This window comes from Panthera onca, chromosome D3, assembly GCF_046562875.1.
Source record: "Panthera onca isolate mPanOnc1 chromosome D3, mPanOnc1 haplotype 2, whole genome shotgun sequence".
NCBI lineage: Eukaryota > Metazoa > Chordata > Mammalia > Carnivora > Felidae > Panthera > Panthera onca.
Genome location: NC_138350.1, coordinates 42,451,879 through 42,573,801, shown reverse-complemented (window position 1 = coordinate 42,573,801; position 121,923 = coordinate 42,451,879). Strand labels below are relative to the sequence as shown.

The window sequence follows — 121,923 nt, the reverse complement described above, 5'->3', positions numbered from 1 at the left end:
TCCGAAAGCACTACAATAACTGAGCATTTACCGTGGGCCAGGTACAGTATTAAACACTTCACATGGATTAGCTCACTTAATCACCACTGCAATCCTATGAGCTAACTGCTTTCCCACCCCGTTTTATAGGAGCTTGGAGCTTAGCTTGCCTGGGGTCACGTACCTAGTAGCGGGTGGGGCTGGTATTCAAGGGCAGGCACCCAGGACTCTGAGCCCACCATCTTACTGCCCTGTGCACATAAGCCATGTAGTTACCACCTATGCATTAACATACCACCGACACAATTTAGACAACTAATCTCAGATTAAAATGTAGCATATAGATGCAGTATCTCTGGCTTCTCCTCATTGGGGCTGCCATAGGATCCTGCAGAGGCGAATGACCACAGTCATTAGGAGGAGAGATTTCTCTCTGCTGGTGAGTTACTTTTCACTAAACTAAAAAAATACAATTCCTGAACATTGCATTTATCTAGACATTAATCCTAGCCTTGTAAATTTCTGGAGTTCCCCCATGCTAAATTCAAATGTATTTGTTTTTATGTATTCTAAATTAATCCCTATGAACCAGGAATTCTAAGGTGCCCTTTCCTTTGTTTTGAACAATATGTAAGATAAAATGTATAGGTTATGCCTCAGTGTCTAAAAGTTGACTGCTGGGAAATCAGGATGTTCACACTTTTTAAGCAGAAAGAAAGGGTAAATAATTACCACTTCCTTAGGATTCACTAAATACTCACGATTTTGTAAAGTTCACATAGATGGATCTGTGGTAAGATACGTAACCTCCCCAACCTTTTCCAACCCAACTGGTAGATGAGTCTGAAGTGTAAGTTTATATCTGAGAGCTCATGTAGTTCCTCTCTCTCCCCTTGAAATTCCCCTCTGTTATCCTTAAGTTATTTTTCAAAGTGCCTGTATGAAACTGTTCTTGGAGGATGCGGGGAGCTTTAAAAGTAACCAACTGTGGGCTCACACCAATGCAATGGGGACTGAAATCACCCTGACAGACAAACACTTTGTATGAGGTGCAACTGAAAACAATACCACAAGTAAATGACCCAGTTTCCATTCTAAGCTTTATCCCATGCACAGCATTCAGAGCAAAAGGAACCCTGGCTAGTGCCGAGGGAAAAAAACAAAAACCAAGAACAAAACAAAAGAACATGGATTTCAGATAAGAATGATCCAGAAACCAGAGGAATTCGGAAAGGACTTTTTAGATGCAAAGTAGCAAATGCAGAACCTGAAGGAAAAAAGAGGAACAGCAATTCCCTCTGAGTTTCAAAAGATGTTTAACCAACATCTCAATGAAAAACCTATGTGGGGATGGTCAGCTGCCAACTGGAAAGGATGAGGAGACATCCTCTCCTACCGCTCTAATTTGTAGCCCCTTTCCCATTTAGAGGCTTAGTAGGAGGTAGCTGTAATATGACTACTTGTTGATGAAGGGATTTCTAACATGACCTACTGGTTTCCTTTGATGCTTTGTTTGCTGACACACTGCGAAATTTTGAAACGCAGAACTATAATTTAGTTCACAAGCTTATTTTAAAATGTATATTGCAGTCATGGAACTGATTTTTATGATCTACCTCTCAGAATTTTTTGTTAATGCTAGTCCCTTCACAAAAGGCATTAAGTTTCCCCTACCATCTACTGTCACTTATAGTTTCCCCAGTTCCCAAGGAGTTGGGGAGCAGCCTTCTGAAAACAGGGCTGTTGTGGCATTTGTGGGAAAGGGTCATAGTCCCAGTTCTTCTGTTCCCTCACTGTGCCTTGCATGGGACCTCAGGGGTGACCTCTAAGAGTATACCTGGATCCGTCTCACTGGCAATCACAGAGGCCTCTAGGTCAAAGGGGTACTGGTGGATAAGGGCACAGGGACATGGCAGGCAGAGCAGGCTCCTTTCTCCTTCTCTCCCAAGCTGATTCAGGGGACAAAATCAAACAGATCAGTGCTGTATCGATAGTAGTTCACTTTCCCCTGTAGGGCTGGCTCTTGCATGGTCTGTCCTTCAGGAAAGATCTTTATGCTGCACTTCAGGAACTAGGCATGAATGGGCTTTGAGCTAGAATTCAATTTTCCCTCTGTCTCCATCGTTTTCTCTGAGAAGCATCCTTAGTAGGTAAACACCAGCAGAAGGAGTGACCAATTCAAGGACTGGATGAACAACATGCAGCCCATAGGCCAACTTCCGCCTGACCTGTTTTCCACAAGACCTGTTTTCTTGGGCCTGTGCAGTTATTTTGTTTGTTTTGTTTTTAAATTTGAATTTCAATATCTTTTTAAAGGGCACAAACTCTCCAGGTCACCTCTAATCCCTAAATACACCCCGAACAGGCAGCCCCACTTGGCTCATCTGGTGTTACTCACACCCCTGTGGGCTTTTGACCTTTCCATCCCTGGTAAGCAGAAAACTCTCCTCAATTTTCAGCCTCAGAGCCAGTTTAGATGCTGATGTCTCAGGGGCCTTTGAGAATAGAAGAAGGTGGATCAAAGGGTAAATCAATAGCTTAGTCTAGGAGGTATTTTAAAAATCCAAGCAAGCCACTTCCAGACCCCCTGGTTCTGCATTTTTGGTTGCATGCCTGCACTTGTGGGCCCTCTGCAGACGACAGGATAGTACAACTCCTGGATCATAAATCCCGAGAGGTTGTGCTTTGAGTTCATATCAACACAGATTGTATCTTTTCTCAGTTTGTTTCCATCAAAGAAGTGCTTAATTTGGACCAATCTGGACTCTGAGAAGACAACGATTCTTTTGTTGGTTGCATTTAATTTCACTCCACCTTGCAAGTTCAAAGTGCTCTGGACATTCATTTATCTTCCTTCCTCTCCTCCTCACACTTTTCCTTCCTCCTCCTTCTATTTTAACTCCCAAATCCAAATGATGTATAAGTGGAGTGGATCTTGGTTGGGAGGGAAAGGGAAACATTTATTTTTTCCACCTCAAGCTCTACATTAGATCCTACATCTGAGTTTGCTAAAACACAAAAGGTTCCCTAGCCGCTGGTCACATCCTTGGGGTGTACTTAAAGTCACAAAATAAGCACAGTACATTTTCTGCAAGGGAATCAAATTTGCTTGATGGTCAATCATTTAAAACTATAATAGAACTGGCAAATATGCTATGAAGCAGAAAGCAATTTTTTTTTTTAAATAAAACACAGGATTATAAAGACATTTCATGCTTGGTGAAGACTTCTTCGGAATGTTTCCCTAGTTCCCAAAGGAGTGCTTTATATCTCTGTTGCTATTAGGAGTATTTGGATGCAAGTTTGATAAGCGGTGTGAGATTCTGGTAAATTCTTTTCTAAAACACAGTCTGATTTTGTATCTGAGAGGAGTATTTCTTTATTTCTGGGGTTCATGAAATGAGAAATTATGTAGCCTTTGGCTGGACACTGAAGTCTATTCCTGGGCTTGCCAAAAAGGCTTGGGTTGAGTCACTGGACTGGACTTCATAGTCTCATTCAAAGACCACCGGGATTGTAAAACTCTTACTGCTGAGGCCATTTCTTGTAAATGGCTCCACGCATTCAAGAATAAATAGCGTAGTTCTGTTATTGTTGGTTTGGGAATCACCCATCCACCACGCTGGCACAGTTGTCCTGCTTATGCACAAGTGTCAAACATTTGCATTTTCTCTGTTCTGCATTTGTTGAAAGTAAACAGGCAGCAATAAAGAAACTTTATTATGCATGTTTTCTGCCTTGGGTGGCACCTGGAATTTGCTGAATTTGCTGAGTGCAACTTAAATTTTAAAAGACTCCTGAGCCTCACCTTTTTCATGCCATGCAGGTCAAATGGAAAACCGAATAATTAGAATAAGCAAGCTGCATGGGTCCTTTCTCTTGGTCTTGACTGACTCCAGACCCCGTTGTGGAATTCCAGCACCTCTTTTTTTCCCCCTTCCAGCCGTTAAGCTTCCATGACCAAATTTAAACAAGCATCTCCTTTCCCCCTCTCAGAAAATCAACAACTGATTTAGCATATTGCCTAGGACATTAGGGCACAAAAGTTTTAAGTGCAAAAACAAAACAAAACCACTCATATCCATTGCTTTTCTGGACATCTCATTTACTTTATGTCAGTCTTATTAGAACTTTAAAAAAAAGTGACTTTAAAGCAACGAAGTTGATTTTCATAAGCACTAGATAGACTCTTGCTAACGTCAACTGAAAGCACTTGGCCCAGACTGCTTCTCACTAACTTGTACCAGGAGCTGAAAACAGGGAATGGAATGAGGCAGAATTGAAGAACAAATGCAAATGCCAAGCATATTGCTCTTTTTCTCACTGGCTTGCCCTAGAAAGGGACCCTGTCTGAGATCCTACAAAATCCTGTTAAATCTTTCTAGGCAAGATGCTTAATTATTGTTACATTTAAGGAAGAAAGTCAGAATCATATCTTCCCAGTGATACTACATCTTGGTAATAATTTCAATCTTTAAAGAAGGCAGATGCTGTGGTGAACAAAGCCTCAGCCTTGGACTCAGACGGGCCAAGGTTTAAATCCCAGAACCGCCATTTATTGGCTATGTGCCATTGGATATGTTACTGACCTCTCTTGGGTCTCATTTTTCTTCATCCGCAAAATGGGGAAATGATGGCAAGGATTTAATGAGACCAATGCAAGGAGCAAGCCCAATACTAGGCATACAATCCATGTAAGTTTCTCTTCCCTTTTTAAAATCAGATTACAGATTATGAACATAAAGTAACTCCTCACCAACAGCTGACTCTGGCTGGGGGCACTGTTTTCAATGAAAGGTGCTCTTGGTGGCCCCTAGTTGTGACTGCTGATTGCATACATCTGGAAACTATGACAACCGTTTTGCTTTGAGCTCAGCTTGGCCCAAATGTAGCTCTATATAAGGCAGCTTCTATCCTTCACTTTTTCCCAACACATCATAGCCTGGCTTGAATTTGGGCAGAGGAGTGGGTGTCAAAAGAAATGCACAATGTCTAGGAAAATTTCAGATTCAACTAACAATTACCCAGCACTCTTTGGCCTCACTAGGGAACCGTTCCTGGAGTAGCTCACTGAACATGCACAGGAGCCCTATTAGAAAGCTACATTAGTATCTCTACTTTGTAGATGTCTCAACTGAGTTTGGGAGGTTAAGTGACTTTCTCAAGTCACAGAGATAATAAGGCACAGGGCTGGGATAAGATCCCGGGCTTTTTGATCTAGTTAAAAAAGCAGGAGGATTTACAGTGTTGGAAGATGGGCAATGGCAGTGTCTACTGGCCAAAGTCTACTTTGGGCTGACACTGTGTCAACTGCTGGGAGGCAGTGGGTAGGAGATGTTGCAGGTAAGTTTCCTTGACCTTTAAAAACCCTGTGGTCAGGCCCTCTGTCCATCATGTCACATATCAACTGGCACAGGTAGTACAATTTGGCTAATACACATGTCACATAAATAACATCTGATCACTAACTTAAAAAAACTGAATTTATAAAACACTCCCAGCGTAATCCTTTGGGGAGTTTGTTTGTTTTATTTGGATGATTCAGAAGTATTTTATTTTGTTTTTAATGTTTATTTATTTTCGAAATGGGGTGAGGGGCAGAGAGACAGGGAGACAGAGGATCCAAAGCAGGGGCTCGAACTCATGAACTGTGAGACCATGACCTGAGGCCCAAGTCAGACGCTTAATGACCGAGCCTCCTAGGTGCCCTTAGAAGTATTAAAAAAAAATTTTTTTTATGTTTATTTATTTTTGATAGAGAGAGACAGAGCACAAATGGGGAAGGGGCAGAGAGAGAAGGAGACACAGAATCGAAAGCACGCTCCAGGCTCCAAGCTGTCAGCACAGAGCCCAACACAGGGCTCGAACCCACAAACCGGGAGATCATGACCTGAGCCGAAGCCGGTTGCTTAACCGACTGAGCCACCCAGGCGCCCCGCCCCTAAAAGTATTTTAAAACCAATATGAACTCTCATTCTGTTATTCAACAAATTATTTGTTAATCTACCCACTATGTGTCAAGCATTGTTTTAGATGCTGGGGTTACAAAACCTTCAATGAAAATTTTTGAAAGTTCTCTTTTTGTAACTGATCAAGTAGTAATAAGTTAAGATTCGAGGGGGAAAGAATACTAAAAAAATGTCAGATTAAAAAAACATTTAAAGAAATATACAGCAATTCTAAAGGCAATTCTTTTATGGGCTTACTTGATGACCCTTTTCTTTGTTTTCACTTAAAATGCTCCCATTTTTCTCTTGCCCCTTTGTTCTCAGGAGGCGATTTTTAGTTCCAACGTGTACTGCATTATACACTCCTGTTCTCACTGCCAAAGCAGGAAAGTCAGAGTGGGGGTTTCAGCATCGCTCGGACTAGATGATAAACAGTAAGAGCAAATTTGCTGCTGGAGTTTTTAAAAAATACCAAAAAGTAGTATTTCAAACCCCCTCCAAATGAAAAGTGGAGTGAATGAAATTAAGACTGTTATTCAAGTGCAATTACACTGCACATGTAAAATTGAAATGCTGAAAGTAAATCATACGTTTGGATATTACATTTCATATTTCAGTGTATGCTGAATAAGCTAGTGAAGTTTTATTATTGTTGAGTGTAATGTCAGGAGACAAACTTCTACAAATTTTATACATAACTTTTTCCATTTTATCTGTTTTCCATTTATGTCAAGTTGAACACATGGTGTGACTTAATATTCTCTCTCCTTCTTCCCCACATTTAATGCCAAGGAATCAAGCTCTCTCTTGATTATACTAAATTTAGCCTTAGGTAACCTCAGACTGAGGGGGTTTTTGTTTGGGTTTGGCTTTTTAATTCCAAGAAGGCTTTTTTTTTTTTTTTTTTTTTTTTTTTTGCTTGCTTGCTTGCTTGTTTGTTTTATGTTGTATGGAAAAGGAGAGAGGAAGGACTTCCAAATAACCCTATAAACCTGGTCCTCTGGATGCTGACATATGGCCTGGGCAGGAGGGTGTGCATTATGGAAGACAATGTGCCTACAGGCACTTCTTGCCAGCCCAAGACTCAGCTCATTGAAACAAGGTGATAACTGAAGGAGCTGTTTATAAAGTCAGTAAGATTTCACAGACGTGGCAGGCTTAGGCACCCAGGTCTCACTGGGAGAACACAAGGGTAAACTTGGGAAAGAGGAGGGAGACGCCCTGCGCCTGCGCTCTGGGTGGCGTCACCCCTGCGCAAGCGCGGTGACTCTGCGGTGGCACCGTTAAAGGTAACAACCGTCACAGAAGGATGGCTTCCAGCTTTAAGAAGCCAAATGTGGCCTCTACCAGCCAGAAAAGAAAAGTGGGTCCTAAGCCTGAACTCACTGAAGATCAGAAGCAAGAAGTTCGTGAAGCATTTGACCTCTTCGATGCTGACGGAAGTGGGACCATCGATGTGAAGGAGCTGAAGGTGGCCATGAGAGCACTGGGCTTTGAGCCCAGGAAGGAGGAGATGAAGAAGATGATCTCCGAAGTGGACAAGGAAGGCACAGGGAAAATCAGTTTCAATGACTTTTTGGCCGTGATGACTCAGAAGATGGCCGAGAAAGACACCAAAGAAGAAATCCTGAAGGCTTTCAGGCTCTTTGATGACGATGAAACTGGGAAGATCTCTTTCAAAAACCTAAAGCGCGTGGCCAACGAGTTAGGGGAAAACCTCACTGACGAGGAGCTGCAGGAAATGATAGACGAAGCCGATCGGGATGGAGATGGCGAAGTGAACGAGGAAGAGTTTCTTCGGATCATGAAGAAGACCAACCTATATTAAAGTGGGTATCTCCCTCGAGCATAGTTAGAGACATTGAGTGGCTCATTGAGTTCCCTGCGTCCTTCCGTTTTGCGAAACCTTGAGTTAGAGGACAGCGCTATCTTCAACCCCAATTTGTCTATATACTTCTATTTCCAAATCTCTGGCTCAATTATAGAATTTTAAAGATGCTTTTCATGTGAGTTTTAGTTTTCAATTCTCAAAAGCAGACTTGAAGTGCTTTAAAGAGCCCTGATGCTTCAGTCCTCTTGCTCACCTTTTCCCCTGCATTGGTAACAACCATTGAATGGAAGGCAGGCCGGCTGGCTTCGTGGGGACAAACAGCCATGCATTTTGCTTGTCACTTCCTTGATGGTCTTATATTATCTTGCTTCACATATTATTTCTTAAATTCAAGTCATTCTTCTAGCATGATGAGGTAGAGTTGGCCAGTAGGTCCTCCTAGCCATTACTTTTCATTTAACTGAATATTGGTTTAAAGGAAAATAGTGCAGCAACTTAATTGGCCTCAGAAAAGATACTGTTCTAAAGTACAAGCTTGTCTTTGGGTGGTGGTAAATTATGCAATTTTGACTATTCTCCTCACATACAAATGATTCTTCATTTGTATGTAAATCACTGTGGATTATCTAGCACCAGATGTATACCTGGGCTACAGAATAAATTTTAATATTGGCCCAAGCAAAGTATAATTTGTTTAAGAGATTAAGCTAACTAATGATTTTGAGTAAATATTTACAAATGTAAGATCTTAGCTTAGGAAATTAAAAAATTATAATACATTTTGAGCTACTTAACTGTCCTTGGAAAGATCAACTAGTATTTTAGTTATACTATAACCTTCATTTTATCACTGCTTTATTACAAGCCAGTGTCTATGTGCTAATTCTTAGAACATCTTAGTTCTTGATACTTGATTTTCCCCCTCCGGTATATAGTTGATGCCAGAGCATTTGACATGTAAGTAGTTCTCTATTTTATAATCCTAAGACAGTATTTCACTGTGGCTTTTGTATGTGTTAATACTACTTGTTCTCTGTTCTAAATTAAGCCTTTCTTGTTTTGAAATAAGCGACCCTTTTGAACATCTATAAATCTGAAACTAGAGAAAATTTAAATAATATAATTGTGGGAAGATAATATAATCTATCTGCTAAGATGGAGGCCTAGACTAATGTTTTGATAGTAGACAACAAACCTATTAAACAGGCAAGATATTTTAGTTATAACTAAACCTAAATTAAATATTCATACAAAGTCCCATTAAGATAAATGCTGAAATTCTGGAAAATTTTTCATTTGCTTTGTCAGAGATTTTACCCTTCAGAGGGTGGTGGATCTAATCAGGGAAACTACTACTCTGAGCTTAATTCTCATTAACAGGGACTAATTTGTCAAAGCAGTAGTTCTAGCTCAAGTGATGGGTATGTGGGCATTCACTGTGAGAAAGAATTTTGCTGAGGTGGCTGGCACAGAACAGGGGAACTCACCCAGGCTGCAAATACTAACAGTTCAGGTTCAGGGTCTTAGTGTAGATTCAGGTGCAGTGGTATGGGATACAGGTGCAATTTGAGCCAGGATCAGTCTGAAGGGCCTAATGTGAGGAGGGCAAAGGGAGGAGTGTGGTATTCCGGGAAGCAAGAGTTCCTGGCATCATGTTAAACCAGAATCTTGGCCCAAGGATCTACATGTGGATCAAGGTAGAAATACCAGAAACAAAGAAAGTTGGCAGAAACTAAGAGAAAGGGTCAGAGCCTCAGCCAACTGGACTAGGTTCAGTCTTGGCTTCTGTCCCAGCAGAGGATAGAAGTGAAAACCAGGAACCTAAGCTGAAGCCCAGCAGTCAGGCTGCCCAAATGCCATGGGGTCAACTGTGGAGGCTGTGCCCAGTACTTAAAGGGTTGCCCTGAGAGCACAATCCATCCCACAGGAAGGGAGCTCCAGATCTGCAGATAAAGCAGATGACACGGAATTAAGGTCAGAACTACTTCCACCCTTGGTTTATTGGATCCTTGGGTGCTGCTTAAAAGATACCACACCATATAATGGGTCATTTATTCAGAGCATATGCTGCATCTTGGAAGATGGTACCCCATCCTCACTGGTTATTATGCCCAAGCTGGGCCCTCAAAGGCATCTACAACAGTCTTTTCCATTGCTCCACCAGCAATGAAAGCTTGTAGAAGCTTTCAACCACTAGATTCTAGACCACTAGATTCTGTGGCTATATGGCTACTCCTGCACTACTGATCCTCACTGGTCATCACTGTACTTCCTTTCCTGTAGAGTCAGTCCCTTGGTCCAATGTAATATGTGGGATCCCATGTCAGTATTATAAATACCCAGATACGCGTGAGCTCTACAAGGAGGAAAGACAAACTCATAACTGAAATATGTGTCAGGTCCAATCAAGATGAGTCACTGATCTTTCCAGAGTAGAAGAGATCCAATTAGACTACTTGACACCAAGAGGTCAATTGATCTTGAACGACTGTGATATTCTGCATTTATCAACAGCTATACTACTAGGCTTGTGAGTGGTTTCCATCTCTGCCACAATGACTGCTCCATTCATGTGCCTGTTGCACCAGCACTCAGGCAGCCAATGACAGAGGCAGACTGATGTCAACTGACCAAGTCATCCTGTCTTCTTAGTTGTTAGGTGTCTCTTTTATGATAGGCACTCCCAGACAGGTGAGTGATGTTTATTCCTGATGTTTCCTTTTCCAGGACACCAAAAATTCAGCCCACTGGTTGGTCACCACTGTTTGAGTCCACATATATTCTAAAAAATTTTTATTTTAATGTTTGTTTATTTTTGAGAGAGAGACAGAGTGTGAGTGGGGGAGGGGCAGAAAGAGACAGAGACACAGAATCGGAAGTGGGCTGTAGGCTCTGAACTGTCAGCACAGAGCCTGATGTGGGTCTTGAACCCCACATGAGACATGAGATCATGAACTGAGCTGAAGTTGGGAGCTTAACTGACTGAGCCACCCGGTGCCCCAGAGTCTAATCCCAGGCCACCTCTCTTTCTGCACAAAGTGGAAGGCTAAGTGCACTACAAGAAATTCTGCCCTTGGGGAGGATTTCCCCTGTCACTGCCGTCTTTCTGATCCACATTTGAGCAGTGTTGTATTGCATCATAGTTCATCATACCAAGCTGACATATCCTTGAACCAAGTTCAGCTTTTTAATTCTTCCAACAGCTGGTCATAAGGGACCCTGTTTCTTGTGTGCTCATAGGTAGGAGCTGAGGGAGAGGCTGTGGTGCAACTTGGTGGATGACACAGAGGGCTTCCTTCTCAGGCAGCTTACTTGGGTCCTTTGGCCCTGCTTGTGTCTGATCCCAGATATACCACTTCTTTTTCTAGTTTCCTAAGGCAACAGGATTGTTCCTGCTTATTTATTGATTTTAAAATTTATCGATTTTAAATCTTCTTTTCTGGGGCACCTGGGTGGCTCAGTCGGTTAAGTGTCCAACTTCAGTTCAGGTCATGACCTCATGGTTCATGGGTTTGAGCCCTGCATTGGGCTCTGTGCCAATGGCTCAGAGCCTGGAGCCTGCTTTGGATTCTGTGTCCCCCTCTCACTCTGCCCCTCCTCCACTCATGCTCTGTGTGTGTGTCTCTCTCAAAAATAAACATTAAACATTTTTTAATAAAATAATAAATCTTCTAATATATGCATTTGATGCTATCAGTTGCTGTCTAAGCATTGCTTTGGTCTTATCCTACTCATTTTGATATGTGCATTTGCATTTTATTTCGTTCCAAATATGTTATAATTTTTCTTGAGAATTCTCTGATCCATCTACTATTTGGAAGTATGTTGTTTAATCTCAAATATTTTGTTATTTTCCAGCTATGCTTCTGTTCTCTTTTCTAATTTAATTCCTTGCAGTATGAGAGCATACTTTATATGAGGTCTATTATTTTAAATGTGCTAAATTGTGTTTTATGGTCCATAATGTAATCTTGTATGTTCTGTTTGAGTTTGAGAAGAAAGTGTAATTTCCTACTGTCAGATGAATATTCTATAGATGTCAATTACACACAGTAGGTTGATGGTGCTGTTGAGTTCAACTATATCCTTACTGATTTTCTGCCTGCTTGATCTATCCATTTTCAATAGAGGGGTATCAGTCTCCAGCTATAATTGTGGATTCACCTATTTCTCCTTGCAGTTCTATCGGTTTTTGCCTCACATTATTTTGATGCTCTATTTTTAAGCAAATACATATTAAGAATTTTTATGCCTTCTCAGAGAATTGACCTTTTATGATTATGTAATGTCCCTCTTTATCCTCGATAATTTTCCTTGTCTTGTCTGAAATTAATATAGCTACTCCTGCTTTCTTTTGACTAGTGTTAGCATGGTATATATTTCCACATTCTTTTACTTTTAATCTATCTGTGTATTTTTAAAGTGTTTTTTTTATAGACAATATATAGTTGGGTATTGTTTTTCTATCCACTCTTGCCATTCTCTTTTAATTGGTTTATTTAGGCCACTCATTTTAAAAGTGATTGTGAGTATAGTCAGATTAATATCTCCTATGTTTATGGGGTTTCTGGTTGGCTCATTCGGTTGAGCATCTGACTTCGGCTCAGGTCATGAATTCATGGTTGGTGAGTTTGAGCCCCATGTCAGGCTCTGTGCTGACAGCTCAGAGCCTGAAGCCTGCTTCAGATTCTGTGTCTCTCTCTCTCTCTGTCCCTCCCTGCTCGCATTCTGTCTCTCTCTCAAAAATAAACATTAAAAAAGTAATCAAAATTTTAAAAAAATCTCCTAACATTCATTACTGTCTTCTGTTCATTGACCTTTTTGCTCATTAATTATTTCTTTTTTCCCTTCTTTTTCTGCCTTCACTGGTTTTAATTGAGAATTTTATATGATTCCATTTTACCTTCTCTTATTAGTGTATCAATTATACTTATGTTTTTTTCTAAATTTAGTGATTATCCTAGACTTTGCAATATACATTTATGACTGATTCAAGACCATTTTCAGATATCTGCTTCACAGATAGTGTAAATACTTTATTCCCAACTTGTCCTTCTCTTCCCTTACAACATTTCTGTCATCCTTAACATCTCACTTATCTGTATAATACAATCACTGAATATATTGTTGCTATTGTTATTTTAAAGAAGTTATTATCTATTAGATCAATTAAGATAAGAAAAATAAAATATTTTATTTACCTTCATTATTCTTTCTCTGATGTTCTTTTCTTTATGTAGGTCTGACTTTCTGACCTAAATCATTTTCCTTCTCTCCTAAAAAACTTCTTTCTTACAAGACAGGTATACTGGTGGCAGGTCTGCTAATTCCTTAAATTTTTGCTTGTCTAAGAAAGTCTTTATTTCTTCTTTACTTTTGAAGGATGGTTTCACTGAATCCAGAAATCTAGGTTAGTGGGTTTTTATTAATAATTAAAACATTATTTTTATTAATATTTTTTCAAAATATTAAGATTTTTAAAAAATGTTTATTCTTGAGAGAGAGCATGCACAAGTGGGGGAGGGGCAAAGAGAGTGGGAGACACAGAATCCAAAGCAGGCTCCAGGCTCTGAGCTGCCAGTCCAGAGCCAGAAGCAGGGCTCAAACCCATGAACCATGGGTTCATGACCTGAGCCAAAGTTGGATGCTTAACTGACTGAGCCACCCAGATGCCCTAGTGGTTTTTTTCTTTCAACACTTTAAATATTTCACTCCACTTTCTTGCTTGCTTGCTATCTGAAGAGAAGTCAGTATAACTCTTATCCTTTTTTTCTCTACATGTAAGGTGTTTTCCACACCACTGGCTCCTTTCAGGAATTTCTCTGTGATTTTTTGCATTTTGAATGTGATAATTACATGTAGATTTTTGATGTTGTCTGAATTTCTTAAATCTGTGGTTTGTGATACATTTTTTGTGTGTGTGGGGTTTTTTGGCTTTACATGCAACATGGGGCTTGAGCTCATGACCCTGAGCTCAAGAGTCACATGCTTTACTGCCTGGGCCAGCCAAGCAGTCCCTGAATCTGTGGTTTGTATCTGTCATTAATTTTGGAAAATTCTCACCCATTATTACTTCCAATATTTCTTCTTTTCCTTTCTCTCTTTTTTCTCCTGGTATTCCCCTTATACATGTTATACCTTTTGTAATTGTCCCACAGTTCTTACACATTCTGTTCTATTTTTTCAATATTTTTTCTCTTTATATTTCAGTTTTGGAAGTTTCTATTGACATATCTTCAAGCTCGCTCACTCTTTCCTTGGCTACCAGTCTATTAATGAGCCCATGAAAGCCAATGAAAGGCATTCTTCACTTCTGTTCCAGTGTTTTTGATTTCTAGCATTTCTTTTCAATTCTTTCCTAGAGTTTCAATTTCTCTCTTTACATACACATCATTCCTTTATATTGTCTACTTTTTCCATTAGCATTCTTAGTAAACCTATTATTTAAATAATGATTAGATCCTGTTGGTTGTTGGTGATGATGAGTTTCTCTATAACGTTGATGGTTTTCTTTTTAGTTATTCTATCAGTTGTTGAGAGAGGGATGTTGATGTATCCAATTTTTATTGTGTATTTCTCCTTTCAGTTTTATTAGTTTTTGCTTCACATATTTTGCAGCTCTGTTGTTTGGTACACAGACATGTAGGATTGCTATAACTCCGTGGTAGAATGACCTTTTTATTATAATATAATGTTTCTCTCAGTGTCTGGTAATTTTATTTGCTCTGTAGTCTATGTTATCTGATACAAATATAGCACTTCTGCTTCCTTTCATTAATGTTTGCATGATGCATCCTTTTCCATCCATTTTCTTTTTAACTTGCCTATATTGTATTTGGATTGGATTGCTTGTGGACAGCATATATTTGGTCATGTTTTTGATCCACTCTGCCAATATCTGTCTTTTAATTGGTATATTCAGGCAATTCATATTTAATATAAATATTGAAATGTGAAGGCTTAATCTACTATTTTATTTTTTGTTTTCTCTTTGTTCTCTCTGTATTTTGTTTCTCTGTTTTCTTTTTCCTGCCGTAATATTGGCTACATAAACATTTTTTATCATTCCCTTTTGATTTATCTATAGTGTTTTAAAGTATATTTCTTTCTGGACTTTTATAGTGGTTGCTATATATATATATATATATGTATATATACACGTATATATATATGTACATATATATGTATATGTATATACAGGATCACAGTACACTGCTGTCGTCATTTTACTGGTTTGAGCAAAGTATGAAAAACTTTTCTCTCTTTACATCTCTTTACTTTATCCCATGTATAAAATAATTGTCTTAAATATTTTTTCTACATACATTTAGAATCAGATCAGTGTTGTAATTTTTGCTTTAGCCATCAAATAACTTAGAAAACTCAAGAAGAGTAAAAAAGTTTTTACCATATATTTGCTTACTTATACTCTTTCTTCTTGATGTTTCACGGTTCCTTCTTTGAGAATCTCCCTAGCCATTCTTTTAGTGTACATCTGCTAGTGCAAATTCTCTTAGTTTTTTGCCTCTAAGAATACTTCATTTCTCCCTTCAATCCCAAAGAATATCTTCACTGGATATAGGAATCTGGGTTAACAGTTCTTTACTTTTGGCACTTTAGTAAATGTATAATATGCTGTCAAAATAAGAACTAAATTAAAATAAAAATTAATATACTCCAAGATTGCATTTATAAAAGTGCAATTACTTGTTGGGATTAGCACTGGGTGTTGTATGGAAATCAATTTGCCAATAATTTTTTTTTTTTAAGTGCAGTTCACTAACAAGGACAGAGACCCATTTCTATGACCTAAAGGACTATGCTCACTTCTGGGTGTTACATCTTAAAAGTAATTGGAGAGATCCTGGCCTGTTGAAAGCAGATAAATAGGATGAGGGGATACAAAACCATTTCTTAAGATAAATGGTCCGGGTGCCTGGGTGGCTCAGTCAGTTAAGTGTCTGACTTTGGCTCAGGTCATGACCTGACGGTTCATGGGTTCAATCCATACATTGGGCTCTGTGCTGACAGCTCAGAGCCTGGAGCCAGCTTTGGATTCTGTGTCTCCCTCTCTCTCTGCTTCTCCCCTGCCTATGTTCTCTCTCTCTCTCTCTCTCTCTCTCTCTCTTTCTCAAAAATAAACATTAAAAAAATTTTTTAAAAAGAACATTTTATTACCACAGTTGATGATGACTACTTATAGAAAACATGTCTGCCTTCTTATTGATCTGCCTAACGTGTTGATAATTCAGGGTGATGATATAAAGTGATGTGTGTGATTTCAAGATTAGCCAGCACTTAAATAGCACTTACTCCATACCACTATTCTAGGAGCCCCTACATATTCAACTATCACTTTCATTTTACAGAAGAGGAAACTGAGACATGAAGAGATTAAGTAATCTGTGCAAGTTTACATACCTAGTAAGTGGCAAAGAGATGATTTGAACCCAGTCTGTCTAGTTCCTGAATCCAGACTCAAAACTTATATGGAGTCTACCACCTTAAGTCTTTAATCAACTTGTCAAGGCCTTTCCAGTCCAATGCATGGTGTCCCTTTTAAAGGGCATATACCTACCTAACCAATGCTCTGCTGCACTCAAAATAATTTTGGAATCCCTATTTTTGAGACAACCTAAAAATATTCAGCATATTCTTATGAACATTCTCAAGAGTCAAATCTAACTCCATTGAGACTGGGCTTCATTTTTAGAAATAGCTTCAAGTTACTTGTACTTAAATCTGATAACAGAGTGGCTGGAAAGGCTGGATATTATCATTTAAGGATTAAAACAGTAAATACAACTGAAATGATAAGTCTAATTTCTTTGAATGGTGTGTGAACTGGCTTTGAAGGTACTTCCAAAAGAGAAGCATTGGAAAGGTGATGACTGATGAACGCATCATTGGAATAAGTCTCTAATCACCAAGGCAACCCAGTATTTTGAAGGAACAACATTCATTGGGATGTGTACATCTGGTGATACTCTTCCTTCCAGAGTTATACATCACACAAACTCATTCTTTGCTTTGTAAAAGAGCTGTCCTTGAATGTATTAAGAAATAGAAAGAGGGAGGGAGAAAGCACCAAATAAAAGATCTCCATGCATTATAGCCTTAAATAACAGAGATTTTCCTTGGATGACTTTCAGGAGAAAAGACAAAGCCTATACCACCCCAAGTAGAAATAATAGTCATCGTATCATCTTAGGGCAGCAACAGCTTCCTAGTGAGAGAGACCCAAGTTTGAAGCCCACCACATAGCTGTTTCCTAGCTGGTTTCAGGGAAAATCACCTCTCTAACCCTCAGTATGTTTATCTATGAAAGGAGGGGAATTATATTACCTTGTCAGGATATTGTCAGAAATAATTTATATAAAGTGCTCTGATACATAGCAGACCAACAAAGGGAAGATATTAAAAATAACGATAGATGAAGTGTACCAAAAAAGATACAGTAGACAAATAAATGAATCCTTCTCACATACAAAGTGCATTAACCTTAGAAAACTGCCATCTAAAATAACAGTGTCTCCTGATCCAACGCTCACCATCCAGGACAACTGAGACGGGTTTGGGGGACCCAGTTAGGGGGAAAATATTTTTAAATTTTATGGCCCCTTAGCAAGGGTAGACTTTCAATTTCTGTTGGCTTCCCTGCTCTCTAGCTACCTCTTCCATCATCCAGAGTATGTAAACCTGAGGCCCAGGGGCAGAATCTGGCGTGTACGGACCCACTTGGCGGGTGCGTTAGAGCTGCCTGCAGCTGTACAGGGTGCACGTCCATGAAGCGCCCAGCCAGCAGGCAAGTGGAGGCTGAAATCCAGCCAGGACTCACTCATTAAGCCCAGCAGCACAGGGAGCAACCGCTCAGAGGGACCTTTTACTTGGCACGCTGGCACCAACTGTTTTATTTTTCCTGCTTTATCTGCCCAGAGGTGTGTGTGTGTGTGTGTGTGTGTGTGTGTGTGTGTGTGTGTGTGTTTTCTGCTTTGCACAAGACATTGTATACACTACTTTTGGTCCTGCCATTACAATGTTTTTCTGTTTTGTTTTTTGTTTTTTTAGCCAAGTGAGTCTGCCAAGTTTGGAAAGTCAGGAATTTCCGGGGAGAATCTGTATTTCTAGCTTCTTTTGGAAAACTGGATCTTCTTTCTATAGTAGGTCCACATTCCTTCTTGACAACAATTTCACTGGACCCAAAGGACCACTGCTCCTTTCAGATCTGCAGTGCCTGGTTCTCTGAAGACCTGAGAGCCTGCTGGGTTTCCCTGCTCCAGGTGGATTCTGTCTCTGGACTAACAGGTCTGACTTCCCGCTTGTGGCACAGGTGCCTCCAGAGGGCAGCACTTGAGCGCATATGAGTGACAAGTGAGGGATGATACTGTTAGGACAGAGACAGTCCTCTCCTTGCTGCTCCTGCCGCCCACTTCTCTGGAGAACCAGAGAAAGCAAGTCCCTCTCAGGTCAGGCAGTGGATGTCCAGCCTCTCGGCAGGCAGAACAAAACCACTCCCTGTGCTTGCCAAGGAATGAGGAAATGAGGCTGGTACTTCAGAGGCTGCCAGCAAAACTCAGGTGACCTCCTGGGCTATACCAACCCATTTCTTGTCTTGATCAAAACAATCAGGAGATAAATGCAGGGAGACAGCCCATCCCTACAAAACCATGGGGGGAAAAGAAAATAAATCACTGTGACATGGATGCATGTATGAATGCTCGGGCAGTTCATGGAATTGTCGGCGCAGCTTTCAGAATTCAGGATTGGTGGAAGCCATGGTGGAGCCCACTGATTTCAATCCATGCTCCCGATGGGCCCTGGTTAACTGATGTTAAAGAAACCAAGAGCTGTGTACACTATTTACGGCTAGATTAAGCCGATTACTCTAGCTTAGCCTACTTCCAATGTACAGATCTTACCAGTGCTCTGTTACCTGCTTTTCTCTCCCAGGGACTTCTCTTTGGACATTGAAAACAGAGATCCTGATGAGACCATTTTTTACCTGTCTCATTCGAGAACAAGATTTTCAAACTCTCCCATCAACACTGATGAAACCCCTCAGTCCCAGACTGTGACTGGTAGAAGTTTCCAAAAATATGCAGCAGCACAACTACTCAGAGAGATGAGATGCTGTTACCTAATAAAAATGCCATAAATACAGAATGATGAACTACCATGGGAAATGAATCGATAGAGAAGGACACATTGGAATGTGGGATAGTAAAAATCACTTAAACTTTGCATGACCTTGAGGAAAGTCATTGCGGTATGTTTTCCAGGTCCCTCAGATAGCGTTTTGAGATGTGGCTGCTTTCCAAGTCTTACTATCTAGTCAGCTGAACTTAGACCCTTTCTGAGCCTTCTTCCTTGGACAGCCTGGAGTCCCTCTTGAGTCCAAAGGGTTGTCAACTTTCTGTACTCGGTAGCCTTTGGGCTGGATCAGTTAATGAAACAACGAATTCCATGGAAGAATCTTGTTTGTAGCAATGGGGGCAGAGGTGCCTCTCTTTGATAATTTAGAACAGTGGTGAGTGGAGGGTCAGATCACCCTGGGGTGGTGTCACAAGCTGAGAAAGTGGCTGTGGCACTGCGCTCCTCTATGGTTTTCTACAGCTGTTCCAGATTTTCCATGGGCTCACCTTTAAATTGAAAGAATTTCTGCACTTTCAAGAATTTGAAAACAAAGCCATGTGTGAGAATATGAGATCCACTCATATGCCCTTGCAAGAAATAGGTTGCATTCCTTTTTCCGTACTTAAAAAAAAAAAACAAACAAAAAAAAAACTCTTTTTTTTTTCCAGAATGCCATTTATGTAAATGATCCCAAATTAATCTTTAGCATGTGCCCATGTTGTTTTGATTTACTAAACTTTAAAAATATGCCCATTGTTCCCCTTTAACAGCTTTGGCAACTATTTCAGAAATTGAAATATATGAGCAAATTAGCAAAATGAGTAGAATTACCAAGTACCATTCAGTAAGCACTAAAGGTACAAATACCTCTACGATATATAAAAAGCATCATTATAGATCTTATGATGCTATATCAGGTTTCTTGTTTAACTTCACTTTTAATTAACAAAATACAATGAAATTATAGAGAGAAGCAAAATAATATCATTAACAGAATGGTATTTTTACATGTCTTTAAGTGATTTTCTTTTTGTTTCTAAGGTAATTACGTGATGCAGTAGAAAGAACAAAGAGGATTTTTGTCACATTGGGCAAATCACTTCTGCGATCCTAGTGTTATTTATAAAATGGGGTTGGTAATACTCATATCACAAGGTTGAAAGGATTAAATGAGACTCTATATAAAATGTCTAATGGAGTGCTTGGAACAGTGGACCCAGCATAGGTAGCTCCTATGTGCTTTCTCAGGTGATGGTGACATACAATGCTTAAGTAAATTTTTTAAAACATTCAAAAAAGTCGACTTTAAAATTATTTAAATTATTTCTTTTTGGCACCGGAAATGTCAGTGACTGCCATAATCCTAAAAATTAATAATGATTTAAATCCTAAGTATCAATCAAACTATTTCCCTTAATATCACATCACATAGGCAAATCTTAATTTTGGTGACTGGTTTCCTCTTAGCAAACTCTTGTTTGGCCTATTATCACTTGCATGCTGTTATTATACTCAGCAGTTGGATCTTTATTTTTTTATTTGCTTCGGAAGCATTTGCCTTTCCCACCAAAATTCAAAGCAATCCATTTGCCAATTTTTTCCCCTAAAATCTCTCATAAATTATAAATATTATATATTGGCTAAATATTTCCTGTACTTAAAGGATACATAAATCAGGATACCTATATGATGTTTCTCACTAATAAAAGGAGATTATCTGGTTCAAGAACCAACCAGGCAGTTTTATGGCATATCGTGTTTCTATAGTTCAGCCAAAAGTTTGAGCAAGTTAGACTTGCTGCAAAAAGTCTTAAATTGTTCTCAACCATTTCCTCACTTAGCATATACAAAGATCAGAGATGGCCATTGGTACAACAGTTATATGTGCCGATTTCTGTAGACAGCTAGAACAAGGGGCTTGCAGTTTATAGAGGGGAAGGTTGGCAAAGTGTTTGGAAGTACACCCAGATACCTGAGGAAACTGGTGGAAAGGCTTGTTATTTCTACAAATATGCTATATATAGTGCATGATTTTACACCCAAGGAACCGATTAGATTAAACAGTTTTACAAAGTTTGGGGTTAAGAGAATATTGGCAATGAAGGATTTTTATTAGGACTTCTGGACTGGTTCATCAGGGAAGTTACTACATGCCAGTTAGAGAAGGTTCTAAGTGTTACGAAACTCAAGATAACTGTCAAAATGCTATAATAGTTTGAATCACCTTTGAATAATACCTCTTAATGAAGTTCTGTCATGAGAAATCAAAATCTGTATCTTCAATTGACCCTAATTGTAGGGTGACCAACTGTCCTAGTTGACGTGGGACTTCAGCTTCTCAGGCTGAAAGATTTCAGGGCTAAAACCAGGATAGTCCCAGGCAAAGCAGGAAAGTTGGTCACCCTACCTGTTGGCCTCGGGTGCATCATCAGAGTATTTGGATTACTCCATGCCTCAAAAATTCACCTGGCTTGCCTGACTCTAGATGGTCAATAAGATTTTATTCATTGCCTCCTGGTGCCAGGATCCAGAGATGATTCTTGATGGACAAGCATCACTAGCTGAAATATTTTATAATTCTCATGCTTTGTATCTTAGGCTGATAGTCCCACATGGGTACCCTTATTCCAGGTTTATGTTGCTTTTGGGGAAATTAGATTCAACTCAGCAGAGCAGGATGACCAAAATTAATTCTTACAGTAGATTCTGTTCTGGTTGTGCTATTCTTATCTAAGTTAGATATGATATCAAGAAACTTTAAAAAAAAATTTGTGTGGAGAGGCACCTGGGTAGCTCAGTCGGTTAAGTGTCTGACTCCAGCTCAGGTCATGATCTCATGGTTCATGGGTTTGAGCCCCACATCAGGCTCTGTGCTGACAAGCTAGGAGCCTGGAGCCTGCTTCAGATTCTGTGTCTCCCTCTCTCTCTGCCTCTTCCCTGCTCTGTCTCTGTCTCTGTGAAAAATGAATAAACATTAAAATTTTTTTTAAAAATTCTGTGTGGAAATGAATTAAAATGGGTCAAAGATAGAAAGTAAAGAGCTTGCCCGCCTTCCTGCTTACCTTCCCCCAAATATTCAGTTATAAATGTAGTATGCACCTTAACATTATAGTTTACTTCCACGAAGATTTATTAAATGATCACTCTGAGCCAAGCCCTGTCTAGGTGCTGGGGATATGAGGATGAATGAGAAATGGTCCTACCCTCTGAAATCGCCCATCCATTGGGATTGGCCTTTGTTTGCCATCCTCTCCCCCAGATCCATTCTCTACCTTTCTCTGCCCTCCTCTGTGCCCCCAGAATTCAATCTCTATGAACTACATCTTTGAGGCACCCTGGAACTTTGTGGATTCTGGCTGAATTCAGCAAATGGGAGGCATTGTTTTGGCCTGTCTACTAGTCCAATTCCTTCCTCCTAGGTCCTAGTACTCACTGAGCTCCCATACCCCATAACAGATTTCCTCTCCTCTGCCTACTTCTGCAAATGGCCTCTTCATAAATTATTTTTACAATTTCATTTGAGTGTACATTCTGTTTCCTGTGCAGACCTTGACTGGTCTTATATGTAAACTCTCGAAATAAAGGAGGGAATGAGCAATAATAGAGGTATATACAAGTAGAATGGTGTGACAAAGCAGGATCAAGAATGTTCTGAGAATGGAAATAAATAAATGCATCTTGATCTGAACATTGAAGGATAAGTAACAAGTGGGAGAAACACCTGGAAGGAGCAATGTGTAGCATGGAGAGAAAATAAACCATGATGTATTCATGCAACTATTACCAGTTTGAGACAGCTGGTCCACTAAGTATAGGGAAGGAAGAAGTTAAAGATAGTCTGAAGAGATAGGCCAGGGTCAGGCCATACAAGTATGCTATGCAGTTCTGTTCACTTTACACACACACACACACACACACACACACACACACACACACACACAATGTACCAAACTCTATTCTAGGCACTTGAGATTCATTAGACTATAAAACAAAGGTATCTCAAAAGAATACAAATAAGCAATAAATATAATACACACATAAATTATATAATCTGTTAGAAGGTGCTAAGTGTTATGGCAAAAGAAAAAGAAGAAGGAATAAGGGAGACGAGGAATGAGGTGAAGGGGGTAGGCTGTGATTTTAAAGAGGAGAATAGACCTCACGTCATTGGATAGGCCACTTTGAGAAGGTAATTTGTGCACAGAGTTGAAATAACTGAGGGAGTTAAAGAGTGGCTATCTGGAGGAAGAGCATTCTCAGCACAGGGATCAGCTGTGAAAAGGCTCCCTAGTAAGATCATGTTTGACATACTCCAGGAACATCAATAAGAACAGGGAAGCTAGAGCTGAACTGGAAATGAAGACAGTAATGGGGAATGAGATCAGAGAGTTTCAGAGTGGAGAAGGTCTTGAGGAGGCTTGTAGGCCATTGTAAATCCTTTGGATTTTTGCTCTAAGGAAGATGGGGATTCACTGGAGACTTTTGAGCAAGGAGTTACATGCTCTGATTGAACTTTAGTCTGTGGACAATGAGAAATAACTGAAGGGATTTCAAAATGGGAATGCCATGGGGGAAACATGTACTTAAGATCCTTGTTTCTCAAAGAGTGGTCCAGGACTAGCAGGCATCACCTGGGAGCTTGTTTAAAATGCAGAATCCCAGGCCCCACCTAGACATAATGAATCAGATTCTGCATTTTAATAAGATCTCATGTGGCTCATTTGCACAGTAGAGTTTAAGAAGCACTGGTTTAAAAGGCTCCTTGACTGTCTACCTAAAGTAGCCCCTCCCCTTCCAAATTACTTATATTACCCCCATTTTATTTCCTTTGTAGCAGCTTTCATTCTCTGATATATTCTTGCATATATGATTATTTGTGTATTGTCCTCTTTCTTCCCATTGGAATGCAACATGAGCTCCCAGACCTCAGAGAGCATCTGTTTTCTTCCTGTCTTACCCTCCACATGTGGGACATGATAGGTGCCCAATATATATTTGCTGAATATGCTATTCCAAGGGCTGAGCTCACTGGATCCAAGGGAAGTACTATGCTAGGTGTAATGGAAATTTTAGAATGCATTTGGTATTTATATGCATCCTCATCAATAAATAAATTTATGTGGTGCTTGCCTATACAGATAAATTCCGACTTTATTTTATTTTTTGTTTTTTCAAAATTGAAAAAAGTTTAACTTTATTTTATTGTAGCTTTTAAAAAATTACAAAATAATATTTTTGTGCTACTAAAATCCAGACAATAAAAGATACAGGCTGGGACTGCCTGGGTGGCTCAGTTGGAAAAGCATCCGACTTGATTTCCGCTCAGGTCATGATCTCATGGTTCATGACCTTGAGCTCTGTATTGGGCTCTGCGCTGACTGAGCAGAGCCTGCCTGGGATTCTGTCTCCCTCCCTCTCTGCCTCTCCTCCTCTCTCTCTCCCCCCCAAACACATTTTCTTTTATTTATTTATTTATTTATTTATTTATTTATTTATTTATTTATTTAGATAAAGCACACACACATGAGCAGGGGAGGGGCAGAGAGAGAGAGGGAGAGAGAGAATTCCAAGCAGGCTTTGCACTGAGAGTGGGGAGCCTGATGTGGGGCTTAAACTCACGAACTGGTGAGATCATGACCTGAGTGAAGATCAAGAGTCAGAGGCTTAACCAACTGAGCCACCCAGGTACCCTAACACGCATTTTCAATGTATCATTTGGCTTAGTTGATTTTCTTTTTAGCCTCTTACAAGTTATGCTTTTACAACTTGTGAGCAAGGGTCTTTCTAAGCACAACAGGACGCTAGATGCTAAACTGGAAAAGGGTTAAGAGATTTTAGCTACTTTAAAAACTAAAAACTGGTTATCTTGATGGCAATGGAAACCCCTTGAAGGCTTTTTTATTTTAAATACATTTATTTATTTACTATTATTTCTTAACGTTTTATTTTTGAAAGACAGAGTGCAAGCTGGGGAGGGAAAGAGAGAGAGGGAGACACACAATCCGAAGCAGGCTCCGGATAGCTGAGCTGTCAGCACAGAGCCCTACGTGGGGCTCCAACCCACTGACCATGTGCGATCATGACCTGAGCCAAAGTTGGATGCTTAACCGACCGAACCACCCAGGCACTCTTAAATACATTTTTTAAAAAGTTTATTTATTTTGAGGGAGAGAGAGCCAGGGAGGTGCAGAGAGAGAAGAGAGAATCCCAAGCAGGCTCCGCACTACCAGCGCAGAGCCCAATGTGGGGCTTGAGCTCACGAACTAGTGAGATCATGACCTGAAGTGAAACCAAGATTTGGATGCTTAACCGACTGAGCTACCCAGGAGCCCCTAGCCCTTGAAAACTTTTTAAACTACGTTTACATGATCTCAGTTTGTCTTTTCCCTCTGGGATCACCTAGCTCCCAGTTAATTTTTCATATTGGCCACAACTTTTTTTTTTTTTTTTTTTACTATTTGCTCTTCCCTGTGATGTTGGTCTCCTTCCATTGGCTGTCACCAAGTCTTCTAGTATTTTGGCTGCTGGTTATGCATCTGGAATGGCATGTATGCTGTGTAAGACAGGAGGATGTGGGAAGACAAGTGATGTGACCTCCTAGGTGCCATGCACCAGGAATTTAAAATCTCTTCCACCCCCAATGAGAAAGAATGAAATATGGCCCTTTGTAGCAACGTGGATGGAACTGGAGAGTGTGATGCTAAGTGAAATAAGCCATACAGAGAAAGACAGATACCATATGGTTTCACTCTTATGTGGATCCTGAGAAACTTAACAGAAACCCATGGGGGAGGGGAAGGAAAAAAAAAAAGAGGTTAGAGTGGAATAGAGCCAAAGCATAAGAGACTCTTAAAAACTGAGGACAAACTGAGGGTTGATAGGGGGTGGGAGGGAGGGGAGGGTGGGTGATGGGTATTGAGGAGGGCACCTTTTGGGATGAGCACTGGGTGTTGTATGGAAACCAATTTGACAATAAATTTCATATATTGAAAAAATAAATAAATAAATGAAATCTCTTCCACCCCTGAGAGATGGAGATTTCTCTGGGGAGAAATTGTAATGGAGAGGATCGGAGGTGTCTGTGCCCAAACAGCTAGAGTGTATCAGAGCAGGGATGTAAAATTCTGTTTCTCCTCTTTCCTGCTATAGACAGGAAACCTGAAGGTCAGATAAGGGAAGTGACCTGCTGAAACCCACATAAGCTAGTGGATTTTGGAGCGAGGGCTCAATCCAGGTCTGGCTCTAGTTTTAAATTTCTCACTGGGCCAAGGTGCCTCTTCCTAATAGAGTTTACAAAATATAGTTAGAGAAACTAGACCTGCGCCACGGTCAGGGGACATTTAACAAATGAGGTGACCTTTGAGTAGGCCCCGTACTGATTATTACGTGCTGAGCACAACATGTCACCTAAGGACAACGCACCCGCCAAGGGAGGCACTACCGACAACGCCAAGCGCACAGACATGTTAGCTGAGCAGCAGAGGGGACCGGACCCCGGGACCTAATCACCACACGGCTCTGCCTCCCACTGTCAGGCTCCACCTAGCGCCCCGACCCTTCTCAACCTCGTTTCTGGGTCCTGAAGGCTACGACGTTCCCGGGGATGGAGGGCCGGCTCTTCTAGGATCTCTGCCGGGCGCGCGGCGGCCGGGGGCCTAGGGACCGCCCGGGAAAATGTCAAATTCTGACTTTATAATGAGGTTTAGTGGGATATACTTCTTCATGCTGTATTCAAGCTTGATCTTTTTCATGAAAGATTTAGAAGTCTGGATTCAGTGCCTACTTTTGCTGCCTATATTTTATGAGCCTAAAATAATAATTTTAGTTCAGTCTGAATTGTTTTTTAAGAAATTGTTGGTCTACCTTTTAGTTACATGTGCTCTATGGCTCAACACAATATTTTCATTTGTATTAACTAAAGTGACATGTTCAGCAACTCCATAAGAAAGATAAGGTGGCTGTAATGTTTTATTTTACAGATTGATTCAACTCGTTCATTATACTCAAACAATGATGAAGCTTGGTGAGAATAAGAAAATAATAATCACAGAACTTTAGAATTGGGAGGAGTAATAGTTGGGATTATTTCTTCCAATTATTTCTAATTTTTGGATGAGGACACAGAGGTCTGGATTGCACAGAGTGGCACAGATTTTGATGAAAACTGACCTCTTAAATCAGTGATCTTTATACTATACCACTGGTTCTTTCTATCAGTGAGTTAGCCAACCTTTGCCTACAAAGGGAGCAATTTGTAAAAGAGAATTTCTATTCTATTTCTAAAATTTAGCTTTGTAATATGAATCATGTCCTTTAAATTTGTTAAATAAATAGCTAAATTAATGAAGACAAAGAAAGAAGAAAGAACAGAAACAAGGAACGAAAGAAGGAAGGAAGGAGGGAAAGGAGGAAGGAAGGAAGGAAGGGAAGGAAGGAAATAAATCTACTGAAATTAATTACTATTATAATCTACATAAATAATTTGGATTTTAAATTTTTGAACTTTTTCATTTTACTTCTTTTATACAGTCCCTCCTTGGTGTGTGTGTGTGTGTGTGTGTGTGTGTGTGTGTGTGTGTGTGTGTAGAATGTCCTCTTGTTACTGTGGAGGATTACTTCTACCAGGATAACACTCCTGCCTCTCACCCTTCCAAAGAAGAGTAGGTTGTTTGAATCATGGAGAATCCACTAGCCCATATCTCATCAGTTGTGAGAACGCATTAGAGATTCACTCACTTTCCTTCCCTTTCTGACTTTACTGGTGCAAGTCAGCAACTCCAGCTGTGTACAGGACACATGCAAGGCTCCCAGTTTGCAAAACTGCAGGGGACTGTTGACTTTGTATCTTGGAGTTGGGCTGCACATAGGAAACAGCACAAATGGCACAGGCTTCCTCATCTGCTCTCTGCCAAGTAAGTATCCCAATAGGAAGGGCTGAGGTTGTCTGGCTATGCCAGTGGCAGAATGGGTGAATCTAATCAGGGGTGACTTAGTAACAAGTCCATTATGGTCACATATATAAGACATGCTGTCCAAGTCTGACCTTGGCAACGTAGCCCGACATTTTGAAGTCCATCTGTCTGACTCCTCAGCCTATTTCTCGGTTGATACTCCACATACCTTCTTTCTGTCTTTCTTACCTAAGATGACCTTGCTTCTAGGTCTCCTTGGTTACCAAATAGCTATTTGGAATATTTTATAATCCACTTAAATCTTAAACATAATGATGTCATAATTATGAAAATAATGGGGTTTGTATGAAATATTGCTTAATCTTAAGAACAAAATGGCAGCTGTAAAAACAGATGAAATAATTAGAGGAAGAAACTTTTTGGAAGCTTCAGGATATTTAAAAAGTAGTTAGTACTAGTTAGTAATAAACTTAGGTTTTCAGAAATTACACTTAAAGGAGGAACATGGATTACAGAAAACAATCTGCCACTACAGGATAAAGCACTGGTATTGCTAAACAACAGGTTCCTTTTTCAAAAAAATGTGGGCTTGTTGAAAAAGTACGGAGATGTCAGCCATGACTTCAAATGGTCCCTAACTTAGACAACAGCAAACTAATGAGCAAGAGTTCTCAGGGTTGAAGTAGCGCTGATTAATTTACTATGACTAACTTTTCCAGAACTGTGCTCTTCTCTTCCTAAGAAAAATACCCAAAGCCCTGCTTCTTCCATGGGCCGACTAGTCACCTCTCAGGATAGGACACATCTGTTTTCAGGTGTGGACTATAATTGCTCAACAGTGACATTAAGCTACTTAAAATACTAATAGTTCAAGTTTTGCTTTGAGATGATCTGTTTGCCAATAGAGCTAAGAGGTTTCCAACTAAAACAGATAATTAGTGGGTAATCAAGACAGCTGAAATGGGGTGTGGGCTGGACTTTGAGTGTGTCCTGTAATTGCCCATCCCGGTGCCCAAGTGGAGCACAGATAAAGTCTAAACAGCAGTTTGCTCAAATACGGAGACTAAGGGCCCTCAAAAGGCAGGTGGGCTAGTTCAGAGCAGTCAGTGTTACCCACTTAGAAAGTACTAAGCACATAATAAGTATTGACCGGCTAATTCCTCCAAATTTTAAAGGGGACCATGATGATTCTGAGATGTCAGTAGCCAGAGAGACCCAGGCTACAACTGGCTATGGTGACTAAGAGTTCTCTAAATTGTTTTTAAACAAATCATTAGCTGGATTTTCAGTTCAGCTAATCAATTATTAAATTATAGTGGGCCTGAAATACTCATCTATTGCATTATTTATATGCTGGGCTTTTATACTTTATCTACTTGGAATGTGTTTGCATATATTCAAAAAAATGCCAGCTATATAAATAATCTTCAAAATGTTTTATCTAAGAGTTTATTTACTCTATTTTGTATTGTGGCTTATATTTCCAAAGAAATTTGTTTGGCCTATATAGGAATATATGTATCATAAATTTCAAATTAAAAAAAAAATGCTTAAGGTTGTAATGGGTCCTATCAAAACAAAATTGTGTAGAGAAGAGAAGATCAAGGTGGCAGAGCAGGAAGATCCTAAGCTCACTACCTCCCACAGACACACCAAAACTACAACTACATATAGAACAACTCTCTGAAAACAACCTGCAGGCCAGTAGAACAGCCTTTCCACACCTGAAGATATAAACAAAAAGCCACATTGAGACAGGTAGGAAGGACAGAGATGTGGTCTAGTCGGGAACTACAGCCCTGGTACAGTGAAACACATGGGAGAAATGTCATGAATGTGGAGGCCCTTCCTGAAAAGCAAGGAATTCAAGCCTGACATCAGGCACCCCAGCCCTGGGTCCCTCCAAGGGAAGACATGCCTCCATAACACCTAGCTTTGAAAATCAACAGGGCTTAACTCCAGGAGAGCTGAGACTCTACTCTCAAAAGGCTCATGCCACTGGGTGTTGTATGGAAACCAATTTGACAATAAATTTCATATATTGAAAAAAAAAGGCTCATGCACAAATTCACTCACTCTGAGACCCAACACAGAGGCAGGAGTTTGAAAAACTCCCAGGCCATGTATGAAGGAGATTTATTGACTAGTTTTAGGGAATGTGCCAAAGGAGCAGGAAGTTGTAAGAATCTTCTCTAGGGATAGGACTGCTGACAGGCCCCATTTTCCTTAATCTCCTTTTAACTAGCATCTACCTTGATGAGTGACATTTCTGATACTTCCCATCTATCTTGCTACCACCATTCACCCTACCCAGGTGGACCTGCTCTGCCCAATCCACCTACTCTGGCAGGTACTCCTCCAAAGTGACTCCCACCCTACCACACACCATGGATAGCTCAGCCAGGACCAGAGTCCCTCTCCAAAGATACTTCCACCCTGCCACACCCAGAGAACATTCTCCCCACCAAAGCAACTCCCACCCCTGGAAGGGGGCAGCCCTGCCTACCAATGCACCTGCAATAGTCAGGGTTGGGCTTTACAACCAACCACATCAAGGACCAGCCCCACCCACCAGTGCCCCCTCAGCATCAATAAATGAAACAGAACAATAAATAATAGAAAATAATAATGAGACTAAAAGTTAGTTCTTTGGAAAGATAAACAAAATTGATAAACCTTTAGCCAGACTCATCAAGAAAAAAAAAAGAGAGAGAGAGAGAGAGAGGACCCAAATAAATAAAATCAGAAATGAAAGAGAAGAGGTTATAATCAACACCACAGAAATACAAAGGATTATAAGAAACTGCTACAGGGGCACTTGGGTGGCTCAGCTGGTTAAGCATTGAACTCTTGATTTAGGCTCAGGTCATGATCTCATGGTTCATGAGTTCAAGACCCACATTGGGGAGAAAAAATGAGGAAGATGGCGGCGTAGGAGGACGCGGGGCTCACAGCGCGTCCTGCCGATCACTTAGATTCCACCTACACCTGCCTAAAGAACCCAGAAAACCGCCAGAGGATTAGCAGAAGGGAGTCTCCGGAGTCAAGCGCAGACTAGAGGCCCACGGAAGAGGGTAGGAAGGGCGGCGAGGCGGTGCGCGCTCCACGGACTGGCGGGAGGGAGCCGGGGCGGAGGGGCGGCTCGCCGGCCAAGCAGAGCCCCCGAGTCTGGCTGGCAAAAGCGGAGGGGCCGGACGGACTGTGTTCCGACAGCAAGCGCGACTTAGCGTCTGGGAGGTCATAAGTTAACAGCTCTGCTCGGAAAGCGGGAAGGCTGGAGGACAAAGGGAGGGAGAGCTGCTGAGCCCCCGGACGGCAGAGCTCAGCTTGGCGGGGAACAAAGGCGCCAGCGCCATCTCCCCCGCCCATCCCCCAGCCAAAATCCCAAAGGGAACCGGTTCCTGCCAGGGAACTTGCTCGCTCCGCGCAAACACCCAACTCTGTGCTTCTGCGGAGCCAAACCTCCGGCAGCGGATCTGACTCCCTCCCGCTGCCACAGGGCTCCTCCTGAAGTGGATCACCTAAGGAGAAGCGAGCTAAGCCTGCCCCTCCAGCCCCCGTGCACCTTGCCTACCCACCCCAGCTAATACGCCAGATCCCCAGCAACACAAGCCTGGCAGTGTGCAAGTAGCCCAGACGGGACACGCCACCCCACAGTGAATCCCGCCCCTAGGAGAGGGGAAGAGAAGGCACACACCAGTCTGACTGTGGCCCCAGCAGTGGGCTGGGGGCAGACATCGGGTCGGACTGCGGCCCCGCCCACTAACTCCAGTTATACACCACAGCACAGGGGAAGTGCACTGCAGGTCCTCACCACGCCAGGGACTCTTCAAGACCCACATTGGGCTCTGTGCTGACAGTGCAGAGCCTGCTTAAGATTCTCTATTTCTCTCTCTGCCTCTCTCTCAAAAATAAATACATAAAAATAAACACTTAAAAAAACAGGTATTATTCTGCCATAAAAAAGAATTAAATCTTGCCAATTGTGACAACATGAATGAATCTAGAAGGTATTATGCTAAATGAAATAAGTCAGACAGAGAAAGACAAATGCATATAATTTCACTTACACGTGGAATCTGAAAAACAAAACAAATGATCAAACAAAAAACCAGATTCTTAAATGCAGAGAACAAACTGGTGGTTGCCAGAGGGGAGGTGGCTGGGGGGATGGGAGGAATAGGGGAGGTGGCTGGGGGGATGGGAGGAATAGGTGAATGGGATTAAGAGGTACAAATTTCCAGTTATAAAATAAATAAGTCACGGTGATGAAAAGTACAGCATAGGGAATTATAGTCAATACTATTGTAATAATGTTATATGGGGACAGATGGCGACTACACTGATCGTGAGGAACAGTGAGTAATGTTCAGAACTGTTAAATCACTATGTTGTGCACATGAAACTAATATAGCACTGTATGTCAACTAAACTTCAATCATAAATTAAAAATAAAAAAAAAACATTAAAAGGATCACATATCACAATCAAGTAGGATTTATTCCAGGCACGCAAGGATGGTTCAATATCTGCAAATTATACCACATTAACAAAATTAAGGATAAAAATCATATAATCATCTTAATATATGCAGAAAAGCACTGGGCAAAATTTAACATCCATTTATGATGAAAACTCTCAACAAAGTGGGTACAGAGGGAACATACCTTAACATAATAAAGGCCATATATGACAAACCCACAGCTAACATCATACTCAATGGTGAAAAGCTGAAAGTTTTTCCTCTAAGATCAGAAAAAGACAAGGATGCCCACTTTTACCACTTTTATTGAACATAACTCTGGAAGTCCTGGCCATAGCAATCAGACAAGAAAAAGAAATAAAAGTCATACAAATTAGTAAGGAAGAAATAAAACTGTCACTATTTGAAGATAACATATGATACTAGAAAATCCTAAAGACTCCACCAAAAACTACCAGAACTAATAAATGAATTCAGTATGGTTACAGGATACAAAATCAATATACAACAATCTGTTGCATTTCTATATATTAATAATGAAATAGCAGAAAATGAAACTTAAAAAAATCTTATTTACAATCTTAATTGATTGTAAATCAAATTTACAATTTGGTTCAAAAAGAACCAAATACAAAGGAATAAATTTAAGCAAGGAGATGAAAGACCTATACTCTGAAAATTATAAGACATTGATGAAAGAAACTGAAAATGACACAAATAAATGGAAAGCTATACCATGCTCATGGGTTGGAAGAATTAATATTGTTAAAATGTCCATACTACTCAAAGCAATCTACAGTTTCAATGCGCTTCCTACCAAAATACCAATAGCATCTTTCACAGAACTAGAATAAATAATACCACAAATGATCCTGAATGGAATCACAAAGACCCTAAAGAACCAAAGCAATCTTGAGAAAGAAGAACAAAGCTGGAAGTATCACACTCCTTAATATCAAACTATACTATGAAGCTAAAGTAATAAAAATAGTATGGTACTGGCACAAAAACAGACACATATTTCATGTGAGAAATAAACTCACATGTATATAATCAACTAATTTACAACAAAAAAGGCAAGAATAGGCAATGGAGAAAAAACAGTGTCTTCAACAAATGGTGTTGGAAAAATCTAGACAGCTATATGCAAAAGAGTAAAACTGGACCACTTCCTTCCACCATATACAAAATAAACTCAAAATGGACTAAAGACCTAAATCTAAGACCTGAAACAATAAAACTCCTAAAAGAAAATATAGGTAGTAAACTCTTGGACATTGGTCTTAGCAATATTGTTTTGGATCTGTCTCCTCAGGCAAAGGGCAACAAGCAAAAATAAACATGTAGAACTATACCAAACCAAAAAGCTTTTGCACAATGAAGGAAACAATCAACAAAACTAAAAGGCAACCCACTGAATGGGAGAAGATATTTGTAATGATATATTCAATAAGGAGTTAATATCCAAACTATGCAAAGCACTCCTACAACTCAACACCAAACAAGACAAAAAACAAAAACAAAACAAAACCCACAAACAGTCTAATTAAAAAATGGACAGAGAGGGGTGCCTGAGTGGCTCAGTCAGTTAAGCATTTGACTCTTGATTTTGACTCAGGTCATGATCTCACGGTTCGTGGGTTTAAGCCCTGTGTCAGGGCTCTGTGCTGACAATGCAGAGCCTCCTTGAGATTCTCTCTCTCCCTCTCTTTTTGCCCCTACCCTACTCATGTGCATTCTCTCTCTCTCTCTCAAAATAAATAAATAAACATTTTTTTAAATGGGCAGAAAGTAAACATTTTTCCAAAGAAGACATGCAGATGGTCAACAGACACATGAAAAGATGTTCAACATCACTAATCATCAGGGAAATGCAAATCAAAACCACAGTGAGGTATCACCTCACACCCATCAGAATGGCTAGTATCTAAAAAACAAGAAATAACAAGTGTTGGTGAGGATGCAGAGAAAAGGGAATCCTCATGCACTATTGGTGGGAATGTAAACCGGTTCAGCCACTGTAGAAAACAGTATGAAAGTTCTTCAAAAAATTAAAAATAGAACTACCCTATGATCCAGTAATTACACTTCTGGGTATTTATCTGAAGAAAATTAAAACACTAATTCAAAAAGATATATGTACCCCTATGTTTATTGCAGCATTATATACATTTACATTTATTATAGCATAGGTAACATAGTCAATAATATTACAATTACTTTGTATGATGACAGATAGTAACTAGACTTATCATGGTGATATTTCATAATGTATATGAATGTCAAATCACTATGATGTACATCTGAAACTAATAAAATATTGTATGTCAACTATACTTCAATTACAAAATATTTGTGTATAATAACGTTACTCAAGGTCATTGTTCCTGATCATGTGCACAGCCCGCCCTCTAGTGTTTCTTTCTAAAACCTACCAAATTTTAAACCATACTCTTAATCTCAAAATATTAGGCTAATAGGATTATGAACTGTGTCATCAAATTAAAAGAACCAGGCTAAATCCCTGACAGAGATGAAAGTTAAATCAGAGAAAATTGAAGGCCCTTTAAGAAGCAGGTGGTAACCTCACTGGAGAAATACTGCAAAGTTAGTGGTAAATATATATTAAAAAGTTTCATTTGGTAAAATAAAGTCTTAATAGAAAGAAGAGTTAGTTCATAGGATAGGTGTAGATATGTAAAATGGGATAGTTTTGTAACTACTAGTACCAGTGTTATTTTATTAAAAAGACAATCCAGATGTTGATTAAATAATGAAATTATTTCTTCCCAAAATAACAAATATACATAAAGCAGGTAAATATCTCTTTGGGAAGAGTTAAGATAATCTAACTTATTTGTATCTGGAATGTTTATAACAAAAGTATATCAAATTAAATTTAAAAGAACATTCATTATCTGAAAAGAAAAAAATAATTGTACATTATTCATGTATCTTGATGGGTTTCATAAGACATATAAGAAAAATCTGTGAGGTTATTTTTGCTTTCGTGAAAGAATAAGTCATAAACTACCCAGGGTAAAAACTTACTTGAGCACTCAGAATTTTGGAGGAAAAAAATATCCTTCTGACATATTTTAACTAATTCTGTATTTCAGGCTGTTTCTGTTGACAAGAACATACAATGAAGTATGGATTCTATGGGGCTGTGATCCATACTATTCGATGTCTTGAAGTTCAAATACTTCAAATGATGACCTTATTTAACTGTCATAAAGAATGTAAACAAAATAGGGACTTGGGTTGTCTTTTTTTTTTTTTTTTTAATTTATATTCCAGGTCTCCTTATGTCTCAGGCATATTAGCATAACTTGTCTAAAATCATAAAGAAAAATTGACAGAAAACTGCTTGAGATCGCCATGTGTTTTCAATTGATGCTGGCAAAAACTAACCTAATGGAAGGCATTTGGTACAGGTTTATTTTTCCTTTGCAGTAACAGCAGGAACATGAAGCCATCACTCTTGGTGTTTATTGTGTATCTGCTATGGTTGGAAGGACGTCACTGCGCACCTACTTGGAAGGACAAAGCCGGTATCCATGGAAACCTGAAGGGTATGTTTGGTTTCTTTATCTGCTCTGTGTCCTGTTTGCATGTTTGCATGTGTTGCTGGCATATACAAGTGATTTACGGTTGAGAGATAACCGTATTCATTACGGCCCTCCAGTTTCACGGTAGGATGTTCTCTCAGCACTTAAACCAAGTAGACATGATGCCAAACATCTGGAATAAAAGTAGAGAATTCCAGCCGAGTATCTGAGAATGTTCACATATCCAGATGTTTGCTATCACACAGATAAAACTTGCCAACTTTCGGGCTGCATTTCTTGGTATCATCCAGATGTTTGGTGTCCTCTCAGCACGGTTTTAACGAACAGTGAAATTCTTTTCTAGCATTTGAAAAATTTAAACAATTAAAGTTATCTGTGCAGTTATTCCTGAAATAGTGAAAGAATGGGTTATAGTGACATTGAATCTGGTTAGTCTATGTTCATGAACTTATGACCTTTGCTTGACGATATATGCTTTGGGTACTGAACACTTAGAAAAATAAATTAGTTAAAATGCTGCTTTAGGAAGGTCTATGATTAAACTCAGAAACAAAAATAAGTTCCTTTGGAAGCCACACTGACTACTGCAAAGAGAGAATGACAATGAATTTTATACCCACCAAAAGCTTATTAAAGATGTAGAAAAGAGGTGTCTGGGTGGCTCAGTCGATTGAGTGTCAGACTCTTGATTTCATCTCAGGTCATGACACCAGGGTTGTGGGATTGAACCTTGCATCGGGCTCCATGCTGAGTGCGGAGCCTATTTAGAATTCTCTCTCTCTCTCTCTCTCTCTCTCTCTCTCTCTCTCTCTCTCTCACTCTCTCTCTCTCTCTGTGCCTGGGCACCTGGCTGGTTCAGTCAGTTAAGTGTCTTGATTTTGGCTTAGGTCATGATCTCATGAGTTCGTGAGATTGAGGCCTGCATCGGGCTCTATGCTGACAGCACAGAGCCTGCTTGAGATCCTTTCTCTGCCCTTTCCCTACTTGTGCTCTTTCTCTCTCAAATTAAATAAATAAACTAAAAAAAAAAAAAAAAAAAGGTATTCTCTCTGTCTCTCCCTGTCTCCCTCTGCTCCTCTCTCATGCTTGCATGCTCTCTCTCCTTCTCTCTAAAATAAAAAAGTAAATACAATTTTTAAAAGGGTATATAAGAGATGTCCAGCAGGTTATTAAAGAATCTTGTATTATATGAGATACTTTCTAGTTTTAATGCCTCCTGGGAAGGCAATTGAAGCTGAAAGAAAGGGCAATTGTTCGCTGTGTTTGAGGTTCCCATTTGGCATTTAATATAAATTGTCTGTGAAGAAAATCTGAATTTTTTTCTAATATAAACACACTTGAGTTTTAAGTGAAAGAAAAAAAACTGGATAACTGGAAACAGGCCCTGAGTGAAAGGACAAGAATGAGGTTAAATGAACTCTGACTTATCTAGGAGCTCAGACACGAGGAATAGAAGGTATCATCTACATGGCAGCTGTGTCCGTGGGGCAGCCAACAGCCAATCCATTGTGATCAGCTTCCAGAATTTGATGCTGCAAAAGAACAGCTAAGTCTCTATTTAAGGGACATAATGAAAACTGGTGAACTTATTGTATTCTGATACACTGCAATTTGATCAGATCTCAAAGGGAAAAAACTGCAATGCTTCTTTTAGGTTTTCCTGAGGCTGGAGACATAGATGGAGACGAAGAAGTGAAGAAGGCTTTGATTGGTATGAAGCAGATGAAAATCATGATGGAAAGAAGAGAGGAGGAACATACCAATCTAATGAAAACCCTGAAGAAATGCAAAGAAGAAAAGCAGGTACAGTAATTGGGAACAACACCTGCTCTTAAATATAGCTAGACCATAAATACTGCATCTGTTAGTGCAGTTGATGACTTATTTATTTTCCCTAACAGTAGATTTTCTGGAGAGCAGCTCTTAGTGGATGAAAACTTCAAACGCAGAGTGGGCCTTTGCAGGACTCCAAATCCAGGAATTTGAGGGAGTCATCTCTGTTGGGGAAGTGCTACTTTCTTAAAAATACTTTATCTTTAGTCCATTCTGACTCCGGATATGGAGTCAAAAGTGTTCATGGAGTTTTTGGCTAGATCTGTGGTCTCCAAAGGTTTTTGAGCCCCCATCCCTATTACTAATATTATTCTTAGTGTTCACTCCTAAATTTATGCATATTAGTTTATTTGTAAATTAGACACACGAATTGCTACCATTAATATCTCAAGGCAAAAAATAGATGTAGGATGAGGTTCATCACTAGCTAGGGTGGATGTTAAATCCATATTTCAAATAATCTGGAAAATATTTTGAAACTTTTTAGTTGATGGCCAGGTCTGATTCGATCATAGTTTTACTTTGTCATGTGACCAACAAAGAGCTTATAATGAAGACATTTCAGCTCTGCCGCTTGCTTCTTGTCTACCTGAGCTTAAATTATTCATATTTTTTAATCTCATGGGTATTGTTTGGTTTTTATCAAGAATCTTTTGAAGCTTCTTCCCCATTTGGTGAGGGCTAGCTTAGTTAAAACTAAATAATAAAACCATCATTCACCTGAGCCCTCTAAATGGCAATTCATTGCAATCGGCTCCGAGGGAACAAAGAGAGAGGGAACCAGTGTGGATGCTCCTGGAATGTGGAGCACCCACTTCCCCATGGTCCTCTCGAGCAGTTGGTGACATGCAGTGGTCTGACATAAGCACCACAAGAAAGCACCAATGTATATAAAATAGTACATCAGCCTAATAAGTTTCTTTATTCAAATGCCTTCGCTTAATAGTTACAGTTCAAACTACGTATCTTACCAATGGGAAATACACATTACAGTTGACCTTTGAACAATGTGGGAGTGCTGACCTCCAGTCGAAAATCTGCATGTAACTGTTGACGCCCCCAAAACAATTTTTAATAGCCTACTGTTGACCAGAAGCCTTACCAATTGTATAAACAATCGATTAACTCATATTTTGTGTGTTGTATGCATTGTGTACTGTACTCCTACAATAAAGCTAGAGAAAAGAAAATATTAAGAATATCATAAGGAAAAGACAATACATTTATAGTACCATCCTGTATTTATTGAAAAAAATCCACCTGTAAGTAGACCCATGCAATTCAAACCCATGTTTTTAAAGGTCAACTATATATCCAAATATCCAGAGAAGATGTTAAAAATTGTTCCTATGTTACAGAATTAAGCTTAATATGTTTCTAAGTTATGAACACTGCATGGCTCACAGTTTAATAACATTAACAATGAACAAAACATTCAAAACAATTCAATTATTTTTTAAAATTATTTTCAACATTACCCTTAAATCAAAGAGGAAATCAAAACTGTAACAAAATAATTTGGAAAGTATTCTAAATTTTAACATTGAGAGTAAATTACTTTAAAATTTTATTTTTAAAAATTTATAAATGTGGTAAAATACACATAACATAAAATTTACCATCTTAATTATTTTTATGTGTATGGTAAATAGTGCTGAATACCTTCACAATTCTGTGCAATCAAGCTCCAGAATTCTTTCCGTCTTGCAGAATTGAAACTCTGTACCCATTAAACAACTCCCTACTTCTCCTACCCCGCCACCTACTTCTCCTTCCCCGCCATCAATTTTTTTAATTATTATTTTTTTAAATGTTTACTTACTATTGATAGAAACAGTGAGAGCTGGGCACAGGGCGGGGAGGTTGCAGAGAGAGAGGGAGACACAAAATCCGAGGCAGGCTCCAGGCTCTGAGCTATCAGCACAGAACCCAACATGGGGCTCAAACCCACAAACCATGAGATCATGACCTGAGCCAAAGTCGGACGCTCAACCGACTGAGCCACCCAGGCGCCCCCTTTTTTTAAAATGTTTATGTACTTTTGATAGAGATAGGGGATCAGTTTTTAAATTAAAACTTAAAAATAAAAGTTTTAATATTTCCTCCCTACACCTATACCTATAAACATGTAAAGTTGGAGGCCACCAACTGCAGATAGCTGCTGGAATTCTTTATTTCTGAGTACAGTGGCCTCTGGGTGTCCATTGAGCCACCGGAGCAGGTCTGTGTGACAGGCTGACGCCAAAGTTATATGTGAACCTGTCACCAGATTGGTTGATGTTACGGCCACACCTATACCCCTTGTGGCACAGGGTCCCTAGCAAGGAAAGGAGATCACTTGACTAGCAGCTGCAAACCCTCCTCCCTTTGGACAGCAAGCAAAAGATTTGAGGAAGTCAAAAATAGCTCCTTATAAGGATAATGTGAAAGCCTCTGGAGCTGGATTCTTCTGTGATGGGCTTGTGAGCTGGGCCCTGGGAATAATGACACTAGTTATCATTTACAGGCTCTTTATAAAACACATTATCATGTGTAGTAATCCTTCCAACATCTGCAAAAACCATTACTTTCCCTTTACAGCTAAGGAAACTGAGGCTCATGATGTCCATGAGCGTGTTAACCCAGCGCAGTTATGAATGACCCCAGAGAAAATCAGCTGTCGGCACTGTGCCTCTGGGACCCAGTGACTTTCTGTTTTTGTCCCTTTCTCTGGCCTCCCCACAAGTCAAGGGTGTAATACTAAGAAAAGAATGCTTCAGTTAGGGGTGGGTCAAGTAAACAGATGTCAGTTTCAGTTTGCCCTCAGGAATCCCAAGAACTAGTAGGATTTTTTTCTTAAAAACCTTCTTACTATATAAACATTCATTAAATTATACTCTTAAGGTTTGAAGCCTCAAAAACTTAATTAAAAAAAAGGAAAACCTGTTTAACTCTGAGTCCCCCTCCCTAAAATTACTTTATGATTTTTTTATTTTTAAAGAAAAAATTTTTGTAACGTGTATTCATTTTTGAGAGAGACAGAGTGTGAGTGGGGGAGGGGCAGAGAGAGAGGGAGACACAGAATCCGAAGCAGGATCCAGGCTCTGAGCTGTCAGCACAGAGCCTGATGCCGGGCTCGAACTTATGAACCGTAGGATCATGACCTGAGCTGAAGTCAGACGCCCAACTGACTGAGCCACGCAGGTACCCCCCTAAATTTAAACTGAGGATAAAGGATACTTTAGGCAAATGATGACTTAGCAAATATGGGGTTGGTGCCCCCAGTCTCCTAGTACGGAGCACTACCCATCCTCAGGTGACCTAGGGTCATCACAAACCCCTTCACAGCCCCTCCTTATTAATATTGAATATTATTATATCAATATAATATTAATTATATATTATATATAATTATATATTATATTAATATAATATTAATATTAAGAGATTATCAATATATGATTTAATATAATATTAATATACTGATACAAGTATTAATGATTAATAATTAATATTATATTAATATATTAATATAATATTAATATTCAGAGAGCATCTGAAATTAACTGAAAGTGAGAAACTCCAGGGTGGCTTAAAGTGATTTGACCCCCACACCAAGTTTATATAGGACTTTGAAAATCTGTAAACTACAGGAATAGTCAGCAGGTAGGACATTTTAGGGGGAAACAGAAGGAATGGGCAGGGCATTTCTCCCCAGAGATCTTCCTCCATGGCAACATTACACTACCAAAACTTGGGACATGTGATTTGGTAACTGGTTTTTGTTGTGCTCTCAGAAGGAAGTGGAAGGAAATCGAGGCACACTATGTGCCTTGCTTGTTTATCTCAATACAAAACCTTAAGAGGTAAATCCTATTGCTATTCTTATTTGCTAAGGAAGATACTAAAGCTCAGAGATGTTAAGCCATTTGCACAAAGGTACACAGTGAGTGTAGCTTGGAATTGGAAATATTGGGATTTCGGTTTATGGTGACAATGAACAAGACATTTAAAATTGGTACTGACTGGAACGCCTGGGTGGCTCAGTTGGTTGAGTGTCCAACTTCTGTCTAGGTCATGATCTCATGCTGTGAGTTTGAGCCCTGGGTCAGGCTCTGTGCTGACAGCTCTCAGCCTGGAGTCTGCTTCGGATTCTGTGTCTGCCTCTCTCTCTGCTCCTCCCCTGCTCATGCTCTGCCGTGCTCTCTCTCTCTCAAAATAAACATTTAAAAAAATAAATTAAAAAAAATAATAATAAATAAAATAAAATAAAATAAAATAAAATAAAATAAAATAAAATAAAAATGGTACTGACTGAGGAAATGTGGGCAGTATTGTTTCCAGCCATGGTGGGGTAACTTTCTTGAGAAGATGTAGGAACCCAAATTGATCTACAATGCCCAAGGAGATAAGGAAATCATCAAAAGATTCTCAGTGCCCAACTAGTTCTTTGGGCTTAACATGACAGGGAAAGGTGATTTCTTTTTCTTTTCCATTAGGTAAAAATCAATACTAAATTGGTTTTAAGTACGGAAACTTTGCCTCCACTGTGTGGTTTTCACTTAAGGGAGTCACTGTTAGCTCTGAGACTGTTTTATGGAGGAGTCCATTATATCCAGTCACTCCCCTGAACTAGGTCTCAGGCTTGGAGGGAGCTTGTCTTTAGAAGTCCACACTAGCAAGGAGACCAGGGGTCTAGGCAGGGGTGCTGGCCTTGGGGGAGGTCCCGGGGGCAGGGCTGAGATTCTCAGGGACAGGCTCCTTACCACCCGGCGTGGGACCTGACCACATACAGCAAGGCACCACGAGGGGGAGCACTCGGAATATAGACAAGAAGAAAGACAACCTCAGAACACTGGCATGTCTGCAATTAGAGTGTAACTGGCTGGGCAGATCTGATTTGATATACAAGAATTGCCCTTTCTTGCAATGTTTAAGAACGTACAAAAATTAAAGGCAACATAAATGACGGAAATAAATTTGTCAGCTTTATAAACCTTAAAGCCCACTTTCCACATCTTCCAAGAACTACATGTGAAGACAGACAAGTAAACAGGTAAATTATAGTCACCCCCAGAGTAGAGACCACATCCTAATTCACCCGCATCTAGTGCAATGTCTGTCCCATCACAAGTACCCAATAAATAGCTGTTGAAAGAAGGAATAAATGAATGAACAGATGGATAAGACTTTCAGTCTTCAGTAAGGATCAACCAGTGTCTTTTCGTTAAACAAACAGAAAGCATTCAGGTAGACCTGTTAACAGCTAGGGGCACAAAGAAAGAGTAAAGAAGTACATCAGAATACGCATATTTTAAAAATCAGCTAAGGTACACATAGAGTTATGAAATGGAAATAGGACGCTTGTTTCTTTTTTTAATTTTTAATTTAATTTTTTTAAACTTACATCCAAATTAGTTAGCATATAGTGCAACAATGATTTCAGGAGTAGATGCCTTAGTGCCCCTTCCCCATTTAGCCCATCCCCCCTCCCACAACCCCTCCAGCAACCCTCAGTTTGTTCTCCATATTTATGGGTCTCTTCTGTTGTGTCCCCCTCCCTGTTTTTATATTATTTTTGTTTCCCTTCCCTTATGTTCATCTGTTTTGTCTCTTAAAGTCCTCATGTGAGTGAAGTCATATGATATTTGTCTTTCTCTGACTAATTCCACTTAACATAATACCCTCTAGTTCCATCCACGTAGTTGCAAATGGCAATATTTTATTCTTTTTGATTGCCAAGTAATACTCCATTGTATATATATACTACATCTTCTTTATCCATTCATAGGATGTTTGTTTCTACTTTTTAATTAGGAAGCCTTGAGACTCATGAATGAAGTTCAGGAACATCTAGAAGAAGAACAAAGTCTATGCCAGGTGTCTTTGACAGATTCCTGGGACGAATGCAAGTCTTGCCTGGAGAGTAACTGCATGAGATTTTACACAACCTGCCAATCTAGCTGGTCCTCTATGAAAAATACGGTAAGGGAAAAATAGAGCTCAAGGTTTCAGAATACTTAAGGTACATACTCCAGCTTAATTTTTAAAAATTAACTTATTTTACTATTTAGAATAGAAATGCCTGACCTGATATTGGCCTTTTGTGACCTAGAATCTAACATTCATGCTATGTACAAATCACCTGTGTATATTCAAATTACAAGATAAAACAGTCATTCAGTGTTCATCTCTCCCTTTAATGACACAGTGTATATCCCTCTTGGAAATATCCTGAATCTTTCTGTCTTGTATTTGTCCTTTGTGAATACGTTCCCACTAGATTGTAAGCTCTTTGAGGGCAGGGACCACATGTTAGCTGTCTTCATTTAAGCATTAGGTATCTAATAAATGTTTGCTGAATTGCATTCTAAATAATAGTATTATAGTCTCTGATTTCAACCTGCTTTAATTTTTTCCCTGGAGGCCAAACATTTGAAGACATCCTCTGCCTCCTGAATCTCTCCTTCAACAGGCTTGCCTTCTTACAGCAACACACACATATGCACACATTCATGTCCTCTTTAACCATATCTATGCATTCCCTATAGGACTGGCATGTTTGTTTGTTTTGTCCCCTTTGGCTATCTGTCTGGGCAGAGGGACTCACAGAAGGTGGTGACCTGAATAGGATAAGCTCTGCCCCATAAAAGTCTCCTATTCTATTGGCCTGAATTTCTCTTCCCGTTCGAGACGTGAGCTGAATATGAAATGCAGTGAAATTTCCCTCTCTATATTACAGCATGCACTACTTACAGTATGCTCCTGGCTTGGCAATGCCATACCCAGTTATAGAGGGAGCAACCCCTAGGACAATTCATTTGCCAAGTTAATTTGCCTCCACTGTTAATTGCATCTGCTCTATTTTTATAGCCATTGTCACTCTCCAATATACCGGAAAACAGTGGAATGAGCACTGGCTGGAGGTCAGAGATTTGGGAACCATTCCTGTCTGTGCCAGTTGTGTGACTTTATGAAAATTTCTTGGGGCTTTAAAGTTTGTTTTTGTGGATGGATTCAGGCAAATACAAGCTGGCAGAGAGAGGGACAGACAATCCACCCAGATTACTTTTTTTTTTTAAGTTTATTTATTCATTTTGGAGAGAAAGAGAAAGAAAGAGAGAGAGACAGAATCCCAAGGAGGTTCCATGTGGTCAGCATGGAACCTGACACGGGACTTGATCTCACAAGCTATGAGATCATGATCTGAGCCAAAATCAAGAATTGGACACTTAACTGATTGAGCCACCCAGGGGTCCCAACTCCCACCCCGGCCCCCACCCAGATTACTTTTTGAGAAAGGCAAGAATAAACAAGAATTTCTGGGGATTTCTTTGAACAGCATTGGGATGCTACATCTGTGATGTCGGATAGTTGGTATGCTCCATAGCTTTCAACATGGCCACAGCGCTACCATATAAGGGCAATTGTGTTCTAGCACAAACCTGGAAGTCATATGGATGTAGGGCATGGTGTGACTGCTGGAAAATATTCTCCCACTGAGTGTAAAATTCTACAATTAGAGATTCATTTCTTTGACTCTAGCCAAAGAGGGCTTTGATCACTACTAATATGTAACCATCCCTGAGTAGCCTATTTAACTCTATCAGGCATCTATAATTCAGTATGAATGTGTTTATCTTTTCCTTTCCATGGACTAATTTATGAGACAAGAAAGAGAAGACCATAAAGTCACTAACAACGTTACGCTAAAGGAAACAAACCAAAAAAAACCCCCAAAAACAAAAAAACCCCAAAACCAAAAAACCCTAAGACAGAGATGAAAGGCAAGAGCTTTTTTCATAGTTTTGGGGCAACCTACACAGTACCCTTTAAACCTTGACATGCCAGCCTCTGCCGCTACATCAGGCTGTGGCTTGCCAACAATATTAAAAACTTGGCCTTTGGTAGGCAAACATAAACAAGGAAGAATTTCAGATCCTATTTCCACAAACAAAGTCAAAGTTATAAGAGTGTTAATAAATTATCTTAAAAAATGAGTCACCTTTTCCTATCTTGCCCAGAATTATTTTTGATTTGGAATGACCACTGCAAGTTGACTTTGAAATTTACAATAAGAAATGGTCCATGTCAATTGTCCTTCCATTTAAAAAAAATAATAAAATAAAGTTGATTTTTAAAAAAGAAACGGTCTAGAAAGAAAATTAATCTCTTATTCCATTTCTATCCTCCACCTCACCCCACAGGTCGAACAGTTTTTCAGGAAGATGTATCAATACTTGTTTCCTTTCCACGAAGATAATCAAAAAGATCTCCCTGTCAGTGAAAAATTCATTGAGGAGGATGCACAAGTGGCCCAAATAGAGAATGTATTCAGCCAGCTGACCGTGGATGTGAGATTTCTCTTTAACAGGAGTCTTAACGTCTTCAAACAGATGCAGCAAGAATTTGACCAGGCTTTTCAATCATATTTCATGTCAGATACAAACTCCACGCAGCCTAGCTTTCTTCCGGTTTTATCCAAAGAACCAGAGAAAAAAATGGATCCTGTGCAAAGTTGGGACATTCCCAGCTTCTTCCAGCTGTTTTGTAATTTCAGTCTCTCTGTTTATCACAGTATCAGCACAGCAGTCACCGAGACGCTGAATGCAATAGCAGATTTACCAAAGCAAGACAAAGGCAAGTATTAAAAGATGATTTTTACTTAGATGTCAATACTAAGGTCAAGCTTTGTTTACCTTTGGAAATGGTAGACACTTCTAAGTCATTTTACAATGTTTCTTAGAGTGACAATTTATGGATAATTGACGTTTCAGAGCCTCTTAGAGAAAGCTTCGAAGTCTGCCAAACACCATCCCTCTTCCGTCATTGTCAATAGCCCTGTGGGGCTGTTCTGTCTTTTTAAAGCAAGTTTTCAAAGCTGATAAGGAAAATGCTAGCCGGGTGAGAAAGTTGAACAAAATGGTTGCCCCCTTTATCAAAACTTGTGTATATATGCTCTGCTCTATTCTGCCTGAACATCACGGGGCTTCTTTAAAATCAGTCTAGACTCCTCAACTCACAGTTTGGGAAGAAGCGTAGTGTCACATATAACCAGTGCCCTCCATAGTGCCCTCCATAGCCTCCTCTGCATCACTGCCGTAATCCCTTAAATCATAACATTTGTGCACAAAGCCATAGAAGATGCTTATAGAGAAACCCAAAGCTACATAATCAGAATTTCTGTAAAGGATAAGAATTGCCTTCTACCAATACCAAACATGCCCCAAGATAGACCATGTTGGAAACAAAATGCTGTGGTGTGTCTTCAGACAGAAGGAGGTGCCTTCTTTGGGTTTCTGTGGAGTGGCTGGGACACAGCATCTCAGAAATGAGAGCTGCTGGGTGGGCCAAGGTAGGGTTTACATTCACTTAGATTTATGTCTTATGGACCACAGAGCCACATGAAAGAATGCTCCCCTCTGGCATGAAAAATAAAGCGAGCTCCTTCTAGAGGCTCCTTCTGCCATTTGTGACAACATGGATGAACCTGGAGGACATTACGCTAAGTGAAACAAGCCACACACAGAAGGACAAATAGTACATGATACTGCTTAGATGAGGAATCTAAAATAGTCAAAGTCATGGAAGCAAAGAGTAGAATGATGTTCCTGGGAGCTGAGTGGAGGGGGACATGGGGAGATGTTGGTCAGAGAGCAAAAAACTTCCATTACATAAGATGGGTGAGTCCTAAACATACAAGTCCAACTGTGCAGAATAGTGCCTATTGTTAAACACACTGCACTGTATACTTGAAAATTGGCTAAGAGGGTAGATCTTATGTTAAGCATCGTTAATAATAATAATGACAATAATAATAAATAAATAAGAGGGCAGGAGGACATTTTTGGAAGTGATGGATAGGTTTATGGCATAGATTGTGGTGCCAGTTTCATGGGTTTATACTTCTCTCCAGACTCTTCAAGTTGTATATGTTAATCACGCAGAGCTTTTTGTATGTAGAAAGAAATGGGCTCCTTCTAGCTATTTTCCAGTTATATCAGCTGTAGCTGGCAACATCTGAATCATATTCTCAAAATTGCCATGACATTGCATCACTGGTCTCTATACAGAAGAGTATAGAGCTACCTCACAGTACCAGAAACCAAAGCCAAAAAACAATACATGACATCCTTCCCGTCCCATTGTTCCATGAGTAGAGAACAGCCATCATTACTGGAATCATTGCTGGGTTCTATTTCAGGGTCTGGAGGACTTTTCTTGTAAGTCAGGTGTTTTCTCTGGTATTCTATTCTGAGGTCCCAAATTCACCAATATTCAGGAAAAGCATCAAGGCAGTAGACTAAATATATCAATGCTAGAGTGATATTGAGTAATTTTTGCCTGAACTTTTAAATAGATATCATTGTTTGGGGATAATATTCAGAATGTGTTCCATCTTTCACATTGTGTGCATCCTTATATGTGGATGCACATCCTTATACATGTGCAGAGGAGCATATAGTGATTCATCTGCACTGAAATCTAAATAACTTTCCAATCACTACAACCCCCTCCCACCCCACCGAGTAAGAATGTAGGTTTCCACCAGTTCTGCCCCAGCTTCCTCTCCATTCACACACACCCTGCTCAGCTGGCCCTCTGCACAACCCCCACCTTGGTGATAACCGGCATATCCAGAGCCTCCTGTAATGCAAACGTAACGTAAATGCAAGTATGAAAAACAAAAACAAAAGGGCCTGTGATACACCTTTCAACTCTTCTTTCTCTGCTATCCCTACCCTACCTGACAGCACAGAGCTAGCTCAACAGAAGAGACATTCTCTTCTCGGATAAGCACATGCAGACTATTTATCAAAAATAGTCAGGGAGGGGCCATAGGGTATTTGCAAGCGATTTCCATCACTTTTCTGGACAGGTGGTAGGTGAGGAATAAACCTAATGTGCCTGCACAGTCTGCCTAATGAGAAGACATTTTGAGATTTGTCCCTGTGTAGACAGAATAATAGCTGCCCAAAGATATCTACACCCTAATCTGCAGGACCTGTGAATATGTTGTGTTACGTGGCAAGGGGAAAGTAAGGTTGTAGATGGAATTGAGGTGCTGGTCAGCTGATCTTAAAACGGGGAGATTATCCTGAATTATCCATGTGGCTACAAGGGTTCTTCAAAGTGGGAAAGAGGGGCACCTGGGTGGCTCAGTCGGCTAAGCATCTCTCTTTTTTTTTTTTTTTTTTTTTTTTTTTTTAATTTTTTTTCAACGTTTTTTATTTATTTTTGGGACAGAGAGAGACAGAGCATGAACGGGGGAGGGGCAGAGAGAGAGGGAGATACAGAATCGGAAACAGGCTCCAGGCTCTGAGCCATCAGCCCAGAGCCCGACGCGGGGCTCGAACTCACGGACCGCGAGATCATGACCTGGCTGAAGTCGGACGCTTAACCGACTGCGCCACCCAGGCGCCCCTAAGCATCTCTTAATTTCAGCTCAGGTCATGAACTCACGGTTCATGAGAGCCAGCCCCATGTCAGGCTCCACGCTGAGCATAGAGCCTGTTTGGGATGGTCTCTCTCCCCCTCTGTCTGCCCCTCCCCCCCTCACATGCAAGTTTTTTTTTCTCTCTCAAAATAAATAATAAACATTTTTTAAAAAGCAGAAGAGGGAGGCAGAACAAAACCCATAGAGATGGTAATATGAGAAGGCCCCTACTTTGCTGCCTTTGCAGGTAGAGGAAGAGGGCCATGAAGTAAGGACTATAGTTGGCCTCTAGAAATTGGAAAGGCAAGGAAATAGATTCTCCCCTAGAGCCTCCAGAAAAAAAAAAAATCCCCTGCCAACACCTTGATTTTAGGCCAGTGAGACCCATTTCAAACTTCTGACCCACAGAACCAGAACATTTGTATTATTTCAAGCCACTACATTTGTGGTATTCTGTTACAACAGCAACAGGAAATGAATACAAGCCTCTTGTCAATTACGATGGCCAACATTGCCTGAGTGAGCACTGTGTATCTGGCAACCTTCATGGATGGGTTTTATTTGTCATGATTGTCCTAAGTGCTAAAATTAGAAAAGTAGCTAAAATTGAATAATGAACACCATTAAAAGGAAAGAGGCAGCAATAAAAATTCTGAAATATTTTGGTTATTAGTATTTTTTTTCTTTAATTGTGATTTCATTTTTGTCTCCATATGGGAGAATTTCTTTCCTACCTCAATCTTTCTAGACCTAAGTTCCTACTGAAAGAGAATAAAATAGCTCTTGTAGTTGTCCTCACTTGCCTCATGAATCCCTGGCAAGGATAGATGGCGTTGAATGAAACTGTGTGGTGCAGTAGCCTGATGCAATGCTGGTTGCTGGGAGATATGAGCTCTAATCCCACATTGGAGAGTGTTGCTGCCTTTAATTTTCCCTCTGACTGGGGTGGGGAGACAGAGGCAAGTGGGGAGAGGAGATGGTTGCTATGAGTGACAGCACTGGAAGTAGCTGCCTAGAAGGGTCTAGAGCTCAGTGATGGGTTACTGTCATGCCATGGCACAGAATGAGGAATTGGTATCACATGGACCTGGAATTTGCCATCCCCAATCTACACACCAGGTGTTCAACTAGATGCTGGGAATAAGACCATGATTATGACACAGCTCCCTGACTTTTAGGAGCTCAGTCCAGAGAAAGGAAAACAGATCAGTGGACAACTACAAGACCATTGTAACTGAAATGACAGAAAAAGGTATGGAAGAATGACATGATTCAAATGATAAGACCAAATCCCTTCCCTCAACGGGCTCAGGGTCTAACAGAGAAGGTAAGAAAGCAAACAGTACATGAAGCAGAGACAAGCTCTACAGTAGAACTCCTCAGTGACTACAGAGGACCGTTCAGGAAGGCAGCTGAAAAGAAATGACTTCCTATTCAACAAAAGGAGATGGTTGCCTTATACACCACACGATGTAACCAATGCCTCAGAGGTTTTTAAGCAACAGATTTCACAATTTATCTCAAAATGAAATGTTTTGTTTTAAAATGTTGATGGTTCAATATAGGAGAAAATCATTGGGTTGTAAATTAATAATAAATGTTTCCTAATGTGAAACACTCAGTTGAGAACTGTCAATTTTCTGTTGGATTGACTTCTTTGTCACGTCATCATTTTCATATGGATTATTAGTTCTTCCAGAAAAAAAAAGGGTTTCTCAAAAGTTGATCTGCTTTAGATGTTTTCCTAAATTCTTGATCCATTGTTTATAACATCAAATATATGAAATGCAAAAGGAATAGTAATAAAGTAAATGCCTACCACCCAGTTTTAGAAATAGATATTCCCAGTGCCTTTGAAACTCCAATGTATTTCCCAATTTTGGCTTTAAAAGATTAAAATAATTATTAGAAAATTTAAAAAAAATGTGTAATATTTATTTATTTCTGAGACAGAGAAAGACATACAGACAGATGGACAGACAGAGTGTGAGTTGGGGAGGGGCAGAGAGCAAGGAGACACAGAATCCGAAGTAGGCTCCAGGCTCTGAGCTGTTGACACAGAGTCTGACGCAGGGCTCGAATTCACAAACCGTGAGATCATGACCTGAGTCAAAGTTGGACACTTAACTGACAAAGTCACCTAGGAGCCCCTAGAAAAAATTTTAAATAGAAAGAAATCCAAAGAGAAAAGCAGCTTACAACTCCCTATTTAGTTAATCCATCGACATCAGAAATAAAAATAATAAAAGTAAGACACACTAAATTTAAAATAATTCAAATATAGGGGTGCCTGGGTGGCTCAGTTGGTTAAGTGAGTCTTGATTTTGGCTCAGGTCATGATCTCACAGGTTCATGAAATGGAGCCCCACATCAGGCTCTGTGCTGACAGCACAAAGCCTGCTTAGGATTCTGTCTCTCCCTTTCACTCTCTGCCCTTCCCCCACTTACACTCTCTCTTTCTCTAAAAAATAAATCAACATTTTTTTAAAAAATTAAAAAATAATTCAAATATATAAAAGAACAAAACAAATGAAAGCTGCCCTCTCACATCCCATCAAGTATGTCTTCCCAAAGATTCCTCATAATTCCCTCCAGAAAATAAAACCATATGCATTAACTTTTCTGAAGAAGGAGTGTACAAATAATAATGAATAATAATAATAGTAATGTGATTGTTGGATTAAAGAATATGTGCAATTTTTAATAGATGTCAAATTGTCCTAGCAAATGGTTGCAACAATGGACCTTCCTATGATTGAATATGGAAAGATTTTGAAAGAACTGGTAAGACAAAGAAATGACATCTAGTCCATGCCTTTAAAATGCAGACTCTAATGACATTAATGTGTAAACACTATGTTACCTGCAGACTCTAACCATGGAAGCCTGAGTTCAGAGATGTGGCCTGTGCAGAACAGGGGACCGTGTGCAGAACTTGGCCAGAATTTGTCAGAATGTTTCCAGTTTCATGCAAGATGCCAAAAATGTCAGGATTACCTGTGGGAAGGTAAATAATCATTATTTTCTCAAGGTTTCAATAGTATTCTGGTCAGAGGTCAAAATCACACTTTTGCAAGCATCATGGATTCATTTATTTTCCTTCAAGCACTTTTTATGCATGTTTATTTCCATCTAGGGGTGTTCAGCATAGTTTTATAAGCTTTTATTATTCAAAAGTAGGTCAACTCGCTTTTTTCCTTATTTAAAATTCCCTCCTGTTCCTGTGAAACTTTTTGTGGTTAAAGACAGAGAAACACTAATGTGTGCAAAAGAGAAGTAGGAGCAAATTAAGGCACTCTTTCCTTTTTACCACAAGGAAAAAAAATCCCACCACGGAAGCAATCTTCCCATTGTGTAAGCAAATTGTTAGCCACGTGAGTTTTTGTTTTTACATTTTTTTCTTAAGTTTATTTATTTATTTATTTAGAGAGAGCTCAAGCAGGGGAGGAGCAGAGAGAGAGAATCCCAGGCATACTCCATGCTGTCAGCAGGAAGAGCCCCATATGGGTTCCATCTCATGGAGAGAGATCATGACCTGAGCTGAGATCAAGGGTCAGGTGCTTAACAGACTGAGCCACCCAGGTGCCCCAACTGAGTTTTATTTTTAAGTGGCATTAACTCTTTCCAGCTGGTGGGTAAATCACTAATTAGAATTTAAATACGTAAAGTGGCTCCTCATACAGTCTTACCCCTCCCAGACCTAGCAAAGAGTGACCTTCGGTTCCTTCCCCAGGCGAGAAATCCTTCTCTTGCCTGGCAGCCCACCTTCTCCCACCCTTCCCTTAGCTAAAGTCACTCCTCCCACCTGCTAGGGCCCCAACACATTTTCTTACAAAAGCCACGAGATTTCAATTCCTGTGTTTCTGCATTTCACCTCGCTAAAGGAAGGAAATTCTAAAAAGCAAGGTTGAATAGAAACTGGACCTTTCTGTTATTTCTCCTGAATTGTGAATTGAGTGACTCTGCACCTCTGTTTCATCATTTGGAGAATGGCAATAATATATCTATTTTATACGGGTGTTTTGCAGATTAAATAAAATGGCTGACATACTAATGATTTTCATTATTCAAGTCTTTGCTTTTTAAGTCACAGTTATAAGGTTGCATACAGAAACAGTTTTTTTATAACAGAAAAATTTACACAAATACACTGACTGCCTACAAAAATAGTCTCACGCAAACATCCCATCTATGTATCATTAACTTCCTTTCAACCAGTTAAGAACTTTTATGAATAATCTCTCTCTGTCATAAAATAATACAGAAGATGGGAGGGGGGATTGGAGGAAGGTGGTCAATAGATACAAGCTTCTAGTTATGACATAAATAGGTGCTAAGCATGTAACCTTCAACATGATGACTACAGCTAACACTGCTGTGTGATGTATAGGAAAGTTGGTAAGAGAGGAGATCCTAACAGTTCTCATCACAAGGAGAAATTTTGTTTTCTTTTTGTTGGATCTATATGATATGATGGATGTTAACTCAACCTATTACAATAAGTATTTCACAACATATGTAAATCAGACCATCATACTTTACACCTTATACTTATATCTGTCAGTTACTGCTCAATAAAACTGGAAAAAATATGGAAGAAATCAGATTATATAATACAAATGTCTCAGATATCAATATACATCAGACAATGCATCAGATATGGTACAAATCAGGTAATATAGAATACATGCAATGTGTTTAAAAAATTTTGTTTTTAATTTTAAGTAGACTCCCCACCCAGTGTGGAGCTTGAACTCAAGACTCTGAGATTAAGAGTTGCGTGTTCTACCAACTGAGCCAGACAGGTACCCTGAATACATGCCATGTTAATCGACTGCTGCATAGGTAAAACATCAAGGAAAGAATGTTCTAATGTGCTCCCATGTAACTTAAAACTTTTATTATAAAATGCATTTTGTTATAAATGTACAAAGAGTAAAAGAACAAAAACCCAAGTGCCTACATCCTGGATTAAGAAATAAAACATCACCAAAATAGATGAAACTTCCTTTGTGATCTTCCAAATCACATCCTCCTTATCTCCTCAAAAGGAAACTATTTTGAATTTAGTGTTTATTATTTCTTTTCTCTTCTTTATACTGTTATCACATGTATATATATATAATACACACAGCATATTTGGCAATGCCTTACATGTTTTTAATTTATATTGTCAAAGTATCATTTTTAACTTTAAAACTATGACTTGTACAAATATAAAATGAGCACATGTCAAGATTAATTTATCCCATTAATGAGGGAATCAGCAAAGTATTAAAGCTGTTACAAAGGAGTACAGGACAGACTGAAGTATTTACAGTCAAAGATAGAATGTTGAAGTCAGATTGCAAAATTAGATATAATTTTGCCCTAAACTATGCCCTAAAGGGCAATAAAACTATAAGTTTTGCAGTTATGTTTTCTATCGGACCAAAATAATTTAAATCTCTACTGGACAAAAAACATTTGCAACTTTTCAATCTAGGATGTTCTCTGGCCCTGAGCAACACTAAGTAGTAAATCCAACAAAAGATCATTTCTTTAGAGAATCAAAGAATCTGTAGGTAGGCAGGCCTCTTAGGCAATGTTTGACATGACATTAAAAAGGTATGCAGCCATTTTTTTTTTCTTTTTAATTTGAGAGAGGACGCAAACATGAGCCAGGGAGAGGGACAGAGGGAGAGAGAGGGAGAGAATATGAGAGAGAGAGAGAGAGAGAGAGAGAGAGAGAGAGAATCTTAAGCAGGCTTTATGACCTGAGCTGAAATCAAGAGTCCGACGCTCAACCGACTGAGCCATCCAGTGCCCCAACATGCAGCCATTCTTCTGCCTTGTTTCCAAATTTTGGATACTTTTTCTTAACAGTGTAAATATATTGCTTATGTATTCTTTTGCAGCTTGGTTATACAGTATAGTTTGGGACGGTTAGCCATATGAATACATGTTCTGATTCATTAATTCACTGATGTGTTGGTCTCTGTAGGCATATCACAATTTACCCATTCTCCTTAAGTGTATTTAAGTTGCTTCCATGTTTTTCTATTACAAACAACCCTTCTACATTTTGTCAAACAATAATTTTGCCTCTTTAATCAATATTTGATTCTTTCCTTGTTCTAAGACTATGTACATAGCTATAATTATAGATATAAGATCTTATAAATCTTATAATAAATAAATCTTATATTTGATAAATATTTTCCAAGAGATCATAAATCTTTTTGTTTTTCCACTATTTACCATACATTTTTGTCCTGATTTTAATTTTTTATTTATACAATAGATGATCCTTTTTTAATATTTATTTATTTTTGAGAAAGAGAGAGAGCATGAGCGGGTTAGGGGCAGACAGAGAGGGAGAGAGAGAATCCCAAACGAGTTCCGTGCTATCAGTGCAGAGTCCTTCACGGGGCTTGAACTCACAAACCATGAGATCCTGACCCCAGCCAAAGTCAAGAGTTGGCTGCTTAACCAACTGAGCCACCCTGGTGCCCCTGGCCTTGATTTTAAACAGATTTTCTGTAAGTGACTATTTTCCTCTTTTTCCATATCTATTACTGGTACTGGATATAACAATTCAAAATAGTAGTTTCCTTTTGAGAGAACAGAGAGGTTTTAATGTGGAAGGGGCACAATGGGAGTTTCATGTATTTAGGTAATATTTTATTTCTTAATATAGTTGGTAGGCACATGGGAATTATACCAAAGAACTTCTGTGTCCTGCCCACTTTGTTAAATGACCATATAACTATCATTTAAATCAGATCTCCTTTGAATGTGACATAGGCAATATTAATAATTACTTAAGAACATTGGCATAAATTGAGACCTCTCCAAGGCAGAAGGGAACGTATGTATTGTAGATTAAAAACAAAATGGCCACAGTATTTTGTGGTTTCTGCCATCAAGAGATAGTCTGCTTTTCCAGTCCATGAATCTGGGCTTGGCCATGGGTCTGTCCTTAGTGAATGAGACATTGGCAAATGTGACCAAAGTGCAGACTTGAAACATGCTTGTAAATTAAAGCTTGTCCTTCCTCTCTTGCAGTTGGAAACCTATCTACCGTATGAACATTTGTGTATCTCCTTTGGAGAAATGCCTATTCAAATCCTTTGCCCATATTTTAATTTTATTATTTTTTTAATGTTTATTTATTTGAGAGAGAGAGAAAGAGGAAAAGAGAGGAAGAGAGAGAGAGAGAGAGAGAGAGAGAGAGAGAGAGAGAGAGAGAGAACATGATTGGGGGAAGGGCAGAGAGAAAGGGAGAGACAGAATCCCAAGCAGGCTCCATGCTGTCAGTGCAGAGCTGGATGCAAACTGTGAGATCACGAGCTGAACCGAAATCAAGAGTTGGCCACCTAACCAACAGAGCCACCCAGTTGCCCCATGTTATTATTTTTTTTTATTGTTGAGTTGTAAGAGTTCTTAATATATTCTAGATACTAAACCCATATCAGATATATTATTCACAAATATTTTCTCCCATGTGCTGCCTTTTTACTTTTGGAATGGTGCCCTTTGAAATACGATAATATTCCGTTTTGATAAAGTCTAATTTGTCTATTTCTTTTTTTCTATTTTTGTATTTTGATGCCATATCTAAGAAACCATTGCCTAATCCAAGATCCCATAGATTTATACTTAAGTTTCACCTAACAGACTTATATATTTAGTTCATATGTTTAGGTGTCTGATACTTTTTTTTTTTTTTAACGTTTATTCATTTTTGAGAGTCAGAGAGAGACAGAGCATGAGCAGGGAAGGGGCAGAGAGAGAGGGAGACACAGAATCCGAAGCAGGCTCCAGGCTCTGAGCTGTCAGCACAGAGCCCCATGCGGGACTCAAACTCACAAACTGTGAGATCATGACCTGAGCTGAAGTCGGACGCTCAACCAACTGAGCCACCCAGGCGCCCCTCTGATACATTTTGAGTTCGTTTTTGTATATGGTGTGAGGGAGGAGTCTAACTTCTTTCTTTCACAGTTGGATATCCAGTTATCTCAGTTCTACTTCTTGAAAAGACTGTTCTTTTCCCCATAGAATTATCTTGGCATCTTTGTTGAAAATCCATTGACAGCAAATGTAGGGTTTATTTCTGGACTCTCAATTCTATTCCATTGATCCACATGTCTGTCCAAAGCCAATACCACACTGTCTTGACAGTTGTACTGTGTAGGAAGTTTTGAAATTAGGAAGTGTGATGGTCCAACTTTGTTCTTCGTTTTCAAGATTCTTTTGGTTATCCTGGGCCCTTTGCCTTTCTATATAAATTTTGGGATCAGCTTGCCAATTTCTGCAGAAAGGAAATTCGGCAATCGATAGATCAATTTGTGGAGTATTGCCGTTCTAACAATATTAAGTCTTCCAATCCATCAGCGTGCCTTTCCATTTATTTAAATCTTCTCTAATTTCTTTCAAAGATGTTTTTTAGTTTTCAGTTACAAGTCCTCCACTTAAAATTTTTTTCATGAGCATTCCCTCTCTCTCTGGCCTCCCCCGCTCATCCTCTGTGTATGTGTCTCTCTGAAAAATAAATACACATTAAAAAGGGTGGGGGGGGGGTGCCTGGGTGGCTCAGTGGGTTACGTGTCCGACTTGGGCTCAGGTCATGATCTCACCGTTCATGAGTTTGAGCCCCACATCAGGCTTTGAGCTGACAGCTCAGCCTGGAGCCTAGTTCAGATTCTGTGTCTCCCTTTCTGCCCTCCCCTGCTCATGCTCTGTCTCTCTCTGTCTTTCTCTCTCAAAAATAAACATTAAAAAATTAAAAAAATTTTTTTTCATAAGCAATTTGTTCTTTTTGATGCTATTGTGAATGCAGTTGTTTTCTTAATTTCAGTTTTGGTTTGTTCATAGTATATAGAAATACAACTGATTTTTATATATTGATCTTGTATTCTGCAACCTTGCTGAACTGTTTATTAGTTTTTATAGTTTTCTGTGTGTATGTATGTATTCCTAGGACTTTCTACATACAAGATCATGTCATCTGTGAATATAGTTTTACTTTTTCCTTTCCTGTGTGATTGTATTTTGCATGAAGTTTCACCTTTGTTCCATGAGAATCTTTTTTCCTGGTGATCTCTTAAAGAGGAAATGAGTGTCCCTTGTAGAATTCTGCTTGCCTAAATCATGAGGAAAATCACCACCTTCTTCCCCCATAATTAAAATCTATATATTTATATTACTATTCTAAAAGTTAACAACTCTGAAGTTGCACATGAAGACATTTTAAAAGAATATCTGAATCTCCTTTCAAATGTATACTATATCTTAACTGTAACTCCCTTTGTTTTCAAAATGTTTTCATGAATCACTTTTCAAAAGTATGCTGTTACAAGTTGGTTTCCTTATAAGTACAAGGGTCTCCTTCTCCTAAAGATCTCAAAATGATTTCTGAAAAAGTATGAGATGCCAGGGAATCTCGGGTTATATTTTAAGTATCAAAAAGAAACCTACAAATTGATGTATAAGACCTCAGATGAGGTAGTCACCCAGCTCTGGTTGGTGAATTCTCTCCTACCCCTATTTTCCTGAAGGCATGGCTTTTTAGTAAACAGGAAAAGGCACAGTGTAGAAAGTCTGTGGTCTTTTTCCATAACAACAACCTCTTACGGTCCCAAATGCCCTAACACAGACTCGTCCATAGTCTGCAGATAATCTTTACACAATATCAAACAAGTTGCTCATCAGCACAGCTATGTTAATTTCTATAATCCTGTTTCAGTTCAGATGGGCTGTTGTGCAATATAGCACACAGCTGCAGAATCTCAGTGGCTTGTAAGCACAAAGGTTTATTTCTCACTCTGTGCTGTGTCAATTACAGTTTGAGTGGAAGGCCTGATACCTCCACTATATGGAAGAGAACTAGTTCTGCCATCAGGGGAAGGGGAACATGATAAATCCTTAACTGTTCTTTAGGCTTCCTCCAGAAGTGAGACACATCACTTTGAAGATGGCCACACTCAACTTCAAGGTGGCAGGGAGGCCCAGTCTCCCATGTGTCCCAATCAGAATATCAGTGAGTCGCCCAAATGACCTTCAGAGACATTACCAAAAGGAGGAAAAGGAAAAGGAACATTTGCTAAATCACCAATATGTGACTGTCTTGTGATCAAGCACTTTACAGTGTTGTTTCATTCATAACCATTTTACCTAATTGAAAACTCACTCAAGATCAAAAGCCTGGAAATAGAAAGCTTAAGGGCTGGGATTTAAACCCACATCACCCAACTCCAAATTTCATGGGCATTTTCCTTTACCATGTTATGTTCTTCTTTGCTAGACTGTCCCGATGTACCTGAACTGCACACAAAAGTAGATGAGGCCCTCAGATTGGTCAACGTGTCCCATGAGCAATATGCCCAGATTCTCCAGATGACCCAGCATCACCTGGAGGACACCACATATCTGATGGAGAAGATGAGAGAGCAATTTGGCTGGGTGACTGAACTGGCAAACCAGACCCCAGGAACTGAGAGCACCTTCAACTCCATAAAGGTAATGGAGGGACCCAAGAACAGATACGGAGATTACATGTGCATACATTGATATTTTTTCTGTTAATTCACTTATTAAGCACATCTGCATTTGAAAACAAGCTGTAGGAGGATATTCATATTTCCATCATGATTGTATTCAGGCTGACCTGCTACAATGTAGTGCATGGTCCTTAGAAATAAGAAATTCCTTGGGAATGCAAGCTGGTGCAGCCACTCTGAAAAACAGTATGGAGGTTCCTCAAAAAACTAAAAATAGAACTACCCTACGACCCAGCAATTGCACTACTAGGCATTTATCCACAGGATACAGGTGTGCTGTTTCGAAGGGACACATGCATCCTAATGTTTATAGCAGCACTATCAACAATAGCCAAAGTATGGAAAGAGAATGTCCATCGATGGATGAATGAATAAAGAAGATGTGGTCTATATATATATATATATATATATATATATATATATATATATATATATACACACACACTACACACACACACACACACACACACACACAGTGAAGTATTACTCAGCAATCAAAAAGAATGAAATCTTGCCATTTGCAACTACGTGGATGGAACTGGAGGGTATTATGCTAAGTGAAATTAGAGAAAGACAAAAATTATATGACTTCATTCATATGAGGACTTTAAGAGACAAAACAGATTAACACAAGGGAAGGGAAACAAAAATATAAAAACAGGGAGGGAGACAAAACGGAAGAGACTCATAAATATGGAGAACAAACTGAGGGTTACTGGAGGGGTTATGTGAGGGGGGATGGGCTAAATGGGTAAGGGGCACTAAGGCATCTACTCCTGAAATCATTGTTGCACTATATGCTAACTAATTTGGATGTAAATTTTAAAAAATAAAAAAATAAAACAAGTTAAAAAACAAACAAAAAGAAATAAGAAATTCTATAAAGAAAACCAATTTAAAATGCAAAATATCTTCTAATCCAGACATGGCCAATTCTGCTTAAAGCTATAGGAATATAATTAACTTATGCAAGTAACCTTGAAGAAACCTGATCAGTGCAGTTTTGGAGAGACAAGACTTACAGGTAAAGCAACGAGTTCAAATGCTGACCCTGATACTTAGCAGCTGAGTAAGTTTGGGAAAGTTCCATACCTTTTCTAGGTCTGTTTTTCCACTTGAAAAAATGGAAATAATAACAGCTAACTCAAAACTGATGTTTGTAAGGCAGTTAGTATAGGTTCCTTACTCAAACCAAGGGCTTTGTAAATTTAGCTCTCAATAGTTTTTGAAACAAAAAGCTGCTGACTTACCTTGAGAGTTATGTTTACATCAAAACGTAGTGCCATCTGAAGTTGCACTTTATGCCATGTTTCCCACATTCAGTCAACAGCTCCTGTTGCATAACATAGAACAGTGACTGAATTTCTCTTCTGACCAACTCCTCCTACCCTCACTCCCACAACCCACACTAGGTTAACAAACAAGGCTAGTGACTCCCGAAGAGGTTAGTATCGGTGGATTCCTAAAAAGACCTGGATACAAAAATCACTGGGCAGAGCAACTGAAGAGGCAATATTTTGTGCAGTGTGGAATGTCAGTGCGTTACTCAGATTGCCACGGATCCTCTTACCAACTTTGGCTGGTGCTGCTGCTAACTGTTCACCCTCTCCTCAACCCTTCTCCAAAGGGTTGCCCTTGGGGCCATTTAAGAGCTCCCTGCTGCATCAGGCTGAGGCCAGAGGTCACCTGAAGCCACATCCTAGATTAGCTTCTCCTTCTTGTCTATGTTGCTTGCCTAATCCCCCAAAAAGTTTCACCTGAAGGCACCCTTAATAAATTGCTGTTGTCAGAGTCTCAGGCTCTGTTTCCAGAGAATCTGACATATGTGACATTCTGTGTCCTAATACATCTGTCTCTTTCAAACTGAATGTTTTGAGACATAGCTTTAGAGAGTCACATCCAGTACATTAAACAAACAAAACAAAACAGAATAGGGCAGACTAAGGAGAAAGAGTGCAGTGTACTTAACAAATCATATGCATATATCATGGAACTTCCATTTCCATTACATGTGTGTGTATGTGTGTGTGTAAATATGAGTGTATGTGTGTGTGTGTGTGTATATATATATATATATATACGTATATATATATATATGTATATATATATATACGTATATATATATATATATATATATATGTATATATATATATATAGTGTGTATTTTTGATTCATGATGTAAAAATGTATTTGTAACTGTTGACCACAGTCAAACAGTTCTGAAAGTCACTCTCCCAACCCGGCTGATTCTCTGACTTATTTCCTTCATCAGCTAGTTTATACTCTAGAGGAGTAAAATAATTCAGTATACTTGATCATTCTTACAAACACACACTTTCAGCTAATGAGGAAAAGGTCTTGTCTTGAAGAATAAAATCTGAAGACAAAGTTGAGTAGTGCTTTCAGTCTTTAGAAAGTTACAGCCAAGAGTTAATTGCTTTCATAATCGTCAGTATTTTCCATTCTATGCTGCAGTTTGTTTCCATTCTAGTGTCTCTGGGTAACACTAATAGGTTTACCTAAAATTCTTTATATTGATAACAAAAGAAGTTCTATATAAAAATCTCCATATAAAATAAAATTATGGTTTTCAGTGATAATTCTTCTAATAGTCATTGTCACTAACGAGCACTTACTATGTGTCAGGCAATGTTCTAAGGACTTTTTCCATACACCAAATTGTTTAATACTCTCAGTGATCCTATAAGGTATTGTTTTTCACATTTTTCAGATGAGGCACAGAGAAGTTAAGCAACTTGTCTGAGGTCACACTGCTAGCAAGTGGTAGAACAGGGAGTTAAACCCAAGCAGCATTTCTCCAGAATTTCTGGACTTAACCACTTTGCCGAACTACCCGTAAAAGTTATTTTTATCAAAACAACTCTTATTTCATCAAGTAACAGAAAGTGCAAAGCCATAACACAGCAAGTACTGAAGAGGCATATACAAGTATGTAAACTTTCTGGCAAGTAAAAAAAGTCATGCCCTTTAGGTTGTAGTTACATGGTGTTAGCTTTATAATTATTTATTAAACTAGACAAAAATGCTTTATGCAGTTTTTATGTGGGTTATATTCACCAAAAGGAAAAGAGCTGGGAGAAATCATGTTAGCTATTTCTTTACATACTAGAATTAAGAAATTATCAGTTTTATTTAGCTTCTTAAGATTTTGCTTTATTTATTTATTTATTTTTTGATAAGGAGGTTATTTGAAAATGTTTTAAAAATAGTTCTCTTAAGGTTACATCAAGTTGCATGTCAGTACAGTTTCATTTAAATTATTAAAATCAAAGTATGTACACTTGAGAATTCATTGAGAGTAACCACCATGACTTTCAGAAGACTGGTTCTCACCAAAATCACATAACAACCATAAATTGTAAATTTCCTAGGAAAATACAGTATAAAACTTGGTGCGTCACATAAATAGTTGTGACTCTGATGGTAGTGCTCACCAAATATTCTGTCCCAAATATTCTGTCTGCTCACTCATATTTTCTAGCTCCTCCTGCTGTTAAATGGTGCCATGTGGCAAGTCCCGGCCAGTGAAATGTGAAGAAAACTGACAAGGGTTATTTCTAGACTGAGATAGTGCAGGGCTTATACACTCTCCGTGTCTGCCAGGGGCACAAAGAAAGCCATGCATTCCTCATGCTACAGCCATGAGATGACCTGCCAGTGTCAACCAGGGTCCTGAATGTTGGAGGCTATACAGAGCCCCTGAAATGGACATGTAACATGAGCAAGAAGTAAATGTTTGTTGTATGAAGCCACTGGGATGTTGGGGCTACTCTGTTACCTCAGCATAACCTAGCCTATCCTGACTAATGTGGTATTAAGTTAATCCTGAATGTGCATTGGGGTTTAGTAATCTTTTACTGTATAATCCTTCTTCTTAGGTGGTTCCAGATGTTCACGAAGGGAATTTTCCCAAACAAGATGAAACAATGATAGACTTGAGCATTCTGCCTTCTCCCAATTTCACACTCAAGATCCCTCCTGAAGACAGCGATGACAGTTCTAACTTCATTAGCTACGTGCTGGCAAAAGCTGTGCAGCATTTTAAGAAACACTTTTAAAATTGGTAAGCAGAGTGCCAGGTTAAACATGCTTTGTTGATAGGAATAGATGATTCATAAAAGAGAAAAACAACAAAACTAGTTTTAAAATACTTGGAAAATATGCTCAACCTCATCGGTAATCAAAGACATAAAAATTAAGACACGATAGCATCATATGCCTATCAAACATGTAAATTTTTTTAAAAAATACAAAATCGTGATAGGAGTGTGATGAAATGGGAATTCTTATATGTTATTAGCAAGAACACAAATTGTTGTTGCCTTTTTGAAAATAGCTTTTGGAAAAGCTATTTGAGGGGCACCTGGGTGGCTCAGTTGGTTGAACAGCTGACTCTTGATTTCGGCTCCACCATCTCCTGGTTTTGTGAGTTCAAGCCCGAGTTGGGCTAGCAGCACAGAGACTGCTTGGGATTCTCTCTCTCCCTTTCTCTCTGCCCCTCTCCTGCTTGTTCTCTCTAAATACATACATACATACATACTTAAAAAAATAACAATAAAGAGTCCCCTGCCCATCCTTCAAATCTGTATTTGCAAAATTATTTAAAATAGTAAAAATTTAAAAACAATCTTAATGGCTAAAAACAAGAGAATGGTTAAGTAGGTTGTAGCTTAATATCTTCTAAATTAGTGGCACAATTAAAACTGCATGTAACATTCTCTTTGGGTAATATGATCAATCTTAAAGAATAATTAAATTTTAATTCTAAATTATCATTCATAAGGGACATTGTTAGCAGGTCAGTGTATAATTAAGCTTGATATTACAGGATTTGCTGCCTGTCCCTTTAAGTTTTGGAGAACTTTTTTTCAAGTTATAATAGTCAAACAATCAATATCTTTTTAGCATCTACTAAGTGAAGGCACAAACCCAGGTACTGTGGAGGAGAAAATGATGAATTTGACAAGATTCTTTCCCAAATGAGCTCTCTATCCAGCAGGGGATGGAGTGGGAGTTTACAAAACATACATATAACAATGACACAAGGTGGCATATAGCCAGTCCCAAGATGGGGGCCTTTGGGAACTGAGGAGAGGACACTTTACTTTCCAGAAAAGGAGAAACTTCTTGGCTGGATATATTTCCTTTTTCACCTTCCTTTCTCACTGGCCTTCTATCCCCTTTCCTGTGCTCTTTCCCTCCCCTCATTCCTTCCCACCCTCTCTTCTCTCTTCTTTTCTTTAAAAAAAAAAAAATGGTTTTCCATTATTTTATTATACATTATTTTTTTTCAAAAGCCAAGAGCATTTATTGTATTCCACATTCTGAAACTTTATTCCAAGAAAAAAATACACTGTCCAAAATTATTTACTAATATTTTGATTCTTGCTGCTTTTTTTTTAAAGGTAAGAAGACCTAACTCATCGTACACCTGGCAAGTAGAATTACCTCTTCAGGTACCTCTGAGACCTGAAAATCCCAAATGTACAAAACAATGTAATAAACGTAATACCAGGAAAACATGTCAGTTTTATATTATGAAGTACTATTAATTTTATGTTGAATGACAGATTAATAGCTATTCAAATTGATTTAAAGTAGAATACCTTTTTTAAAAAAATCGCATGTACATATTACTAAATTCTATGGTACATTAGTAGTTCCTTGTATATTAAATAAATATTAAATTGCCAAGATGTCTCTGTTCTATCATTTCTACTACAAATACACAACTTTCTAATTAACGGAGGATACTTCTTTCAATTTGCTCTTGAATTTATAATATAATAATTGGCTTTTTGAAAAAAAATCTATAATTCATTTCTTTGTTTAGTAAAAACCTGTAACTTATGTATAGATTTTTTCTGTTGAATACACTTCTGCATGAATAAATTTATTAACTGCTAATGAAAATTATAACTTTTCTGGGATCTTCTAACAAGACTTTTATCTTAAAATGCTTTCTCTTCAGTGAAGCCACCTTTGGAGTTAGTCATTACTCCCACCATCTCTGTCATCTCAACTCCAGGCTGATATTTCTCTTCTTTTGGTCAAGATCCTGAATTTTTTTTCGTTTATGTATTTATTTTGAGAGAGAGAGAGAGTGTGCGTGTGTCCATTTGCACGTGAGCCAAGGAGGGGCAGAGAGAGGAGAGAGAATCCCAAGCAGACTCTGTGCTAAATGCGCCTTGCAAGCATCATTCTACTTTCTGTGTCTATGAATTTGCCTCCTCTAGGCACCTCACATAAGTGGAATCATACAGCCTTTGTCCTTGTGTGACTGGCTTATTTTACTTAGCATGATGTCCTTAAGTTTCATCCATTTTGTAAAGCAGGGCTCGATCCCATGACCATGAGATCATGACCTGAGCCGAAATCAAAAGTCAGACACTCAACCGACTGAGCCACCCAGGTGCCCCCATCCCTCACATTTTAAAAGGAACTTCCACTTAAGGAAAGGTCATCTTTCCACAGCTCAGTTCTCTAAAAAACTTCCATCTCCCACAGAAGGTCATAGTCCAGGGGTGAAGCAATCACACATTAGAACTTCAGAATTCTGGAAAGTCATTACGAACACTTGCATTGGTCAATCTTATTTATCACAAGCCTGAAAATGCACAGTCCTGGAAAAGGTGGCATCTCTGTGCACACATGTAATTTTTAAAAAGGAAGGGGCAATATGAAAGGGGCTGAGGTTTGATCACCAAAAATCAGCACAATGAAAACAAGGGATAATGAATAAGGGGCACTAGAATTCAAAATTAATGTTTTAAAGAGATAGGGTGTCAGTTTTCAATTCCGTCTTGAACATCACATTACTAATGAATTATTTTTAAAAATAAAAAAGGATTGAGGGCAAAGAAAAAAATAAAAAGAATATCTAAATCCTGGAATGACCCCGTTTGTTCCTGATAAACTTCAATCACATTTTCTTCCTCCATCTCCAGTTCTTTTGGAGTGTGATTATGCACAATTCTCTCACCTTCAAAGAGGAACCTGAGCAAATTCATCAAACCCCCTGTCGTTAACAGTATGATTCTTTGAGTTTCTTGAGATGCATTGTCATTTTCACTTTGAAGTGAATCTCACTGCTATCCTGTCCAATGACTTTCAGTTTAATGTATTCTCCTTCCTTTTTATATCCCCAAGTCCTTAGTTGAAGGTTTTGCTTCCTGGTCAGACATGGTGGCTATGGCTGCATCCAGGATCTCCACACAACCCTGGCCTTGGTAGACAGAACCATGCTCTGGGGTTTATAGAAATCTAGACTTTTTTTATTGTGAATATATATATATATATATATATATATATATATATATATATATATATAACAAACTGTATTATTTTAACCATTTTTAAGTGTACAGTTTAGTAGCATTAACTAAATTCACATTACTGTGCAGTCATCACCCCCATCCATCACCAGAACTTTTTTCATCTTCCCCAAATTAAACTCTATACCCATTAAACACTAACTCCCCATTTCTCTCTTCTACCAGTGCCTTGCAAGCACCATTCTACTTTCTGTGTCTATGAATTTGCCTCCTCTAGGCACCTCACATAAGTGGAATAATGCAGTCTTTGTCCTTTTGTGACTGGCTTATTTTACTTAGCATGATGTCCTTAAGTTTTATCCATTTTGTAGCGGGTGTCGGAATTTCTTTTTAAGGCTGAAGACTATTCCTTTGTGTGGGTGTCACGTTTTTGTTTATTCACTCATTCATCCATGGACACCTGGGTTGCCTCCACTTTTTAGCCGCTGTGAATAAGGTTGCTATAGGCATGAGTGTACTTCATTGTTTCTTTGTAAAATTACCATAACAGGGCTCTCTTTGAACAAGGCCATACATATTTTATGGAAAATCCAAGATGTCACTTACTTAACCTCATAATTTGAACCTTGGCGCAATATAATAATCAGAGAGTCATTTGCTAGTATATGTCACTAAAGATTACATTGGAAATATATTTGTAGTCAGTCTTTCAAGTTATAAAGAGGAATACAATGAAAGAGAGGACTCAAAACCTTTAAAGCATTTCCCACACAGTCTTGATATTCTACTTGATGGGAAGTCTTGTCAGAGAAAGTTAGACAAGTCAGAGGCAGCCAGTTGAAAATAATTCACTTCAGATGACTATAAAGTTTCTCCTATCAAAAGTGAGGGCTATTAAAAAAGATAGGACACTATTGATAGAATCTTGGGTTCCTTAATGTACTGAAGTCTCAAATAAATAGAGCCTTTTCAACCACATATTTGGTATATTTGTCAGACAAGGTGCCAAAAATTAAGTTAAAAAGGGAAACTTTCTAAGCGCCTTTCTAAAGGGCCAATGAACTATGGGAAACTTGTAGACTGAGGAGTAGGAAGAGGGGTTGGTAAGTGGAAAGCAGAGGTCTCGAAAACCTTCTGTGACAAGGCTGACCCAGATTCCAATCCCCACTGCTGTATTTCCTAGGTGTGTGACTTCAGGCAAGATGCTTAATGTCTCTAAACCTCAGTATCTTTACCTTAAAGTAATAGAAGGAATAGTTTTTGTTTTATAGCATAGTTGTGAGAACTACAGGAATTAATCCATAATGATAAGCATTAATAAATGGTAGCATTGATTATAAAGTAATATTATTATCAAGTGCCTGACTCACAGTTGGCTTTCAAAAATGTTCGTTTCCTGCTTCTTTACCTAATTATATCAACATTTTTGAGTTTGCTGTGTAAAGAAAAGAAGGTTTCTTCAGACCAGTAATATTCAAATGTTTTTGCCCTCAAACTTCCTAAAAGGAACATGAAAAAGTTATACTTGCTCTTGTATGTGATTTTTCAACATAAGTTGAAAGAATAGCAAAATTTTATTTTCCCATGTATTGTAAATATTAGCATTTCAAACATAAAATGGTTTCATCTCTCTTTAAAATATATCCAATGGAATCTAAATATCATGGAAATTTGATACCCAGAATCATCCACTTAAACAAATACACAAACAAGTTATTCTTTAACAATGAGAAATTTTCTTTCCATTTTCTCCTTAAACTCTGCTTTTCATTCTCCTTTTTTCAAAGAATTTTATCCTAATGTAATATATTTTTATGTTTAAGCATCTTTTATTGATCAATAAAATGTAAGCATTTTTAGGTTTTTTAGTTTCTTTCTTTCTTTCTTTCTTTCTTTCTTTCTTTCTTTCTTTCTTTGTTTCTTTCAGAGAGAGACAGAGCACAAGCAGGGGCGGGGCAGAGAGAGAGGGAGATGAGCCCTGTGCAGGGCTCGAACACACAAACCATGAGATGAACCATGGTTCATGAACCATGACTTCAGACCTGAGCTGAAGTCAGATGCTTAACCTAGGAGCCCCAAATTTATTTATTTTGAGAGAGACAGAGACAGTATGCATGGGGGAGGGAGAGAGAGAGAGGGAGAATCCCAAACAGACTGCACTGTCAGCACAGAGCTCCATGAGGGGCTCTAACCCACAAAACTAAAAGATCATGACCTGATCCGAAATCAAGAGTCAGTTACTTAACTGACTGAGCCACCCAGGTGCGATTTAGATTTTAAAAATCAAAAATCTGCCCAGAGGAGCACCTGGGTGGCTCACTTGGTTAAGCGTCCAACCCTAGATATCAGCTCAGGCTTCATCTCAGGGTCGTGAGTTCAAGCCCTGCATTGGGCTCCATGCTGGGCATGGAGTCTACTTAAAAAAAAAAAAAAATCTGCCCGGGCACAAAAATCTAGGTATCAAATATTCATTCTCAGTTATCATTTGTAATTATTATTTGTATATATTGATTAAAGTAACAAATATACATATCTATGACCATTAAAATATAAAATAGGGGTACGTAGGTGGCTCAGTCAATTGAATGTCTGACTCTTGATTTTGGCTCAGGTCATGAACCCAGGGTCATGCGATGTGGGGTTGAGTCCTGCATTGGGCTCTGTGCTGACAGTGGCGCCTGCCTGAGATTCTCTTCTCTCTCTCCCTTTACCCTCTATATAATTATATATATTATAAATATTTAGCAATATTTAACAGAAATAGATCTCTTAATGAGAAGGAAGAGCTTTCCCCCCAATAAGTTAATGTATCCATTGATACAGTTCTTTCCTAGAGTAAGATAGGATTCAGCACCCATACTATCCCTATTTTTTATTTTTATAGATAAAAGTGCTAGGAAACATACTGGCCTAAATGCAGTGGGGGTTGGAATGTTCCTTCTCTCAAGGAGGTCTTGCCTGGTGGTAGGACCTAAAGTAGTTCCTCTGTACAATTATCATGATGAGTGCTGAGTAATGAATAGGATTGTTGAATCACTGTATTGTATACCTAAACCTAATATAACATGGTATGTTAACTATACTGGAATTAAAATTAAAACTAAAACTAATTAAATAAAGTAATTTCTCTGTACCTGCAGTAGCCCTTTACTGAGTTATGCCATCATCATATCATGATGATCGTTCATTTATGGAGCAGCCACTGGGAAAGGAACCATTCTCTATTATCATCAAACCAGGATCCTCCAAGTACCACAGTGGAAAAGGAATCTCCACACAGGCAGGGGAGCCTATGCTCTTTACCTTGAGATTCTCTTTGTGGTATAACTGATATTCGGCTAGAATAATAAACTCAGCTCAAACTGACAAAAGGAAACTAAACACAGAGGATAACATACAACTGGAAAATCTAGGCTATTTCCTGCCTGGGATCCGCCCCGCGGTTGGAAATGTGTGGAGACACTTTTCAGTTGGGGTGAGGTTGAAGGAATACGTACGTTTAGTTGGCTTTCCACAGGCACGCTAAAGCCCTGCAGTATGCTGGACGATCCTGCCCAGTGAAGAACTCTGCAGTTCTGGCCCACCCAGAACATGCTTCCACATGGCATCTTAGCTTCTTATACCCAGGACAATGCTCAAGCTGAACAGACAACATGGGTCCCCATTCCCTTCTGAAGTCTGTTTTCTGAGTTAAGGTTTTCTGACCCAGCATGTCTCCTCCCAAATGACCACCAAAAAGAATGCCCACTGCATCTGGTGCTACCCGCCCTGTCCAAATAGTACAACACAATACAGGAGGGCTATCATTCCTAATAGGAGACCGATGACTCTTTAAAACTATTACTATGCTGGGGTTGGGGACACCTGGGTGGCTCAGTCGGTTAAGTGTCCTACTCTTGATTTCAGCTCAGGTCATGATCTCGGTTTGAAAGATGGAGCCCTGCATTGGGCTCCATGCTGACAGCTGAGAGCCTGCTTGGGATTCTCTCGCTCTCTGTCTCTCAAAATAAATAAATAAACATTTTTTTTTTTTTCAAATATCGCATGGGATGGGGTGGGGAATGTGCTGTAGGAGGGGAAAATGAATCTATGCAGACCTAGGAAAGGCCAGCCTAGTACTGTGATGGATGAAATAGATTTAAAATATCTGCTGTTCTGTAACCCAATGCATTTCTGTTTATTGTGGCCTTTGTGAGCACTCATAAAACCAAACGGCAAGAACAGAGACTTTCCAGCTAGAAGTCTTGTGAAATGTTCCCTGAAGCACTTCTTAGTCTGTTCATAGTATTATCCTCCTTCCAATTAACCCAAATGGCCAGGTATTTTTTAAATTGTCTTTGAGATTTGATTTATTCTTTATAGGCTTTGTGCCACAAAAAGGGATGCAAGATTGTTTTCACTGAGCGGATTAGGCAGAGCTGCACATGAAAGATATTCACCTCTTGCTAGAACTTGTGTTTCAATTACAAAAATTTTAACCTTGAGTTTGAGAGGCATATGTTAGCAGAAAGATGTGAGAATCTTGCACAGCCAATACATTTGAGATAACCTGGGGAGAAAAAAAAAAGAAAAAAAGTTGACTTTATTGAATGGAAAGAAATAGTGTTTGGTATGTTTCATTCAGTGCCAACATCTTACTCTTCATAACCCCAGATCCAGCAACAAAAAATACATTCAGCATCTACTATGTGCTAAAAAAAAAACAGTTGTTGATTCAAAAGACTGCTTGTTGAAATTAGTCAGAGAAAGACAAATATCATATGACTTCACTCGTATGAGGACTTTAAGAGACAAAACAGATGAACATAAGGGAATGGGAACAAAAATAACATAAAAACAGGGAGGGGGACAAAAATATAGGAGACTTAAATATGGAGAACAAACAGAGAATTACTGGAGGGGTTATGGGAGGGGGGATTGGCTAAATGGGTAAGGGGCATTAAGGAATCTACTCCTGAAATCATTGTTGCACTATATGCTGACTAACCTGGATGTAAATTAAATAAATAAATAAATAATTTTTTTTAAAGACTGCTTATTGCATGTCCATGTATTAGTACATTTTATTTTTTTTAAAGATTTTCTTTTTAAGTAATTTCCACACCCAACATGGGGCTGTAACCAACAACCCTAAGATCAAGAGTCCCATCCATGGTCTGCTGACTGAGCCAGCCAGGCACCCCTCCTACATTTTAAACTAATTATCAAATTGCTCTTACCCAACAGTGTTTACATTAGAAACATTTCACAGTAAGTGAAATTTTGCTGTTAAAAACTTGAGAATGGCTGGCTGTCATTAATCAAGTAAAAAAATGGGCCTATTCCACTTCCTCCAGCTACTGGCCTTCGGTGAGGATAGGGAAAAACGGGAAGGCACAGCGCCTGACAGCCTGGTCAAATAACAGGGTTTTGTTTGTTTTTGATTTCATGAATACGTGAGGACTGTTCCAGGCTCCTCTTAGTATTAAATGGCGCGGTGGGGGCTCCTGGGTGGCTCAGTCGGTTGGGTGACTGACTTCACCTCGGATCACGATCTCACGGTTCGTGGGTTCGAGTCCCGCATCCGGCTCTGTGCTGACAGATCAGAGCCTGGAGCCTGCTTCCGATTCTGTGTCTCCTTCTCTCTGCACCTCCCCTGCTCGTGCTCAGTCTCTCTCTGACTCTCAAAAATTAAATAAATGTTAATTTAAAAAATTTTTTTTAATAAAAATAAATGGCGCGGTGAACGCGAAACTTTCTAACCAGAGTGGCCTTTTTCAGCCAACGCACCAAGATCCAGGACTTAGGTTGTTAACATTTAAAGGCGCTAAACACCACAGCTTCAGGTTTCTGGCACGTTTCCCGGAGCGCGCGCTCCGGGCAACTTGTGGCTCTGCGCGCCGTTGGGACGCCGGGAGCCCCGGGGTCGGCCAACGTCACGAGGCAGGAAGGGGCGGAGTCACCGCAGCGGCGGCGGGAAAAAAAGCGCGCAGAACGGTCTGGACCTACTAGCCAGTCGTGCGCTGCTCGCCGCTGTCCGCGCCCTAGACCCCGCAGCCTGCGCCCGCGCCATGCCCGCTCCCGGCTCCGAGCTGCAGCGCCCGCCGGCGCAGCCCGCCGAGCAGAAGCGGGGCGCCGAACCGCAGCCGCAGCCGCAGTCGCAGCCGCAGCCGCCACCCCACGGGGAGCTGCAGTACCTGGGGCAGGTGGAGCACATCCTGCGCTGCGGGTTCCAGAAGGATGACCGCACCGGCACCGGCACGCTGTCGGTGTTCGGCATGCAGGCGCGCTACAGCCTGAGAGGTGACCGCTGCGCGCGCCGGGCGAGTGGGCGTGCGCACGGGTGGGCTCCGAGCGGCCTCTGGAGGAGCGCCCGGGAGAGGCTGGGTCCCGCCACGAGCCTTTAGTCCTAACCTCGGTCCTGTGAGCTCGTTAACCCCCGTGCTTTGCTGACGCCAAAACTGAGGTTTGGGTTGGAGAAATGATTTGCGTAAAGTCACGCGCACGGGAGTGACAGAATTGGGAGGTAAAACCACGTCCTTTGGCGCCAAGGCCTGCGCATTCCGGTCACGCTCTCTGCCCCAGAGCGGACACGGGCTGGTAGTACTGACCTCATACCAGAAAATGGGAGAGGATTTGCCTGGGCTTGACCACGGACTTGGCTTAGAGGTTGCCCTTTTTGACTCCTCTTTTGTACCCTCCCCGCCCCCACCCCCTGTGTTGGCCCTTTGGTTTTGCAGTTTTAAAAAATTGGAGCGAAGGAATATGGGCGGGTCAAAGGCGGCCAGAGGAGAGACTGAATACAGAAGCTGGGCGGGAACTTGTGGTTCCTGACCATTTTTCCGGTCTGGTCGTAACGAACCAGCTTTCCTCTTAAACGTTGAAACAGGGAAGCGAAGAGTTCGGGTAGAAGAAGTTCTTATTCCTGTTTCCTTCAAAACAGGATGGCCCCTGGGAAGTGTCTCTTGGGGGTTGTTAGAGTCAGGCTTTCAGGGGACAAAGGGGTGGGGTGGGGGTGGGCACAAGACAGGTATCCTTGACACAGGTATGGAGATGGTTTTAAGTAGGGAGACCTATTAGTGAAGCACTGTGGTGGGCAGGGGAGGACCCACACTTAACCCCACACCCATTTTAGAGACTGGAAAATACCCAGGCAGCAGTGGCTGATCTGCCTTACAGAGGAATCCACCCTCCTGCCGCTCCGCACAGTGGCCTCCAGTGAGCCAAAGACCTAGCTTTTACTCCAGCCCTTCTGCAAGTTCCTTCAGCTTCCTCCTGTACTTAAAATGGAGGAAATCATGCTCAGTAGGCAGTACTGATAAAAGTACTTGAAAAAAAATCTGTCCTTTTTACATGTATAGCAACTATACAACTGATAAGGTGAACTGAATAGGTACCACGTTTAGAGATAAGCTTTTATATTTTGATCTGTTGCTTGATGCAAGCTTGTATATTCCCTCCTGGTGCCTATAAAATGGTGATCTTAAGGATGCCTCAAGCAAGGTTGTTTTGTCATGCATATTAAGTGTTTAAACAGTTATTATTTTTGGTACACTTAAATAATAGAGGTTAATTTGCTTTGCAGATAATTAATAACTATTCTTTAGCTTTGGCCAGTGTGATATCTACTGTCTCCTGGAACTGAGTAAGTTTTCCCTGGCAGGATAATCACGGAATAGCCCTGGGAGCCTTCAGCCTTTGTCCTAGGGCACATTTTGTGTGTTGTCTTCACACTTCTGTGAAGGATTCACACTAGCTGGCAAGTGGATGTAGTTCTTTCCCTGTCCACATGGGCATCCTGCCTGGTCAGTGTTCCATCTCAGTGTGGAATTCCTGTGGTGGTCAAGGGATTCAGGAGGGCAGTCTCCTCTGAATTGGGTCACTGACTTCGCTGTATCCTGTGAGCTCCACCCTGGTCTGGAGCTCACGTGACTAGAGTCAAAGTTCCCTGCTTGCTCCTGTGGTCACTCAAAGGCCTGTGTCCTGGGGCAGTTTTCCTCTGCAGAAAAAGTTGGATGGTGTCTTCTGTTTTCCCATCTTGAAATTATCTGGCAAACTGTTTTTCAGATGAATTTCCTCTACTGACAACCAAGCGTGTATTCTGGAAGGGTGTTTTGGAGGAGTTGCTGTGGTTTATCAAGGTAAAGAAGCTGCTGCTATTGGGAATCAACAGTCTGTTCTCAACCCAGCACCAGCGAGATCCTTTAAAAAGTCAGATCATGTCATTCTTCACCTATAGCCCTTAGTGGCTCCCATTTCACACAGTAAGACCCAGGGGCCCCTGTCCCAGCTCTGGCTTCAGCTGGCTTGCTGCTCACTCTGCTCCACCCACCTGGCCTCCTTACTAAACTTTGAGCACATCAGAACATTGCCACCTAGGGCTCTGGAACTTGCCAGTCCTGTTCCCTGGAGCCTTCCCCTACATGCAGCATGACTCAATCCCTCACCTCCTTCAAGTCTCTTGCTTGGTGGGCCTTCCCATCTAAGACTGATTATCCCCCCTCCCTCCCTGACATACACACACCCTCTCCTACCCTCCTTTGTTTTCTCTGCAGAGAAACGTCATCAGCTGATGTATGATGTGTGTCCTCCCCTGTCCCCCCTGGAAGGGGGAAAGTAGACAACAAATGAACAAGTAAAATGTATTAGAAGCTCCATGAGGGCAGAGAATTTGTTTTTTCCTGTTCACTTTTTATCCCCTGGGCCTAGAACATAGCCTGCCATATAGTAGATACTCAACATAGATTGATCACTGAATATGGATCCCAACCATGTTCTCATATTTGTATAAGCTAGAATGATCTCTTGAGTAACAAGCTATACCTCTTCTAAAGAGCCAGGTAGGTACCTTGGATAAGGGCTAAGGTGCTGTGATGATGGACAGCTTCCTCTTGCTCTGTCTCCTGGTCCAGACTGGTAATATTCTGGCCAGTGCTGGTTAGAGGGTGCCGGAGGAGATGGGCTCAGTTCTGGGCTGTGTAGAAACCGGGATCCCTTCTACAGAGCACTCTGTGTGGCTTGTATGATCTTGGGCCAAACCAAACTCAAGACTTCCTACTGCATTTTAGAAAGGGTTTAGAATTCGGTCCAATCCAGTCTTCCTTAGTTCCATGTTCTTTTTTTTAATTTTTTTAATTTTTTTTTAACATTTATTTATTTTTGAGAGACAGAGCACAAGCGGGGAAGGGGCAGACACACACACACACATACACACAGAATCCAAAGCAGGCTCCAGGCTCTGAGCTGTCAGCACAGAGCCTGATGCAGGGCTCGAACCCACGAAGTGTGAGATCATGACCTCTGAGCCGAGGTCAGATGCTTAACCGACTGAGCCACCCAGGGGCCCTGCTTAGTTCTATATTCTTGAGGTATTTTCTTCCGTGTTGTCTTCTCTCAGCTGACAGTGAGTGTCTAGTTCCAGGCACATCATCAGAAATCTCAGAAGATGACATTTATAAACCATCTAGTGCCCAGTCTGAATGGATATAAAAGGGAGACATTTGAAGCAATATGGGAAAGATAGAAAAATGACATGTTGGAGGTGGAAAAAGTATAAACAAAAACAGAAGGGAGGAAACGAGATGCTCAGAAATAAAATGCAGTCACTTGTTTTAATTTAGCTTGAATTCAGGATTCTAAGAACCCTTTACCAGGAACGTGTCAGGCTCCCCTCTGATAGAGTTGCTCCCTGGGTGACCGGATGAAACACAGGAGTCAGAATGAACCTGCACTGCTGCTGGCATCCGTGGGCAGGATGGAGAGACGGGGTCTGTGCTGAAGTTAGGATCTGTGGTGCACTGAGCACTTTGTGTCCTCTACCCTCACACTACTGTGTGTGGGGAATACTGAGCTCTTCTGTGGATGGAGATAGCAAGGCCAGGGGGTCAGGGAGCTGTCAGAGAAGGGTCGTGGAGGGCAGGCACAGAGCCCCGGTGTGTGTGTGTGGCACCACAGCCTTGCTTGTCCCCATTACAGCATGTCCTACCCAGAGGCCGTTGAGATCTGTCTGTGACCTGGAGGCACAATCAGGACATAGGTTAGGATGATATGGGCCACATCTGATGAGATTAAATATAAGAAATAAACATGGGCTCGTACTTGGGAAAAAACAAAACACCACCTTAACTGCAGATACAGGTTGGAGTAAACATAACTCGACAGTGGCACATATAATGTGGATGATAGATTTGCAAGAAAAGCTGATACCGATTACACCAATTAGTGAAATAGCCTATGTACCAACCAGGTCTAAGATACACTGAACAGACTGCAGGTGAGGCATTAAGTGCATTTTGGGGGATCACACTTAGACACACATTTTGTTAAAAAGCACAAAACTGTTAGGCGAGGTGGGAATAATGAAAGGATTTGGAGGTGTTTAATCTAGAACATTTAGTTGAGAAGAATAGGAGAAAAGATTTGAAAGGGTAATAATTCCAAGAATCACCTGTCCTGGAAGTGATTCCAGAAAACTGCCCTAGAGGCCCTCAAAAAGTCAGCTGGGACTGGCCTTTAAAGATGGGATGTCCAGCTGTGCAGGACGTGTGAGTGCCTGTCCCTGGTGTGTTAGCACAGGTCAGAGGCCTAATTGGTGGGAAGCTCTTGGGCTATCAACTCCTTATGGCTCAGTTCACTTGGATGCCTTCTCTGTTGTCCTGTCTCTTCCAGGGATCTACAAACGCTAAGGAACTGTCATCCAAGGGAGTGAAAATCTGGGATGCCAATGGGTCCCGAAACTTCTTGGACAGCCTAGGATTCTCCAACAGAGAAGAAGGGGATTTAGGCCCAGTTTATGGCTTTCAGTGGAGGCATTTTGGGGCAGAATACAAAGATAAGGATTCAGGTGAGAAAACAGAGCAAAGCCTTAATTTCCTGAGCATCTGGTATAGCATGAGTTTGCTCCATTGTTTCTAGTGAAGTTGGGGTTGTAAGAAGCCAGTCTGGGGAGCTGATGTATATAGAACTTTGACCTTGTAAGAGGCTGTTTCAGATTCAGGTAGATCCCACTCTTGGTTGTTAGTTTGTATTGGGTGCTTGGTACTTTCTGTAGCTTGTTTCGCTAGCAGATATTGGTCTGCTGGTTGGTCAGTTGGTTGCTGTGTTGGGGAAGAAGGTAGGAGTTCATCTGGGGGACAAAAAGAACAAGGATCGCCTTGTGGTGGCTTGATCTCCCTTTTTGATACTGAGCCACCCAGCACCCTTTAGGTGGAGCTTATGTAATAGCATTTGTTGGGTTACCCTCTTCTCCCTGCCCTCCTGGGGTGGACAAGAAGATGAAACATCTTACTCCTGGATGGTGACCTTCCTCAGTCATTTGGTGGCACCACCTGCCCCAGTCCTTTGACCCTTCCTGTCCTGCTTGTCCATAGGCCAGGCGTTGAAAAAGCAAATGCCTACCTCCTCAGGGTGCGTGCGTGTGTGTGTACACATACATAGGAAGTAATAGTTTGCTAGCTGGACAGAAACCATTGACAGCACCTGTAGATTTGTGTAAGTACCACAACCAAAATCTAGAACTGTGCCATCATGGTGCATCTTTTTTTTTTTTAATCTTTTATTTATTTTTGAGAGAGAGTAAGTGAGCAGGGGAAGGAACAGAGAGAGGGAGACACAGAATCCAAAGCAGGCTCCAGGCTCTGAGCTGTCAGCACAGAGCCCAATGTGGAGCTCGAACTCACTAACCGTGAGATCATAACCTGAGCCAGAGTCAGAAGCTCAACCAACGGAGCCACCTAGGCGCCCCTTTTTAATCTTTGTTACTACTTTTTCTGAAGCTGTGATTGTGACAGAACTTTCTTCTCTCCAAAATTAAGAGCTGCTAGACCAGAACGTAGTCTAACACCAATAAGTGGAAGTTTAACCAGAGTGAATATAAAGCTCCACATTCCTCAGACTTCTCAGCTTCCAGTTCCATTTCAGGAAGAAGGCAAGGAATTAAAGTCCAGAGACCAGAAATGGGAGAAAAGTACAAGGTGGTCTAATAGTTAAAGAGGTTTCCTGATGTTTATGGATCAGCAGGGGTTTGGCTGCTAAATTTTAATTTTAGATGTAAATAATGCTAGATCACAGAGAGGAATCCACCCATAGTCTTTTGTTAGTATGTTCCACAGCAGCAAAGTGTGACAAGAATGGTTGATGGCTATAGAGACAGTCTGTGGGACCACTGGAAGAAACTGATTGCTGGGATTGGAGAAGGTTAGGAAGGGGAGGGGTTGCACCATGACAGACCGAATATTTAAAAGACTCTTTCATAGAAAAGAAAATAGACTTTGTTATGGCTCCAGAGAATAGACCTAGGAGCCCTGAACTCAACATCACCCCACGAGAGCTGAGCAATTTGTAGAGTGGATTAGATACCTTGTAGTGTGGCCACAGGGGGGCTGTGGTAGGACAGTGGTGGATGGCCTCTAAGGTCATCTCATAAGATCCTGTGATTGATATGTGGACATGTCTTCTCTTTTTTGACGATTCTACAGATTATTCAGGTCAAGGAGTAGACCAACTGCAAAAGGTGATTGACACAATCAAAACCAACCCCAGTGACAGAAGAATCATCCTGTGTGGTTGGAATCCAAAAGGTTGGAAGCATCCCAATTATTGTCTTGTGTCCTAACTGTAACATTAGCACAAAGGGAAGCCATGTAGAGGCTACCGAGAGGAGGCTGGATCCTGGGAACCACCACCCCCAGCTGCATGGCCGATATGACCCTGGGCAGGTCACACTTGGCCCCATTTTCACTTTCAGATGATGGGGTTGGATGCAGATGATTTTAATGTGTGTATTTATACTTATTCTTACTCCAAAGAGGGCTTTAAATTACCTATAAAAATACACCAAGGATTTTAACAGTTTAAATTGGGGCAGATGAAGTTTCATGTCCCTGCCACCTGGCTGTTAACATTTTAACAGTTGTATTATAAAATTAAACTGACCAAGATGTAACAAATATTACCCAGAGTCAAATATTTGCTTTTATAATAGAGACTTTGAATACAGGAGGGTGTGCCTGAGATGCACACCTGTGGTCCTTGTAAATGAATGAATTCCTCCTGTACTTGTAGTTTGGTGCCATGAAGGTAGCACAAGTAATTTCAGCTTGGATCAAAGAGTGTTGCTTCAGTTGTAAATGGACATCTGCAGAAGTCTTCTGTTGATGGATGGGTCACCGTAGGTGTTGTTCCATCCTCAGGATTGGAATGGTCTGCTCTTGACATAGGGGGAGGTGTGGGTCATGGTGGGGGGTCACTGGCCCAGTGGCTTTTTCTCATGATCTCCCCCATGTGAGTTGTCTTCTGTTTCTCTCCTGTTTTACTCTGTGTATAGCTGCATTCTTTAAAACCACCAACTCCTCATTTTTCTTTGTGCTGGCTCCTCAGATCTTCCTCTGATGGCCCTACCTCCGTGCCATGCTCTTTGCCAGTTCTACGTGGTGAACGGTGAACTGTCCTGCCAGTTGTACCAGAGGTCAGGAGACATGGGCCTGGGTGTGCCCTTCAACATCGCCAGCTACTCCCTGCTCACCTACATGATCGCACACATCACAGGCCTGAAGGTGAGCTGCTCTCTGGAAGGAATGATTGCTACCAGCCTAAAGCATTGAGCTCTTAGATTCTTCAACGTGGAAAAATTAATTGCAGAGTATTCAGTGTCTGATTACTTTTAAAATGTGCTCTAGGTAATTAAGAAATGAACTTGCTCACCTTGCAGCCTCCCATGGAGCTTTCCTGTCTTTGTGGTCTGTATAAACAAGCAGGTTTATATAGTTTATAATATAAGACAACTCTTATGAATACCACCTTTTCTCAAAAGCTACACTGGCGAAATTCTTTTCTAAAAAGCCTTGGAATGTCTGCATAGTCTACATAATGTGCTTTCAAATGATGTGTTTTAAAGGAATTGAAACTAAAAACATTTACCATTTTGCTTGCTCCTGTGCGATTTAGCCAGGTGACTTCATACATACTTTGGGAGATGCACATATTTACCTGAATCACATTGAGCCGCTAAAAATGCAGGTAAGAATGATACCGGTCATGCTTTGGAGTTTGGTAACCTCTCTTGATAAAAGGCTGCCTTCTAGAACATCCCTCATATAACAGCCCTTCTGCTCTGTGCTGTGGCAGATAAGATGGCCTGTTCCAACTACAGGGCTTCAGCTTAGGGATGGTGGTGGGCAGGGACAAGGCGGACACATTTTAGCACCCACAGACACTTAACAGTGCTGGGAGGTACTAGATACCGGGACCAGAGAGGGAGAGCCCATATTTGGACCAGTGGGTTCGGGACCCTCCCAGAGGTAGCATTTTCAACTCATATTTTTACTTGAAGGAAAATTTAAATGCAGATGTTTTCCCATCATACGAAATACCATACTTAGGTATTAACTTTCAAAAGTCTGTTCAAATCCTGAGTTATAGCAGCCAACAAATGATTTTAAATGGCAATTAAAAAATGAGTGTCTAGGGGTACCTGGGTGGCTTGGTTGGCTGAGCATCTGACTTGATTTCGGCTCAGGTTGTAATCTCATGGTCATGGGATTGAGCCCTGAGTGGGGCTCTGCGCGGGGCATGGAGCCTGCTAGGGATTCTTCCTCTCTGCCCCTCTCCTGCATCCACACGTGCTCTAAGAAAATAAAATTAAATAAGTCTAATGCTTAATGATCCCCAAGAAAAAAAATTTTGAACCGAAACCCTTTTAGCCCCTTCCAGGTGAGATCCAGGTTTTGAAAGTTCCTCCTTTGAGGGAGTTTAGCTGCTTTTGTTTAGAGGGTAACTTCAGGGTTTACCCAGTTGCCTCTCTGGCTGTCTGCTCCAGTCTGGACAGAATAACGTGAGGTTGTAACCCGTGTGCCTGCCCTCAGTGCCACCATCTGTTCATGCCAGGAACACCAGCTTGCATCCCTTTCTGTTGTCAGATGTCACATCTTACATTGCCCTCACTGCCAAGGACAGTTGGGATAGGGATTTGGGGACTCCTACTCCCATACTGAGCACTATAACTTCTGAGTAGTTATGGATTTGAAAGTAAAAGATTGCATCCTGTCCTTAATAAATTTACCAAGAACAGCCAATTATGAGATGAGCCACAAGGCTCCACCCGATGTGATTCCACATAATATCCTTCAGTCCCCACTTGTGGGAGAGGATCAGTTATATTCCAGTAGTGCTGCATAAGCAGGGACAGGTGTCCATACTATTACAGTCCTATGAAATAATATTTTGTTGATAAAATACTGTGTACTTGTCTCAGAATTAAAGCAGCTTGCACTGATAATGGCAAAATAATGATTTCCTATTGTTTTTAGCTCCAGCGAGAACCAAGGCCTTTCCCAAAGCTCAGAATCCTTCGAAAAGTTGAGACAATTGATGACTTCAAGGCTGAAGACTTTCAGATTGAGGGGTACAATCCTCACCCCACTATTAAAATGGAAATGGCTGTTTAAAATGCTATTAAGAGAGATATCAGAAAGATACTGATTCTTGAGGGATTAGACTGAATGCCTGGATGAAAGGTATTTCACCCTAAAGAAAGAAAGAACTAGGTCAGAAGTCTATTGGTGACCGGCAGTTACACTTGATTAGCTTTTGAGAATGTTGCTACTGGCCAACAGTTCTCTTACTAACAAACGACCTTGAGTTTGGTTAACTCCCTGGGGATGTGTGAAACTGCCAAGATTAGGGATAAAGTAAGGAGAGTAAAAATTTATATGCTCTTAAAATGTGTACCTGCATTTCAATCCCACATTTTTATGAAGCTCAGTGCATTTCAATTACATGAAAACTATTCCCCCAGATTTGAGCAAGCTGAATAACACCAGCATGCATGATAATGTACAGTTGTAGTTAGGAACATTTAAAGTTACTTGCTTTATATATTGCTATAATAAAGGAGTGTTGTGCATTCATCTGGTGTTTTGTTTTTTAATTTTTTTTATTCTGTATTGCCATTCTGCTCACTGCTTGCCTAAAATAGATTTAACTGAACCCTCCTAAATAAACATATGCTGTATTCTCGTTTGGATCCTGCTTAGAGGGTTAGTATATTTTAGAAATGCTGACTAAACTGTATTTTGCCCTGTTTTTCTGCAGTTCATCTAATTCTGGCTGCATTTTATCATTAGCATTTAATGACCATTTAGGATAAAGGTTTACTTAAGGGTTATGGAAAAATAATACATGAAATGCCATTTTCATGCTCATTACTGCTGCCATAGTTTCAGTATCGTGTGAATCCTCTACTGATAGATTTAGACTGAGCAAGAATAGAAATGCTAAACCACTCCAGGGCTTATCTGTGAAATCCTTTTACCTTTGTTACACACCAGTTACCTTCGTGACACACACATGGCACTGCAGGACTATTTTTTTACCCTGCTAATTTCTGACAGATGTTAGATAGAATAAGGCATTGTTCCAACAATTAAATAACCTGCTGCTTATTTTCTTTTTTTTTTTTTTTTTTTAAATTTTTTTTTCAACGTTTTTTTTATTTATTTTTGGGACAGAGAGAGACAGAGCATGAACGGGGGAGGGGCAGAGAGAGAGGGAGACACAGAATCGGAAACAGGCTCCAGGCTCCGAGCCATCAGCCCAGAGCCTGATGCGGGGCTCGAACTCACAGACCGCGAGATCGTGACCTGGCTGAAGTCGGACGCTTAACCGACTACGCCACCCAGGCGTCCCCCTGCTGCTTATTTTCAAAGTGCAGTTTAATGTCTAGGTACCAGCACTTGATAGAAATTTTGTAAGAACATCTTTCTGGATTTTGAGTTAAATCTAAATTTGTTTAAGGATTAATAAGGAGAATATATGTTTATTTGCTAAAAGAATTAAGTAATAATGATGACTGAGCTGATTCCTGAGGTCAACAGGACTTTCAGCTGAATTTGTTTTGATTGCTAGGGTGATTTTTCCCCCGTTTTTGTAAAACCATACCCAAAAAGTTTTAAGCCTTTTTACTTGAAAAAGGAAAGAGTACTGGGGCTGAACATTTAATTATTTTGAGCAGCAAGAAGTTTCTTCCAGACTTCACCATCTGGATATTGGTGTTTCTTTACAGATTCCTCCTTCATTTCTGTTGAATAACCAGCACCCTATCAAAGACAAAAAATAGAGTAGTGTTAATTACCACCCAGAACAAAACTCACTTATGTATTTCTGCTGCCTGTAGAGATGCTGTTTTCAGATTGTTTGAAATGAGGAACACACTACTGGCTGCTTCTCAGGATTAAACTAATCACACTTCCTTTGACAATTCAATCTCTTGTTGGTGAAAACGAACCCCAATGTCTTGGACATGGTGAAGATTAATGGTCCAGATAACACAACCACAGTCTCAACGTTTCAGTTCACTAACCTCCAGGTGGTGCCATGTTTGTTTTTTGTTCTTTTGGTTGGTTTGTTTTTGCACAAGAAATGCATTTTAAGGTCTCAGCTGGTGTCGGGAAGAAAGGCCTGCATTAGAGAAGCCTTGTCGGAGCAGTTTCACCCTCAACTCCTGACCTTTGGGCCTTGGGAATTTGATATTGCTAACTAAGGAGCCATTTGTAATTTTTAGATACTGAAAATAAACTCTAAGGAGACAGAGCTTTGTGCTCCAGGGTCTAACCCACAAGAACAAGTCTACCAGGGGCTGGCAGTGCTTCCTCAGGGAGGCCTCTCTGGCCGAGCTCACCTTAGGAGGCATGTAGGAAGCCTTCTTGATCGTCACTGGATACCTGAAATGTTCATGCAGGTGGTCGACATATTCGCACATCCTAGGAGGAAGGAATCAGATTGGGGCAATAATGCCTTGCGTTAGATCATTTATGTGGTACTAACTGTCCAAGCAAAGGGGTGAGTACCACTAAAGAGGGTGGACTTGATCTGGCACAGGTTTCTATGCAAATCTTTCAACCTCTGCCTCAGGTCCTTCCCATGTGCAAAATAAAGTAATATGAGGGCTTGGTTGAAGTCTCCTCATGTGGGTACCAAAAGTCTCTTATAACTACGGATGGTCCCTGACTTAGGATGGTCTGACTTAAGATTTTTTGACTTCACGATGGTGCAAAAACCATACGTGTTCAGGAGAACTGTATTTCAAATTTTGAGTTTGGATCTTTTTCTGGGTTCGTGATGTGTGACACGATCCTCTCTCATGATGCTGGGCTATGGCACAGCAGACCCCAGTCAGCCACGCCATCATGAGGGTCAACAACCAGTATACTGACAACTGTTTGTACCCATACAACCTCTCTAACACTTTCAGCACAGTATTCAATAAACTGCATGAGCTATTCAACACTTCATTATAATACAGGCTTTGTGTCAGATGATTTTGTCCAACTTTAGGCTGATACAGGTGTTCTGAGCATGTTCAAGGTAAGCTAGCCTAATCTATGATGTTCAGTAGGTTAGGTGTATTAAATGCATTTTTAAATGTATTTTTAATGTTAATATTTATCAATAATTGATAACAATCTATTACTATATATTAGTAATCAATATGTTATGCTGGATTTGTCAGAATGTTAAGCCATCTTCAGCCAAGAAAGATCTGTAAAGGTTTTATGACTCCCATCAGTTTAGACTCTGTAAGTATCTGGGATTATTTGGGTGCCTTTAGCCAAAAGTTAGATGAATAGACTAAAGTCACCAAATGAGATCCCATCCAGCTACACACGATTTAGAAGAAGAGCACAGGTTTTACTACCAGACTGGTCTGTGTTCAGATTTGAGGTCAGCTACCTTCTAGTTTTGTGACTTGGGGCAAGTAACCTAACTCTGCCACCTTGCTTTAGCCACAGGTTAATGAACAGCCACGATAGCCAGCCCGTGTGCCCGGTGCTGGGAATTCACAAAGGACCTGGTGAGACAGGGCCTCATGGTTTCAGTGGACACAGAGACTAAGTTACTGACTAGAATATGCACTATGTGTAATCTATAAAGAACAGGCTACAGATGAAGAACGAGCCCCATGGGAGAGGATGTTCTGGCCTTGAAGGATGAGCAGGGAATGGGTGTTCCACACAGTCGTAAAGCAGGGGTGCTGAGCTGCGCCTGCGCCTTGCGGCTGCTCTGCATGCACAGCAGCATCCCGGCAGCGAGGTGTGCTTCAGGAGGGTGGCACCAGGCACTTCTGCCCACTCCTGGGTGGTCGCAGCGCACTGCTCTCGGGGCTCACCCTCCTCCTCTCGGCCCTCCAGATTGGCAGGACCTTTCAAAGTTGACCTCCCCTTGGTCCCACCCTCAGAACAGAAATGAGAGGGGCAAAAGCAGAATAGCCCAGGAATGTTCACTTCTTATCGAACAAAATATTTCAGACATAAAAGGCAGCATCTGTCTACTCACCACCTGACATGAGACAGGTACTATATCACTGAAGCCCAGTCTAAACCCTCACGGATCCCATTTCTCTCTCATGGTCCTGCATTTGGTGTTTACCGTTCCCATGCACGTTTTCTATGCTTCTGCCATATAAAGATCATCTCTAGTGATCTTTCGGCGATACCACATTTAATTCCAAGGGGAAAGAAATGCATAGTAAAGCCGTATGTGTGCAGATGATCGGAAGACTGTCTTAAAGTTCACCTGGGATGTGTTGAGAAACAAGATGGAACCAGATGCAGCCAGATTACAGAAGACTACAGCGTTGAGACCAGGAGATTGTACAGAAGCAGAGAATACACACATGATGAAAGCAAGGCTTTAAAAAGGAAGCTGTTCTGGTTTCCACCTGGTTGCAACCCCCACCCACCCACCCATCACATACTTAGAAAACAAAGGCAGCTACCAAAACCCCACCCCCATGAAAGGAAAAGAGCTCTGTCCACTGCTGGGGCTCCAGTTTAATTGCTGCATGTGAAGAAGAGGAAGCAAAACCAACTTGGCCTTTGAGTTATAGGATGTGGCAATGGACAGAGTTCTTAGCGCCTCTGGTCGCCAGAGCAGAATTTTAAAAGGTCTGGCCTGGACCGAGGGACACTACTGAAGCTAACTCCACGTTACTGACCTGTTTTTAAGGCTTGCAGAAACTGATATGAAGTCAAATATAATCAGGTGCTGTACCAATTCACAGAGGCCAACTCCACCAGCATGGGGGCAAACGGGAACTACAATAAAGACAGATTTCTACTTAATGCCAGGTAGGGTGGGGGTGGGGATGAAAGAGAACCTCCAGGTTTTCTCATTGCCCACAGGTGATTATGTCATTCATTAGTATACAGGGATGAAACTCCAGGATAAAAATCGTCAAAGAACCCTTGATTAAGCCGAAAAGAGTCCCTACGGAGGGCCCCATGAGTGTGTGGTGGGCAGGAAATGGAGGTTTGGTGCGCAGCTCCAGGGTGCCCTTACTTTCAAACTTTTTGGCCATCAGCAACACTGAGAGGTTTTCATTGACACTTCCCAGCCTGCAGCTGTCAATCTGGAGAAACTGCAGGGCTTTCGCTTGGAGAAGCTGCTTAAATATGACTCTATTGTGGCACTGGAAATAGAATTAAAATAAAACCAACAGAATGGGGCACCTGGGTGGCTCAGTCGTTGAGCGTCCGACTTCAGCTCAGGTCATGATCTTGCGGTTCGTGAGTCTGAGCCCCACATCAGGCTCACTGTGGTCAGCCTGTCAGCGCACAGCCTGTTTCGGACCCTCTGTCCCCTTTCTCTGCCCTTCCACCGCTTGCACTCCCTCCAAAATAAATAAACATTAAAAAAAACAAAACTTTAAAATAAAACTAATTAGAAGAGTCAGCTTTGGCCATTAGGGTATCTACACCTGGCAATGCGCCAATTCCAAGTCACTCCTCAGCGGCCTCTGGAAGCCTGGACTGTATCTAGTCTTTGTTTTCACCTGAGTGAAGCAAGCCCTGATAATACAAGCCAGGGACCTCGCTGCTCACTGCTTTATAAATCCGTTAGTGGAATGGTCACACCACGGTCATGCTAAAGTCACATCAGCTTGACATCTAGTAAGGAAATGCTGTCATAGTGACTGGCAAATGGGAAGTGAAGCAAACATCAGGATGAAATATGGTGATGGCGATGAGCAGGGGGTTTGGACGACAAAAAACACGGCTAAACAGCATTGCTCCTTTTGCTGGGAAAACTGAGAATCTGTTCCTTCACACTGCTCTGCTCGTGGGTGGACTGCCGCAGGTTTTGGCAGGCATTTGTGCTTCATTTTATAAGCACAAAGAATGAACGCAATGATGTTTACTCCGTTTGGAAGCTGGCTTTCTTAAAACCATACAGTGCATCTTATGCCCTTGCATGAGCAGCTTTAAATTGCCGCCTTGTGAATTTTGATTAGATACTTTGAAGAAGATAAATGGCCTTAGTCATACAAATTGTGGGAAAAGAGACAAACTTTTGACTGTATCTGACTCCAGGCTCTACTGGACGTGCTGTAAAATATTCAGAAATTTCCCCATTTCTGAAATTAAAACTCCCCAACTCGGGGGCACCTGGGTGGCTCAGTTGATTAAGTGTCTGACTCTTGATTTTGGCTCAGGTCATGATCTCATGGTCGTGGGATCCAGCCCCACATCAAGCCCTGTGCTGAGCATGGAGCCTGGTTGGGTTCCTCTCTCTCTCTCTGTCTCTCTCTCTGCCCCTCCCCGACTCATGTTCGCTCCAAGTAAACAAGCATTAAAAAAAAAAAAAAAAAGAAAAAGAAAGCTTCCAAACTCAAAATAACACAGGTGATGTAACCTAATGTATGCCAGTGTCCTCAGTGGCTGGCCAGTGTGTACTGTCCCCAAGGAGATGTCATTTACCTGCTCTCCTGTGGCGACACCAATTCCTAGTGGGACCAATGCCTGTAAAATATAAGGCAACTTGATGTTATTTTCCTAAACCTTTAAACTGAAACTCCCAATGTTTAAAAATATTTACAGTTGTTTAACTACTTAGAGCTGAAGAAGGAAATGTCCCTGCTGTGGAGCCGTGTGAAGTTTAAGGAATGGCAGAAGGTGGTCAAGGGGATGATGTATGCACACAAGAGGGACTGTGTGTGCCTACAGAGGATACAGTCAGCACTAGTTCATATGCTGCCGTTAGTTCCCTTCCCAGCTACAGTTCTGCAGATTCTCCCAACCCCCCTCTTCAGTAGTTGTTCTAGAGCCCTCTCCCTTCAAGCTCAGCAAGCGGTCTTAGATCCACTTTACAGGTCAGGGTGAGCTCATTCCTAACCTGGTGAAATGCTCACTTGGCAAGTGCTGGAGTCTTCTTAGCGTAGCACTGCTCTCTCAGTCCTACTGCCTGAAGCTACCTCACTTCCCTCCACTTGGGCTCCAGGCTGCTCTCCCCTGCCCCCACTGGGATTGCGAGGCCATAGGTACTCTCCTCAGGTATCAGTGGCACCAATAGCTAACATTGAGCTCTTACTAGCGTGGTGTGCTCTCAACTGTGTGGTGCTGTGTGAAACCGTGACTGAAATGACTGCTCATCACAGCCCACTGGGACAGGAATCATCATCACCCCCATTTCACAGAGGCAAAACAGGTTCAGGGCTAGCAACTGTTCCCAGATGACAAAGCTAGAAAGGGGTAGAGCCCAGGCTTGAACTCCAGGCCCGCTCCAGAGCCAGGGCAGACATATGAACCACTAGACAGAACCACTCCTCTACAGAAAAGCCCTAGGGGCACCTGGGTAGCTCAATCGGTTGAGTGTCCAACTCTTGGTTTCGGCTCAGGTCATGATCCCAGGGTTGTGGGATTGAACCCCGCATTCGACTCCATGCTGACTATAGGGCCTGCTTGAGATTCTCTCTCCACTGCTTGCATTCTCTCTCTCTCTAATAAATAGATAACCTTTCATTTATGAGCCAGGTATCCCCAATCCTGCTAGCTGTCCCGCCTCTAATGGAATATGTGGACATGGATGATTCATGGAAAACCAGAAGCCTCGGCCTCCTCGTTTCCAGGTCAAAAGTTAGAGCAGATGGTCGCTGAGGCACCTTCTAGCTTCCTTGTTTATGCTTTCGGGAACTTCTAATTTAAATGTTCTCGGTTCTTTATCTCAAAACAAAAAAAAACAGAGTGGGGAAAAGTAGTAGAGGAGGGGGAAAGTCATTCACTCTACCATTTTAAAGAATATGTTTCTGACACTAAATAGGTACCAATGTTTATTTCTTCCTTTTAATCATTTCCTGAACCTGCTCTATTCTAGCTGCCCTCTCCCTTCACCACCTGGCCTCCTAGGTTACTGGGAAAGCCTCCTAGCTCTGCTCTCTGCCTCCAGTTTCTTTCTGTCTGTTCCACACCTGCCCTGTACCCCGTGTCTCAATCCATCCTACATGTTTTTTCCCAGTGAAATCTTCCTTAATCCTATTCTCTCCTTCAAGACACTATGGTGGCTCACTGTGTTGGGCCACATCTTCTGCACAGACGGACCTGCTGTCTGGCCCCATGGACCCATCTTCCCCACAGCCCCTGTGCTGGGGATCTCCAGGGCCTGCTGTTTCTGTGGCTTCCCCGGCCTTGGTCTGTCTGCGCCCACTTCATGGGATGCCTCCTGAGTGGATGGCCTTCCCCATGTAAACAAGACCTCAGATGGCTGAAACCCAGAAGAGCTTCTGAGGAGACCCTCCAGGTGGGCAGCGAGTCCCTGTGTAGGCAAGCGGGCAGCACTAGGGCATGGCTACCCCCATAAGAACCCTGAGGCAAACGTCTTGTTTCTCGAACCATGGCCTGTCACTGGACTCCTCCTCAGCTTTCAGTTCTGTTTAAATCAACACAGTCACCCCACGACTGCTGCTCACGTCTCCCCCACCTGCAGTACAGCTTTCCTCAGGGTCAGCTCTTGTCTTACCTCCACAAGGCCACTCCACCATCCCAGCCCACGCCTGTCTCTCCCTTCAGTGACCTTCTTTCTACTGTCCTCAGTGCTCAGGGCCCCACCCAGCATGCCCCCATGTCTTACCTTCTTCTCTCCAGCTAGGCTGTGAAAGTGGGGAGAGTGGGAGGGCATCCCTCAAACACAGACTTCTGTGGAGTGTCCCACATAAGAAGCTCATATGTTCATTTACTGAGAGAAATGGAGCAGAATGGCTCCAGTAGGACCTATGACTTCATGTAGGACACACTGAGGTATCTTTCCCAGAACTTGGAACTGACTGTCCTCACAGTGACAATTTTCAGATTAGGGGAGAGTATAGCAATGCAAAGTCACACCAGGGGAAAAAAATCTCCCTGGCAGGCAGGAATGGACTGTAAAGCAAGCGAACCTACGAACCCAATGTTGGGGAGGAAGGGTTATCAGAGGAAAACGTAAAAGGGGAGTAGGGGTGAGTGCTGACCGGGGCTGGGCAGGCAGGCACTGCCAGGGGAGGGGTGAGGCTTAAGACTCAACATGCCTGGTGCCAGAAGCAGGCACATCCATGCACTGTGGGGAGATGCGCGGGGCCACACTGGACTGACACCGTCTCATATTTAAATCGCACCACCAGTTCCTGTCCTGATTTTTCACTCACCCAACAGCCTCTGGTTTAATGTGGCTCCTCGTGGAGCTTGCTCTGGTCAGAGGATACAAAACTCTAGTGCTCCCAGAAGTTGGGAGTTCTCCTTATAAATTAACTACCTGGCATTCTGGCTTTATATATATCCGTGCTGGACACCTGCCTAAAGGGAGACACCCCCTGAGAGAAAGGATGTTCTCAGATGCTCTGACATATCAGGGTGTCCCTAAACCCAAGAGGAAGGGAAGCCAGGTGGATCGGTGCAGGAAATGTGTTGGTGCGAGGGCTCCAGGTAGCCTTCTCCTGGGCAGGCCTGACCTAGGCATTAGCTAAGTAAACCTTGTATTTTGAGTCCACCAGAGGAATCTGCACTTTTGTTTCGTTCTGGGGGAGTAAAATATTTTAGTATCAGTCAGATTTCTATATTTACAAAGTCTGGAGCCATGTCTATTAACCTTTGGTTTGTTGGCAGCCTTTCAACTTTTAGCAATGTACTGTCTCTAAAATATGTAAAAATGTAAAAGGGAAGAAGCAACGGGATTTTGGGATCTGTCAGACCAAACCCACAAACAAAAATACATGGCAGTAGTGACAGAGGCACGAGCGGCTTTTCTACCTTGGAAATGGTGGCATGTCCCAGAATGTCATCAGGGGAGGTGGGTTCTTCAATCCACAGTGGCTTGAACTCAGCCAGCTTTGACATCCACTCTATTGCCTCGGGCACATCCCAGCGCTGGTTGGCATCCATCATCTGCAGAGAGAGAGAGAGGGAGAGAGAGAGATCTTTCACCATGAGGTCTGCCTGGTACTGACTTGTGACAGGACTGCAGCTCTGAGGGAGGAAATGCTGTCACTCAGTGCCACCAACTGCTGAGCAAGACTTCCAGAGGGAGCCTGACATCTCCTCTGTGGAGGATCAGCATGCAGCCGTTACAAAAGGAGCCAAAGAACAGCCACCAAGACAGGCACTGTAGTTCTAGATGCGTCTTCTAGAGGAAATGCAACTCACAGAGCCACTGTGATGTCTGGAAGTGTCCTGGGCTAGGCTCAGGAGAAGTGCTTGCTGGCCCTGGAGCTCTGGCCCAATCTGCATTTAGGGCTTGGAAGTACACCTGTCTTGCAGTATTCATTGTTCTGGAAACTACTTTATCACATTCTGAGTCATTCATCGTCAATTCTAAATTTGTTCACTAGTCATTTATTGACTATTGCCAACTATAAGTCTGGCACAATAATAAATAACCCAAACTCTACCATTTATGAAGCACCTACTCAACTGGGTATTTTATGACGCAGTTCATATTAACTCAGTTTACAGAAAAGAAAACTGACATGCAGAGAAGTTAAGGAACTTGCCAAGAACAATTAGCCACGTAAATAGCTAGTTCAGATCCAGGCCTCTTTAACTCCCAGGCCCTGGCTCTCTGCATGTGGAGATCCTGCCTGGAAGTCAGGTGCTGGGTATGCAGAGACTAAGACAGGGCCTCCCCAACCCTGACATTATCACGCTTTGAGAAGACAGACACGGAGGTGGGTATCTCTAGTAGAAAGTGCTGAGTGGTAAGAGTTTCCACAGGGGGCACTATGAAAACCAGATGATAGGACACCTAGAATCAATTGTACCACAAATTACTTGGAGAAGGATGGCCCCTTAAAAGTAGCATTAACTCATGTATAAATAGTGATACTTCTTATCCTAGGTCAAGGACCCAATTCCTATTTTAGTTAACTTAGGAAACATGCCTCCCAAACTCCACAAAAACATCCTGTGACTTTATAAAAATATTTTACATGTAATAAGAAATCTCTTATAAAAATAGTCAGGAATGACTGATCCTTACATTTATCTCAGCAAAGTCTGGCATCTCTTCAACATTGGCTCCCTGAGACTGGCCGACCTGATGGACCAGGCGGGACGTATTTTTTCGGGGGAGTCAAAGAATGGCACACTGGGGCTCCAAGGGGAGACCTGCTTGCTCAGGCGCTTCTGTGCCAGCAAGCAGGAATAATCCCTAAGCCTGATCTTACGCGAGCAGTTCTGCAGAACAGACATTTTAAACTATCAGCTCACACAAATCTGTACTTCCTCTCTCACTCAGCTTTAAAATTCCCAGTGTTCTTTGGGACACCTGGGTGGCTCAATTGCGTAAGCATCTGACTTTGGGTCAGGTCATCATCTCATGGTTCAAGTCCCACATCTGGCTCTGTGCTGATGGTGTGGAGCCTGCTTGGGATTCTCCCTCTCTCCCTCTTTCTCTGCCCCTTCAGCATGCTCTCTCTCTGTTTCAAAATAAATAAACTCTAAAAAATAAAATAAAATTCCCAACAGTCCTTAATCCTTGCTTGAAATGAGTTGCATTTTGGCCCAAGACACAGGCTTCACGCAAGGCTTCTCAACGGTAGGGGAGGACATTTACCAACGTCTTCTCAGGTCCAATCATGTTTCTGATGAGTCGGCACCTACGGATGTCATCCTGGAGATCAGCACCCACTTTTACCTTAAACCTGTAAAATAAATGCGGTTTGGTAGTTTGGATGTGTCCTGACGTGACAAAGACACGTGGATTTTCTGCAGAAGCAGCCGCCTCTGTCAATAATTCACAGGTCATATCTTCTAATAACCTTTTGCCCTTTCCTGGTCAGTCCCAGACAAGTCACTTGAAAATAATCTGGCAAATGTATCAGGGCAATAAGGCTAAACCACCTGCTGACCCAAAGTCTAAGAACTAGGAGAGCAGTCAGATTTTTAATAACACTGAGTTTTTACTGTGCCATGACAAGGAATTAAGAACAAAAGCCAGAATTGGAATTAAAGAGAAGTGCCTGTCACATCCTGAACGTAAAGAGTATGATTGATAGGGGTGCCTGGGTGGCTCAGTCGGTTAAGCATCCGTCTTTGGCTTAGGTCATGATCTCACAGTTTGAGGGTTCGAGCCCTGCATCCAGCTCTGTGCTGACAGCTCACAGCCTGGAGCCTGCCTCAGATTCTGTGTTTCCCTCTCTCTCTGCCCCTACCCTGCTTGCACGTGCTCTCTCAAAAATAAACATTAAAAAAAATTAAAAAAAAAAAAAGAGTATGACTGATAAAATACCTCCAGCTGTGCAGAGGTTTATACAAGGGCTTCATCCTGAATCAATGCAGTGAAAGGTCAGCCTTCCCTAGGTATGCAGAAAGAGGGAAGGTGCCGGCACTTCCTGAGCGCCTGCTATGACTCCCATTGTGCTGATCCTTTTCAGATACCGCAACTTTGAGGAGAATCACGAGTTAATATTATTCCCATTTTATAGAGAAAGAAAATAAGGTTCAGACAGGTTGGGCCATTTGCCCATTATCACACAGCAAGTACCTGTAGGGGATGAGGGGAAAAGGCAAGAGGCTGATTCCAAATCCATCATATCCCAAGCCTCTTTCCAATGCTTCATGCTGCCTTGTTCAAATTCTCACTTTCCAACCCTTCATTTAGCTGAGGAGTTAACAAGAATTCAGTGCCTCCCAAACTTTAGCGTGCACACAAGTCACCCTTTGACATGGGATCTTGTTAAAATGCAGATTCCTGAGCAGCTCGTCTGGGAAGAGGCTGGACTGCCATTTCTGACAAGCTCTCAGGAAATGCTGATGCTCCTGCTCCAGACCACACTGGCAGCAGCAGGGGGCCTGTGGCCAGACTGAGAGTCACGCAGGGAGCCCAGGAACCTATTACAGAATGTGCCACTGTGCGCTAAACTGGTAGACTCATGGTGACCACATCACGAGATGATGGTCCCTCTATGTCCTGCATTATGTTAGGTTTTGGGACCACTGACAGCCACAATGTATCCAGAGGAAAACCCTAGGATGCCCAGGGGTCCATATCTGCCCAGCAGAGACAAGCAGAGAAGTGCCAACAGTTGGTCTGGAGAGAAGCAGCCTGGGGAGGAGAAGGGCCACCACTCCAGGGGAAGAGGAGACGGTTGGAGACTCTGCAGAGAACTGGAACCAGTAGCTGGAAGTTACAAGAAAGTGAAGGACTCGATACATTTTGGGACTCTTTCTAACACACGGAGCCCTCAAACAATGCAAAAGCTCCTTGCAAGTTAGGCTCACTGCCTCTGCAGGTTTTCAAGTGGAAGCTGAGTCAATGCTTATTACTGATAGCAAAAGAGTGGACTTCTCGGGCGCCTGGGTGGCTCAGTGGGTTGAGCATCCAGGTCTTGGTTTCAGCCCAGGTCATGGTCTCACATTTCGTGGATTCAAGCTCCATATCAGGCTCTGTGTTGATGGTACAGAGTGTGCTTAGGATTCTCTCTCTCCCTCCCCCCTCTCAAAATAAATAAGTAAACTTAACAAAAAATTTTTTTTTCAAGAGTTGATTTCTATTCTGGACTGGTGTTTGAAATTGATGATCTCCAAGGTCTGTTTCTCCAAGGTCTTAGGGTTGTAATTAGGACTCACATCTCATCTTTGGAGAAAGCCTGGTCTACAGTGAGACTTCTGCTATGTATCCTCCATGTGAGACTGCTCCTGGACGAATCTGGGCCACCCTGGTGCCTTTTGTTCCTGGCCCATCATGCTGCTAACTGGGGCAGTGAAGCTTGTTACCACGCAAACAAGTTACCTGGTCCAGCCGTCCTGCAGGGCCTCGGTGCAGAGCTGCGGGGAGAGGAGCACAGCCAGCATCACACACCGCAGAGCTCCCCTTGGTCTAATGAGGACCCCAGTTGTCCCTGATCTGGTTTCATATGCACTTACGGCAGCAGCGGGAACCGGAGGAACAGCTATGTGTTGATGCATTAAGAGCACAGTTTAGCCAACAGACCATAACTCTTTGTACCCATAGGATGACTTTCTTTCCTCATCTCTATGGGAACAATGTCTTTAATTGTTCACACTCCTCAAAGGGCAATGGAGCATTGATATCCCTCTTGTTAAAGCTAGGATATCCTGCAGCATCCAGAGAACTAATGGATGTGAGGGTAACAAACAGAAGCTAGTCTTTCTCTCAGCTGCAGGTTCAGTGCAGTGGGATCAACCTCGCACTGACTGCAGCCAAGTACCAGCCACGGGGCCACAAGCGTCACACAACTCACAGCTTTTATCTGGAGCCTCCAAACCACCCACAAGACCCGTATCATTTCCCCATTTCACAGTGAGGAAACCGAGGCTCAGCATGGTTAGGTGTAACACTGCACGACACTACACTGCTGTCTCTGCCTGGGGTCAAATCCCGGACTGTCCCCTTCCAGAACCCATGGTGGGACATACAAGGTCACAGAGTCCCATGCCCACAATATGAGTGGCTTTACTTTTGCTCCAGTAGAAGTGCTTTCAGAATGAGGCCTTGGATCCACAATGATCTAGAAGGGCTAACAAGAAAACTCCAGAAAGCCAGGAATATAAAACCTGTCTACAAAACCAGCTTCGGATGCCCACCTGCTTCAGCGTGTCATCCGAGTACCCCAGCCAGGCGCATGATGTCGTGTAGGCAGGGTAGCCATGCATCAGCATTTGCCTTTCTGTGGAAACACAGAGCTTGTCAACATTTGTGCTTTCCAGGGACCTTCAGGATTAGAATTGCCTGTAGCTAAGCTGCTGCCCCCAGAGAATCCAGCAGTTCTCCTTCTGACCCTGCCTTTCACATGCACCCAGCCCCAAACCCAGCCTTTGGTCACATTCACAATCATGCAAACACCAAGGCTGTCAAACTACCCCAGGTCTTCCTGTCACACCCAGGACACATCCAGACGCAACCGCCCATCAGAGGGCCTGGCTGCTGGGCACGAGGCATTTGGGAAGACGATATGAACCCCCAGACGAAAGGGACATTCAAAAGGACAGTGACAGCAAAAACAATGAAGGAAATTTCCTCACCACCCACCTCTCTCTTTTTTGCCAATTTGACCTTTCTGCAGTATTCCTGGGGAAAAAAAAAAAAGTATCATCACTTTTTTAGACAACAAAGCATGCATGCTATGTGGTAGGTATGGTATGCCACATCAGTGGTACCAGGAAACTTCAGTTCTGTCACTTGAGTATGACTCACCATAGGCTTCCTCCTCAGTCAGGACGTCTGTGATGTACCTGAAATCTATGCAGGATAACAGCATCCTGGGGTCCTGGCAGTGTGACAGGAGAGGGGAAAGGCCCAAATCAATTCACAAATGGCTTATGTTTCTAAGGATGTGCTTACACTGATACGTGGGATTACCCTTTCCAGGAAAGGACCTTTGGGATTTGTGTTAAATTGTTTGATGCTGTCATTCCTTGGTGTAGAGCCCTTCAGAGGGTCAGGGCTGACTCCCAAAGACATCCTCAGGTGCTCCCGCTGCAACCCCCTCCTCCCTCCCCGTCCCTTCCCTCTCCTGACACCTAGGCTCCAACCATCCCAACTAACATGGCTTCTGGAAAGAGGATCCGGCATGAGGCAAGCACTCAGCATGAGTAAGTGGATAGATGAGCGCCTGGTATCTCTCTAGACATCATTGCTCTACACATCAGGGCTGACTGGGATACTGGTGCAGCTCAGCAGGAGAGGAAAGAAGGCTGGTATCAGAGCCAGGCTCCACGGGTCAACCCTATGCCCACTATTTATTAGCAGCATGACTGTGGTCAATTTTTTCTCTTGTCAAATTGGGTAATTCACTTCACCAACAGGTACAGAATGGATTAAACATGGGAGGCCACCCTGAACCATCACTGGCTGTTCTCTCCCCGCCTCTTCCTGCCCCATGCTCACTGCTCTGGCCACACTGGCAAGGCCAACATCTCAGCTGGGCCTCTGGTTGAGACCCCTCCCCATCTCAGTCTAACAGTTGGGAAGCAACCAGTAGCTTCACTCCCTCTCAGGTTTTACTCTGACCAACAGTCCTCCACTAGTCTGTCAAAAATTGTAAAAGCTCAGGGCACCTGGGTGGCTCAGTCAGTTAAGTGTCCTACTCTTGATTTCGGCTCAGGTCATGATCTCTCGGTTGTGTGATCGAGCCTTGTGATGGGTTCTGCAATGGGCATGGAGCTTGCCTGGGATTCTCTCACTCTCTCTCTCTCTCCCCACCCCCCGCCCCTCGCTCAGTCACCTGCACATGCACTCTCTCTCTCTCAAAATAAACATTTTAAAAAATTGTAAAAAAAACTCAACGCTGAGGTTCTGCCTCTTTTAAGACTATCGGCCACTACTGAAACAGGAAATAGAATCCATAAGAATGAAGTCACACCTCTCTGGTGCCTCTCAACTCATTCAGTTTGGGGAGTCGCCTCCTACACCCCCTGAAAGCCTAACCTTAAGCCTAGAGGGTGGCTCATGTCCTTTCCCTTCAGATGGGGCCCCCAGGCCACCTGCAACCATGTCGATGGTGTGATATCCACCTGTCTTTACTTTCTCCCAGAGAAGAGACGATGTCTGCTGACCAACAGTCTTCAAAGCCAAGGTGTTCTTTGTTTTTCCCAAATGGTGATGTCAAATAATAACAGGGCCTTCATCTGCTGGCTACCAGGATTTTAGTGACCACATAAGACATCACCCTAAGGCAGCTGATGCTCAAAGAGATTAAGTGACATGCCTCAGGTCAACCTGCCAGAAAGTAGAGGAGCCCACATTCAAAGCCAGGTCTGCCTGGGTCTGAAGGTCACCCTCCTTAACTTGCCCATTGCCCAGCTTTTTTTCCTCCTCCCCTGGCAGGCACTCTTCCCTGCCACAAACAGGACAAGGAAGAAGGAAACACAGAGGTACCTATCTTCAGCGTTTGGCTCCTTCTCTTCCGGAATCAGATAATGGAGACCACAACACTCTAAATTCAAAGTGACCAGATGACATCTTAATAATAACATCTTGCTCTTCAGAGTTTGTGAAACACTTTTATCATTTGGTCTTTCAACCAATTCTATTAGGTTCTCAGAGAAGTGATGATTATCCCCTTTTCATAATTGGGAAACAGAGGCTCAGAGAATTTGCATTACATGTGAAGCCTCCACAGTGGGGGAGGCAGGACCCAAACTCAGTGCTTCCCATGGACCACTGTGTGTGGGCACACCCAGCTGTTACCTCAAATACCAGAAAAGAAATATTAGGGTTTACTGGGGTTTTACTTTACCATCACTATGGCGATCCACAGACAATTCTGAATATATTTGCTGCTTTACAAAAGGCAAGTAATCCACGAAATCCATCTCATTTATACTGCAACACTATTATAATTGTTTAACGTTAAAGAATTCACTTACCATATCAACAAGTAACTTCCACAGAGGCTTGGGGAAAAAAAAAGAATTTTAAATCATGTGTAAAGTGCCCACTTTTTCCCCTGAAAGTAAACTCAAACTCTCACTTTCAAACACCTGCCCACCAGCCCATGGGCACACCCGGATCTCTAATGCTGCCTCCTGACTCCTCACCTCTGCTGCTCTCGCATTTCTTTCTCAGCCCTTTCTAACCTACTCCTATGGTTTCCTAACTACTGCCACGGAGAAAACACATCAAACAAATTTCCACATTGCTTTTGGAGGCCTGCGTCTTTGGTCTTTAGAAGGCTGCTCGTAGAGGAACTATTTAGTCCTCTGCCACGTGTTGGATTATTCCACAGAGCTCCTGCAAGTGCTCCTCCAGTGAGTTACCTTTCCCTCCTGCTTGGCCCACAGGTCCCACACAGCGTTGAGAACAGCCGCGGTTGCCAGATGCACAACACCTTTCTCAGGACCAATCTGGTTAGGAAGCAAAATACACCAGCAATTCTTAGACATGAAAGAGATAGTTAGGTCTCCTAGCCAGGGACACATTTCAAGAGTTAAAAGCCATCAATAAAAGCTCACAAAGAGGTTAAGCTTTTTTAATATACTATAAAAAACTTTTTTTTTTTTTTAAATTTTAGAGGTTGGGGGCAGGGTGGGGAGAGGAGCAGAGGGATTGAGAGAGAATCCCAAGCAGGCTCCACGCTGAGCATGAAGCCTGATCTCACAATCATGGGATCATGACCAGAGCCAAAATCAAGAGTCAGGTGCTCAACTGACTGAGACACCCAGGTGCCCCATGCTTTTTTTTTTTTTTTTTTAATAGTTTCTAACCTATAGAAAAGTTGCAAGAACAGTACAAAAAACTCCTGTATATTACCCCCAACTCTCTTTCTGTGTATGCATATACAGACAAATATTATATATATATATATATTGTGTGTGTGTGTGCACACACACACACATAATATATATACACAATTGATTTTACTGAACCATTTAAGTTGCAAATATCATGCTCCTGGAACCCTAAATACTTCTGTGTGTAGGTCATAAAAACAAGGACATTTTCTCACATAACCACAGTACAATGATCAGATTCAGGGAATATAACATTGATAAGAATACTATTGCCTAAAACAGTCCATAATCAAATTCTGCCAATTGTCTCAATAACGTACTTTATTTTATTAACATTGCATTTGGTTGTTCTGTCTCTTCAGTCCCCCTTTATCTGGAAACGTTTTTCTTATTTTTTTAAGAATACTGTTAAGAATGCTGTCAAGATGCTGTTGACATTTTTAAAGCACATGGGCTGGTTGACTTGTAACAGTGTTCCTCAGACTGGGATTCAGGTCATACTTTTTTGGCACAAATTCTAAGTAAGCAATAATGTCCTTTTGGTTTTTTATTAGGGCTAGTATCTTTTAGCACTTAGGTAAGTCAGTGTCCACTGGGCTCTTACTTAGGGAAAATGGTAACCTCACAGTGTAAGATTACTATTGTCCCCAAATTGGGGCATCCATTGATCATTCTTGCCTCAATGAGCTATGGCTACAATGTTTGCAATACAGTGATTGTCAAACGTTATCATTCCTTTTACGTTCTTCTGTTCTATTATAATGACAGGCTTTCCCTAGCTGCTTGTTTACTACCTGAATGCACTCATGGATTCTTATGTTATTCAATGAGCTATAAGCCATTACTAACAAATTTATTTTGATCCTTGAATTGTCCCAGATTTGGCCAGTGGGGACTTCTTCAAGGGAATGCCTTCAAAAGTAAGTTCAACTTGCTTTGCAGAAAGTTAAAAATGAAATCCAAGGCAACACAGAATGCCTTCCCTGTGCCTTTCTATGTGCATAGATGAGAAACTGAGCAGAGTTAATAAAAAATAGAGCTGATGTTGGGAGACAAGGGCAAGGTCCCAGTTATTGGACTGATCTTACTGTGACAGAATCCTTTCTCTAGAGCCTCACTCTTCTCATGCCTTGAACTTAGGGCTCAAAATATAGACCTATACATGTAAAAGTGCTCCGATCTCCATCTTTTTAACTTTGCTCTTCTCTTATGTTTCTGGCTTTAATAACTTCCTCCCCCAACTCTAATGCCACCCACATTACCTCTGACCCAGAAAGGATGCCTATTCAGTACTTTATCTTCTAGAGTGTCTAGAACACTTCTTCCATTCAAGTAGAGATGAGGTCCATAGGGCAGAGATAGCTCTCAGTATCCAAATATATCCAGATTCAAGTCTTACAGAAAGGAATATCAATTACCTCAAAACACTGATTGTCTAAATGGCTGAAGCCCTAATTTAATAGTGTTTTACCTTAAAATTGTAAGCCTGTCTCTGTTTTCACATTTGTTGCAATCAAAGCACATCTTAGACCTTAGTAATATTACTTGTAAGAACATTTTAAAAATTAGGTCCTTTACCCATCTGAGCTGCCCATCACTGGTGAGCTGCCTGTAGAAGCCTCTGAAGTCACCAACGATGTCCCCGAGGTCCTTGTTAAGCACATGGTGGGCGAGGGCATTCACAGCACAGGCAACTATTAAATAAGGATTCAATTCTTGGGTATGTCTTGGTATGATGCCAATAAATTAAGACGTGAAAACACCACAACTACTGTGGGATTTTATGAAAGAAACTTTAAATACAAAAGGTACATGTTTTGTTTTGTTTTTAAAGTTCATTTATTTTGAGAGAGAGACAGAGAGAGACAGAGTGAGTGAGAGCAGTGGAGGGGCAGAGAGAGGGAGAGAGAGAGAATCTCAAGCAGGCTCCCCACTGCCAGCACAGAGCTTGACGCTGGGCTCGATCCCACAAACCGTAAGAATAATGACCTGAGCTGACTGAGCCACCCAGGTGCCCCTAAAGGTACATGTTTTTAAATACTGCCTCAAATATGTCTTTTGGGTTTGTCATAAATAATACCACATATATAATACAGCTGTTAATCCATACACTGAGCTTAATATCTGAGTAGAGCAAACACATTTTGAATGGTTGCCATTTGAAAAACTGAACCATAGGTATGAAAGTTTATTTTATTTTTTGATATGAAAATTTAAATCCTATTCCCAATATATTTTCTTGTTCACTTTATAAAGTGTCCAGTCATTTTCAAAATCAAACTTCTCTATTTCATTGTTCCTAAGGAATAAAGAGACTGATTTATCAAATTAAAAAAAAAAAAAAGCAGTGGGGGGAAGCGCCTGAGTGGCTCAGTTGGTTAAGCATCTAACTCTTGATTTTGGCTCAGGTCATGATCCCAGGGTCCTGGGATTGAGCTCTGGCATCAGGTTCTGTGCTGAGCTTGGGGCCTGCTTGGATGAGAAACTCTCTCTCTCTCTCTCTGCCCCTCTGGCATGCTCTTTCTCTAAAGTTAAAAAAAATAAAAGTAAAAAAAAAGAGGTACTTTCCAATTATTGTCAAGCATAGAAAATATCTTGAAGTCACACTATAACACACTACTAAAGATGAAACGAATTTGAAATAAACAATACTTAACAGTAAAATGTTAAAGTACATGAAAACACTTTTCTTAAAGATTTAATTTTTCCTATTGATTTATGATATACTATGTTTTAAGTTTATTTATTTTGAGAAAGAGAGAGAAAAAGTTTATTTATTTTGAGAATGAGTATGAGCAGGAGAGGGTCAGAGAGACAGGGAGTGTGAAATCCCAAGCAGGCTCCGGGCTATCAGCTCAGAGCTCAACATGGGGCTAGATCTCATGAACTGTTTGACCATGACCTGAGCTGAATCAAGAGTCGGATGTTTAACCTACTGAGCTACCCAGGAACCCCACTATATGTTTTCTTAAGTAATTTGAAGGTCAAATTTAATTTGGCTCAGAATTACCATCCTTTTTTTTTTCGTATTTTACTTAAAAAGGCTTTATTGTATTATTTCAGATGAAGAATAAGTAACAGATTGAATTGGAAAGACCCTTCTACCCTTCAGTCATGCTAGAAAACAATTAGTACACATAAATGACCAAAATAATCAAATCATCTAGCCCCAAAGCAATTAATTTGTTATAAATTTTTTTTGATAAATTTGTTGTTTGGTGTTGCCATTTCTGTGATTATTACTCAGGTCATTTCATAGGATAGCTGTTCTACTAACTACTGGTGCAGTTTTACTATCCTCCAGATCCTAGGAGAAAGACCTCTGACATATCTGAAACAAGCTGTCAGGATGCGCCCGGCTTCTATGTGGAACAGTGTTCATACATGAATGCACACCTGCTCTCAAATGTAGCCTTAGGGCTGGAGCAACCATTGCATGTTCTCTAGGGCTTCTGTTAAGGGCTATAGAATCATTCCAGTTCAGATATGCATTCCCTAGAACTGTGAGAAGACAGAATCCTTCTCACACCTTGATGGTTGGTGCTCTAGGATTAAAGACATCTGAAGAGCCAGTCAGCAACTCACAAAGAGGTATATACCATCATCTAGTTAAAACCTCCATCTCGTTGATGAGACAGCTGCTAGAAACCACTGATGAAGCATACCTCTGGTTTGCCCCACATGGAAAATGCCCTTAACAAAGTTGAGGATGAGCTCACCTTTCACAGCTCTAAGAGATGCATAAGCAGCACTAATGTATTCATCTATAGCACAGATTTTCCTTGCTCAAAAGGAGGGCACTGCAAGAAAGTAACTAAAATTGGGTGCATTCGACAGAAATCTCGGTAGTGGTGGTCATCCAGTGTACAGGACAGTCTGCCTCAGGTTTGCTTTGATGCCATGGGTGGGAAATTCATCTGGAAAAAACTGGTCACTGAAGGCACGTCTTGCTGACTAACTCCCTGCCACCCTCTGGCACAGAAAGGACAAGTCAGTAAGGCCGATGGATGACCATGGGTGTCTGAGCCTGAGGGCTGGTGTGAACCCTTATGGCTGTTTTTTGTCTCTTTAGAAATTCTTCTTTCTTCATCTTTTTTTCTTCTATTTTTTTAAGAACTATATTGGTGTCTTCTATACATTAAAAAAATAACTGTAACCCTCCCTTCCTGTCTCTCTCACACACGCAAACAAGCACTATCTTCACAGTAATGAGGAAAGCACTATTTTTTCTCTTTTTCTAATCATAAATGAATGCACAGGTAAGTAAGCTGGTAAAAGTGCAGGAGAACCGTGATGTGCTAATGGAATGTTTGAATGTTTTTTCAACTTGAATGCAAATGCCATGTAACACATTCAGTGAGACTGCGATGAATCACCTGAAATAGGGAGCAAGTTTAAAGCTAAAACGGGGGCACCTGGGTGGCTCAGTTGATCAAGCGTCCGACTCTTGATTTTGGTTCAGGTCGTCATCTCGCATGCAGTTCAGGAGCTGGAGCCCTGTGTTGGGGCTCTGCGCTGGCAGAAAGCCTTGGAATTCTCTTTCTCTCTCTCTGCCCTTCCCCCTCTCTTGTGAACTCTCCCCTTTCTCCCTCTCTCTAAATAAATAAATAAACTTTAAAAAGCCCATAAAGTTAAAATGTGTTCTGTCATATTGTGGTCTGAAAAAGGCTCCGGAAGCCAACTACATCACCGCAAAAGAAGCATTTATTATAGACATATAGAGATGGCATCTCCCTGGCTGAGATGTCCATCAGGACAGCTGGGAGGGGATGGGAATGGAGGAGGCAGAGGTCCATGAAGGCCCAAAGCACAGAGCTCAGCAACCAGAGAGGGGGAGCCTCCTGTCTCCTATATCAAGTCCCAGTGAGCACAAAACACGTGCAGGGTCCCCATACTGTGTGCCCCAGTCAGCAAAGTTCAAAGTCTCGGCTATTACCAGAATGGTTCCAATGGTCCATCCCATAACATATTTTGTAAGCTTGCTGAGTTTTACGCAACCTTTGGGGGCCACCCTATATGGTCTGCAATATGGAGAAGACAGCTTCATAAAGCACTCAACTTACACCAGAGACCATTAAAGTTGCGGGCAAAGCTGACACACAGCTCACAAACCTATTGTGGCCAGCGGTCACTGCCTTTGGAAAAACATTAACAGCAAATGGTTGACTTAATGGGGAGGGGGACAGGAAATCACTGCTGAGTCTCCTGCTACCTGGCAAAGTCCTAGCTACCCTTCAAGACGAATCTCAAAGCCTCACCTCTGTTCTGAAGCTGCCCACAGCCCTCCTGGAAAATGAACTAACCCTCTCTCTGTTTAACTTGTACCAAGTCTTTTATTTTTTTTTTAATGTTTACTTCTTTTTGAGAGAGAGAGAGAGAGCTTGAGCGCTCAAGCATGAGTGGGGGAGGGGCAGAGAGAGAGAGGAAGACAAAGAATCCAAAGCAGGCTGCAGGCTCCAGGCTCTGAGCTGTCAAGACAGAGCCCAAGGCAAGAATCTAACTCACAAAATGTGAAATGCGAGATCATGACCTGAGATGAACACTTAACCGAGTGAGCCCCTAGGCACCCCTAACTTGCACCAAGTTTTAAAAAAGTGTCCTTCTAGGGGCAGCTGGGTGGTTCAGTCAGTTTAAGTGTCAGACTCTTGATCTCTGCTCAGGTTTTTATCTCAGGGTCAGGAGTTCAAGCCTCATGTTGGGCTCCATGCTGGACATGGGGCCTACTTAAAAAATAATAAAAATAAAACAAAATAAAAGTTAAGAACTGTCCTCACTGCACAATCGTTTCTGTTAAAGTTCAAGAAAGGTTCCCTTGTCCTTCCTACACACACACACACACACACACACACACACACACACACACACACACACTCCTTTCATCTGCTTGACAATATTAGAATCTTTCAGTGGGGCAAGTCTTCCACTTTACATGTAGGGAGAGCCGACAGTGCAAGTACCCATGGAAGAGCTGTCGTATCACCACCAAAGTTAGAGAATCTGTTTCCTTCCTAGATCCTCACTCATCAACTATCATAATTTGGTTTCAGATCCTAATGATCCATGGAAATTGACTGGCAAAGGTCATCTTTTTTTACTTCTTGAATTTTGTACCTTGTGTGTGGATTATGTACTTCAAAAAAAAAATGAAACAAACAACTGGTATTTAAATGTGGAAAGAAAGCACTTTAGGCAGTCAGGAGTTCTGTGGGGCTAGCTGAGCAGCTGTCTGGGTCTCTGTTTCTTTATTTCTAAAATGTGAGGGGCCTCAAGACCACCACTGAGCTCTCTCCAGCTCTGAGAGAATGACTTCACTCGTGGCTCAATGTGCCTCCTGCACAACCAGCTTTCCCCAGATGACAGCTCCGAACCCAGGCAGCCAGAGGCCCTTCTGCCATGAAAAGCAGTGAACTTGAAACCACTTGGTGTGAAGTACTTTGAAGAACGAGGGGCTCACTGTGCACATCACAATAAGCCTCTCCACATGAATGCCCGTTGGTCCTTCTGGTGTCCCTCAGCCACCATCACCCCCCGCCCCCGGGCCTAGCTCAGACAGAGAAACAGGCTGAGATTCACAGATATTCCCGCAGTCCATCGATGACTGCGAGGAGAAGGGCCAAGTTCTGCCACCTTTTCTCCCAATGAAACAAACTATGAAACACTGTTTTTACTCACCTTGAGCAATGTACATACAGAGAAAAGTAAGGTCACCACTGGAATCTAAGTGCAAATTAAGCATTCTGGAAACTTAAGAGAAGGGTCAACTCACCAACTTCCGTGCCTTTTCCCAGAGTGAAGGTAATTCCATACCCTTTGAGCCCGTCTTCCGCATCGGTCTCTAAGACAACATACGCAGCCGAATAATCAGGGTCTGTGTGCTGCAGGAAAAATGCACCCCGTCCCACAAGGCAAATGTGAGGAATCCAAACGTACACCTCAGAACATCACATAAGAATAGGAAATGCAACAGGAGGGGTGCCTGGGCAGCTCAGTCGGTTAAGCATCTGACCTTGGCTCAGGTCATGAATGTCTCACGGTTTGTGAGTTCAAGCTCCATGTCGGGCTCTGTGCTGACAACTCAGAGCGTGGAGCCTGGTTCAGATTCTGTGTCTCCCTCTCTCTGCCCCTCCCCTGTTCACTCTATCTCTCTCAAAAATAAACAAAAAACTTTTTAAAAATGCAACAGGGGACATGCAAGACGAGCTCCAATTCGATAGACCCCTTGGTGTACCCCATTTTCTGCAGGAGTTCTAAATGGACAAAGGGAAAGTCCTTCTGAAAGATCCATATTATTTTAACAAGGGCAACATGTCCATTTTTAGTGTCAGTTTGCAATTAGACAAATTGCAAACTTGCAATGATCAGCTTAGATTTTAATCCGGAGTTTTCTGATGATCAGCTTAGATTTTAATCCAGAGTTTTCACCTAAACTACCTCTCTCAACTGTCTGAGCAGAGCTATATTCACAAGGTTTTTGTTTTGTTTTGCTTGGGGTTGTTTTTTTCGTTTAGTTTAGTTTTGTTTTTTTTTTTGAGAGAGCATAAGTGGGGGAGAGGGTCAAAGGGGGAGAAAGAGGAAGAGAATCTTGAGCAGCCTCCATACCAATGTGGGGCTCAATCCAAGACCCTGAGATCATGACCGCAGCTGAAATCAAGAGGCAGACACTCAACTGACTGAGCCCCACAAGTAGCTGCAAATGGAAGCAGCCAAGGTTTCAGAAAGCCTCACAGAAAATTGAGCTTATCTTTGTTGCAATTTGCAGCAGGGCTGAAAAGACAATGGCACAGGTCAAGGAAATCACTGGGGGAAAACAAAGAATAAAACTTCAAAACAAATTAGCCTGTTCTTTGTTTTTTAACTTTCTACTAACAATGGTATTTTGATAAGTGTTTACTGACAGACTATTATGAAACTCAACACTACTTGTCAATATGGGAGATGCAGAGGTGAAAAAAATCAGTCTGTCTCTAGAAATCTCTCACAGAGTGAGGAGAAGAAGCCAACACACAAGAACCAGGCGAGGGCAGTTCTAGGACAGTACAAGGTAAGGTGCTAATACGTGGTCAGCCAGAAGTACCACAGAAGGGCAAGAGGGAAAGAGGAGGGGAAGCAGGGAATGAAGACAATGGGATGGACAAAGGGACAGATGAAGGCATGTGGGCAAGGGGGAGCAATACGAAACCCCAAAACCTGGGAGACAGAGGAGGACAAGGCCCCTGAGGCACTGGGTGGCAAGTGAATGGAGACAAGCCTGCATAGGGGGTGAGGGGGCAGATAATGGAGACCCCCAAAGCCAGGCAGAAGATCCAAATGCATCAAAAAGGAATGCACGGTGCAACTACTGAAGACTGGACGATGACAATTTATTACTGTTTTTATTATTACTATTGTTATTATTACAGAACATTTGTTGTTCTGGCACACTGTTTCAAAAGCCACTTAACTTAATCCTCACAACAATATTATAAAGTAGGTGCTATTATCCCTGACAGATGAGGAAACTTGAGTTTAAAGAGGCAGAATTGAAATCCCCATATTCAGGGAAGGGGAGAAGGCACACACAGTGGACAGGAGGTCTTTGTCTGGCATCAAAGCCTAGTGCGGAGGGGGGCACTGGGTGTGAAGGGTTGCTGAGCTGTGTATCAGAGACTGTGCAGAGGGCTGACCTGGCACAGACATGTATGCCCTTAAGAAAGTTACAGTTTAGAAGCCAGGGTTACACAAACTCTACTAACATGAGGCAGGACATAAGTCTCTGGGAGAAATGCAGACTAAGGAAGCCAGGCAGAGAGCACCATCAGCTGAATGCACTCAAGGCTGGAGGAGGCTTTATGATGAAAATAGAACCTTGAGTCAGCAGGTTGAGGATGGGGAGCTTTGCAGCAGTGGGGGAGGGCACGAAGGACCTGCAAGTCGGGAGAGAATACTTGCGTGACAGTGGCAGTGAAGAGACAAAAAAGGGAAAGACTGGGGTGCCTGGGTGGCTCAGTTGGGTAAGTGTCCCACTCTTGGTTTCAGCTTAGGTTTGTGATCTCACGGTTCATGAGTTGAAGCCCTGTACTGGGCTCTGAGCTAATGGTGCAGAGCCTGCTTAGGATTCTCTCTCTCTCTCTCTCTCTCTCTCTCTCTCTCTCTCTCTCTCTCCCTCTCTGCCCCTTCTCCCACTTGCACTCTCTTCTCTTGCAAATAAAAAATATTTTTTTAAAGAAAAGAAAAGAAAAGAAAAGAAAAGAAAAGGGAAAGACTGAAGTGTGTTTCAGGATTGGTGACACCCTGGTTTGACCACTGGGTTCTGGAGAGGGGAGATCCAGAAATGAGATCAGGAATCATTGGCCTACAAGGGGGCACTGAACCCGTCAACACAGAGGGGAGGGGGGGGGGTGTCTTACTGGGAGTGTGCAATGAGACAGGGGTGGAGGGGGAGTGGAGGGAAGGGAGCAGGGAGCAGCCTTGAAGCCTGAGCTTTGCAGAGGGAAGAAGGGGATCAGTACAGGAAGCAGCAGAAGCCAGCCGGGGGCAGAATGATGGCAGGAAGAGGAGGCTCAGCAGACAACATGACATGCAGACCAGGGGTAAGGACCGTGGAAGCAGAAATAACGTCAATCCCAAGAGAAGGAAGGAGACAAAAGTTGATTACAGATGAAGGAGGAAGTAAATGTAAAGGTCAGAGGCCAACAGGAATGAACCAGTAACTTAGCGTGTAGTGGGAAAGGAGCAGACAAAGAATGAAGTAGAGGTGTTAGGGTCAAGGAAAGGTAATTCCAAAATGGGAATCCCTGTCTATGTGGGACAGAAAAGGAACCACTGGAAAAAGAGACTAAAGAAGAAAATACTGGATGGAGAGGGAGGGGAGAAGAATGGGGGCCTTGGGAGTCAAAAGGGGTGGGAATGGGGACACAGAATAGATTAGTTTGGGAGGATAGGACTTACAGGATAAAGGGAAAGAAAGACGAGAGGGTTGGTCTGGAGACTAATGGGGGGAGATGGGGTTAAGGGTGCATTTGTTTTCAGTCTTCTGGGTGATGCAGTGGGCAGTCTTCTAACTGCTGGGGGTGCAGGAAAAGGAGCCAGAGCAGCAAAAGAGTGGAGTGGTCTGACACAGGCACTCGAGGGAGCTCAGCAGATAATGGGGAAAGGAGAGGAAAAGTATGCTTAGGAAGTGGTAGGGTCAGCCGGAGCTGGGCTGTGAGCCCATAGCCCCGGGGCTTCTGGAAACTTGATGAGTGCCTAGACAAGCAAGCAACTTGTAAGTACCACCCAGCCTTGAGCACTCCAGTTTTCCTAAAAGGCAGATTAAAAAAAAAAAAGAAATCACAGTGGAATCCCTTACCTCTAACAGACTTGGGGACTTCATGAATATATCCTACTTCTGATTAGGAAGACTCACTCTGCTAAGTGCTGAACACAGCTGAATTGCTGAGTTCAGCAAGCCGCGAGGGCACGGGAAGCAGTACCACCAAGAAGTGCAAAATAGCACATTCTGTTAAGAAGGCACCTAAGAATCAGCACACAACACACCCCATATCTCTGGAAGATAAATACTTAAGTATTTATGAGTTTGCAATACAGGTATTAGATAACCTCTCCTGACCCAGAGGACATAAACCACTCAGGCCCAGGGACAAATTCCATTTCTTAAATTATTCTACAGTACACCAGGCTACTTTAACACTTCACAAATTCAAAGCAGAGAAAAATCTAGGCCAGAGCCCCTTTCTGCTTTAGTTTCCTCATATGTAAATAGTAATTACAGCCAACACTTTTTGATGGCTTACTCTGTGTCAAGCACTTTACAGGCATCTCATTTAATGCACGAAGTAGATACTATCATACTCACATATGGAGAAGATAGCCGAGGCTTAGAGAGAATGAGTTGTTTACCCACAGCTGCTACACCTCAGAGAGGTAAAGGTGGTTGCACTAGCTCAGGTGTTTGAATTTTACAAGGCAGGGAAATGTCAAGCATTTGGAGATCCACCAAGGATTGCCAACTGGGTGTTTTTTTAAGTCATTTACCATAATATAAGAACACATAAGGATTTTTAAAAGTGGAAATAACTTAATCTCAGAATAAATGACATTCTTTTTTTTAAGTTTATTTCTTTATTTTGAGAGAGAGAGAGAAGACAGAGGATCCCAAGCATGCTCCACGCTGTCAGTGCAAAGCCTGATGTGGGGTTCAAACTCACAAACCATGAGATCATGCCTTGAGCCGAAATCAAAAGCCAGATGCTTAACCAACTGAGTCACTCAGGCATCCCTAAAAGATATTCTTTTAAATGTCAGAACTTTGGCTGGCACTTTTTAATGAGAAAGTTATTTTTTTTTTTTAATTTTTTTTTTAACGTTTATTTATTTTTGAGACAGAGAGAGACAGAGCATGAACAGGGGAGGGGCAGAGAGAGAGGGAGACACAGAAACTGAAATGGGCTCCAGGCTCTGAGCTGTCAGCACAGAGCCCGACGCGGGGCTTGAACTCACGGACCGTGAGATCATGACCTGAGCCGAAGTCGGACGCTTAACCGACCAAGCCACCCAGGCGCCCCGATGAGAAAGTTATTTTTTAAAAATATTTCCAGTACACAAAGAGCATAGGTCATGTACTGATATCAGCCTGCCCTCCGCCCACTTAGGAAGCACAACATTATAGGATGAATTAGAGTCTTCTGGTACTCATTCCTCTCCCTCCACATAGGGAGCAAGTAACCATTATCCTAACATGGATGTTTCTCAATTCCCAGCATGTGTTCACACATGAGGATCCTCAGGGAGACCCAGAGGTCATAAAACACTGGGGCCCAGAGACAAATTCCATTTCTTAAATTATTCTACAGTAAATGCCTTCCTGTATTTGGAAACCACTGCACTAGACGGTGGTAGGTGGGAGGAGTCCCTCTAAACACTCTCAATAAGCAAAAACGCCCTTCAGTATTTAGGTCAAAGCCTGTGCCTTCACTGTATCTCCAAAGACGGGAATTTGCATAACTCTCTAGAGTGGCAAATCCTTTACAACAATGTTTCGGTAATTTTATAAGAGCCCCCCCTCACATGACCCAGAGTTACTACCAGCTTGTTTGGTTTCCTAGCCAGTGTGACTCCATTTCACAGATGGGGCCAAGATGCCCAGAGAGGTTAAGCGTCTTTCCCACGTCACACAAGTTGTGGAAGAGGCAGGATCACCACCCAAAACAGCCAGTACCCCACCACGAACTCCCCCTCTCAGTACAGAGAAGCCAGCAATGTGTTCTAGGGTTTCGTTGGTGGGGATTCAACAAAACCACTTTGCTGTCGTTGGCATATTAGGCATTTAGGCATTTTACTATTTACAGCAAAATGCGGATCGTAAATGCAAAAACAGGAAATATTAAACGTCAAAAGAAAAAAAAAATGCGAAAAAAGAAAAAGCCCCGGGGGATGGAGAGTTTCTGGTTACTTTTATTCCCCTTCCAGGCCTCCGCCTTTGCAAAAGCAACAGTTCCAAAGTGGGGAACCTCCGCGACCCACTGGACTGCCCGCGCCTACTCGGGGCCTGGGCGTCCTCGCGGCGAGAGGGCACCCGCGGTCGCTCAGCGCTTACCATGGCGTCCGAGCCGTGGCCCCCCAGCGACGTGGGGAAGCGCACGTCCCGCACCGAGAGCCTGGAGATCCTGCCACGCACCATGTCACGGCCCAGCACCCGGAGCTGGCCGCGCCGCCGACTCCGCCTCAGACCCCGTGCGCGGAGGGAGGGGCAGAGCCCGGCCCGGCGGACGCTGATTGGCCACACGGCCGCGACAGAGAACTTGGCCGGCCCCGAGTGGCAGGCTCGGTTCCGGGCTCCCCGGGACGCCCGAGCGGTTCCCGCCGCGTCTGCAACCCCGTGCTGCCACGCACGTCGCTCGCGACGATTCGCTCTGGGCCGCGGCGGACCCGAGACTTAGGAGGACGTCCCGCGCCGCGTCGGGAAACTAGCGAAGTGACCTTCTCGGGAGCGGCGCCCAAGACGAAGGAGCAGGGTCTGACCAGAGTGCGATCGCCTAGAAGCACATTGGGGCCACGGGCTCCACGCCTGACCTGAGTCAGAGGGCAGATGCCGGCCAGCCAGGGGAGACGCTAGAAAATCTGATGAGTCTTTAAGTGACCTCAGCCCCCGTTCGCCACCTGAGAAATTAAGAAGCAGATCACCATTTATTGCACCCCTTCTGATGCAGAGTGTTTTAAATGCATTACCTCTTATCCCGTCTAGCTCTGTAGGTCATTTTCATTTTATTGGTGAAGAAATGAGATTCAGAAAGATTAAGTGACTTGCTCGAGGCCACACAGCTAGTTAAGTGGCAGAGAGTGTCTTCGCTGTAAACCTGGGTTCTGTTGTCTGGATTGCAGGGACTCGCAAGGGAACATGAAAGCTGTGGCTTAGAAAGCACACTGGTCCTTGGCTTTCAAGTACAGCACACCGCCCGTCAGTTCCTACCTTTGGGAAATGCTTTGGAGAATAATTTAAATGTTTGGGAAGCAATGCTGTAGATGTCATTCTATTAATTTGTGTTTCTGTGGGTATGGCAGGGATATTTTCAAGGATGCCCACGTCACCCCTGGATGCATATAACCTTATTGGATAAGAATTCCTTTGGCTTAAGGCTTAGATCAACTCAAATGCCTATGGAGGCGGGGTGGGCACCAACAGCAAATAGGAGCGAGGCAATAGGCCACTGTGACTGCAGCTAACGACCTTTGCTCTTTTAAAGAAGTAGCCAGTTAGCTCCAGCTTACAGTGGTCCTGTGGGAATTAGAGCTCATTTCCCAAGAGAAGTCTGAAATTCAAATGTTAATATGGAACTAGACTTCCTCTTTCCCTGTCCTGCTCTACCCACTTTTTTTTGGGGGGGGGGGGGGGGAGGGGTGGCCAGAATATATGCTCAGTTCACTTTTTCAGAATGGGTCTGTTGGCCTGGTTAATAAATTGAGTACTTTGTATTCTGAAGATATCTTTGTTTTTCTTTCAAATTTGAATGTTGGTTTTATTGCATAAAAGTCTTAGTTCAAATTAATACTTTTTAAAGTAGTGTTAAGTCCCATTCTTTAAAGAATAAGCTGGGGTTTCCCCCCCACCTCTCTAGAAAACATTTGGATTTTTCTCGTTTTATGGCTTTAAAATATGAGGGGTGCCTGCAGTGGCTCAGTCGGTTAAGCATCATGATCTCACGGTTCGTGGGTTCAAGCCCTGCATCAGGCTCTGTGCTAAGAGCTTGGAGCCTGGAGCCTGCTTCAGATTCTCTCTCTCTCTCTCTCTCTCTCTCTCTCTCTCTCTCTCACTGCCCCTCCCCTGCTCACGCTCTGTCTCTCTCAAAAATAAGTAAAGAACATTTTTAAAAATTAAAAAAAAATCACCATTTGTGTTTAGGATTAATTTAAAAATTAATTCTGTTCTACAATTGAAGGATCCTTTCAACCAGAAGCAATATATTTCTCTGGAAAAATTTTCTCTATTTCTTTCATTAGTTCTTCTTCTTCATTCTTTCATTTGCTTCATCTGGAACTTAATTGGAATATTAAACCTCTGAATCTATTAGCCATGCTTTTTTTTTTTTTTAAACTTTGTTCTTTTGTGAATTCTGGGCATATTCTTTGGCTTAATATTCCAACTCAAATTTGACCTTCAACTGTGTTCCCTTCTTTTTTCACCCTGTTTTTTCCCCTTGGTGTTAGATTTTTTTCTTCAGTTTTAAATTTCAAAAATTTTCTTTTCATAGTACAGTTGTCCTCTCTTATCAGCAGGGACACATTCCAAGACCCCAGTGGATGCCTGAAACCACATTTAGTGCTGAACCTTATATATACTATATATTTTTTCTATACATACATACATACCTATGATAAAGTTTAATTTATAAATTAGGCACAGTAAGAAATTAACAATAGTAATAAAATAGAATTGTTATGTGAATGTGGTCTCTCAAAAAATCTTTTGGTACTGTACTCACCCTTGTGATTCTCTGAGATGATAAAATGTCTACATGATGACATGAAGTGAGGTAAATGACTAGGCATTTTCAGTTTGTTAGGCTATTGATTGTCTGAGGATTCATCAGGAGGATCTGCTTCCGGTCAGCAGGCTGACCATAGGTGACTGAAATCAGGGAAAACAAAACCAGAGATAAGGAGACTAGTGCACCTTCACCCTCTTTGAAAAAATGGAGGCCGTATCTTCTCAAAACAAAGTTTTCATTAGTGTCCTCTATTAAATTTGGTTCCTCAAGTGTTACTTCTTGGTTGTTGTTTCTTTTCCTTTAAGGTGCTGGTTTTCTTCACATAAGTGTTCATGTGTCCTTTTTTTTTTTTTTTTTCATGTCCATTAATATGTGTTGCTGAGAACCACATTTTGCCTTTCTGTAAAGCTAGTACTTGAAGACCTATCTCTGGTGGTTGCACAGGAGGGAGACATGTGGCTATACAGATATGTAAATAGCTTTTTTTCTAGGTGAGATGGCTTGCGTCCCTTCTGAGCTTTCACAGAGTCACATTCAGGGCGGGATGCGAGGGGGAAATAACAGAATAAAATGCTCCATTTTATTTTCCTTGTGGTGATCAGGGTTTACTTTAGGATCTGCTTGCTTTCATCACCAGGCCCTAGATTTCATCTAGGACTCTCCCAGGTAAACTGTGAACTTTGTTTGGAAAACTTTTAGTATTGTTATCAGCTTATTATACTAGCCAGGCCCAGCCATTCCAAATGTTGCCCTCTTATTAATGACCCTAAAAAAAATCACTATAATTAATAGCCACGTTACTTCTAGGACAAATAAAGTAACAAGGACAGGATTTATATTATCATCTTATACAGCTAGAAAACCAGTTCGAGTATTTAGAAGAAAGGACTTCAGACATTGGACCAGAGGGAGAACAAGTTGGATATTGGAGAAAAGAGAAATAAAGCACCCTATAATTGTACCAGCTCACTGGTTACAGCACAAAGGGGGGATCCAAACAGAGCCCTGCAGTGTTACTGAGTTGAGGAGACAAATATTAGTGTTTATTTATGTTAGAGGAGGCCAATGTAGCTATAGTCTCAGAGGCAGAGAACAGAAGGACCCATTCTAATCTTTGGCTGGGTACTGATATGCACATGAATGAGAGAAACTACTCAAATTTGACAAAGAGCCACTAGAAAGAAACAGGCACGAAAATTATTGGCGGTTGCACAGGGTTGGGAATAGTACTTATTCCTGATAGAAAAGATTCGGCAATAATACATGGAGCATTAGGTAAAATCCTCAGAAGGGTAGAGATAAAATCTTTCAAGGCTAAAGATTGCTCTGGATCTAACAGCTTTAATGTAAACCTTGAAAGGATTCAACTGATTCCAAGTAAAGAATAGACAAAAACAATCCCTAGAGGTTGCACAGGGCTTAGAATAATTCCTACCCATGACATCAACATTCAACATTACTGAAAAGAAGATTAAAACAACTCCAGCAACCCAAAACTATACTTTATGGTGTTTACCACCCAACCAAAATTACTGGGCATATATAAAAGTAGGAACATATAGTTCATAAACAGGAGAAAGTTTAATAGAAACAGATCCAATAGTCCTAATATCCAGATAAAAACCCTCAGGATGAAAAATGAAAATGTAAGCATAATGAAGAGGTATGAAAGATATAAAAAAGAAGAGCTAGAATTTCTGAGATGAAAACCATATACTGTGGGATGGAAAGCAGAACAGACCCTGCAAAGAAAAGATTAGTGAAAATGAAGACGAAGCAAAAGAAATGATCAAAAACAAAGCACAAAGATTAAACAGAAAAAAGAACAAAGCATTAGTGACCCGTGAGACAGTATTAAACAGCGCAACATACATGTAATTGAAGTCCCGGAAGAAATGAGTAAGTTGAAATAATAGCCCCAAATTTTCCAACTTTGATAAAACTATGAACCCAATGAACTAAGAATCTCAAAGAACCCCAGGTAGAATAACCTTTAAGAAAGTCATGCAAGGGGTGCCTGGGTGGCTCAGTTGGTTAAGCGTCTGACTTGAGGTCAGGTCATGATTTCGTAGTTTGTGGGTTCAAGCCCTTCATCGGGCTCTGTGCTGACAGGATGGAGCCTGCTTGGGATTCTTTCTCCCTCTATCTGCCCCTCCCCCACTCATGCTTACTCTCTCTCAAAATAAATAAACTTTAAAAAAAAGTCATGCAAAGGCACATCATAAATAAATAGCTGAAAACCAAGAATAAATAGATTATATTTTAAAATTCAGAGGGGGGAAAAGGGATCCTTCATATGTAAAAGAGTAAAGCTGAGGAAACAGACTTTTTGTCAGAAAAAAATGCAAGTTAGAAGACAGTGAAGAGACTTGGTAAAGTACTGCAGAAAATGGTCAATCAAGAATTCTTAACTGAGCTAAAACACATTTCAAAAAGGAAGTCAAACAAAAACTTTTAAATGCAACGCTATTAGATCTGCGCAAGAAGAAATATTAAAAGCTCTTCAAGGAGAAGGGTGATGATACCAGATGGAAATCTGTCTGTAGCCAAGGAAGATTACCAGGGATAAATGTCTCGAGACACTTAATAATGATAAAGTGGTCAATTTATCATGAAGCACAACAATCCTAAATGTATATGTACCTAATAAGAGCTTCATAATACATAAACAAAGACAGAACTAAAAGGAAAAATAGAAAAGTCTGCAATTATAGTTGAGGATTCCAACATTCCTCTCAGTAATTGATGGAAAAAACGTACAGAAAAGCAACATGAATAAGCTTAAGCAACACTATCAATCAACTTGACTAATTTGACACTTAATGAAAACTCCAGCTAACAAAAGCAAGATGGGTAATATTTTCAAGTAGTCATAGAACATTCATTAAGGTAGAATATTCTTGGCCACAAAACAGAATTTTAATACAGTTAATACATTTAAGAAGTTTGAAATTATACAAAGTATGTTCTTTGACCAAAACAGAAATAAACTATAATTAATAAAAGAAAAATATCTGGAAAATTCCCAAATATATAACAACTAAACAGCACACACATAAATAAACACATGGGACAAAAAGGAAATCAAAGGGAAATTAGAAAAGATTTCGAACTAAACAATGATAAAAACACAACGTATCAAAATATGTGGGATGTAAAGCAGTATTTAAAAGAAAATTTATTGCATTAAATGCTCAGATCAGAAAAGATGAAAAATTGCAAATCAATCTAAGCTTCCATCTAAAACAACAACAAAAAAACAAACAAAAAACCTAGAAAAAGAAGAAGAACTATAACACAAAAATAACAAAGCAAATAAAACCCAGGATGGATTAGTAAGGATCAGAAATCAATGAAATAGAACACACTCATGTGTGCTCATGAGTGCACACACACACACAAACACATGTAGAGCAAATCAACGAAACAAAATGCTGGTTCTTTGAGAAAAATCACTAAACCTGATAAACCACTAGCTAATGAGAAAAAGGGGGAAGATACAAATTACCAAATCAGGGATATATCCATACAGATCCTACAAACATTAAAATGTTTGTAGCACAAAAACACACCTCAGATCAACAGAACAGAGAACCCAGAAATGGACCCACAAACATATGGCCAACTAATCTTTGACAAAGAAGGAAAGAATATCCAATGGAATAAAGACAGTCTCTTCAGCAAACGGTGCTGGGAAAACTGGACAGCAACATGCAGAAGAATGAACCTGGCCCACTTTCTTACACCATACATAAAAATAAACTCAAAGTGGATGAAAGACATAAACGTAAGATAGGAAGCCATCAAAATCCTTGAGGAGAAAGCAGGCAAAACCTCTTTGGTCTTGGCCACAGCAACTTCTTACTCAACATGTCTCCAGAGGCAAGAGAAACAAAAACAAAAATGAACTATTGGGACCTCATCAAAATAAAAAGCTTCTGCACAGCAAAGGAAACAATCAGCAAAACTAAAAGGCAACCAACGGAATGGGAAAGGTATTTGCAAATGACATATCAGATAAAGGGTAGGATGCAATATCTATAAAGAATTTATCAAACTCAACACCCAAAAAACAAATAATCCATTGAAGAAATGGGCAAAAGACATGAATAGAAGACACTTCTCCAAAGAAGACATCCAGATGGCCAACCGACACATGAAAAAATGCTCCACATCACTCACCATCAGGGAAATACAAATCAAAACCACAATGAGATACCACCTCACATCTGTCAGAATGGCTAACATTAACAACTCAGGCAACAACAGATGTTGGCGAGGATGTGGAGAAAGAGGATCTCTTTTGCACTGCTGGTGGGAATGCAAACTGGTGCAGCCACTCTGGAAAACAGTATGGAGGTTCCTCAAAAAATTAAAAATAGAACTACCATATGATCCAGCAATTACACTTCTGGGTATTTATCTGAAGAAAATGAAAGCATTAACAGAAAAAAAAAAAAAAAAAGTATATGCATCCCCATGTTCATTGCAGCATTAAAAAAATTTGGGGCGGGGGGCACCTGGGTGGCTCAGTTGGTTGGGTGTCCGACTTCTGCTCAGGATTCTTCTGCTCCGTTCCCAGAGTTTGAGCCCCGCGTTGGGCTCTGTGCTGACAGCTCAGAGCCTGGAACCTGCTTCAGATTGTGTCTCCCTCTCTCTCTCCCCACCCCCTCCTTTGCTCATGCTCTTTCTCTCTCTCAAAAATAAACAAACATGAAAAATTTTTTTAATATTTATTCATTTTTGAGAGTGCGTGAGCAGGGGAGGGGCAAAGAGAGGGGGGACAGAAGATCCGAAGCAGCTCTGACCTGAGAGCAGTGAGCCCAATGTGATGCTCATGAACCGTAAGATAATGACCTGAGCCAAAGTTGGACACTTAACTGACTGAGCTACCCAGGTGCCCCTCGTTGTAACATTTAGAATACCTAAGACGTGGAAACGACCTAAATGTCTATAGATAGATGAATAAATGTGTATATAGAATGGAATGTTATTGTCATAAAAAGGAATTACATTTTTCCAGGTAAGTCAGAGAAAGTTAAATACTGTGATCTTATTTATATGTGGATATAAAATGAATAAATAAACCAGGCTCACAGATACAGAGAACAAACTGGTGGTTGCCAGAGGTGGGGGTGGAAGCGGGTGAAGGGAGCCTTGGCAACTATAATTACTAGTACCATACTGCATATTTGAGCATTGCTAAGAGATCTTCAAAGTTCTCATCAGAAGAAAAAAAAATTCTGTAACTATGGTGACAGATGTTAATGGTGATCATTTCACAATATATACAAGTACCAAATCATATTGCACAGCTGAAACTAACATAATGTTGTATGTCAATTGTACCTCAACTTTAAAATTTAGTATGTTCTCTCCAGTTAATGTCTTATTGCAATTTTGCATTTAATATTGTATGTCGTTACTGTTACCAAATATGTTACTATTTTGTACAAACTGTTGCTTTAAGGTTGTAATGTAAGCTTCCTATTTTGTACTATACAGTTATTAGTATGAGGAATTATCAGTCAGGGTCTCAACTGGAAACAGCACGCTCAAATTAAGATGAACCAAGGATGTTTACAAAGGGGCAGGCTGAATAGAGAATCACAAGATTAATGCAGTAACGAAAATTAGAAGCACTCTACCCCTAAGACAGAAAAAGACAAGGGATGGGGTTGTCACTCTCTAAAAGGCCATTTGAAAGGAACCTTTGATCATAGGACATAGCCAGCCCAAACTCAGGAGGAGGAAATTGGGAAATAAGTATCTTGACCTTTTAGGTTTCCTCCCATCTTCTGCTAGAGCTCCTTAAAGGTTTACCCCGACAAGAATCCAGAGTGAGGGGACCCAATGATGAGTACAGGTTGGCCTTCCAGCAGAGTGGATATGGAAGGGCAAACAGATGATGCCAGGCATGTGTTGCTTACTTTAATCAGAAGTATTCCTTTCTGTACTGACAAAATGAACATTAATTAATTGCTGGTGACAGAAACTCAACTTGATGTCATTGAAACAAAAACAAAAACAAAGACAAAAAGAGGAAAAAAACTAGGGAAAGGGCTAGAGAAGAGCTGAATTTGTGGAAACAAATGCTACTGAGGTATAATCTTCCTCCTCCTTGCATGTTGGTTTCTTTTGTAACAAAGTGGGGACTCGGTCTTCAGCAGCACTGGGGTGGTATCTCTAGAGCAGTATAATGAGACGAAATGAGACTCAGCTTCCAACATCTCAGAGAAAAGTCTTAGAGAAGAACTTTACTAAGAGATATGATGATCTGCATAAACGGGCTAGGAAGACTGATTTGAAAGATGTTAATTCTTACCAAATTATTAGCATAATGTAATCCTAACCAAAATGTCACTTAAATTTTTGGGGAATATAAAAAATAAAGTCTAAACTTCATCAAGAATTTGCTAGGATACCAAGATTAAAAAAAAAAAAAAAAAAAAGGAATAGCAAAGGTAACTTGTTCAATTATTAAATTGTGTATCAAATGATTAGAATTAAAACTGTTATGTTGATAGAAGAATGGCAAGTTAAAGGG

At 41.3% G+C, this 121,923-nt stretch overlaps 4 protein-coding genes and 1 pseudogene across 6 annotated transcripts; 3 read left to right on the top strand and 2 right to left on the bottom strand.

Moving 5' to 3' along the window:
* The first annotated feature begins 7,183 nt into the window (after window positions 1-7,183).
* On the top strand, window positions 7,184-7,925 carry CETN1 (centrin 1). The gene has a single exon (XM_060611903.3). The coding sequence runs from the start codon at window positions 7,237-7,239 to the stop codon at window positions 7,753-7,755; it is 519 nt and encodes a 172-aa protein (XP_060467886.1). The 5' UTR covers window positions 7,184-7,236; the 3' UTR covers window positions 7,756-7,925.
* An 18,179-nt stretch (window positions 7,926-26,104) lies between these two features.
* Window positions 26,105-65,189, top strand: CLUL1 (clusterin like 1). 3 transcript variants are annotated; one of them, XM_060613389.3, is made up of 9 exons: window positions 26,105-27,803; window positions 35,743-35,861; window positions 37,513-37,661; window positions 43,488-43,655; window positions 45,878-46,310; window positions 51,977-52,114; window positions 59,393-59,607; window positions 63,548-63,732; window positions 65,075-65,189. In XM_060613389.3, the coding sequence occupies exons 1-8, from the start codon at window positions 27,688-27,690 to the stop codon at window positions 63,725-63,727; spliced, it is 1,518 nt and encodes a 505-aa protein (XP_060469372.1). In that variant the 5' UTR covers window positions 26,105-27,687; the 3' UTR covers window positions 63,728-63,732; window positions 65,075-65,189. The 3 variants fall into 3 exon arrangements, with proteins under 3 accessions (XP_060469372.1, XP_060469374.1, XP_060469373.1); XM_060613391.2 differs by lacking the exon at window positions 26,105-27,803 and adding an exon at window positions 34,813-34,893; XM_060613390.2 differs by lacking the exon at window positions 26,105-27,803 and adding an exon at window positions 34,815-34,900.
* Window positions 65,190-66,487: 1,298 nt separating this feature from the next.
* LOC132664983 (small ubiquitin-related modifier 1 pseudogene) lies at window positions 66,488-66,853 on the bottom strand (annotated as a pseudogene).
* A 6,031-nt stretch (window positions 66,854-72,884) lies between these two features.
* TYMS (thymidylate synthetase) lies at window positions 72,885-82,827 on the top strand. The gene is made up of 7 exons (XM_060613387.3): window positions 72,885-73,225; window positions 74,990-75,063; window positions 77,591-77,765; window positions 79,399-79,500; window positions 80,300-80,475; window positions 80,867-80,938; window positions 82,228-82,827. Exons 1-7 carry the CDS (start codon window positions 72,994-72,996, stop codon window positions 82,363-82,365), a joined length of 969 nt encoding a protein of 322 aa, XP_060469370.1. The 5' UTR covers window positions 72,885-72,993; the 3' UTR covers window positions 82,366-82,827.
* Window positions 82,828-83,719: 892 nt separating this feature from the next.
* Window positions 83,720-113,155, bottom strand: ENOSF1 (enolase superfamily member 1). Its single transcript, XM_060613385.2, has 16 exons — window positions 112,988-113,155; window positions 107,180-107,288; window positions 101,992-102,107; window positions 99,940-100,026; window positions 99,550-99,576; window positions 97,376-97,448; window positions 97,211-97,249; window positions 96,766-96,848; window positions 95,951-95,985; window positions 93,773-93,860; window positions 91,972-92,106; window positions 88,675-88,716; window positions 87,257-87,386; window positions 86,913-87,012; window positions 84,597-84,678; window positions 83,720-84,015 (listed from the first exon to the last, which is right to left on the bottom strand). Exons 1-16 carry the CDS (start codon window positions 113,069-113,071, stop codon window positions 83,914-83,916), a joined length of 1,332 nt encoding a protein of 443 aa, XP_060469368.1. The 5' UTR covers window positions 113,072-113,155; the 3' UTR covers window positions 83,720-83,913.
* Between the last annotated feature and the right edge of the window lie 8,768 nt (window positions 113,156-121,923).

What these genes read in the sequence shown, in the direction of transcription:
- CETN1 (XM_060611903.3), top strand. Translation starts at nt 7,237, where the DNA reads ATGGCTTCCAGCTTTAAGAAGCCAAATGTGGCCTCTACCAGCCAGAAA.
- CLUL1 (XM_060613389.3), top strand. Translation starts at nt 27,688, where the DNA reads ATGCAAGGCTCCCAGTTTGCAAAACTGCAGGGGACTGTTGACTTTGTA. An exon ending in CCTCATCTGCTCTCTGCCAA is followed by an intron (nt 27,804 to 35,742) that starts GTAAGTATCCCA and finishes TTTCCTTTGCAG; the next exon opens with TAACAGCAGGAACATGAAGC. An exon ending in GGTCCTCTATGAAAAATACG is followed by an intron (nt 43,656 to 45,877) that starts GTAAGGGAAAAA and finishes CTCACCCCACAG; the next exon opens with GTCGAACAGTTTTTCAGGAA.
- TYMS (XM_060613387.3), top strand. Translation starts at nt 72,994, where the DNA reads ATGCCCGCTCCCGGCTCCGAGCTGCAGCGCCCGCCGGCGCAGCCCGCC. An exon ending in AGTTGCTGTGGTTTATCAAG is followed by an intron (nt 75,064 to 77,590) that starts GTAAAGAAGCTG and finishes TGTCTCTTCCAG; the next exon opens with GGATCTACAAACGCTAAGGA. An exon ending in CACACATCACAGGCCTGAAG is followed by an intron (nt 80,476 to 80,866) that starts GTGAGCTGCTCT and finishes TGTGCGATTTAG; the next exon opens with CCAGGTGACTTCATACATAC.
- ENOSF1 (XM_060613385.2), bottom strand. Translation starts at nt 113,071, where the DNA reads ATGGTGCGTGGCAGGATCTCCAGGCTCTCGGTGCGGGACGTGCGCTTC. An exon ending in GTGATGGGCAGCTCAGATGG is followed by an intron (nt 100,027 to 101,991) that starts GTAAAGGACCTA and finishes CTTCCTAACCAG; the next exon opens with ATTGGTCCTGAGAAAGGTGT. An exon ending in CTTCCTACATGCCTCCTAAG is followed by an intron (nt 84,016 to 84,596) that starts GTGAGCTCGGCC and finishes TGTCTTTGATAG; the next exon opens with GGTGCTGGTTATTCAACAGA.